Source organism: Nylanderia fulva, unplaced genomic scaffold (assembly GCF_048542155.1).
Source record: "Nylanderia fulva isolate GAGA-0341 unplaced genomic scaffold, ASM4854215v1 Scaffold8, whole genome shotgun sequence".
Lineage (NCBI taxonomy): Eukaryota > Metazoa > Arthropoda > Insecta > Hymenoptera > Formicidae > Nylanderia > Nylanderia fulva.
In genome coordinates, this window is record NW_028190916.1 from 3,576,439 (window position 1) to 3,717,546 (window position 141,108).

General features: G+C 35.3%; 2 protein-coding genes and 2 long non-coding RNA genes across 6 annotated transcripts; 3 read left to right on the forward strand and 1 right to left on the reverse strand.

Annotated features, from left to right (window-relative positions):
* Positions 1-5,714: 5,714 nt before the first annotated feature.
* brat (tripartite motif-containing protein brain tumor) lies at positions 5,715-74,247 on the reverse strand. The gene is given in 4 exon segments (XM_029309829.2): positions 5,715-6,492; positions 6,494-8,405; positions 73,200-73,285; positions 73,955-74,247. Coding segments are annotated over 2 exon segments (2,544 nt in total). The 5' UTR covers positions 8,387-8,405; positions 73,200-73,285; positions 73,955-74,247; the 3' UTR covers positions 5,715-5,841.
* On the forward strand, positions 36,705-37,607 carry LOC114936599 (uncharacterized). Its single transcript, XR_003820748.2, has 3 exons — positions 36,705-36,965; positions 37,130-37,324; positions 37,412-37,607. It is a non-coding gene; the product is annotated as an uncharacterized LOC114936599 (long non-coding RNA).
* Positions 62,229-63,623, forward strand: LOC146720006 (uncharacterized). 3 transcript variants are annotated; one of them, XR_014926259.1, is made up of 4 exons: positions 62,229-62,650; positions 62,740-62,799; positions 63,419-63,467; positions 63,550-63,623. It is a non-coding gene; the product is annotated as an uncharacterized LOC146720006 (long non-coding RNA). The 3 variants fall into 3 exon arrangements; XR_014926258.1 differs by having other exon boundaries at positions 62,740-63,467; XR_014926260.1 differs by having other exon boundaries at positions 62,740-63,461.
* A 51,644-nt stretch (positions 74,248-125,891) lies between the features above and the next one.
* On the forward strand, positions 125,892-131,195 carry LOC114941938 (uncharacterized). Its single transcript, XM_085489288.1, has one exon. It carries the CDS (start codon positions 125,892-125,894, stop codon positions 131,193-131,195), a length of 5,304 nt encoding a protein of 1,767 aa, XP_085345414.1.
* Positions 131,196-141,108: the final 9,913 nt, after the last annotated feature.

Sequence of the window (141,108 nt, forward strand, 5' to 3'; positions counted from 1 at the left end):
ATTTACAATTAAATTAAGAACAATGGAGTTGTATCATCTAAAAATAATAATAATAATAATACAATATTATAATAATATTAATAATAATAACATAACAAACCAGTACAAAAAAATAAGGAAGAAGAGAGGCTGACAGTGTGTTGTGTGTGAGAAATAATTGATAATATGTCGAAACGGCTATACGCGTTCTCATCTTTTGCGCGCGTCTCTCATTCTTTTTTTAATAACGCGAGCGCGCACGAAATATATATAAAAAATACACACACGTAGGCACGTAATAATAACATATATACATTATACATACATACATACACACATACACGCTCACTCATTCATTCGTTCACGTATACACACGTACGTATGTACGTAACGTACAGCTCTCGGTCCTTACTTTAGAAGTAATGCTTTTAGGAATGGAATTTTTTTTAATCTCTCTTGTCTTGTGCGCGCGCCTCACGCAGTCGGATGATTATTATTATTATTATTATTATTGAGTGCGAAAAAATTTATACTGGTAGTGATGGCTAGCTGGCAAAGTGGCGCATTGTCTCTCTCCTCGGCTTTTCGCGTTATAATAAAATAAACGTAATAACGATACACAATAACTGAATAAGAATAATATAATAATATGCGTAATAATAATAATAATATTATTTTAATAATAATAGTAACTAAATATATATATATATATCCAGATAATTAATATAATACAGCAACTAATTAATAATAAAAGTATAAATCATAATAATGAGAGAGTAATGCTAACTATGGATCAACGCATGCTTATGCGATATAAATACTAATGGACAGATATCTTTGTGATGCCATCTCGCGTTTTATCTCTTTATCCCCTCCGCATCGCGAAATATTGTATTTTCTTCTCTATTTCTCGAAAGGAAAATATATATATCCCGCTTTTCGCGCCGTTCTCTCTTGGCGTGCCGCCTTTGTCATGTTATTTAAAAAGAAAAAAAAATAAAGATAAATGGAAAAGACGCGCAATCGAGATTCACACGTTGAAACAGCTTTGATGAATCAAGAAATTGAAAAAAGGAGCCTGACGGTTTAGCCGGAGACGGTGCGAAAGTGGAATCGATCGAAGGATTAAAAACAAAGAATATCGAAATAAATCGCTGTGAAAGAAAAACGAGAATAATCAAAATAGAATTGTTTTTTCCGGTGACTCCTGAGTGTTTTCTTTTCTCTTTCCCCGGGCATCCCTGTTAATATCTATCGTTCTTGTTCGTCCTTAGAGTTTGATCCTCGCGCGAGGATCAAGGAAATGTTCAGTTTTGCGGTCAAGAATAATATAACATCGATTTTTTCCAATAAAAACAATTGATCGTTCGCAATTCAAAGATCGAAATTATTCACGGAATGTCTGCGGAATTTATCTAAAGGGCGAACAAGAACGAGAACCTGCGACGATCACCTGGTTCGGTAGTCTTTCATTTAACCATTCATTCATTCATTCATTTATTTAATTTAATCGTAATTCGCGTCGAAATTGAATCCACGATTATTTCAGCAACTTCCAGTATAATTTGTATCTGTCAAACATCACAAAATTCGTTGCAAAATTATTTTTATCATAACTCTGAATTTATCCATCAATTTTATGAGACAACGTTTACGCGAACGTCGTCGAAACTTGCACTTATTCTCGATCACACATTATTTGTTTCCTTCCTCTCTAAAAAAAAGTCGTATATTTATAAACAGTGACTATAGCAGGTACAAAATACTTGGATCACAATTTATTTCTCTTTCTTTGATCGAGCATAATAAATACATAATAAAAAGTTGACCGAAAATTGTCGAATCTTCAGATCAAAGTCTCTAATTAGGCAACAAAAAATATTCAGTCAATCTCACAAATATCATACTGCTCCAACTGTTTATTCTCGACTACCAAATCAAGTAATCACGAGACAGCGATGGACCGCGGATTATTTTAGGATCTTCGATCACGATCAATCGTCTTCGAAATCGCGAGCTCAAAGACGCATTTTAATTATTTATTCGTCTAATTAAATCACAACTTGTTAATAAATCGTTACACTTACTTTGTTACTTTTATCTTTCTTAATCTGTTAAAAAAAATCTGTTATATCAGGGTGAAGCGATATTCAAGTTGATCGAAAACAATAAAAAAATCAATTTTTAAAAGGATTCGATTAAATTAATCGCTCATTAACTCATTACACGTGTAAAAAAATCCAACTTCCGATCAATTTAATAATTTTTTTCATGAATAAAGATTAGGCGCGTAAGTCTGAAAGTTTTGGATCGACTTTAGACTCTCCGAAACTTCCAGAATCGCGCCGAATTGTTTTAGCGACGATAATAATTTGGTAATCGAAGATCAGCAAGTTCGCGAGTTCTCGTAGTCGAGTAATAAGATTAAAATTAGGATTACGTGCCAGCTAGCCCTTTCTTTTTCCTCTTCAGAGTAGATGTATCACCAGGGGATGGGAGCAACGTCGAGGAGTGTCACATGTCGAAAGCTGCGACACGCAAGTGTTATAATATAATAAAGAGTAATAATATACAATAATAAAAAATACAATAATATTAATAAAAATATAATAATAATAATAATAAGAGCAAACATGTGTGCGTGCGTGTAGGATTGGCGCGATTTTTTCTCTCATTTTATCTTTCTATCCAACAAAATATATTAATACTATAAGTTTGAGGGTAAACGAGATGATGCCGACGTGAATCTAAAACGGCTACGCGGCAGTCGGATGGAGACGGAAACAGAGGGAAGGAATAATAGGGGAATATCGGAGGAGGTTTTAATCTCGTTGGCAGATTCCATCGAAATCCAAAAATGTAAAGCAGCAACGACACAAGCGAAAAATCAGAGAAGAACAGACAGCGTTCCACAGACAGTAGTTGAATAATAAATCAACTTATCGCAAGAACGAGATACAGTGCGGAAAAAAAGGAAAGTATTACACGCTTACTAAAAAACGACTAATAACTACTATATACGCTACAAATACTACTAGGCTAATAATGATAATAAAAAAAATAAAATAAAATAAAATAAAATAAAATAAAAAAAAGAAAAGAAGAGAAAGGAGAGAGTTTCGCCCAGGGATGGGGGATGATAATGTTGGAGAAGGCAACTGATTCGCCTTCTGCTTTCGTTGACGAGGACGAGATGACGTATAAAACGATAAACATGCGTCATTTGTTGCTATCAGGGGCCGAGAATAAATTTCGACAAGCTTCTACATCGTCAACACTGTACGCAGCAGATACGCTCGAAAAAAATGTCATGCACACTTCCGTTTCTTCTCTTAAACAAAAAACTTTACATCCCTCGTAATGATAATACTAAAATTCTACGAACGCCCGACGATTCCTGCGTGTCTCTCGGTGTGAATCTAGACGATTTTTTTATTTATTCTCCGTCAATTTATATCCGCGCCGTCAATCTATGAGCGAGTTATATAATATTTAGCATCAGACTCTCAGTGATACCTTGCCAAGGTGGTATTTCCTCTCCAAGATGAATTATTTACGTATCGTTTCTAAAGAAATAACAAATTTATTGAGTAACGTCGTTTGTGCCTGACACAAGAGTGAGCAGTTGCTAGATTGATCAACTAAAGCAATAAAGCTAGAAAAATTGTGCGTGTCAAGTATCTTTAATCTAGATATCGGGTTTGTTTCTCTCTTAAACTTGACGTCGCAATAGAACAACAGAAACAAATGCACAGGAGAGATATAGGTGTAGAAATTAACTAGGTAAAAAATAATAAAGAAAAACTACTAATCGATAACAGTAAATTAAATCGAGAAGAAATAAACGTAATATACGCGATGACTGTTCGACGACATCGTCGTTGTTGTCGTTGTCATGAATACGAAAATGCACCTCAGGATGAGTTTCCGTAGGAATTGTCCGATAATACACACAAAAAAAGATGCAAAATTATGATCGCGAAGGAGTAAATTCAACAGTGGGGAGGACATTACCGTTCGATCTACCGATGATGTTTGTCCCACGATTTTTCACGACGATTCAATCATCTTGTTGATCTCATCATCTTGGATGATCGGCAAGATTGTATCTTTAAATACGCACACGATTCAACGATCTCCTGGTGTTCACCCAAATCTGTCGATCGCTCTACTGAAGCTGTTACATTGAAATTTCTCGTCAAATTTCTCAAACTATTTAGCGCGAGCATACCAATGTCGCATGGATCAATTAAATGTTTTACCTCTAATATAAAATCAATCAATTATCCATTACCCGATAGCGCGCAAACAATTTGGGAAACTGAGTGATTAACTGCAGACCGCTGCTCGAGACATGTCGACGATGTGTATAGATTTAATAACTTGCATAACTGTCTACGAGTCTCCAAAAAAAAAACCATATACAAAGCCGTTCAACAGAGGGGTCTAAGTTTCAGTCCTAAGACCGGAGTATCAAGAACCTGATGATGTCGCGTGAACTTTCACGAGAATAAAATGATAAAACGATAATGTTTCGTGCGAACAATTTGCGAAGTTCCTCGCGAGCTCTTTCAGGGAGACGCTTCGAACCGCGATGATCGAAAGTAACAGACTGATCGACCACGTCGGAGAGAGCAACGAAAACGTGTCGTTGGGATAGAAACACGCTTTCTCGGTATTGATGATCATCGAACGAGGTCTCAGAGAGAAGATCGTGGTTTTGGTGCGGGATAGCGGAAGGGATACAGGGTAGAGGGTTGGTAACAGGGTCGGCGAAGGGAAGGAGGAAAGTGGAAGGCGAGGGGGGGGAAGTGACTAGCGGCGGCGAGCTCTACAACTAAACAACAACAACAGTATTTTCAGTATTATAACAACATTAACAAGTAAGTTATCGCGCACGCGCACGCGTATATACGGCGCGTACGCGCGAAGAAAGGAGCGCGCGCGAATTTGTCGGGGCAGCAGCAGGTTGATTACGTTCTTTTTCTCTCTCACATTCTCTCTCTCTCTCTTTCTTGTTGCGGATCCTCGACTATTCGACGTCGCGAGGGTTGCGCATAGAGCGACGCGGGTCTCTCCTCCCTCCTCGTCCAGACGGACCACCGGAGAAGAGTATCATCGAGAGGATAAATGCGCGCGCTATGCTTTCTCGCATACCGTCGATCGGTGATGTCCGATGATGATGATGTCACACGGCGGAGTCTTCGGGGAACTCCATTCTTGCCGCGTGAACGACACTCGCTCGAGGGAGTCGATCCCTCGTGGTATAAGGAGCGTATGATGCGCTCCTTCTCTAATAGTCGGCGGTTCGTAAAACGTCTCGTAGATGGGGGCGGGCGAAGAAGGTGATGATAACAGTGGTGAATTGAGCGCGCGAGCGTTGATGGTAGAACGATGGTTGTAGAAGAAGACAGGCGAGCGTAGATGAAAGGTAAGAAGATCGACGAGATCGCGGTGATCCCGCACGGTTGTCCAACGATGTGGAACGGCAATGATGATGATAACGATGATGATGATGGTGGTGGTGGTCGTGATAGTAGTAGTAGTGGTGGTGGTGGTGGTGGTGGTGGTGGTGGTGGTGGTGGTGGTGGTGGTGGTGGTGGTGGTGGTAGTGATGGTGGTGGTGGTGGTGGTGGTGGTGATAGTGGTGGTGGTGGTGGTGGTGGTGGTGGTGGTGGTGGTGGTGGTGGTGGTGGTGGTGGTGGTGGTGGTGGTGGTGGTGGTGGTGGTGGTGGTAGTAGTAGTGGTGGTGGTGGTGGTGGTAGTGGTAGTGGTAGTGGTGGTGATGGTGATGATGATACGATGACAAATGTTGACACTGGCGCACGACGATCATCGTCGTCGTCGTGACGCGTCGCTGCTCTACATGCCGATCGGCGGCACCTGCACGTAACGGTATATGTACAGCCGATAGTCCTTGCTGGCGAGCACCACCGAGCCGTCGTCCATTAACGCCACATCGAAACACTGCGCGTGCTTGACCTTGCTCTCGAGAGCCGAGACCAGTTGGCCGTCTTGCGTGAAGATGGTCAGATTGAAGTTGTTATGATTGTCCGCTATCAGTATCTCGCCGTGAGTATTGATGCCCACGCCAATGGGATAATTGGTAATGCCCTCGCCGCCGATCTGTCGCAGGTAGGCGCCCTCGTAATTGAAAACCTTGACGCAGTGAGCGCGATTGTCGCTGATGAATATCTCTTGTTTGTCGTTCACCACCACGCCGTTCGGGAACTCGAGATGCTTCGAACATCCAAACTTTTGCAGAACGTTGCCAGTTTGATCAAAGATGATGACGCGCATAACCTTGCACTCCACTACGACGATGCGTCCCTTCGAGTCGACGGTGACGCCGCGCGGATGTTGGAGGATGTTTGCGCCAAATTTACGCACAAACTGACCGTACTGATTGTAGATCTGTATCTGATGAGTCGGCGAACGTTCCGTGACAATAATGTCGCCGGAAGTCTTCACTACGGCGACGCGATTTGGATAAAGCAGTTGACCGTCGCGCTTTACCGCACTCGCCGAATTGAAATTTGAACCTGCCCTCCTTGTCGAAGATCTGAATGCGATGGTTGTTCGTGTCGGCAACGATGATGTCGTTCTGCGCGTTCACCGCGACGCCCGACGGTTCCGTAAATTGACCCTCCATTACGCCGAACTCGCCAAACTTGCAGTGATAAATCATTTTCTGCCGTTTGATCTGGGATTTGGGCGGGAATATCGCAGTAGCGGACATCAGCTTTGATGTTAGGTCGAGGACGGAATCACCAGGCGCGTTGTTCGCCGCCACGGCTACTGCCGGCATTGCAAAGTGATCGTTCGTCGTTACAACTGGATAAGTGTCGCTACCGCCGTTACTCCACTTCTCGTACGGATTGGCGTTCATGCCGTTCAGATTAACGTCGCTGATCGTGGTGGAGAATGGGCCTAAGCTGTTGGCCGAACTAAAGCGTTTCGAAATCACGGTGCTGATGGTGTCGATCGACGAAGGTGACGAGGACGAGCCGCAATTCATACTGGAAGAGATCAGGCCGTTACTGTAAGTACGATCCAACAGGAGACCACCTAAGGAGCCCGCGCCGCTTCCCGGTCCGTTGCTGATGTTGCTGCCGCCGCTGCCGATACCGTTGCTCGACAAGGCGGTTGGTCGTGCGATCGGCGGTTGCTTGCCGATCGAGCCGGCGCTGTTTTCGCTATTACTACTACTCCGTACGTAACCGAAGGTATTTCTCACGCCTACTTGTATCGCCTGGAAATTGCTGACGAACTCGAGGTCCGCGGTCTGATTGGCTATGTCCGTGTTCGGCGTGTAATTGAGTAGCGTCTGGAGTTTGGACTCGAAGATCTTCTTCACCATGAGGAAATCGGTTATGGTGGTAACCTTGGTCACGCGCTCAACGAAGTCGCAGGTCTGTATAATCTTGTCCGCCATCTCGTTGGCGCGTTGCCCGATCACGTTAAGGGAGATCTGCTTGGTCGAGAATACCGAGTCAAGCTCCTTCAAGAGTTCCTGCTTCCGCTCGTCCAGCATCGACCGATAGAATTGAAACGTATCGTTGATCTCGTTCTGCGCCTTGTGATACTGCACCTGCAGCACCGCGGCGCTGTGATCCGCCGCTTTCACGGCCGCGCGAGCGTCCACCGCCTTCGCACGGCACTCCTGAACCATCCGCGCCAGTCCTTCGATCTGTTGGGCACCCACGTCTGAGATGTGGGCGCAGTCGTGCAACGGCGCTGTGTGCTCCGTCAGCGTGCACTCCTTGCATATTGGTACGGTGCAGCTTCGGCAAAAGTACTTGATTATTTCCTGCTTATGTCGCGCGCAAAAGTGCACCTTCTCGCTGTTGTTGCCGTTGTTGGCGCTACCGCCGTTGATCACCAGGCTGTTACCGCCACCTCCTCCGCCACCGCCGTTGCAAGTGGTGCTCTTAGGTGGTAGTTCCGTCGTCCCGGTGATTGTGCTACCACCGCCGCCACCACCACCGCCTCCTCCTCCTCCGCCGCCGTTGCTACCGCCGCCGCCGCTGCCGACGGTCTCCAGCTTGGAGTCCGCCAGATTCAGCACCCGATGGCCCTCGAAGCAGAGCATATACTGATGCGCCATCACGCAATTCGGACAGAGAAACTGGTCGCAGTTGTAGCAACGCGCAACGGCGTCCGCCTCGCTGGACTTGCAGCCGGTGCAACGAGTGCGACCGGTGCCGCCGGTGCTACCCAGTCGGCAGCGTGGGCACGGATCCTCGCCCGACTTCGGCGCGTCCAGGCACAAATCGCAGCTGTCGACGTCGCAGATCGCCGAATCGCTAGCAGGCGGCGAGCTGCCGCTCACTGTTACAGGGGACAGCGAGACTGGGGACCCGAGGGAATTTGCGCGCGATTCCAGCGAGGGTGTCGGCGAGGCCATCTTCAGTCAACCGGCATCCCTGCGAGCAGAAAGGTATGCATTAATTAAGAGCGCTCTCATCGTTGCATTTCGTAGAACGCGCGACATGCTTTGTTACGATATTTTTGACAGTTATCAGCTGATTTCTGTCAAAAAATATTATTAACGTATAAGACACTATTACATATATCAATTTACAATATATTACTATTTTAATTTTTTGAACATATTATATTGAAATGTAATTAGTAAATTAACGCATTATTTATATTTTTTCACTGAAATCAGCCGGTTAAATCGTTACTTTGATAATTAAATTTGTTGTAAAATAAAAATGTTTTTATGTTACAAAAATGAAACTAATGTTTTAAACATAATACTTCTAAACTCGATTAATATTTTTGACAGCTATCAGCTAATTTCTGTCAAAAAATATTAAGTTTAAACAATTTTTATATTTTTTAAAAATATCAATCTTTTTAATATAAAATCGAAGAATGGCGCGCGCTTGTGTTGCGCATAGTAATTAAATAAGAAAATTTATATTAAATTTAGTTTTCTATTCATATTATAAAAAAACGAATGTGTAAGCTTATTAACTTGAGTAATCAGCTGATTATCGATTGATTGCAATATAAGAGTAAATATGTCAGAGACAGTTTTTTTTAAATATCCCTCTTTTGTAATTACATTTAGAACGAGTGTCATTATATACTTTATCAAGATGTCTACTCAAGTTTTGTAAAAAAATTTTCGGATCTTCCAAATATTTTCATTTAAAGTTCCAAGTAAAATAAAATTTTTGCAGATGCTTTTCAAAATAAATTTATTTATTATGCGCTTTCTCATATCTTCTATTTATACGATTATAAAGAAAGCGCGATTATATGATTGCTTGCACAATCAGCTGCAAATCTATTACTTACAATATAAGAATAAAAGAGACATTTTTGAAAACTTCTTGAGTCAATAAAATTTCAGAATTGAAAATTCCCAGATTTTTCAAAGTAAAGAAATCGCTGACAGTGCTTTCGCGATTAAATTTCCGTAGAACACGCGCCGTTATATATTATATTATAAAAGTGTCTATTCAAGTTTTGTAAAAAAATTCCTCAATCTTTCAGGTATTTTTGTTTAAGATTTCAAATAAAATAAGAAAATTTATAAATGCATAAATTTTTAAAATTTCTTTATTGTATATGTTTTCTAATATTTTCTATTCATACGTTTACAAAGAAAGCGATTATATGATTGCTAATTTGATCAATCAGCTGATCAATCGCTTGCAATATAAGAGTAAAATTGTCAAAGATACAATTTTTGAAAAAATTCCCCGAGTCTCGATAAAATTTCATGAGAATTCCCGGATGTTTCAATATAAAAAAAAAAAAAGAAAAAAAAATCCTGACGATCCTCGGTTTTCCCGGTTTTCCAGGGAGTAGGACCCTGTATCGATTGGAAAAATTAGTCTACCGCTCAATGTTTTAACAAGTGTTACAGATTTTTGGCAATTATTATACTCCCGCAATTTTTATCCATCAACTGACGATTAATTCTTCATTGAAACGTCGTTAATTATTAATACACCGACTTTGATATATAATTAAGCTTCTCAGAAAACCAAGCTAATCATCAACTCCACTTTATGTAAATTTAATTTTAACGTCAGAACAAATGTAATTAATTGCTCTGCTGTTAAAATAAAAAAATGTTTAAAGTGAGGTTTATTAGGTTTCAAGAGGTTCGTATTTCATTCCTTTTTTCTCCATTGTTTGCTACTATTTTTGCATTTGTATAGAACAAAGTTTTAATAGAGCGCATTGTTAAAAATTGCAACCTATATACTATACAAGCTCGCATATCATTCAGATCAGATAGTGACGAAAGAGTATCATATTGTTTCACATCACGACAGCGGGATATATCGCTTCTACCGTCCACTCTAATGTTACAATAACACCATAATAACGTCGTAATAATCTTAACTATCGCTCGCACCCGGCTGTTCCTCAAGAGTCGTTGACGCGTAATCGTTATTACGACGTTTCCTATCTCAAAGGTCCCCTTTATTGCGATTCCCACGTGTACATACACGTACACGTCTGCTCTCTCCTTTTTTTCTTTACAACCCCGACAACGCGGTAGCGGTTATTCGCGCGGTTCGCGATGAGAGCAGGAGACTCGTCCCTCTAATTAAATCGCTCGGGACGGCCATGTTTCACCTGGCAGCGCGAGAAGAGGAGTGAGATCAGTTTAAGGGGAGACCGGGAGTGAGAGGAAAGGAGGAATGACGCGCGCCGGTTGCGAAGGAAAAGGAAGAACGACGACGAGAGAGGAACTGGTATAGACCGCGAGAGAGTCCAAGGTCACGAATGCGAAGGTTATCGTACTTCTCTCCCACCAAACGCAAGAGCGAATTTATCGGGTACCGTGCGACGAGACGCTCGCTTTTCCACGCTCGGTAGGAGGAATAAAATACCGAGGAAGAAGAAAAGATAGTGCCGGGGAGAGAGAGAGAGAAATTCGTTTAAGTGAAAATATTCCCGCTTCTCGGAAGCTTCGGATAGCGAGGCAGCTGCGCGCTCGTCATTGACCAAAATAAAGCCCGAACGGGGAGGACCGTGACATTAAAATCATCTTTATTCATATTTTTCTCTCAAGCGAAGCAAGCGGTCAAGAAAGCAACAGATTTATTGTTAGACGAGACGGGAAAGAAGTCGATAGAACAAAGAGCATCTGGCTCCAGGAAACGCTTTTCAAAGCGTTACAACACTAGTGCTAGAGAAGACCGGCGCGCGCTGTCTTCGTGCAAGAATTTCGATTAACTCCTCGAGATAAAAGGTGAACGCTCCTGAGGGAAGCGAGTCCGTGGAGTCGAGGTCGCCGGAAAGCCGCGTTTAACATACCGAGGCCGACAAAGTCGCGAGGAGTAAATTCATTGAAAGCGAATGCGCGTTCTTCACCAAGTGCAAAAACGCGGGCGCGTCAAAATAGCGTAAAATATCTTCGAGCCGGATAGAATATATATTTAGGACACGTTCCAGCCGCACGAGCATCGTATTTAATGACGCAGAGTCGTTTCGTTAACCCGGAGGGTTATTTCATTCGAGAAATTAATATTTTATAAAATTCCTATGGGAATCCAAACAAATATTTCATGTATTTATTGTACAGAAACGTCAATAATTTTTTCCCCTTTTTTAATTGTCAGATGGTATTTTTTTTTCAAGTATTATATGTATAATATTTTTTATGAGATAAATATTTAATTCATTATAAAATTCTGCTATATATACATATAAAATAAACTTCGCTACGGATCAAAAAATTAATCCAGAGTCATCGTGTGTGCGACTATTGTCCCAGGATTTTTATACATCACTTTCCAGGAGTTTTTTTTTACGGAATAAATAACTTCCAAAATCTGAAGAGAAATATTAAAGCATAATTTTATTAACAAAAATTGTCACATAAATTGCATTAAAAAAAAAAAAAGATGAAAAATGACACAACTATGTACGTCATTTAAATATCTATTATTGAAGTTAAATTCATTCACGCAGAAATATCCTACGCGTGTAAAAACAAATCGAACAAGTTATATATAAAAAAAATCTATGCGACCGTGCGTTCCCGTTTATTAATTCACACGTCTATTTTTTCAAACGAAATTTGCAATGCGTTAAAAAGTCGGTAGCTTTATCCGTCGTACATTTTTCATTGCGTTTTTTTTTTTTTCAATTTTATCTCAACATCTGCCTCTCCGCACGTCTCGATTGTCGAAAAGATAGTCGAGTAAAAAATGAAGGCGCACGTACGACAAATCAAGCGCCACACGACGGGATATAACGGGTTAATTCGTCCTCGCGAGATGGGGATGAAGAGGGGCTGAATAAAAAATGCGGCTGGGAGAAAAACGTGTCCTTGGCTAGAGGATAATTCCCGTTACCGAGGTACCGTTGCATTTTCGAACGCAAGCCCCGCGGTTGAATGCACCGTGGGAAGGGGTGGCGGACGGCGCGTCTGGTTACCATGACGACGCTGCATCGACCGCCCCAACCCTTCGAACCGGGGTTGTTCCGACGAGGGTCGAGTCCGTTGCCACTCGCGCCAGCGATGGTGGCGAAGCGAAGGGAACCAGAGGGGTGCAAGGAGGGATGGCAACCGCCGCCCTTCGGGAACGGTAATCATTGGTGCATCGCCCTTCCACGCAGCCCGACAGGCAATGCGTGCTTTTCTATACGGGGTGAGCGAAAAGAATCTTCTTTCGATGGACGGAGTTCGGCGAAATTTTCCTCGACGAATCCAACAAGAAACGTCACTTTCCGAACAATTCCTACATTTCTGTATCTTCTCCTGCGTTTATTTGTTTTTGTGTAATTTGCGGGAACTCTATACCAAATTGGTGAAAAGAATCGCATGAATATCTTCGAATATGAAGAATGGCGCCGACATTGATAACGCTTATCAAATATATCGTATAAGTCGAAAGGGGTGGAAACGCTCTCGCGTGTATTCCGGTCGGTAATTTCAATGTCACTGCCGGATCATTCTTCAACCCCAAACGAGGGGAGCGGTCGCACACCACCTGCCCTCCCTCCTTCACCCCTTTGATTAACGTTATTTCACTCGTCCGGCGAGCATCGACCGCGATCGATACGCGACGCGGCGGCGATATATAGTCGCGCGTTGCCGGGCCGAGGAACAAGGAACGAGATGAGGAGACGAAGCGGGCGAAAAGGCCATCGGCCTGCGCCGCAGACGGATTGGTAACGGCGCTGTGGTTATGGGAAAGGTGGGCGAGACCGGGATGCATAGGGAGAAATTTGCCGCCTCGAGATGCCTTGCGTATTAAACAATAACGCGCGAGAAGGAGATATGTACTCTTCTTCGGATGCGAATTTTTTCGTGTTAATTTCGTGTTAACATAATACACTGAAAAAAATTGAATTCGTTTAAGTATATATTTATTTCGATATTCTGCTAAATAAATTATTTATTTGAAACTAATAAAAATATTTGCCGCCTCGAGATGCCTTGTGTATTAAACAATAACGCGCGAGAAGGAGATATGTACTCTTCTTCGGAGCGAATTTTTTCGTGTTAATTTCGTGTTAACATAATACACTGAAAAAAATTGAATTCGTTTAAGTATTATATTTATTTCGATATTATTCTGCTAAATAAATGATTTATTTGAAACTAATAAAAATATTTATTTGTTTCAAATAAAGGATTTATTATTAGACATTATTGTCGATTTTTTCTTAGCAAAAATGTTGGGATACCCTGTATGTTAAATGGAGACACAAATACTGTGTTGATATTTTAACAGACAATAAATGCAAAACTTCAAGTAATTTAAAATAAATTTTGTGCATAATTAACTTGGAGTTTTAATGTAAAAATAATAGATAAATCTTAAGAGTTTAACTAGGCTCTGTAATATATAAATATAAATTTAACATATATAAGATAGGCAATAAGAGCCAAATCGCGGATGACAGTGCGTTATTCTAAACGAAACTAAATTTTTTCGTTAGAAATAAATACCTGTGCACAAGGCACCAAATTTTTACTTGGACACGGCCAAGATATAAAATTGGAATAATCTCTACAAGAGATTTTTAATTCCATGTATCCCCTATTCCCCCTAAAGAAATAAAGTGCGAGAGAAAAATATAGATCCGAAAGTCGCAGAATCGGGAATCGAACCCGAGACCTTTCGCTTGCCGGGCGACTGCTCTTCCAACTGAGCTATTCAGATCCTTTCGATTCTATACTTTTCTCTGTTATATATATTAATGTTGGTAAATAAACGCCTTTAAGCCAGCGTGTATAAATTAAGAGTTTAACTAGGCTCTGTAATATATAAATATAAATTTAACATATATAAGATAGGCAATAAGAGCCAAATCGCGGATGACAGTGCGTTATTCTAAACGAAACTAAATTTTTTCGTTAGAAATAAATACCTGTGCACAAGGCACCAAATTTTTACTTGGACACGGCCAAGATATAAAATTGGAATAATCTCTACAAGAGATTTTTAATTCCATGTATCCCCTATTCCCCTAAAGAAATAAAGTGCGAGAGAAAAATATAGATCCGAAAGTCGCAGAATCGGGAATCGAACCCGAGACCTTTCGCTTGCCGGGCGACTGCTCTTCCAACTGAGCTATTCAGATCCTTTCGATTCTATACTTTTCTCTGTTATATATATTAATGTTGGTAAATAAACGCCTTTAAGCCAGCGTGTATAAATTAAGAGTTTAACTAGGCTCTGTAATATATAAATATAAATTTAACATATATAAGATAGGCAATAAGAGCCAAATCGCGGATGACAGTGCGTTATTCTAAACGAAACTAAATTTTTTCGTTAGAAATAAATACCTGTGCACAAGGCACCAAATTTTTACTTGGACACGGCCAAGATATAAAATTGGAATAATCTCTACAAGAGATTTTTAATTCCATGTATCCCCTATTCCCCCTAAAGAAATAAAGTGCGAGAGAAAAATATAGATCCGAAAGTCGCAGAATCGGGAATCGAACCCGAGACCTTTCGCTTGCCGGGCGACTGCTCTTCCAAGCATCTCCCGATTCTGCGACTTTCGGATCTATATTTTTCTCTCGCACTTTATTTCTTTAGGGGGAATAGGGGATACATGGAATTAAAAATCTCTTGTAGAGATTATTCCAATTTTATATCTTGGCCGTGTCCAAGTAAAAATTTGGTGCCTTGTGCACAGGTATTTATTTCTAACGAAAAAATTTAGTTTCGTTTAGAATAACGCACTGTCATCCGCGATTTGGCTCTTATTGCCTATCTTATATATGTTAAATTTATATTTATATATTACAGAGCCTAGTTAAACTCTTAATTTATACACGCTGGCTTAAAGGCGTTTATTTACCAACATTAATATATATAACAGAGAAAAGTATAGAATCGAAAGGTTCTGAATAGCTCAGTTGGAAGAGCAGTCGCCCGGCAAGCGAAAGGTCTCGGGTTCGATTCCCGATTCTGCGACTTTCGGATCTATATTTTTCTCTCGCACTTTATTTCTTTAGGGGGAATAGGGGATACATGGAATTAAAAATCTCTTGTAGAGATTATTCCAATTCTATATCTTGGCCGTGTCCAAGTAAAAATTTGGTGCCTTGTGCACAGGTATTTATTTCTAACGAAAAAATTTAGTTTCGTTTAGAATAACGCACTGTCATCCGCGATTTGGCTCTTATTGCCTATCTTATATATGTTAAATTTATATTTATATATTACAGAGCCTAGTTAAACTCTTAATTTATACACGCTGGCTTAAAGGCGTTTATTTACCAACATTAATATATATAACAGAGAAAAGTATAGAATCGAAAGGATCTGAACAGCTCAGTTGGAAGAGCAGTCGCCCGGCAAGCGAAAGGTCTCGGGTTCGATTCCCGATTCTGCGACTTTCGGATCTATATTTTTCTCTCGCACTTTAGATAAATCTTGTTATTAATAAAACAGAATATATTTATTGTAAAATTAAAAATAGATACACATTGTGTTTTTTCAATTGTTTTAATAATTCAACATTCAAGTTTGATTAACACAACTGCAACATGTTAAATTAACACATAAATGTATTAAATATTTAACATAAAAATTAACTTCTTTTTAACGAGAGAACACAAATTTTACTACTGTGTAAAAATGATGCTGATTAAAGTATAACACATTTTGCTCTTCTCTTTGTCCGATCGATTACAAAGACCGAATAAGATTTCGCAAAAAAAAAATTAGTCACTTTTAATACTAACTATTCTTGATCAGATTTTATTGTTTGCGGAGATATATTTATAACTCGATTATTGCTATCAGTAATAATACACTGATTCCATTTAAGAGAATAGACACATATAATTGTTCTATGTCCGAGTGTTGATATATCATCGCTCTCTCATCACGATTCAGAATATTTAGACTTGAAGAAAGTAAGAGAATTCTCTAACGCGAGAGGAAAAATTAATTATTGATTATTCTAGACTGACGTGCGTCAAAATAAAAATGACAAGCTAACAATATATCAGGTATTTATAAAAGTGATAAATATATATAAAGTAAATAAACGAAGAAGAATAGACTGTACAGAAAAAACAAGAATAACAACACAACAGACAAAAAAAAATAAAGAAAACAAAGTTTTGCTGTTTTTATTAAAAAGGAAGCGAAGGATTTATTCCTATAAAAGGAGAAAATATTCTAAGCTAGAGGGGAAGGATAAAGCGAGACGGAAGCTTACCAGACGCCAGATCGATCGTGTCTGCGTGCCAGTGTCGACAACGGAAACGGAAGTGGTTGTAACGAGATCGTTAGGTCCCAACGCGCGGGTGGAAAATTTTCGTTCCAAGATTGCGGAAAACTGAGAGAACGAATTCTTTCAAAACGACGTTTAGTTTGACCTTCGTCGTATGCACAGATATCTCTGATCATATATTCTGCTAATAATTTATTAGACGTACAATATAGATACAAATAAAATTCTTTAATTATAAAAAGTTTTTATCTTTATCAATTATGTAATCGCAAAATCGAGTGAAATGTAAAAAAAACTCGATTCACTACGATTCATATTTAAAATATTAAAGATTCTGATTTATATAAAATTGAACTCTTAATTAATTAAAGTCGCGAAAGTTTTTATATGTGGATTTCTACCGAAAAATTAGCCACTAATCACTAACTAATTCTTCTCACTGAGCTTTCACTGTTTGCAGTCTATATTTATAACTGAAATCATTGCTATTAGTGATATAATAGATCCCATTTTAAAAGAGTAAACACAATTGTTCCACATTCAAGTGTTGATGTATCATTGCACATCATGATTCAAAATATTTAGACTTGGCTATTACACAACGAATTCTTCTCTACGATAATCCTAATTAATATCAATTCTGCATGACAAAGAAAAAGGAAAAAAAATCGATAATTCATATGTAATGTGAAAAAAAATGAAAAGAGTTACATTATTTTATTGTTAACAGTTTGCAGTGGCACAAAGTGCATTCGAGCACTTTAAAGCAGCATTTCTCTTAACGCTAAATCGAGCGAGTGCTTTTCGCGCAAAAGTGTGGAATCCTTTTTACTTGAAACAGTCCGCTGATGTATTTTGACCTTTAAAGTGCATCCAGGACCGTTCGGACTTTCCGGAAGTGTCTGGTCGTTTAGCCACCGGAGGTTTAGGAACGCGAAGTTATGACGCTATAAGCGAACGTTTCGTTCCGCATGCGGAATATAATGCAGGAGGTCAGTGCACTTGCGAACTTGTCGCGTCATTGACAGAAGGTCACAGCAAAATTGCAAAATCAATTGCGCATATTATAAACGCACTGATTATCTTCCGACGAAGTTAAATAGGGCAGAGCACTCAAATCTTGAAATAATAACGTGAAAAGAGAGTGCATATGCGTGAACGATGCAATTATATTACCAGAGAGATAGAATGTCGATTTAAATCAACGAAATGTAGAAAGACGTCGTTCATATTTCGAGTTTAACTGTAATCAAAGGAAAATATCAAGTTTAATCATTCCATTAAGTTTGTTACTCCGTACCATTTTTATTAAAACAGTTCTGCGAAGGAATCTTCCACGTATCTTTCCCTAGTTATATTTCTTTGTTTTATAATAAACAACTATCATTGCAGAAAATTGCTGTTAAATAATTTTACATTACAAAGTATCATTTATCTTAATGAAATCATATTTTCATTACTTTGCTTGCATCTGAAGAATTGTTTGAAAACACGTACTATTTCAATTAAAAAAAAAAATGATAATTATTATGTAAAGGAATAAATAATCAAGAAAATTATTATTTTTCAATTTTTTATCAACGATAAACGATATACGTTTGGCGATTTAATCCACTGCGAACGCGAGAAGAAAACGAAGAAGGCACGAAAGAAGATTATGATTACCAAACGTGGAGTAAGGAAGTTACTACGATCGTTTTCCGCCGGCAGCATCGTTCTCGGAGTTCTTAAGTTGGCGAGACCAACACTCATAGAAGAGACCAGAGAATAGAGTGACGTGTATATCAAAGGCGACGAGAGAAAGAAGGAGGAAAGAGAGAGAGAGAGAGAGAGCAAGAGCGGAAGAGAGGATGAGCGGAGGAGAGGTTCAAGCACCATTTGACCGGTCTCTGAATCATCGTTAAGCGACCGTTACACGACGGCTCGTTAAATCGCATGGCTAAATGTGGGTGGGTCGGATAAATCGCACGTCTACAGGGCGCTACATTGGCAGAATTGTTTTCGCGCGCTCGGCGAAATAGCATCGCGATCGGAATCGCGGCCGCGATTTCGCTCGCCACGATCCCACAGTGGGAAAACTTGTTTTCTGAAAATTTTTCTGTTAAATAGTTAACACATTCATGAGTTAATTTTACACGTTATTGCTGTTGTGTTAATTAAACTTAAATGTTAAATTATTAAAACTAAAAAGAACACAATGTGCATCTATTTTTTATTTTACACAAATATGTTCTGTTTGATTAGTGATTTATCTGTTAAAATTTGCAGAAAAAAATGTTGATTTTAATTATATTAATAAGTGTTTATTATATTAATAAGTGTGACGGTAATTTTTACATTAAAACTGTTAATTTTACACGAAATTTATTTTAAATTACTTCAAGTTTTGCATTTATATCGTGTTAAAATATTAACACAATATTTGTGTCTCCATTATATATCCCCATATAATGTTAAATTAAATTACAACAAAAATTTCTATGGACTATTTGGAACATGTGATATCTGTTAAATTTAACACAAATTTTTCAATTGTCTACCCTCGCCTTTGAAAAACTTTCCACGATGTGCAATAATCGGTCGCAAAAATTTTCGAACCGATAAATGTAATTAGAAAAATAATAAATAATTCGTAAATCGCATAGTACAGCATTAGTCATTCCAAGTTATTTATGTTAAGTATAATAGAGAGGTTTTTGTCGGAAAGATATGTAAAAAAACTTATCATTCATTGTCACATACATTTTTCATTTAAATATGCAACATTAAAAAAAAAATGCTATTTGACGTTTGAAAAACTAGGATACGCTAGGATGATAGATTGTTACTTTATCTATTAATGCAACTTGTAATGAATAACGATCATTTCGAAATCAGCAATCGCGTGCTGTATCGATCATCGTGCACGACAACGTTAGGGTGACGTGTGAACCGGGTATGACGTGGGAGAACCGGAAGCCACCAATTTCAGAAACAAGTCCGAAGCGTTCTCCTTAAGTAAGATTTCAATTAAGACTATCAAATAATTAACATTACTTCAAAAGTCTCGAATCAGTCTCGATCGGTTAATTAAAAAAGTTAGGGTATCGTCGTTGTTTAATAAAAAAAAAACCTTTTCCTTAAAAATATATTTCTACATTTTAAATTTATCTCGTATAAAAAGCACTCTCGAAAAATACATTTTACAAAGATACACAGAATTTCATATAAAGCATTTAAACATCTCGAGTTTACTTTGTTCAGATGTTTTCACACCATAAATAATCAAGAATGATTTCATGTTGCAGTTGAAAAACGAAATATTGATTAAATACAAAAATACAAATTAAAATTGAGTAAATGTAAGAGGATACCGCTCGAGTTTCTATGTGTCTCTATATATGTGTGTGTGTGTGTGCAGATGGATGATTTTGCAATTATAAAACAAAATTATCTACAAAGTTTGTATCTGACTCTTCGTTATGAAAAGAGATTCTTGTTTTACTTCTGCCCTGTTTATGTACATTAATCGAGGAAGGATTAGTTCCAACGTCAGTGCACGTAATGAACGGGATTACTATACTTCCTATACAGACAACCGGTTCCGTTTGTTAGAAACGCGGCGGCGTCTGGTTAACCCTTGCAGCGATCGCAATTACAAGCTCGGATAGCTTCGTTTCTAAAATAAAAAGAAAAAAAAAATACACGTCGCAACCATTACGGAGCGTGGAAATTAATTTGACGCGCAGTCATTAATTTACGGTTAATGATTCTTACAGTTAATGCGGAACCGTATACATATCACAATATTGTCCCGTAATTAGGGAGAGATAAAATAAAGATGAGTATATCTGCTTTATGCGACACTTTCTCAAGGAGCGTGTATAATTCGACGATATTTATGCAACGATCAATACAAATGCACATTCAAGATAGATTCGAAGAAATTGTCACCCAATTATTATCACTAAAGATACGTATTCAGAAAGCGTGTTATTATAGAGAAACTAACAACTTTTTATATACATTAAACCTCTCTATACAAGAGTGTTGAAAATATAGTACTGTTGCAATTAGAGGCGTATCTCATTCTCGTTATACTAATTATAATGCTACAGGGTTTGTCCGGAAAGTAATGCGTCGCATTTTTTTAAAAAAGAATTTATTGATCGCATAGGTAAAACAACTTAAAATTGTTCGAAGTATGACCCTTCTGCGTCAATACATTTTTGCCAACGCGATTTCCATGCGTCATAAGATTTCTGGAACTCCTTGACTGGGATGCTGTTCAGGGAGGCCGTCGAAGTAGCTTGTACGTTGTCAACCGACTCGAGCTGTTGTTCTTTGAGCTCCCTTTTCAGCCGAGGAAATAAAAAAAAGAAATTGGGATTATCTGCACAGAGTTGCTTGAGTTCTTCACAAACTTCCACTCGGTGTTGCTTTTGCGCATCGGTCAACACTCTGGGCACAAGTTTTGCGCAAATCTTCCGCATGGCCAAGTCTTCCGATACAATCTCGTGAACAATCGTTTTCGGCAAGTTCAATAATTCCGACATTAAGCGAACATTCATTCGACGGTCTGAATTCAATAATTGGCGCACACGAGTCACATTGTCGTCCGTTCGCGATGTTGACGGGCGTCCTGCGCGGGCCTCGTCGGCGACCTCCTTCCGACCTTCTCTAAACATCTTGTGCCATCTGTTTGACTGCGATTTGGAAAGGCAATCGTCCCCGAAAACTTTCTTGAGCATTTCAAAAGTTTCCAGCGGCGTCTTGTCCAGCTTCACGCAAAACTTTATCGCATAGCGTTGCTCTATCGTTCTCTCCATCACAAGTTCGACGCGACCACTAAGCAGAGGTTCACAGAATAAGCCGTCCTAACCCTCCAAGCGCATGGAAACAATTGAGCGACCTACCGTTGGAAAGCTAAGGGTACCCCCCTTCCTCCCCAACCGGTCCCATCGCTCTGCGATGTATAGTCGCGTCACAAAAAAATGCGACGCATTACTTTCCGGACAAACCCTGTATATATATCTAACTCAGAAAAAATAGTAGGAAATTAATGGAAGGTTAAAGCGATTATGGTTAGTGAATGAATTCCTTGCATTTTGAAAGCTATATAATAAATAGAAGTTTTGTGAAGAATATAGAATAAATATATCAATAGGAAAAAAGATAAAAAAATATTTACCAAAATATAACTTAATGAATTATTTTATGTATTATGTATTTTCGACTCCACAGAGAAAAAAATTGTAGCAATATATAATTTTTGCAATCGTGAAACATTAATATATAAAAGAAATCACGATATTTTAATTAAATAATGTTATACGTATTTTATTTTATAAATGAGTATTATAAATATTTAAATATTATGACAATTTTTGCTACAAACAAATGTATATCGTTAACAAATAATAAAACACCAATCTATATCCAATTTACAATTTTTATAATAATAAAATTTAATATTGTTACATTTTAAGCTTTACAATAAATGTTGTGTAAAAAGAAAAAAACAGTATAATAAATATAAAAATATAAATATAATACATTATTTTTATAGCTACTCTTTATGGCAAAAAATATACAATAATTATTTATAAAATATCGTGACGATATTGATTAGTTTGATGTTAAAATTTTGTAATAAATAAGTTTATACGACAAAAGTAAAAAGGCCAGCGAAAAGACGCGCATAAAAGTGCAACAGAGTGTAATGCGACTTGTTCACATACGAATTTATGACGGAGTAGCGCTTTAGGATGTTGTGTTTTAAACGAAAGGGTATGAAAAGCTTTACAGAAGGATAGGCATTTTAAACCTCGTCCGAGGGAAGAAGAAACAGAGAAAGACGAGGAGCTTTACAAGAGGCATCGACAAAAAAGCGCACACCTGTGGAACGCAAATGATTATGAGAGGCGACAAAAGAAGATAGCTCGGCAAATCTTGAACGAAGACAATTTCTCCTTTATCTAGAGCAAGTTCAATCGCAAGAAGAGAGGAGAGATTTACGTTAACAAATTTACAAACTTCAAGTTCTCTAAATTTACAATTCCCAAGAGAAGTGAAATAAAAGTTAAGACATATAAACTGCAGCAGACATACGCACTTATAGTTAACTTAGTTAAGTCAAATAATAGATGTAAATTGACATTTTTCTCAGAAAATAAAATTATACATTTTAAATATAAATATATATATCGTCAGCGTTAGATTTTCATATTTGCGCAAAGTAAAATTTGTTATGTCAATAATAATATGTTTCTTGCTTCAAATGCAATTTTCTAAACACAATATTAGTTGCGCTTTAAAAGATTCTGTAAAGATTTAATAAAATCTTCATTATTCTCAAATCTGATGTATTTTCCCGATGTTATAAAAATTTCCGTGCTTAAGACCAAGCTTAAGCTTCATTCTTATGCTTTATGAAATATGAGAAGGAAAGAGGATACCAGGGACTTCTTAATGGCGGCAGAAACAATTACACGCCTAACGGAAGCATCGGGGGCAATATTATAACATTGCCCGCATGCGTCATCTTGTATTTGTGTGATCAAGAGAGCCTTAAGAACCTTACACAATGCGACCCGCAGGATGTAAATCACGGATGCGAGTGTAACATGGAGAAAAAAAAAGCGATACGCTTTTACATTGAATATGAATGAGCTAATCATAAAATATATCTACATTGTGCGTTCATAAAGGTAGCTTTAAGATATTATCAGATCAGTTTTTAATCCCAACTGAGAATATATTCTTATAAAAAATATATAGTATGTAAGAAACATACTCTCTTTTTCATCGCTTTGTAATTTCTTATTTCTAATATTTATTCTTCATAATTTTTACCTATTCTTTAGATTGCATATTTTTTAGATATAAATAAAATAATCAAAAATATAAACAATAAATAATTATAAGATGTGCGTTGATTTTATTATATATTTTTTATAAACTTTAGTAAGACACAATTAGGAATTGTTTACTTTTATAAGTTTTACGCGTTCAGGATTAAAAATATATAAAAAGGAAAATAAATAATAATAATAATCATAATGCAAAACGCGATTTTGCAATTGATAGTAATTGTAGAGTATTTCGGACGCCCATTCAAAACCTGTAATTTATCTGGTCAAAGTTAACAATAACAAGTTTTTATAATTTTTCCGGGGCGCGAAACACGATTAAGGTTTGGAGCGGCCGTATCACGGTTATTACTCTAATTAACATACGGCCGCCGCAATGTTAATTGCTAATTGTAATGCGGTTCGTTGCGCGAACAATTTCTCACGGTGAAGTAATAAAGAGCGACCGTACACTTCGTGCTAACTTAGACTTTAGGATTACCTGTAGCATTATACTGTAGCTAGTTTCACTCGCTCCTCGTTCCAAAGAGAGCCTAAGGGTGGATTTATGCAAATGATATCGCAAATTACCGTAGAGCGGAATAAATTGACCAAACTTTGATAACGAAGTCATTGACACGAATTTGTTAATTTCTCAATATAAAAATATAAAGCGTTGCGAGCAAATATTGGGGATATTTAATAAAACTATTTCTATCTCTGTTTAAACTTACAAATCTTGTTTATACGTATTTCATATCAAGTTTATTTTCATGGAATTTCAATTTAAATTTTTATCAAGATATTTGATATTATGTAATTAAAAACGCAGATAAATAACGATTACAACTTTTAACGATTAAGATAAATGAGAAAAACAAAAAAAAACAAAAAACAATTTTGTGTATCTGTGCAAAGAGAAATAAAAAAATTGAATATACCACAATAATTTTAAAATAAAAGATATTTATTCTTTCATCATTAATCACGTTCTATATTTCTTAAAGCTCTTTTAGCTTATTTCGATTTCTCGAGCCTTTAAAAATTCTTTCCTACATGTTTCTCGCTTACTTTAATCGCCGTTAAAACTTGCAGATACATTTATTAGCATTTTTTTCATTACATTTATCAATCGCCATTATTCTATGGGATAAACATTTCGCGGTTTTCTTTTTCGGCTGTTCAAAACGTACACAGAGAGAGTAGGAAAATTTGTTTTCTTGTTAAAAACGGTTCCCGTTAAAATATTTGTGTCAAGTATTTAACACATTCGTGTGTTAATTTAATATTGCTGTTGTGTTAATTGAACTTAAATGTCAAATTATTAAAACCATTGAAAAAAGATATAAAAATAACACAATGTGCATTTATTTTTAATTTTACACAAATTTGTTCTGTTTTATTAGCGACAAGATTTATTGTTAAAATTTACAGGAAAAATGTTGATATTTTATTTTATATAAGTGGGTATGGTAAAATCTAAAATTAATATATTTTTAGTTAATTTTTACATTAAAACTGTGCTAATTTTCACAAAATTTATTTTAAATTACTTGAAGTTTTGCATTTATTTTGTGTTCAAATATTAACACAGAGTTTGTATTTCCATTTAACATATCCATATTATGTTAAATTAATACAATTTTTGTAGACGTTTGGGACATGTCAAATATCTGTCAAATTTAACACTCTCAACTGTGTATTTCTCAAAAGCGAGGAAGGATTTATGGATTTACGGGCAGATTCTGAGGAGGAAAATGCTAACGTCGAAGCTACCTACATCTCTTCTCGGCCTTGCGATCAATCTTTCAACGATGGCCAGCGGCCCCTGAAATTTACTTTCATGTTACGTTACACACCATCGACTACAATGTGGAACGGAACGCAACGGAACGTGGTTGCGACCGGCCGCGATATAACATAAACACAGGATGCAATTTTAATGGGAAAGAGAGATGCGCGTGCTAAAGGTTTATTAATTTACGGAGGCTCATTTCCCCCTCATTTATTGGAGACGCGACATCGCCCCCGGGGAGAACGACGCGACGTTTCAAAGAGAAAATCTCCTGCCAGTTAGAAGAAAACTTTCTTAATTACCATGTCCACGTGACAGGAATTCTCCGAGGATGCTTATTTATGTATTATAGCGATGCAATTTTTATGCGCGTAATGACGTTCGAGTCAAGGATATCTGTTACGAGATTTTATTTTGGTTCTTGTTAAATAACATGTATAATACATTTTCCACGTGGCATTATTTGATGTGCGTGCGTTTTATATTCAAGATATAATAATATCAGCTATAAAATTCTGTTCGTTTTATTTTTTTTTGCACACGCAGAGTCGAATCGAGATGAAAAAATTTCTGACACTTGGTCGGCGATTCAGGCAATACTACTAGTTGCACATTAGCGAGCAATGCTTCGATGATGCCTATTTATGTGATATCCAGCTTTCTAAAGCGTCGTGAAAAGAGCGGAAATTATTTCTGACTCGTTTCACCGTGTGGTGAGGTTGTTTACAACGACGCACACACGTTGTGTGTCAGAGACATCGATCGATATATATACATATCGGGTACGTATGGCCGATATTTATAATGTTAAACCGGGAGTCCGGCTCTCTCGCTTATTTGCGGCATAACGCAACGTCCCATATCGCACGCGCGACGAGAGACGGTTTTCACCGACGTGAAAATGACGTTACTGCAACGGACACGTCTTTTACACAGGCGCCTATTAAATGCTATATCAATCTGTTGCAGAAATACACGTAGCAATATTGTTCAAATTCCAGCGTTTAAATATTTACGCATATCGTTTTGCATTTCGAATGGGCTACCTTAAATCGTTCACGGAAATATTACTGCAACTTCGATTAATTCTTTTTACTCGAAAGGAACACAGTAGGAAAATTTGTTTTCTTGTTAAAAATATGATCCCCGTTAAAATCTTTGTGTTAAATATTTAACACATTCATGTGTTAATCGAACTTAAATGTTAAATTGTTAAAACAACTGAAAAAACACAATGTGCATCTATTTTTAATTTTATACAATGAATATGTTCTGTTTTATTAGTGACAAGATTTATCTGTTACAGAAAAAAAGATTTTTCATTTTATAAGTGGAGATGATAAAATTAACATATGCTTAGTTAATTTTTATATTAGAGCTATGTTAATTTTACACAGAATTTATTTTAAGTTACTTGAAATTTTGCATTTATTTTGTGTGAAAATATTAATACAAAAATTTCTGTGAACCGTTTGGGACATGTGATACCTATTAAATTTAACAACTAAATATTCGTTCTCGTCATAACACACGAAATTTTCAAAATCGTTATAAAGTTTCGAAAGCTGCAAGTGTCGTAACCTTTGAATCTATTGAAGCTCCAAGCTTTCGGAAGATTTGGAAGTTTCGCGATACCAAGTTGCTGTCGTCGATTTATGTCAAAGTTTCAAGGTTTCGGGACTTTGAGATGTTTATCATACAATCTTCGAGATTTCTAATGTTGTTCTAAAATTCCAAATTCGCGCAAGTTGTTCGAAATAAATGACTATCGAAAGTAAGTTTCAAGCATGACGCGATCAATGTTTCTCGATCTTCCGTGATGCATACGATTTATTCGCCGAAATTATTAAAAGCGGTATCATCCATCGCGTTCACGGACGAAAGGCCATCCCGAATTCTACCAGGTAGGAATCGATAGAGGCTAAAATTAGCTTGGCGCACTGATTGGCGAGAAAGCCGAACAGCCGGAAACAAGATCAGCGTTAACGGCGCGATTCCGACGATCGAAAATTGGATAAGAGCAGTTGCAATAACTTATATAAGTTCTTTGCGCGGTTGAATGGTTCGTACATAAAAGAAAACGGAGTGTCTATCGAAAATTGTGGAAAACAAGTGTTCGTCTCCTTTCTAATTGTAAGAGTCTCCAGCAAAAAAAAATTTCATACACGTATACATATATTTTGCACTTAAAATATATTTATAATATTTTTATTTTACCTATATATATTTTTTATATAACTATTTTAAATATTTTTTATTTTTATTTTATATAGTTTTTTTTGTTATACATATAATATATGAAAAAATTTATTATATACATATAATATATATATATATATAATAAAAAAAATTATAGAAGATTTAAATAAAGCAGTGTAAAAGTAAGTGAACCTGTCAAAAAGATGATCAATTTAAAAATGATTAATGCCTACTTTTTTTTTTTTTTTTTTTTATTAAAGCTACATGCGTCTCCTTCTCTTATCGGAAATGTAATTACGTCGAAGAGAAAATTTCCTTTCGGTCTATCGACCTTTATTACAGAAAGAACAGTCGTGCGGCTTTGTGTCGGGGAAATTTTTATTTTTTGCTCGCACACATGCGTCCGAGCCGTGGTAGAAATAATTAAACACCGCGACGCGAGACGACGCGCCCTCTCCTTTCCCCATTTTTTTCTTCAACGTCGGAAAAGAGAAGGTCGTCGCGGCGCCACTGACATGTCTCCCCAGGCAGGGACAGGAGAATTGTGCACGCACGCGACCTTCCGCACGATCGATATCATTGTCAGACTCGAAAGATGTTCACGACTTTTTCGATGGTTCTTTGATCTTTCTCAGAGAGAAAGAGAGAAGGGAGGAGTTTCCCTCCCTCTATAAATTATTTACGCGGTGAAAAAAATGCGGGTAAGTTTTTGTTATTAAAATCGCGGTAATTGGTGAAATAAATTTAATTATATACGTTTGTTAAACACACGGAGAATTAATGTACTGTATAAGCGCGCGCAGAGGTTCGTTGCGTGCGATACGAACTCGCGACGCAGAGGCGAGTCCTGTAACATACACACGCGATCCTATCGTGCATTTTTCCTTTCTTTTAAATTCGCATGCGAAATGCGTTTTTCTCAGCATATACATTTCGTTCGCGCTCTTCTGCCTCGTATTGTGACCTTCCTCTCTAAACCTGCCCGTATAGTCGTGTAACACGTCCTCCTCTCTCACACGGGTACACACATCCCTCTCCTCGCTAAAATAAGCCCGTATTTTTAGAATGTCGGCACGTATCGCGTAGGTGCTCATGCTTTTTCCCCGTGTATACAAGCCAACCGCGTCCGGGAATATATTCGTCTCTCCCTCTCTACGCGACCTTCGATTTACTTTATTCCCGAACGCCTACGAAAGCTTCGATCGCAAAAATCCTAATGACAGAATTTATTGTACATCAAGACCCACGCACGAATTTTCTATTCCACGTACATAATTGCCCTCTTGATTCGATCATAATCAATTAAAAATTATGTCGTATCTTTTTTGCTAAATTTAAATATAAGAAACGTCAAAAAAGGGATCATGCAATAAATCATGTATCGTATATAATTTTCATATGATGTAATATACAAATAAGTAAATAAATTTTGAAGCAAATTTTGAACTTAAATGTTAAATTATTAAAACAACAAAAAAGATGTAAAAATAATACAATGTGAATTTATTTTTAATTTTATAATATGTGCTGTTTCATTAGTGACAAGATTTATCAGTTAAAATTTAACAGGGAAAAATGTTAATATTTCATTTTATAAGTGTAGATGATAAAATCTAAAATTAATATATTTTTAGTTAATTATGTTGGCTTTGCATAAAATTTATTTTAAATTACTTGAAATTTTGCATTTATTTTATGTTAAAATATTTCACAGTATTTATGTCTCCATTTAATCTAAATTATGTTAAATTAATACAATGTGAACTGTTTGGGACATCTGTTAAATTTAACAAAAATGTTTCAACTTTGTGTATACAATTAATATCATATACAAATAAATAAATAAATTTTGAAGCAACGTAAATTGAAAAGATGATCCAATGAGATGTAGATAAAACTATCAATTTTAATTGAAAAAATCAGTAAGCTCGTCATTTGGGAAGAAAGAAAGTTTTGCTTCGAACTTCGGGGCGTATCGACTCATTCGATTCGCTTTTCTGTGCTATCGTATAATTTGCATGAGCAGCCGCGGGCCGCGGTATCCTAAGCACGTATTAACCGACAAGCGCGAGATTAATCCGGAAATACTGCAGGCAGCGCGCGGGCGATTTACGTATTTATGCGCCTCCGAGAGAATGAGTATCCGGCGAGAGAGGAGGATGCATCATATGCACCTTGCACAACTCGCGCATCAGCGCAATGAATTATCACCGGCCGGCAGATCGCGCTTAGGGATCGCGTGAGTCACTCTCGAGCCTCGAGTATATATATCTCTCGAATAATAAATTATGATACAACGGTACACTTGACGAAAAAAAGAGAAATACACCGTGGAATTTATAACAATCGAAGAGTATGTCGAATATTTCGGAAGTTTCTCCGAGAAAACGCAGCTGGATTCCAATCGCAGTCTATTTATGTATATAGCAGAGTATCGCGACCTGTCTCGTCTATGACTTCTTTGATAAATGCAACGTCGATTTGACTCGAGCATGATTCAGTCTTTTATAGCGCGGAAATACTTGACTACGTGTATGTACCGAGTCGCCGTAAAATTTTCAATTCGATACGGCGTTCAATTGTCATGTGTTCGTCACAAGTTTCTCGATAAATTACCCGAGGTATACATCGAGCGCGGGATTACAATATTTTATCAAACCGGGATTCATTAACATATATTCATTCCCGCGGATGCCACATCATGGCGAAGACATCTTATACGGTGTAATTTTCCTGAAGAATAACCCTCCTTAAATAACCCCTGCGGTAACATCCGATATATTAATTGCGAGATTAATTGCTCCTTATGACGCGTAGATATGGCCGTAGGGGAAAAGACAGGAAATTGGAATTTACATAGATGGTCGCGATTATAAAATCTCTCGCGAGGTACAGCGACCTGAAGATACCTTCATCATATTTGTAATATATAACAATGTTAATATACGCATATTTCATTAAATTCCTGTTTCTTTAATGATCATTATATTTTTTTGTATCAGAAATTATTTCATTCTTTTTCCTACAATTTTATCCTAAAATATATATTTAAAAAAATTAAATTTAATATTTTTAAAAATTTTACTAAAACGTTTATTTTTATATAATCCATTTTTTATATTTATATCTTTCTCTTCTATTTTTCCTTCATTTCAAAATTCTTTCATAATTCTTTAATAATTCTTTTTTATGTAATTTATTTCCTTTGAACTGATGTATAAATCTCTTAATTTAATATATTACTGATTTTTAATTTTATTTTTACTTCTTCAACTTTTCAAATAAACAAAAAAAAATTAAATCTCTATTTGTTTTCCAACACATATATGTATTTTCATATTTGAATTAATCTTTTTAATCCAACTAATTATTTTTATTTTTTTTATATTTAAAATACATCTAAACAAAGAATTCTTTTGATATAAAATAAATCATATAAATTTAATTACACTAATGTTTTCATCAATCTTTGAAGATTAACTGTTATTGTTATATTTTGCTAAAAATACATCTCTCTAAAAATATACAATATATCTCTCTGTTCCTTTACCTTTTATCGTCGGAAACGTTTTTACGTATCAGAAGTTAAACTTTATCGATTATATCGAAAATTCTGAAAATAGGATGCTAACTTTGTGGAGAGAGAGAGACGAGTGATCTATCTTGGTACCGCGGAATTCTTCGACATTCACCGATCGGGCAGTCCTTTTATGAAGAAAATATGCAAAAACTTTCGTCTCGTGTCCGATATCCGGAACAATGCGTCATTGTGCACCGACGCAAATTGCGAGTTTACGCATATTAGAAGCGGAATGTGTGCGCTCGCGCGCGTCAGCGCGACGACAAAAGTTGACAGCAGTAATTAGTTTTTATTTACGGACTCGTTGTAATCTCGTGACGGCAATAGAACGTGTGATCTCTCCCTCCCCCGATTTTCTTCCTCTCTCTCTTTCTCTGTGTGGAGTAATTTTCCTCCATCCCTTATTGAAATATTTCTCGCGATCGCTATTTTCAGCGTAAAGCAAACGAGATATCGAGTTGCCAAGAAATGAGACATTATTGAAATAACTTTCTTCAAAATATAAGAGATGTTTCGCGATATAAACATTATTATATCGTACACAAAACGGGGAGTTGGTGTTTATAGAGCTTTCTCAGGGTTGCTCCGCGAAATTGTAGCGCATTCTTCGAGATTATGATGCAAAGTCGTAAAGAGCGAGAGCTCGCACTGACAAGTAGCGTAAAAGCCTATACGTTATCTTGAAGATATATAATGCTCGTAATCTCGTGTGGTGTGGGTACTTACAAAATTTACGACCTTTTCACGGTACTCTCTGTCGGGGCATTACAATACTCACCTGAAAGCAGAAAGAAAATTTTCGTTTAGTATAAGTGCACGCGCATGCCGAGACACGAACGCATCCGTGTGAATTTTAATCTTTTATATCTTTATTACAAAACAACTATACTCGTAGCACTAGTTTATTACAGGATTTATCATGGAGAGCATTTAGCGTTTTTACTACAATGTCATTATCTCTAGAAAATATAAAAATGTTATGTGGCGTAATTATATTTATGACGTAGTCATTCTTTTTCTCTTCTCTTTATTATATAACATGTAATTTATACCTTTATTCAAAATTAAAATAATTCTACCTTCATCAAAATTAAAATTTAATATCAAGTAATGTATAAACTGAGAGAATAGTTATAAAATATTGATGTAATAGAGAGAGTGCAAAAATTCTCTTTTATATTTATCATATTTATGAATAATTATATAATTCGAAAAGTCGTTCAATTAAGAGGAAATACCAAGTCATTTACAGTAGTATTTTTATAGAAAATTGATTATATTTTTTGGTTAATGTTATCAATTTTTCCGACATATCCCAAATTTACACAATATTTATTTCACAGTACCGCAAAAACGAAATATCAAAGGTGGTTAGTAATCGATATTCGTGACACGATCGATATTACAATAGCGGCTGGTATCGAACGTTCGAAAAAGAATGCGCAAAATGAATTCTCTGGTACATGTCCGGAATTTTTCCGTTTAAAATACGCTATCCTTTCAGTATCGAAAACATGAGAAAATCGAATCGAAGCATTGGAGATTTTTCCTCGAAAAATTAGTTCTCGCTTGAGAGAAGTCATGACAAAAAAGATCTCATGTGCAAAACTGTGAATTAATTCGCAGAAAGGCATCACATACATAATAAAAAAATTTAAAAAAAGATTAAATTTGAAAAAATTCCTAATTACAGAAGGAAATAGTATTCTGAATTAAATATAAATCAAGAACGATAATGAAACGATAATGAAATCAAGTGCGTACTTTGATACCCGTGTTAAATATTAAGAAACAAATTTGAAGAAAAAGAAATATAATTACCTCTATGCATTTGTATAAAATGCAAAAATTGATAATTATCTCGAAGTTTTAATGAGGTCAAAATAAGGATTGAAATAAACCGCAGTTTAGTGATAAAATTGTACAACTGATAAAAATGCAACATATAAAAATATCACACTATAAATAAAATAGTAGATATATTCAGATAAAAAAAGAAAAATAATGAAGCATATAATGTATAAAATTACTTAAATTATGCATATTAATGTAAATAATAAATACAGTTATTTATATATATAAATATATATATATATATTATATTATATAATTATATTATGTAATAATGTAATAATAAAATATTATGTATAATATAATTATGTATAATATACGTAATGTATGATATTATATAATATATAATAAAATATATTATGCGTATAATATAATTATACACTATAATATAATGATGTTTATCAAATGCTATTTCACGCAATGACATATATGTCAAAGCGAATATATGTGTGCGATTAAATAATGTCATTTTAAATATCTTAAAACGATCGCGCGGATAATCACGTTCTTCGCATCGCGGCTAGTTTCATCGTCGACCTTTCTCTCTCGGCGACGATAATGACACATCTATATATGATCTAAACGCATGCACGTGGAGCAAAAGAAAGAAGAAGGAGGAAGGGACGGCGGGAGGGAAAAACCAAATGTTTTGCATCGCGCAATATACTATTGTCCGATCTCAACAGATAGCCGGAAACACGCAACGGAGCGAAACTTCCGGCGAAACCGACACCCGTGCGGCAACAAAACCGCACGAGAACTCACCGCGGTCGATACGTGTTCGCGACGCGCGGATATATTAAACGGCAAAGTCACACGGCGCAGAAATACGACGCAGTCGTGCAAAAATTGTCTCCCCTTTTTTTTCCATTCTTCTCTCTCTCTCGCGTTGATGTTAACGCGTTTATGCAAACGATCGGAGAGCGTGGAACAATTTATCGGGAAGCTTTAATGCGCTAGAGAATCTCTCTCTCTCTTTACTTCCGTTTTTTGTCTCGTAACTTTTAATAATCATTCAGTATTTTCACAGCCCGATATTTTTCATCTCCATATATATGTATCGCCAACGTCCACAAAGGTATTAAAAATAGCGCAAGCCTTTTGTATATATATTTTTATTTATAAATATATATATTTATATATTTGTATATTTTATAAATTATTTATATTTTTTGTATATTTAAATATTATTTAAAATATAAATATAAAATTATATATTTAATATATATATATATATATATGCATATTTCAGAAGAAAAAGTGTAACAGAATAAATATTCCAAATACGTTTCCATTTGTTAAATTTGTTTTTCTTATTCATTCCTCTTTGCGCGCCTTAAGAGCGCTTCATTCTTTTTTCAGGACATAAAATGGGACGGCGGATCCTGTGTCGGTCGTAACGACGATGGAAAATGTAACGACGGAAGGGCGCGGAAACGAGGGAACGTTGCGTAAGTTAATCGCCATCAATTTACCTGACGCACCTGGCATAAGAGAGGGACGTTACAGCCGCAGTCGTAAAACAACAACGAATCACAATCGTTCGATGGGGAATTCAGTAACGACGGTCTGGAAGTGAGCCAAGGACGCGCCACCGTGAAATCCGCAGATGTGCAAACGACGACAAACGATAGAAGCGAAATTGTCGAAATTTTGCGGGAGAAAAAATTAAAAAAGATTTTTGAAGAAAATAAACGCGCGATACAAAATATGTATAAATTTGGCTTAATTCGAGAATCCGAGAGAAAAATAATTCAATTAATATTCGTTTAATTTTTTTTAATCTTAACTTTCCCTTTAAATTCAAAATTAAAATTATGACAAACAGATTAGAATGGTAATGCGAATCTTGCCAAATTAATCGCCGATATAAATCGGACAAGTCTCTTAAGTTGCAGCGTGATGATTCAGCAAGCGGTTGTTTCTTTCTGAAGAAATATACGCGCTCATCTGAATTCGGCGCATATGTCGTAAACACGAAATTTATGGGTACATACTTCCTCGTTGAAATGATGTTGACTTCAACAAAAGCCCGGGGAACGCTGATTACGCAAATCACCGCTACATATTTCGCTGACAGTTTGTACATTTCAAAATTTACACATCATCCACGCGTAATCAACCACCTCCGAAAAGCATTTCTCTCCTGTCTCTTCCAAAAATTAATATCTCAATGCTACGGCAGTTTATAATTAACGCGACTGTATCGAACATATATATATATATGTATATATATATATGTATAATATATATAATATATATTATGCTCTCTCTTTTTCTCTCTCTCCATTCAATTAAAGCTTCACGTCAACGTATAATACGCGGATTATACCTTCGGACGAAAAATAGAGCGCGCATACAATGCTGCAAACATTCGCGACAACAACAGCCGTGCATTAAGCACGAACAAGCGATATTAACGGACGATCAGTCGTTGTTATTACGACCTAATTAAAAGTTGTATCTATCAGGCGGGAATCTGATTTTCTCGTTCCGCATCGCCGACCCGACGCCGCATGAATATTCCACGCGCCGCTGCAAATTGTTTGGGCAAACCTGTGTGGTGGCGAAGTGCACATGTGTGAATATAGGTATACGGTACAAATGTATGTATATGCACTGTCGATTTTGTGCCATTCGAAAATCGAGCGGCAAAAAGCCGCGATCGATCGCGTTAGCGAGTGTTAATACGCGCGAGTTAATACGTAGAAAATCGTATTTGTCGAATAATACACGATGAAAAAGGGTGGGGATTTTGTTTTTAGCCGTCAACCTTTCGCACAATCATTTTCATCATTTCGTTAGATATTAACGCTACGAAGGTGTATCACCATCATTGCGATTTTAATGGATCCTCCCTTCTCCCGGATTCATTCGAGAGCTCCTGTTTGCGCGATTCGATAACTGGATGTGTCAATATTTTCTCGTGTCGGAAGATTGACATTCGCGTTCCAATATTTTGATCGCGAATTACGCGGCAAAAAATATACCCGTCCGCACGGAAAATATAATTTTCCACGCGATCGTTTAGAATCTCGAGAACGATCTGATACAAGCGGAAGATAATTTTAATATACACCTGTTTAATTCGATAAAACCGGCTTTGCTCTGTCAATTTTGTACAATCGAAAAAGAATGCGTATACACAGAGAGAATTTTCTCTTATTTAAAATTCCCTGAAAATCACAGAAAAATTTTATAAGAGTTTCATTAATATTATCATACAATAAAAAATCTACCACAATAAGATATAGAATATGTTCGATTAATTTTACTATGTGTATAGTAAGATTATTATATTTTTTATTACAGCAAGTATTAATAAAGAGACTCTTATAAAATTTTTCCAATAATTTCCATATTGTCTCTCATGATTACCATAATTTCCAGGATTTTTAAATTTCATGCAAGAGACAATTTTCTCGGTATTATATATTCGATTTTTTTTTCAATCGACAACTCTTGACTGCGATAAATATCCCAGCTAAATTGCGATTTAGGTCAAGTGAGTAAAGGCCACACCTATATAATAGAATTATAAAAATTTCAGCGAACTAGAGATATACACATGTCAAATGTGCACGGCTCGATGAAATGTGCTCTTCGAGGCGACAGAGCGACTCGCGCGAAAATTCTCACGAAGCCAGTGACCTCTTGACCTACCTCGACGACGGTGAGCGCCCTTTCACCCTCTTTCTCCATTCTTCTCTCCCCCACCCCAAATCGTTCCGCCATCGGTTTCGTGGTATGTTCTTATCGCGCCGGGGACTTTTCTCTCTCCGATAGGACAGCCGCCGAGTGATAACCACGACCGAGAAATATCGGATCCCTTGATTCATGCACGAGAAACGCGTAGTATTTCGCTGGTGTGCAAGTCGACAATGTCTGCGATTTTCCCTGCGTCGCGATACCGCGCGATATTCAGATGGCCCGGCACGGACTCGATTTGAAATCGTGTCATCGCTTGAATAAGTCGAGATAAAAGGACGAGAGAGAGAGGGAACACAATAGTCGGGAGTCTTTATGGACAGGACATTAAGTAAGTCGAAATGATATAAAAGTGCGATGAGAAAAAGAATCGTATAACTTTCAATATAAAAACGGAATCGTGCATTTTCTTTTTCTTATATATACTTGCCAACCGCGATGGCGCAGAAGCATGTTTTATGCAGAGCAGAGGTATCAACATAATTTTCGTTATAGGTTGCGGGGAAAAGAAATTTGCAGCTGACGTCGTCGGAGCGGAAGTGACTTCGAGAGTATACCGTTACTTTGCCTTTTTCTCAGGTTCCGAAAAAAAGAGAAAAAAAAATATGACACACAGAGGGGAAGAATGACTGACAGGTGCGTTGCTGTCACTTTTCAACAATGCGAATTTTATTCCGCGCGAGTGAATGTGTGAGTATATATGGTTAAATTAAAAATCATTGGAAAGAAGCGACATATGTCATGGTCCTTTATTTTTTCGGTTCTCACGATCCACAGGTATATAGTGAATCACGTTCGATCGATCGAGCTCGGCAGAACGTTTCTTGGCGCGGAAAATATGTGTACGAGAAATTTAGCAACTCAATTTAAAAATTTAAAACTCTCCACAATGGACCAACTCATTTCAACGCTTAACTTTTATTTCTCGTTGCAAATATTTATATAGTATGATGTGTTTTAAATATATTTAACATCGACGAGTGAAAATTAAAACTTAATGTTATCAATAAAGATTTTAATCGCGAAATAAAATCTCAAAATCGCATCAAGATAACTCGATAACTTTTACATTTATTTTTAACCTCACATTTATAGCCCGCATTAATCAATTTAATGTCGTGTTTCGTAATGAGATTAAAAAATGGCGAAAAGTTCGTACGGAGAAAAAGAAATCTGGACGAAGAAAGTTACGGAAGACGTATTACATAAATTGAAATGAGAAAATATACATATATAACGTAGAGAGAGTTTTAACCAAAACTCTATGTATATATATAAGCAAAATTGTTGTCACACAAAATAGGTTGACAAGATCGGTCGTCAAGTTGCGCGACGAAAGAGATTCGAGTATACGACGTGCTTTTACGACGTCACTCTTTTATTTGGTCGAAATTTCTTTCACGATATCCTGTTTTTACCGAGGATTTTGATCAAATTTTCTCTGAACGAAAATTCTCTATCCAATATAACGAAGAGGAAGCTGCCGGTGATTATCGAGCCGAAATAAGTTAGGCACGTATCCCAAACAGGCGTTTACGAGCCACCGAATATATGCATATAACGCGCGTATATACATATACATATAACGATGTGAAGTGGCCTAAACTTCGACTATATTCGAACGCGAATATATATCTGGAGTTCGACGGATGCTCGAGCGAGCGTTTACGCGTTGCCGCGCAAATCCTATCAGAGAGATTACGGGCTGCGAGCATCATCGTCGGTCGGGATCCGATTAAGGACGGCAGCTCGAGCAGCGCAAACCAGGGGCAAGCTGTATAGATTGGATCGTCGAGTGGTTACCGAAGATTCGGTCGAGCCGGGTCCATCCGAAATCCGCGCCGAGCTGCGCGCTGCGAGTTGATTAAGTCTTATTACTTCGCAAGGTCGAAAGGGTGGTGCAATCATCAAGTTCTATATCGAGGATATTTTATCCGCAGGTCCTCGGATGAGTCATCGGACTTGCTTGCTTTCTATGAAAATCGTAGCTTTTTCGCTCTAATGACAATTGAGTGATAATAGGTATATGATCATTCCACACAGTAGGAAAATTTGTTTTTTTTTCGTTAAAGTTTTTATGTTAAGTATTTAACACATTCAGTTTACATACATTTAACATATTGCTGCTGTGTTAATCAAACTTATAAATGTTAAATTATTAAAACAACTGAAAAGAACACAATGCATGTATTTTTAATTTTACACAATAAATGTTTTGTTTTATTAATGACAAGATTTTTCTGTTAAATTTTGCAAGAAAAAATGTTAATTTTATAATATAAGTAAGGATAATTTTTACATTTAAACTATGTTAATTTTACACAAAATTTATTTTAAATTACGTGAAGTTTTAATTTATTTTGTGTTTAAGTATTAACACAGAGTTAGTTTGTTTCCATTTAACATATCTATATTATTTAAATTAACACAAAAATTTGTGTGAACCGTTTGGGACATGTGATATCTGTCAAACTTAACACAAATTTTTCAACTGTGTATAAGTTTAAATTTTTAATATTAAAGTCCTCGATAATCAAGAGTCAAATTATTAGATTTATGTTAAGATGTGATTTTCATTACGCTATTGTTTTTGGTCGACTGACAGTAAAATAATTATATAATTGGTATGAGAAGAGACAAAAATATAGAGATTTATTTTTTTATCTAAAGTAAAAATCTGTCTGAGTGTTTCATAATGTTCTTTTCACACTAATATAAGATAAATTTGAAGGTTAAATGTACAATAACACATTGTTGAAAAGAACACGTAAGTGTAAGACGAAACTCTAACGTAATCGCGTTCGCGGAAGCTGAAATTGCAATTGTACAAACTTGGATGAGTCCACGTGTAGTTTCGATCAATCGCGCGAAGGTTTGAATAACGAGATAGACAAAGACACAGAATGACAGAGAGACTGACATGAGTAAGAGAGAGCTGCCCATTTGAGAGAAGACGTTTGATGACGTCACTTTTGGTTAACCGGAAACGTGAGAACATCCTCCGAATGTTAAAACGAGATATCTATTCGTCTACGACCTTCCGCATTAATGAGCCGGCATACATTCGCGGCTCCGCGACACGAAATCTCTCGTCGAGGCGCTCATTCGGCGATTTAAATTCCGATCTCATGACGACCCCTGTCATAAGGATATATCCCGACGTCTCGCGCGAGACTCGTAAAAATTTCTTATACGATTATAATTTTTTTCGCAAGATCGACATGACTCTGTATTTTGTCTTTGAGAAAATAATCTTTTACTAACTAGAATTATAATTTTCTGGAATTCATCGTAACTCATTGGCCTCATTGACAATATTCAATTGCAATAAATCTTTTATATTTTTGTTACATTTTATAATAAACAAAATCGTGTATGCTTTCTCTTAGAATTTACCCTGAAAATCATGACAATAAAAAATATTAATACATAGAAAAATTAATCGAACATATTTTTTATATCTTAATGTAATAGATATTAATATTTTTTATTGTGTCACAAATAAATATTAATCAGAGAAATTCTTATAAAATTCTTCCAAGACAATATTGTGTCACGATATCATGATTTTCAGGGTAAATTTTAAGAGAAAATTCTCTTTGTGTATCATCATTATCGCGATTATTATCCTTGGCATGATCCTCCTCGCATTTAGAGCAAAAATAAAAAAAAAACATAGTATTAGTCGCACTACTTTAATTATATACTGATCTATATATACATATATATATATATATTCTTATACTTTTACAAAAATCATATCGTTGTAAAGTTAATATATACATATAATAAAAACATCTCTATATTGTACATTAATGTATTTATTACAAAATAAAATAATTTTATCAAAATTATGTCGTTCCTTTTTAACTTTCGAACGACATATTTGTTGAAAAATAAGAATATAATGCTCTATATAGTAACATTGCGTGTCAAATGATAGGCGTGTTTTCTCTCTCCGGCGTGCGTGGCCCAAATGATAAAAGCTTAACCAAGGACTTGGGAAACGTGGAGGCCATTTCCGGCGATAAATTCGCATCCGACTACGCACGCAGAATCGCCCGCGTGTCGGTTTATTATTTTTATAACGATCGTCGTTTGTTACAAGGAAAAAAGAAACTCACTAAGGGGTAAATCTCGGGGACGTATCGGAGCTTATCTGCCGGGGTGATACCAGATAAAGAATAACGATGGGAATTAAATCGACACTTCTGTCGATATATCGGCCATCTGGCGTCGTGTCGCGTCGTGCCGTGTCGGATAAACGCGATTTCGCAGTTTTCTATTTGGAATTGAGGGAAAAAGAAAGAGATGGGACGTGTTATTATATTTCTATTTCCACATCATGTCACTTAAATATGTTTTAACCCCTAATGGCGTGTCAGCGCAATTTCTTTTTTTTGCCAGCTTTTTTTTTTTTGCAAGAACAATCAAAGAGAACAATGCAAAGGAAAACAATATAAATAAATGGGAGGAAAAACTTTTAAATGGATTTTATCTCAACAGAATTTTATAATATTTCACATGTAGTTCAGAAATATTTGAGATAGAAATGAAAAATTTTAATTAATTTATACGGAATTAAAGAATCGCGTGTGGGAAACTCTGTAGTAAATAGAAAGAAGGGAAGAGAGAAAGAAAGAGTGAAAGGTGCCTGGAGCACCCTGTACATTGCATGCTATATAGTAAGAGGTTGACCCGTTCACTGTTGGTATGACGCGATGACGTGTTCCGCCGACTTTCCGCGTATGTGTGTGTGTGTAGTGTTGGTGAAACTGAGAATTCCACATGTAATTGTCTGTAACCTCCAGTTACAGCTGCGAGATAGCTCAAATTTTCATTCGCAGAGCGAAACGAGTGTTTCTGACACTCCGTGGCCATTTTTCAAATCGCGTTTTCTTTCCTACGTATTTTTTTTCACGCAGCGATTTTTTACGCGGGAAACATGTTATTCAACGTTAATTCTTATTTCTCGCGCGCCAAAATCGAACTCGGGTTATCGAAATGGAAGAAAATTGCGTTCTGCTACGCAGTAGTAATCGATACAGAAGATGGTAGTGATAAAATATGTACCGTGTATTTGGTAAATACTTGCAGCGAGAGAGTAATCGTTTGCACAGCAAACATCGAGCGATTGCAGTCCGAGAGCGGGCTTTACATCTCTCTGTCGCGTGTTTAATTCCATGAATAAATTCTACTGATTACGAGACACTGTTTTATCTTAAACGACTGCGTTAAAATTACTGCACTCGTGGAAGAAAACAAATATTCGCGAGGGCGGAATAAAAAATACTATACGTCATCCTCTTTCGAACAACTGTTCTCTCGTCGAAAAAAAATTCGTTCATCTCCTGCATTTATATATATATATATATATATATATATATATATATATATGAAAGTATGTAACGCACATCTCCATCAGTAATTTCAATAAAGAAAAAAATATTAATGTACTTTAATGATGTCAGAGAAGCTAATGAGCATCGAAATAGGCTAATCAACGTTTGGCTAATCGAAATAGGCTAATCATATTTTGTTCCGAGAATTCATTCTTATTCTAATAAAATTTATTTCAATGTTACAATATATATTAAACATTAGTCGTTCAATAACAATTGTATTACGCGTAGTTAATCTGTAAATCAAGTAAAAGTTAACCAAATGTGTATGTAACAATTATAATATTCCAATGCTGAATAATATTTGCTGCAGAAATTAATTAACGGGTCTTTGATATTTAATGCAATAACTGCTTGAAATAAATTAAACTAAAAAATATATCTATAATATATGTATAATACAATCTAATAAATATTATGTATCATAAAATATATTTCTATAATACATATAAATTTAAAGCATAATACAAATAAATCTATAATACAAATAAATTTAAAGAAAAATTAAGATTTTTTGATATTTTTATTCTCACGCAATATTTATATAAAATAAATAAAAATATAAAGCCGAAAAAGCACAGTATATATGTCAAATATATCGCGAGGGGACTCTGTAACTGCGTCAAAATTCTAAAATAATACTCGCATCACGAATTGCAATAACTCCAAATTACTCGACACTGCTGTTTCTATCTCGAAAGCCGGCTCATAGCGATTTATCGTCGATGGCGACGGCGCCGATGCAAACATCAACGAGAGAAAAAAATTGCACGAATAAACTCTTCGACCGACCATAATTCATATGTAACGTTACAGCAACAAAAAGAGAGAAGAGAAAAATGAAGAACCAATTCGAACAGGATACGACAAAAGCGCGCGAGATCAAGATCCATCTTTCATATCTATAACTAATTTGTTTTTTAAAATTTTTTCGTTGATTCTTGATGGTTTGAAATCAGTCGAAATTTGCAAAAATAATAAACCATAAAATTCAAGTGCACATAGATGAAATTATTTTATGCGTATACGCCAAATAATTTGACGCATTGCGTAATCCTAATTTTCAATAAAATACGCAAAGGAATGTCAGAGTTGAAATTTCATGAAAAAAAGTGCGAAAGGGTAGATAATACTGTAAGAAAAAGAGAAAGCGTGTCAAGGCCGCATATTGAAGCGTGAAGGTCTAGCAAAAGTATTGTGACGGACGATCTATCGATCCGAGACAGCCACCGACGAACGATCAGCTGTCATAAATCTGCGTTTACGAGAATCTAAAGCGGAGCGTTTTGCTTGAAAAATTTTCTCACAAGACAATCACTTTCTGTGTATACGCATACTCTTGACGAAGGAAAGAAAAATATATACGTTGAGAAATAAAGAAGCAGCAAAGTTTTAATGTACAAAGCAAAATGGAGCGAGGATACAGCAGCGCTGCGAGCACTTTAATCTCAGTTTCCTTGGCTCGAGTCCTTTCAGAAACGTTCTACATTAAGATGTTAACATAAAGCGCATTCTACTCTTTCTCAACGGCAAGAATCGGATACGCATTCTCTTGGCATGCGTTTACCTGAACAAAGAAAATGGCTGCGAGAAGAAACAAGATATTTTATTCTTTTAATAATATACTTGGAATTTTTTCGAATGCTGACACACACGTAGTAAAAGAAAGAGAAATGTTTTTCTTAGACAACTTCAACGGACGGTAAAATGTTATGAGTCAAACCGCTCGTATTTTTCTAAATATCCATTAAAAATATCAATTAAAAAAATTAATCCAACTTCTGCATAAAATATATCATTTGTATTATTATAAATATTATATATCTAAATGTTTCTTTGCAAAAGCAATTTTAATTAAAATTTGACTTAAAATGTTAATTATAATTTAGTAGTAATGTTACTCTGACATTTAAGCTTTTGATTTCCTGACTTAATTGTGAAATATGTATATAAGTTAAAAAAAAAATACGATTTATTAATAATAAAAAAATGATTTAAATGTAGAATAATTGAGAAGAGAGGAACAATTATAAATATATCGTGTAATTTATTATTAAAATTTTTAATATAAAAAAAGTTTATTCTATAGATCTTAATCGACTAAGCCTTGAAGAAACGCTCACTATATTCAGCCGGTATTGAAATTATATTATTGCAGAAAAATCACGCCTTTATAGCGGGAAAACTAACTAAGTGCAGTATCGATCTCCCTCGGAGTTTCTTATTTTTAGAGGCCGAGATACCATTTTTCTTCCACACCCGTAAAGTCCGACGACTGGCGGGGAATTTAAATTGCTCTAGACGCTAACTGTTAAAAATGATGAGCCGCGCGCTTTGGCTGCGGGTCTGATAGTCCTTCGCTCGGAATAGTCGATTCTATCCGGTTCTCCCGTAGTCCGTGGGATGCGTAAATCCTACACGCGCGAGCGCCTTTTATTCCGCGACGGCCTCGCCGACCGATTAAAAAGGACCGGTTCGCGATTAACTTGTTCGACTTAGCCGCGACCCGATGATGCGACTGTTTTTAACCCAGTTCTGTAGCGCGATGCGTATTAATATACTGTGGATTTATCGTCTTCCTCGAAACTCCTTTTCTCGCTTACAATTTCCGAAAGCAATATATTTTGATCCGCATTTAAAACCGATAACATGTTATCGAGAAATATTGGAGATTGTAGATATAGTAGTATCAATTCTTCACACATATTCCTTTATATATTGACAAGCGGCGAGACATAAGAAAATTTTATTATTTATATATTCGTATTCTATCTTTAGGTATACATATTCAAAAGCCGAATCATCTGAGTCTGTGAATATTGATATATTATACACTATACCAGTCATAAATTTGCAGCATCCTACAATCTTTTAAAAAACATTTTTTCTCTCGCAATTATAATTATTTTATTGAAAATACCGATGTTTTTATAAACGTGCATTATTTTGATAAAATTTAAAATTAGAACAATAAAATTACGTATATTTAAAAAAATATGACAGATTATGGAAGAACACTGTATGACGAATTTCCTATTTTTAAAGAAATTTCTGGAAAACTTTACAAGAGTTTGATACAATATCAAAGTGGAAACTATCTAAAAATAATTAGAATGTCAAGATTGTGTTGTACGGTCAAATCGAAGAAAGGAGAATTCTCTTTTGAAAAAAGTTAAGCAATGGTATTTACTAACATTATAAATACCATTTTTTGCTGTTTTATTTTTGAATTTTATCCAAACGTTCGCAAATAAAAATCAATATTTTAAATAAAATACTTTTATCTGTGAGAAAGAAAAATAGAAATTTAAATGAAATTTTGGAAGATGCTTTAAAGTTTTTCAGTGTACGTATATCAATATGTACACATGTATATATATTTCGATATAAATATGATGCGGAGGTTTGAAAAATGTCATGCACACGCAACAATACACTTAAAATTTCAAGTGCAGTAAAAATATATACAGTTCAATGCATCTAAATCGGTTTGCGCCGAAGATGAATCTACTGGAACAAACTCGGTCACGAAAATTCGAGAGAAGGGAAGATATATGGAGACTGCGGCGTTTTTTATACTTTCACTTTTGATGTCTACCGCTGGCACGAGGATTGTCTAACTAACCTCGAAGTTACGCGAGGAGGAAATGAAAGTTAACATGCGCAGGCGTCATGTAATTGTACGAAACTTCGAAATGAAGTATACTTTAGAATATGTAATATGTGTTTATATGGTACAGTACATTTAAAAACGACTTGTTGCTCTCGTAAAAAAGCAAACTTTTTAAAAATAGACATCTGTTGAAAAGTATTCATTTTATCTTTTTATTTTAAAAAAATCTCATAAAAAAAATCAGTTTACGGTACAAAATAAAATTCTTAAAGACGCACAATAGACCCTAAAGCTAAATATCTGCTCGAGACTGTTGTATACTGCTTTATCAATCATTCTCAAAAATGTTGAAGTATTATAGATGTTGTTCTTATGCACACGAAAACTTCTGCTATCATCAGAAAAATCATAAACGGTAAAATCCTCAAGTGTACAGCCATTCAGAGTCGTTCTTATTTCTACAGAATTTTCGACTTTTATCCTTTCATTCTCAAGTCTATATTCATTGAAGAGTCTTCCCCGTCGTCGAGGATTACTCTCAGTACGCGAAAATGTCAAACGCATGACAATTCAAACGCATAACATTAGCCATATTTACATATTACGCGATACCGGCGTATCGACATGTACTTTTATCGACCACAATTTTACTTCTTACAAGAACCACGTCAGTACATCTACATGAAGCAAAAAAAAAGAATATATCTGTTTGCGGTAAATTATCGCATATATAAAAAAATTTGAAAAAATACAATTACTTAATACGCTCGATATAAGACTGACACATGCAATTTCGATAAAAGCTTCGCGATCATTATTCTGCAAATCAACCCCGTTGATTATTCGACTATTGTTGTTATTCCGGCTATTTACACTGCATTGCGATGTCGCGCGTTAATAACATTCCTTCCGATTTTATCATAAATTGACATTCTTGATCAATTATTCATTTGTCATATTATGTGTGTAAAGTCTGTAAAATGTCAACTGCATCATATTGAATGCTAAATGTCCACAATTATATTTCGAAAAAACAATAGAACATAAAATATAATTTATATATTTATATATATTTATATTTATACCTATATATTGTTTCAGTTTTGATATCAAAGTTTAAAACATAAAATCCTCTGCAAAGTTTCTTTAATATATATTCCTATAAATGTTATACTAATTCATACATATCGCGAGTTATTAATCTGTCTTTAAAAAATAAAATTAAGAGCGAGGGTTCCTTATTATTATCGTGAATGCAAATTTCGAGAAAAGAACATTCCTCGCGCGCACAATCTTTACTCTAGTGCGGTCTCCGGTTTGTTTCTCGATTTTATTAACTCTTCGCAACGGCCCAAGCGATTCGTGCCGCTAAGGGTTAAAGACCGTCATGCAAACGCGAGCCGTGCGTGATATCGATCTCGCGTTGGACGAAATCGACTGCGTACACGTCACGTGGCCGATGTGGAACACGCGTGGAACACACAGCGTGCCCTCGGCGGTGGCGGATAAACGCGAGAGAGACCCCTTTTCACGCCAACGCGCACGCGATATTATACGAGCGTCGTTCTCTCGGACGAGTCGAGGGACGGATCAGCCAGGCCGATCAACGAACTGTTAGTTCCTCCGCGCGCAATCGACATTCAACATTTATGGCGCAATTGAGCTGCGTAATGCATCATGGAATTTATACAAGATGACGTCAGCCTCGCAATTTTTCCGAACTCTTCATAGGAAAATTTATTGCTAAAAACGGTCCCCTATTAAAATTTTTCTGTTAAATATTTAACATATTCATGTGTTAATTTAACATATTGCTATTGTGTCAATTTAACTTAAATGTTAAATTATTAAAACAAAAAAAACACAAGGTGCATTTATTTTTAATTTTTTATTTTATATAAGTAATGATAATTTTTAAATTACTTTTAGTTTTGCATTTATCTTGTGATAAAATATTAATACAGCATAAAATTTAACACAAATTTTTCAGCTGTGTTTAAGGTCGCTCGAAAAAATTGAACACACTATATTTCCCTCATCACGGAATTAAATTTATTTATTGAAAAATTTAAAGTAACTTACGAAACTCTACGAGAACCTCTTTAATGAGACGTAACGACTCTTTTGCCACCGACTTGAAATGAGACAAAGTTATTTATCTTCTTGTTGCATAATACGATGCAACCTCCGTGCGGGAGAAAGTGAAAGAAAGAAGCGCATGTGTATACCGAATAGAATGTGTGTTTTATTACGTTTATTATATTTCCTCCGCAAAATGCGCATCGTCTTCTCGTTATTAACACGAGTTGTTTAAATTTAACGTTCTTTGCAACCTATCCGCGTGTTCTACACAGAGTCGAGATATTTATAAGATACATTTTATAGCGCGTTCCAGTCTTTTTTCACTCAAGGGTTTATAATTAATCGCGAGTGATAAATAAAAAAAAAAGAGAGCACACAAGAACAGAGATGCCGCGCGCATTAACATTTCGATGGGCGGATACACGATGTATAACGCGGTTTAACGACTTCCTCTCGAATCCCAGTTACAACCGGCGCGACAAGTTGTGAGGTAACAGCACGCACGGGAAGACTTGTCCCTTTCACTTTGGCATTTCACTCTCGCGAGATCGAGAGGCTGTTGAGATGGCACGAGGCGACGATAACGGGCGAAAGTGCAAAAAAAAGGAAGAAAAAAAGTAAAAAGAAATGACCGTGGAAAAGCAACCGAACGCGAGCAACGATTACATTAGAAATGGAGCAAGTTTATTATGGAACTTTCTCTGTTTTGCCAATCTTTTCCTGTTACTTTTTTTCTCTTTATATAAAGAGAATTATATAATTATAATTTATTATTATTTCATAACGCGTCATGCAAACACATCATAATTTAATCAAGATATGAAAATCAATTTCCATTCGCCGACGCGGTTTCGCTTAATTATTCCGTAGAAAATTGTTTCTCTTTGTGTGAACCAAACGCGAGCTTATATATATGTATATATACATATATGAAAGCGAATGAATAAAATTAATTAAATTAAATTAATCAAAGGTATTATATTTATAATTATGTGCGTGCATGTGTGAACTGCGTATTTCTCGCGAATTTAATGTTATAGCGATATTTCTTATCGATTTGCGAGAGGTTTGAAAAAGATATTGATTAAAAAAATTATCCATTTTTTTGTTACAACAAATGTATGCAAATCTAATATTCGCGCTTGTACGGAGAGAAGCAAGGCTATCTTACGAAACAACGACTATTAGAAAGGCGATCTAAAGTATCGAAATGTACAGAACACGAGACGCGGGTAATTCGCGCGATTTTCATAACGATCATGACACGTCATTTGCCTAAATCCGGGATTCCGCTCTCCAAGCAAGTATCATATTATATCGTATCGTTAAAGAAGTTATATATCCAGAACAATTTTGTATATTTATTTTGTCACGAAATAAGCAAGAACAAACAATTTTTCTTCTGTTATTTTTTATGTAGAATAGTGCAAGAGAGATTAATATAATATTTTGATTGAGTTGTGTTATTATTAATATTGATAGTTCAAAATAGACAATTAATGACAATAATATTCACGGGAAGTAGTATCGCTTGAAATGGAAAGGATTAATCATCATTAGAGAGACAGTGATACAGTTATACTTGACAAACTTGTTGAAGCAAATGTAATCATTGTACAAATCCCTATTCATACAGATAACATCTCTCGAGCTATAACGTACACGGAAAAAAGCAATTTAGTTAAGAACCAACATTGCTTGTCATTCAGTCCGAAATTATTAGTATATAAAATAAATCAGCTCCCAATTCGACACTTAAAATCGACAGTGACATCGCAATAAAATGAATACCAGGAAGTTTCTCTAATCATAAAAAAAAAAAAAAAAAAATCAAACTTAACAATAATCAAAATATCTATAAACTAGCTTTTTGAGAGTCATCGTTATTATAAAATGAAATTTCATAATTAATACTAGACTATTAAACTGTACTATTTAGATATATACATGAATAATTATCTTACGATAGAATATTGGTGAAACATAGAAGAGAGAGTTAGGTCTAAAAGTAATCTATAGTAATCTAGTATTTTTTATGTTCATATTTTATATAACAAGTTTTTCATATTTCTTTACAACCGAATTAATACTACATCGAAATATTGAGATAAATTAATTGAGATAAGTGATAAGTAATTTCTCGTTTTCGTTGGGAGCCATGCGAATTCAATAAATTATAAATTTTGCGAATATTCGAATCCGGTGCTTTCAGAGAGATAATATTGCTACGTATTATCGAATATCCTGTGCAATTCCCACGGTTATTTACTTTTATTTTCGCGATTTTTCAAGCAGCCACGACATGGCTCGATAAGCACATAATACAATTGCGCATCTCATTTTTGATGCTATTTGCCGCTGGAAATAACAAATAATAACAACGGATTTATAATCGCTCTCATCTATATCAGTAGAATTTGTCCAATATCACGACTGAAAATTCGCTGCGAATTGTTTTGCATATTTATCTTCTCGAACCGGAATTAAATTTAGCGCACAGTTGCTTTGAGCTTTCGTTTGCGTCAAACATATAAATAAAACATATAATAGTGTTATCTATTTATCTTATATAGTCTGGTTAGTGCTAAATGCGTGAATAAGAATACAAGTACTGATGCTAATCATCGATTAATTTAATTACTTAATAACCGGAAACTTGTGAGATACTCGCAATTGTCATCATGTAACATAAACTGCAATTATATTGTCTCGCTTTAAGAAAAATAAACTTTTTAAAGTACATCATTTTTCCAGATACACAATTTTTTCAAATAAAAGTAAAAGTTGATATAACAAAATGTGTTTTAATATTTATGGAATAATGTTATCGCGCATTAATGGTTCTATAATAAAAATATAATAGAATAAAAAATAAAATTAAGAAATATAATAAATATTATGCAATATATATAATAAAAAAATGTATAATAAAAAATCCTTTTGAGAAAAAAAACGAAGGCTGGGTACAAATTAGATAAATTTCTATTTCAAAAACTTTTCGTACAATAGCGACGTAAAGTAGACTTATGCCATTATTGCGCTCGGCTTCCCAGGTCAGTTTCCCTACTGTATAATTACGAACGATAAATAGCTACACGTAGTAGTCTATTCCTATATACGCGAGATATACTTTCGTCTCCACATCGATAGAACTCGGGAGAGCGCGGGCCGTTTACTTTCGCTGCTTAAGGCACGTTCACACAACACGCTTCTAAATAAGGCATGCCGCTGAAATGCGGCATTGCGCAGGGTATAATCTCCTTAATTAGGTGTACTATGGTTCTATTTCGTGAAGCACGTCGTGAACTTTTCAATTGTATATATGAATTGTGTAAAACATCGTTGGAATGCAGTAAATCAACACGGGAACTCTACTGAGAAATTTATACACTTCTGTAAAAACGCTACATTTTTCACATTTTTGTGCATTATTGAAGCGAGATTTAAAACACGCGACGAGAGATGATTTTATGGGAAGGACTAAATTATAAAATCATTTGAAATTTTTTTGGGGGATCAAATATTACGATATAAAATTAACATATATTTGGCGATATATTTCGATTAATAAAAAGACAATTTTTTAACAATTAGTATTTAATTTTATTTCAGCGTATCAAAAAGTGTTAATAAATACCTATGAAGAAAAAAAAGAGGTATCGCGCCAAACTGACAGCAGAAGGCAGATATGCACTGTGGCTGATTTAAACAGCTGTCAACCGCGAGACAAAGCCAATCGATGAGCAATTAGGTGGTTCGCGTTCGCGTCAAATGAAAAACTAATTATCACAACTATTCGCTCTCATTGAACCGATCATTACAAACTGATGATTATTATCGATATCACGGAATACCCGAGGATCCACGACGAACAAAATACCAGATTTGATCTGTCTGCGGCAGATTTTCCTCTCGAAATTTAACAGATTAATTTGTAATATTTCCTGTCTCGCTCGCGGACGCGATGTATTATTTACGCTAATAATTCGCGACACGCGATACTTGGAATATATAATCTATATTTAAGCAATTTCGATTTCAATGCCGCAAATGATATAATCATTTCTAACGGCGTCCCGGATCGTTAAAGCATTGACCACATAATTTGCATGTAAGAAGCGTTATGTCCGTAGTGTAACGCAAACAGAACTTTAAGTAATTCCTCTCTAAGCTCGTTTTCATTGCTTTCGTAACGTCTTGTTTATTTAATCGCTTCGGAGTTTCGGAACGCAATCTCGAATACTCGCGTGCAATTTGCGTGTATTTTCGTTGCGAGATCCTCCTTCCTCGATACCGTTCTTTCTTTTTCGAATACCCAATACGGATTTTATGGAAACAAAAAAAAACTGCAATGCTTCGATTCTAACATTTTCCGCTACTGGCGACGTTTCCATGTCGAGGGTGGAATTTCCTCGTTCGATGCCTCGCTGAAACTTTAATGTAACGGAAAGCGATTACGCGCGGTTTCGCTCGTACACCCAAGCGATGACGCATTAATCGCAATGACACTTTAATACCGGGGAGGACGTGGGTATTTATGCGTCGGCTTTATCGCGGTGCAAATATTAACGCCTGCGTAAACCCGCTGCGACCTAAACACGATCGCGTTCGAGAATCAGGTTCAGCACACAAAAAAAGACTTCCCCAACAAGGATAAACAAATACGGAATTTTAAATTCGAGAACTTTTGTTTTGTTGTAGGAATTTGTAATATAATATTAGAATAATGATATCGGACATTAAATGACGGTTGCGTTAACACTTAGCGCTTCTCATTTTTTGAATCGTCGTAAATACAATTTTATAAAGAAAACACACGTGAAAATATATTGTATGTAAATGTGCAAATATATAAACAAATTATTTGTACAATTTGAAATTCGCTTAAAATTTAATTTTGTTACTGATGTTATTTAAATGCAGTTTACATCTGTTACATGATACGAGTATTATGCCATGCATTTAACCAATAACAGTGAAAGTGTAATATACTCAGAATATACAAAAATGCGTGTAATGCACAAAATAATAAATTTATCTCACTTGAATCTAATAGAAAATGACTTTCATATTTTCTACGCAAAAATATTTAAATATAAAAATATTTATCATCGTCATGTCTCATGTCACTTGTAACAAATAATTTTGCCCTTAAAAGTGTTTCTCTGCATCTTAAAAACAACAAAGATATTTTAAATATAAAGAAAAATAAGCTATTTTGTCCAAATAATAATTTAATCAAAATATTGATATTAAGATAGTGTCGAATACAACTGATACGATGACATTTATTGGATCAGAATTTAAAGTCATACAAAGAAAAGAAAAATTACATATTTCAAATATTTAAAAGATGATGTCATAATTGGTTAGAAATAGTGTCCTATATTTATATAATGATCACGAAATGACTTCAGATAAGAGCTAAGCATGAATTGTTTGAATCATCTTGTTGGCACGCAGAGAATTCTGATGTCAATGAGTTTAACAAATCGTGATTGCAAGAATTTCGTTAGCTATCTTTTGTTTTCATTTATAAGGCCGTTAGTTTCCATTTTTTTGTATATATGGAAAATCGTTAATCCACGCGTCCAGAGAAAATAAAATTTTACGATAAAAACTTTCTATTTGACGCGTCACCAACTCTACACAATGGCACAAAATTACTTTTATTTTATAGCATGTTAATCGACGTAGAGTATAATAGCGTAGATAAATTGCTGTATGTTTTCGAAATTTCATTTCTGGATTTTTTATATTCGACTAAATTGACAATTTTTTTCGTTCACGCAAGCGCTCGAGGATTTCATATGAAATTCTTTGTTTTTGTTGAAAGTATCAATGATAATAAAACTCGATTCCTAACTGAAAAATGGATTTTTGACTATTTTACTTAAAAAAGGATATTGATTATTGTGTAACAAATAATAAATTTAGTATGTTATTATTACTAACAAAATAAACCTAATACTCTATAAAGAAAAAGTTAATAATTTTATATATAATATAATCATTAAATTTTTGTACATTATTTTGTAGATTATATTATCGATAAAGCGATAATCGCGTATAATATGCTAAGAATTAAATAACTTTCGCACTTGAAAACTTCGAAATTTCCAAACTTTCAATATTGCCAATAATGAATTTTCATCTGAGAAACTTGATTATACAAGCCAGACTTCAAAAACAGAAAACATATTTACTAGAAAAAATGCAATTTAAAAAAAAAAGGGATTTTAATAATTAAAGCTAAACTGAGAAACTTGCAATATATATTAAAATAATTTAATTTTAATTGTCATATCTACTAAATCATTATGCGCGGAATGCATTCGTCTGTCGATTTTAGATGTCGAAGTTTCGTCGCGCTGTCGAACCGGAAACCAGTAGGGACTAAAAAATGAAAACGCAGAATATCACACAACTTTTAAACGGTGGACCGATTTGATTTCCGATGCCGACGCGTGAGACAGAATTTTAATTACTCGCTTATCCTATAGAAAATTGATGTTCCTCCATACGTCTCGCTCTCTTTCTCTTTCCGGCATACCGTGCATTGTCCTCTTGCTTTTTCCACCGATGAAAAACGTCCATCGATGGAAACGAGAAATCAATGGTTCCCTCCCCTTCCCCTTTCCGTCTGGGTACACGACGTACGTTTTTATTATTTTGTCTTGTCGGCAGCAGAGCACGAAAATTTGGAAAAAAATTTGTAACAACGCACACGTATATCTAGTTTCTTCTATTTTTATAGAAAGCGCAAATAACTCTGTTAAAAAAAATAAATAAAATAAATGCATATAACTGTATTTATTTTTTCCCCATATATGTTCTCAAAAATATATTTTAATCATTAAATTTCAAATATAAAATTTCTTTATTATTTTATCTCTCCTCTATACGCACACAGACAGGCACACACATTTGACGGATTATTACGTGAAGGAAAATGACTTTACTGCTTTCTTCACCGGCATCTTGCGTAATATTACGTTCTCTCCGTCATCAGTAGATAACAGAACAAACTGCCGGAAGTAACGATTTTGAAATGTACACACGCATAGTTTATGCTCTTGAATGATTAACAATTGCTAACGAAGAAACGAAGCGCGAAAGATACGTAGCTTTCGAACGGGTGTCTAATTAACCTATCTACAGTATTCTCTTGCAGTTCGTTTACAAACGCGATTAACTTTATTGAATCGCGATGCGGCAATTCGCAAAGGACCCCGAACCCTCATCGCACATTTAGGGTATATAGTCGTCCGATTCAGAAATTAATGTTCTGTCAGTCCACGAAGAGTGCGATAGAAACCGGCAATATTTATATATTTTTAATATATATTGTTTTTTATTTCTATTTATTATATTATTTTTTATTTTATTTTATACAATATATCCATATCAATTTTTTATTTTATATTAATTTTTCAAATTTGTGTGCTTTAAAAAGAGAAATGTTTTCTGCCAACAAGATATCGCTGTTTTTCGCTAATAAACTACAAAATATGTCAATAGTAAAGTAATAATTATGATGTAAAATAATTATGTGAGATTTATCATTACCGATATTCACTATTTAATCCATTTGTATGCCTGGCGTGAGGCAGAAATTATTCATCGAAATGGCTTTCGGAACAGCTGGTGTCGAAAGTCGCTCGCGAGGGATACAATTTCCCGAATCGCCGGTTTACGATCATGTTATACCACGACGTTAGGTTTCCTCGAGGAAACCTCACGACGATCTCACGCCACCCGATCGCGTAAACGTAAACGTTCCTGTTTACTGTCGAAAGAACAATAAACTGGAGCGTGATATACAAGCGTCGTCGCGAACAAACTCGCACGTCGAACACAAAACACGAGCAACGTTATTCTGGAAAGCTTTCGTTGAATTCCTTTCAGAGATACGGGTACGAGAAGACCGGAGCACGATCTCCACGTAGAAAAATGTGATTATAGTCGTAAGGAGGAACGAGAAGGAGAAGGGACTCGAGCGTGTCATTGTTCCCCGGGAATTCTTTAACGATCAAAAGCGACCGCCGTGGAATTTCAGTCATTGAGAAGTCGCCCCGGACGAATGAGAAAGCGAGATTCAATCAAACGCGCTGAGATGTTAATGCGTGGGAGGAAATAGAACTTGACGCGATGCGAGATTGATTTAAGCGAATGCTAGATGACGAAACGCACAGTGACGCATATAACTGCAATTCTACTATTTCAACACAGAGATTGTTGTTTATAAAATTATACAGAACGTATTTTCCTACGCAGATTGTTTCAATTTTCAAATATCAATTATCGGCGATTGTGTCTCGCTCGAATGAAATTTTTTTGGATAAAAAAATTGTTCAAAATTCAGATTAAAAAAAGAGTGTAGAAATTTCTCTCATATATAATCGAGAAAAAAGATCGAACTAATGAGAGCCAAGCACATTAATTGTAGAGAGAGTGCATGATTAACATCGAAATATCAATGTTTCGATCAGATATTCAGAAAAAAACACACAAAGAATAATAAAGATGTGAATGAAATATATTAATTATACATTTTATTAATATTTAAAAAATCTACCTCATCAATTCATAATTTTTTTCTCGATAAAAAAATTAATCATATACAATTTAATTTTCACACTATACATTTTGTTAATAATGTAAAAAGATCCGCCTCATCTTACCAATCCACAATTTTTTCCTCGATACAAAAATAAAAAAAATTAATCATACAGTTACTGTATAATTAAATTTTTAAAACTTTTGAAACTTAACTTCTCACGTTGCAATCTCTAGAAATTCTTCGCGATCATTTTTCTTTGTTACAAAGGCGGAAATTTGCTTTTGAGAAAAGTAGGATCCAAGGATTTCTAAAGAAAACCATCGGGTAGTTTCCGATAACAATGGAACGCCCCGTGGAGCGTAGATTCTGAAATACACTTTGATAATTCGAAAAGGTTTTAAAGGTTTTTCGAAAAACCGGAAGTCGGTCTCTCGCAATCATTCCTTCGAGCCTGGGGTCTACGCGGGAGAGAATTTTCTAGGAATGTTATGACCGAAGAGAAAAAAAGACTCACCGTAAATACGAGGATAATCCGTGTGCTGCCGAATAACGTATTGCGCTTCCGGAGGTTCCTCTCTTTTCAGTCGTAGTACACTCTGCGGCACATGTCACAACGAAAAACCAACGACGTCGTTAAACGGACGGCGGAGAGAATCCGAAGGAAGGTCGCTTACCCTTTTTCACTTTCGGTCCTTTCTCTCTCTTTCTCTCCTCCCTTTTATGCACAAGAGAACTCCCTCCGATTCTTCTCGCGCGCACTTCTCCGAATGTGTCGTTGCCGTTAGGTTAGGTCGCCGGTTCGTCACGCAGACAGGTAAAAGCAGGTACGGACACATATACCGCCAGGAGATTCGGGTCTCGATCCTTCTTTATCTCACTCACTCACAAATCGCGTTCTTTTGATACGGAGAATGTCCGACAGACAGATACGTCACTGCTTTTCCTTTCTTTCTCTTTCCGTTTCTTTTTCCTCCCTTACACTGGGAGAGAAAAATCGTCAGGATAGAAAAATATAAAAAAAAAGCGAAACACAATGCACACAATTCGACGAACTTCCTCTCTCTCTCTTCCTGTCGCAAAATTCTGGGCGCGTTCTTTCTTTCGGAATATATATATATATATCGGTATTACAAGTATATGTGCGAGCGAAGGTGATTGTTTACACCATGCTCGCAAAATATATGAACAATATTGTATCGCGCTGTTCTTCCACCTCTCGTTCTCGCACGGATCCTGCGGATCGCCGTCCTTTGTTCCTCACGCCTCGGCCGCTGCTACGTGACTGACCGCTTCGTGTGCGCTCGAGGCGCACGAACCGGGCCGAAGACGGCCGAGGAAGGATCCCGACGGTTCGTCGATCGGAAACGACCCTCGACGCGGCGAGCCGAGGGAGAAGAATCTTCCTTTGTTCAGGCGAGACCGAGCGGCACGACGACGACGACTTGTAACATAGTTCACTCTTCTTCTCTCTCTCTCTTCCCTCGATATACGTATATTCTTTCCCTCGTATTATTTTGATCCTTCTTTTTCGCTCCTCGCCTCGAGTACTCCTTTCTCTCTCTCTTTCACTCTCATTCGTTCTTTCTCTCGTTCGCTCTCTCCCCTCTCGCTCGTCGACGATACGAGCGATCGCGCGGTCTGTTGGTAACTGAGACGGCGGAGACCGAAACGCGGCGTCGAGACGCTCCGGCGAGTGGAAGGGGAAGCTCTCTCGAGCGTCTCTCACCCCACTCTCTCGTTACTCGACGCCGACGCCGACGCCACCACCACCGCCATCGCCGGTGTTCTCCCTTCCTCTCTCGCCCCTTTCGGTTCCGGTCGCCCTCCCGGACGGCGCGCAACACCCTCGTCCTCGTCGCGCGGCATCAACCCGGCGCCCGTCATAACGGGTGGCCTGATCGAAAGAAGTTTGTCTCGACGATGATCGATCGGCAGATGACTCGGGACGATAACCTTGATCTTGATCGAACAATTTCGGGAATAAAGTCACGTGTGCTCGAGAGAAAATTCACGAGTCAGATAAAAATGGCTTTTTCTCATTGAAAGATTCAAGTCGGATGCGGTGGTGAGATTCTTAGTAAAAATCATGTAGAGGGTGATACGAAATTATTAAATTTTTAATTAATTTCTTCATTGAAAAGTAATCTTGAGAAATAAAGAAAAATGATAAGTAGGCCTTTAATTATAATTCAAAATATGATTGAATATAAATAATTTGATTTTCATGTATTTTTTAACAAATTATACATGAATAAATAAGGATAGTAACAATAATAATAGGATGTATAAATATATTTAATAAAAAAATTTGTTTTCTTATTGAAAGATTCTTCAAAGATTTAAGTCAGATGCTGTAATGAGATTCTTAGTAAAAAAATGACGTAGAGGGTAATATAAATAATAAAAACTTATTAAATTTAAAATTAATTTTTTCATTGGAAACTAATCTTGAAAACATGATGAGTAAATCTCTAATTATAAGTAAAGATATGATTGAATATAATTTGATTTTCGTATAGATATTTTTAAACAAATTATATACAAGAATAAATAAGAATAGTAATGATAATAATAGAACGTATAAATATAATATTTATTGATAAAAAAAAATGTTTTTTTATACGAAAGATTCTTAAAAGACTTAAGTTAGATTTTTTTATCAAATGTATATGTATATATATAGGTAAATGCTGTAGTGAGATTCTTAGTAAAAAAAAAATGTCAACGTAGAGAGGGTAGGTATATAATTATGTGTGTGGAACAGAGAATCAACATTATTGTTTTATCGATATACAAGTGCATTTTGCGCGACGTCTCGTAATAAATAATGCAAAACTGACGCGGCAGTTGGACAATCGAACATAAAACCGTAACCAATTACAAACGAACACAGGTTTCACATCCGTTGCGTACCTTATGATACACTGTAGTTTGTGCGACGAATCAATAAAACCCCTATCTATTACGACTAAAACGCGACACAATCATACTGTTTCACAAAGTTATTTCTTTTCTTTCAGTAGGGTCGGTTATTCCACGTAATCAAATTCATATCGATATCTTATTTCTTGAGACAGAAATCTTCAGTCTCTAGCTATGCGATTATTTATATATATATATATATAAAATAAAAATATATTTATATATTTATATGTATATAAATATATAATATATTATATAAATACACTGAGAAAAAAAGATGTTAATTAAATCGTTCAACTAATTATTATTTTGCTAATTAAACATATAGAAATATTTAAATTAATTACAATATATTAAATCTAATATTATGACGTGTTTTGACTGAAATATTTATATATATGTTCAATTAACAAAATAACAATTAGTCGAACGATTAGTCAAGTCAACAACTTTATTTCTCAGAGTATACAATATATATATATATATATATATATATATATAATTAATATATATTCATATATGTTAATTTATATTTATATTACAGTAAATATATACCTATATATATATTTATAAAATGAATAAGTTTTTTTTGGAAAATGCTATTTCAGTAGAGAAAAAATATCCAAGCACGAGAATATAATTAAATACAATAAATAACTTGTTAAATAACTTTGACTGAAATATCTTATATGATGCAATAACTTCTTTATCATGTAATTATTGAATATAAAATTTTTTACTTGCATTTTATGCATTTTCGTATAATACGAAGATTTTTATTTATTACTTTATATAGTATTATATTCATTAATTGTAATGTTCATTCATAGCAAACATGTATATGTTGAAAAAAAGGCACGAGAAGTCTGGGGGTATGGACGCCAGGTGAGGATGAGAGTTAATGAGGAAAAGTATGCCGGTCATTGCGAGAGAGGGAATGTTTTACATCCGTGAGAAAATTTCCTGCAATCCGCGGTTTTTCCATCTCTGTGTGGAGATCGCGGTTTTGCTTGCCTTTCATTGGACATAATATCCGTAACGACGTTTATGTGCTCCTACACAAGACCACGTCTATACACACCATGCATATAATTCAACCTTAACGCATATCTGGAGACTATATATGTTTTGCGCCAATTTTTTTATCGCGCTAATCGTAAAAATGTCGTTATTGTGCGCGTAAACGAGAGAAAAGAATGCGACATAATAAAGGAATATTTTGCATAATTAAAAGGCAAGAAAGTGCAAGTCAAAATATACGAAATCGGGAAGTGCGTAAAATAATGCAGAATCATCATGTGTCGTGTCAAGAATGATTCGAGAAAAATATTTTGCAACAATTATATAAAGATGCTTATTATTATATAAAGATTACTAGGTGTAGAAAGTTTGTGCTATAAATTGAAGATATTGTGATGATCTTGTTCGAATTTGTCTTGCGCAAATGTATCCACTTATTCATAAAAAAACCACCCTACCTTAATATATCACGATACGTGAAATCCATTATGTCACATGTAGCAAATTTTTATTAGAAATGGAAAGTTTTTCGCGTGATCTTTCTTACGCGTTTATATACGAGTTTTAGCATTATTTCACCGAGTAAGAAAATATTAAGGTAGATAGATTACCAAGTAGAAGGGAGAATATTTCATGAGGTTGACATCCATGAAAAAAAACATCCCTATGAAAGCCGAAGAAATCCGCGAGAAGGGAAAAGGTGAAAGGAGAGACAAATAGCCAAGTTTTTTTTCCACTGATTTGACAGATGGATTATCACTCGGTTGTATCGTGTGAAATAAGGCGAATCAATTATACGCGATGATGAAAATCCGCAGTCCCAAATAAATCGGCGGCAAAATTATACGGTAAAAAGACAGAATACAGTCAAATGACAGAAAGGCGATAATGAATGAATCTTATTTGAGGAGCATGGATTTAAAGTATTAGAGCTATATTTGTATATTGTATAGGAAGTAAAAATCTCTCTTCTTCGTGTTTCATGTCATTAAGCTAATCTGATAAGTTGTATTAATTAAGTTTAGGATATTTTAATAACAAAAAAATTTTAAGAATTTTTTTTTGAAAAATTAAATATCATGTTCATTCATTATTTCGGATGTTTTTCGACAGACATTTCGCTTTCGAAAGTTCTGTGCCTTAAAAATTCCAAATTCGCGTGACAGGTAGACGAGCTGTCATTAACTTTCGTCACGCGCTCGACTTTCCAATCATTCCCCCAACTAATGCCAGGAATCTTGAAGACAGATGAAAACATTCTAACCGTTAAACACGTTCGCGGGCACAAACGCAGACCTTTTCATTTCGTTACGAACATTGCACGCATGTAATTACGAATCTCTTTCATTGGCATGCATGGAAGACGTATTAACTATAGAGATGCGACCGTAGTCATTACTCAAGACTCAATGTTCTCGACAGTCGTATCACGATGACACATACCTTTTGGCGTCACACGTGGTCGAAACAAGTATGCGTCGTTACGACATTTGTAACAATTTATTTTTACAATTATTTAGAAACACGCGTATTAACATATTTTACAATTGCATATTAAACACGCATTACTGTTCTAAATGTTATAAATCACAAAAAAATATGAATAAAAAAACTAATTTAATAAAAATAAATGTGATATTGGGTATGTCAAACTGTAGTCTTCGAAGGACAATTGAAATAAATAATGGAAAAGGAACGGACAAAGATCGAGCGCTTAAGCATTATTGAGTAAAAATATAAGTCTTTTTGTGTTTTCTCGTTGCCTGTCCCTTTATTCTTTTCAGAAAAAATAAAAAAGTAATAGTTTCACGAAGAAAGGTTTTGAGAGAAAAAGGATCTCTAAAGGAGATGACTTTTGAGTCTACCGATCTGTGAAAGTAAAATAAAGTGTCTGCTATTTTTTTCATATTTTATTAATTTAGAAAGAATGTTTTTCAACTTGGAGTTCTTTGTACGCAAGATTTTTCTCCCGACTGCTGCCAACCGAAGGTTGGCGAAAAGAGAGGAAGTATGCGTTTCATCGAGCCCGGATCGGTCGTGACCTTAATTCTCGATAACTACTGCATAGTTTTATATCAACTTTGGAACATAAGTTTCTTATTAATCAAGGAAGGTTTAAAGCGTATTATTATCGTTATTTATTCTATTAATAAAAAGTGAAAAATGAGTATTATTTCGTCAATACGGTCTCTCATTGGCTGCTGTGTGAACCTAAGAGGAAAAATGATTCACCAATGAGATTCGTTGTAGTATCCGGATAGGGAATGTTGGTGACATTGGTATATACATCTCGAAGTAATAATGACGGGACTGATAGGAAAGGTTAGCTGTCACCTGTTGCGTGTTATTGTCAACAACAATATTAAGTGAAGTGTATTATTATGGATATATCTCAAGAAGATATAAATAAAGGAGTAAGTTTCTTCTTTTATATTTATTGTTTTTTTCTTTATTTAGAATATTGTTATTATTATTTATTTATTGTTTCTTTATTTATATGTAGGAAGAAGATACTCGCTTGAAGATATCTGAAGAAGAAAACATTATTAATAATAGAAAACAAGTAAATCTTGTTATTAATAATTAATAAAAATATATAATATAATTAATAATATAATTAATCTGTTGTAGTCATAACATGGCTATATGAATTTATATTTGTCTGCGTAGCCACTTATTTGCTATTAAATTTGCTACGTAGCCACATTGCTATAAATATCCACATATATAATTGTATAAATGTATATAGTTATTTTTTCTCTTATTTGTATATTATATAATAATTATATAATTAATTAAAAATATGTATACAAATATATTTATAGTTATACAAAGATATTAGCGCACCAATAATTATGGCAATGCAGACAAATATATTAACTTACATAGCCAATTATCTACTACAAAAGATTATTCACATATGTAATAATAATTAAGGCTATACAAATATATAAACTTACTTGTGATTACATAATGTATAAACTTATATAGCCATAAGAAAGTTAATATATTTGTCAAAGCCATAATTATAACTGCGTACAAGTTTACGTATTTGATATAAGATATTGTTGTCATCTGTCTTTGTCATCTGTCTCTCTCTATCTATCAATCTATCTATCTAGCTATTTTTTTTTATTTATCTCTCTATTTATATTATATTATATTAATTAAAAAAATTGTAGCAGAAAAATATTTGGAAAGAATATAGAACATTGCAGTCACATGGTGAGTGTACGTGTGTCTTTATTATTATTATTATTATATTATATACATTGTAATATATATTACATAATAAAAACTTTTACATGTGTAGGATGAAGAAGCAGAGAGACAAAAGAATGAAGAAACAGCATAAGAACAGCAATAAATTAGAAAATAAATAAAAAAAAAAAATAATAAAAAAATTAGAAAATAAAAAATAAAAAATAAAAAACAATTAAAAAAAAAATAAAAAATAAAAAACAATTAGAAAATAAATAATAAAAATAAATTAGAAAAAAAAAATTAGAAAATAAAAAATAAATTAGAAAATAAAAAAATTAGAAAATAATAATACAATTTTTTACAAAAAAAAAACTCCCGACTGCTGCCAACTAAGTTTTAATGTTTAAATTAAAAAATAATGTTTAAATTAGAAAATAAATAAAAAAAAATAATAAAAAAATTAGAAAATAAAAAATAAAAAATAAAAAACAATTAGAAATAAATAAAAAATAAAAAACAAAACAAAAATTAAAAATAATAAAAGAACAAAAAAATTATAAGTATAAAAAATAAGCTTGTAAAAGTTGGAAATAATCACACATAAATAAAGTCTGTTGTTTATTATATAATGTTTTATATTTAAATTTATTGTTATCATACATATTTAGCGCTATATAATTTACAAAAATTTCAGATTTTTGAATTCAAAAAATTTTTTTAATTATAATTATTATTATTAATTCTACAATTTACAAGAGCAGTCGGGAGACGCCGCGCTAAATTTGAGACATATACGCACGCGCACGTTTTATGTAATAAATAGACACAAACACAAATATCGATACTCAACGGACGTTACAGTTTTTAGACGCGCGGCGTCTCCCGACTGCTCTTGTAAATTGTAGAATTAATAATAATAATTATAATTAAAAAAATTTTTTGAATCCAAAAATCTGAAATTTTTGTAAATTATATAGCGCTAAATATGTATGATAACAATAAATTTAAATAAGAAAAATTATATAATAAACAACAGACTTTATTTATGTGTGATTATTTCCAACTTTTACAAGCTTATTTTTTATACTTATAATTTTTTTGTTCTTTTATTATTTTTAATTTTTGTTTTGTTTTTTATTTTTTATTTATTTCTAATTGTTTTTTATTTTTTATTTTTTATTTTCTAATTTTTTTATTATTTCTAAGAACCGATCACTCTCGAAAGGATGATTTCACGCACATGAAATTGCTTCCCAGATTCTACTTTGCGCGAATCCGAACTCTTACTTCATAAATTGGCAGATATTTTGAAAGTCGCCCCATAAATTTCATCGATATTGCGATTGCATTCAGCGACGAATCTCGATATTCGCCAGTATCCATATTAAGAATGTTGGTAAATTTAGTGGAGTTCCCAAATATTACTTCGCTGCTTTCTCCGGAGGAAGAGATTTCTACCAACTTTATGAATTTTTCTCTCGTAAAGCTGTTTAAACGAAAATTTGATAATTTTAAATTTCCTCATAATTTAAAAATTATTAATATATAAATTTAATGGTTTTTTAAAATCACGTATGAACTTTGACAAATAGGTACTAAGGTCAGATTAAAATTAGAAATATATAATAATAGTGTGCAATATTTTAAATGTATAATAATAAAACTGTGCAATATTTTAAATATTGCATTTAATTTTAAATATTGCCATTTAATATTTTTTCTCTTCTATATTAAAAATTAGCTAAATTTTAAATATCCATCAATAGACACACGGCAATTAAAATCTTTCGTTCTTTGTTAAATATTACCTTCAATTAATTTATTTCCAATAAAATATGATCATGCAAAGTTTCACAAGAATTTTGTTATAAAAAAAGAAGAAAAATGTCACAAACTATTCGCGATTGCCCGAGCGTTAAATTATGACACGCCTAATGACTTTTTGCCACCATCGGAAGAATGGCTTACGGCTCTGAGTCCCAGTCGTGCAGCGAGGGCACCTGCTCTGGATCCGAGAGACGTTACACGCAACGGACATACCCTACGTATTTTCTCTGGCCGGTTACATTCCGTTTCGTTCCGGGCAAACGGGTATAAAGGACAGCGGTTCTCAACTGTCAAATTGTCGAACAGGATAACTTCCACGAAAAAAATAACAGAAGATATAAAATCACGGATAAATATTATTTTTCAACACACGAAAATTGTCAATTGCGTCACGTGTATTCATTATCTTCTTCGCGTTGATTGGTCTTTATGATTATGAATGCAATATGATTTATGAGGTGCTTTTTCTATCGTCTCTCAAAGTTTTTATTACTAGTCTTTTATAATTTTAATTTTGTACAGAATGGTGCATAAGATGCGGGATTACTAGATTTAAAAGATTAATAGTTTTAAAATTTTTTAAATTTTTTCTTGTCAGTAATATATTTTTACTTCTTAAGAGTGAAAAGTATAACATCTCATGAATTTGTTTGTTAATTTGTTACATGCAAAATAAATGACTTGGCGACACATTTCTGATATCGACGACGAACTTTATCCTGGCTCACTCAATATTTTCGCTATCATACTGTAATCAGCATATGCCACGAACCGACACGAACGTCAGGAAACAGCTGACTTTTCGGGAAAGCAGCTGCTTCTTAGATAGATATATTTACTCGTCCGCGCGAGTCCCTTCAAACCTTTCCTTTTAGAAGCTTTCTTTCCTATATTTTACGACCGTGCTACAACCAATTATTACCATCAGAAACTATATACTTTGACGCGTGCGACATTAGAGAAAGTCACGTGTTCGCTTGGAAATTTTCATTTCGAGCGATGGAATGAAACAGAGGCTCGAACGAGTCAAAAGTCCACTGTCGCGTTCGTTTGGAGGAAAAAAAATCAATATCGCTTTTGAAGAATCGGCCTTGTAAAATGAAAGGCGGACTCGGCGCATCGCATCTTTCTCCTTTTCGCTCGCGAATTCATCGGGACGACTGGAACCGGCGTGGCTCGCGCCACGCCGGAAAACAGCTGACTTGTACTTTTTCGTTCGAGGAGCAGCTGGTCGGCCAGTCTCTTTCTCTCTGCATGGGCCAAGAGCCGTCTGCGTTCCTTATACTGGGTGTGCCCTTTATCAATCCATAAGCAACCGCGCCGGTTAATTTCAATGTAATTATGTGCGTGAAATAATAGAGAAATTTATCCGCATTGTTCTTTCGTTAAAAGACAAAACAAAAAGATATATAATAACCTCAGGAAGTTATACAATGACATATTCGTAAAGTAACATTATATTGCAATTATTGCAATTGGGTTCGATGTTATTTCACTTCTTATTACTGCATCGAAAGATATATAAAAAAATTTTGCAGATATAATTTAATACCACACAATTATATTTTATTAAAAGAATTAATTATTTTCAATAAATAGCCTTAATAATTTGTGCATTAAAAATATGCTGTAAAATATATTAATGATAGATTAGATATATTGCAATCAAATTATTTTAGAGTTAATTTATTGCGCGAGGTATACTGATTTTAAATATGTTAATCTTTAATAAAATATGTAAAAATTATACGCGGCGGAAAAGAAAACTTTTAATGCATATGCGTTTAGAGATGCGCGCAACAAGTATTGAGAATTATAAGAATTTTCCACTTTCGATCATTATTTCCATGTGACGCCTCTAACCATGGGTCATTTTCCCGTTTAACTGCAAAAGGAGGCGGAATTTACTGTCGGTTCATTACCTCCTATGATATTATGAAAAGTAGACGGCTGCTAAAGGTCGTAAAAAACTTGAACGCGTTTGTTGCCACCGTACATGTATGTAAATGTATATGAATACCTCCCTGATAAGGACCACAGAAGCAGAGAACCCTGCTTATCGCTTTTATCAATAACGAGTAACGTGAGGTGCATTGCGGACACTGACACGATAACCGAGTCATCGCAAAACATTCATGCTACTAAATAATGCGCTCGCGCATTAATCCTCTCGCTGCTCATCGTTGATCAATGAAAGCAAAAGTGCGAGTTTCAATTTTCCAAACAGCGGACGAGGATAGAAAAATCATTCAGTTAATCTCTCAAAATATATGCGCAAATTTTCCCGGAACAGTGGATTATTGCCTTCGTTAATATTATTTTATTCACCTATAATAAACACGGACATATCACAGAGATACAGCGATACATTTCCATTTTTATGTAAAATTTGCCGCGTGTTAGGGCTCGTTATAGACAGCTCGATGATCAAAGAGATCAGAGAGGGAGCGTTGTTGAGTACCGAGTTCACGTCGTTTGATCCAATCGCGCAATTAAAATGAGACTCCGGGAATTCCAAGAACATGCTCAGACAAGAAAATGAGAGCGATTAATTTGATCCGCGCTTCGTTCCCTGGAATATCTCTCATTGTGTCTACGCGTCCCGCCATCGTCAGAAAGAATCGTGAGATTTATTCACGCATAATTTCGTGAATGAATGGAGCAGAATAAACATATCGAAGAAGTAGGACGCTGACGAATAGGCATAAAATTACGCGGCTGAATGGTTGGAAAATTGTGCATACTTTACGGTAATATTCACCGGAAAATATCACTTAATATCGGTAATGTCATCATTTTGTAATTAACTAGAACGAAAGCGCGCGCTACTCACCCGCCATTTCTCAATTTTATATTATCTCAATTTTAACTTTTAACACCTTAGAACTTACCAAAAATACATTTTTCCTAATATTAGTATTATTTTTCTTAATATCAGTATTATTTTTCCTCAGTTTAGTTTTATTTTTCCTAATATTAGTTTTTTAATATTAGTTAATTGAAAAAAAGAGAAGTCACTGCAGTAATTCCCTCCCAGAAAATAAAAAAAATTTTTAGTGCTCTGCATTTAAACATTTAAATAATTATAATATATATTCAGCTTAATTATCTTTATTCAAAAGTTTTATTATACAACATTGTATTCGAATTAGATATTTCACAATGAAGATTCAGTTTGCGATTGCAAGACAATCGCGATTTCAAAAAATTGAGATAGGATCAAATTCAAAACTTTTGTAATTTGCCTTTTTTCAATTTCTCTCGAATTTGTGATATATAATTTATTCTGTAAATATAGATTAAATTTTAATTTTTAATAACGCAGCATTCGAGCAACGACTCTAACGAGTGTCGAAAAATTTAAACAATGTCAATTTTCTTCATCTGCTATTCTGAGAACGAACATTTTCTTTCTCGACGCCTACACGGTATCTCGAACAAATAAAAATGAAATATTGCGAATGAGAGTGGCAGAAATGTTACGTTATATAGATATTAGTCGAAAAAAACTGTATAAATGCCTCTCTTTCTCTCTCTCTCTATTTTTTCAGAATATTACGATATATTTTAAATATAAAATTTTCTCTAAAATTTTGTTTTTTTCATTTCACATTTTTTAAATAAATAGAATAAATAGTTTTTCTATTTTATAATGTATAAATAAGTTTGAAAATTTAATTCGGATTATAAAATAATAAATAGTATTTTCTAATTTTAATATTCTTATAGCAACAATGCTGTACATCTTATATTTCAAATATTTTGATTACGTGTAATCTGCATTATAAATTATTTTAGGAAGCTCAATAAAGAGGTATAATATATATAATTATAGAGAGAGAGACAGAACATTTTAATAGCCACATCAAGTGTACCGGTAGCATAAATATTGTTAAGGACCACGAGTCAAATTTAAAACACTTATTTCCATTCACTCTTTTAATAAATAATTGCATATAAATGTATCGTATAAATTCGACAGAGACGTGAAAAGAGACAACTTAATCAAATTTTAGACATAGGCAAAACTTGATTGTTCGGAAAATAATGAACAAAGTGAATTTATCAGCTAAAATTAATCTAACTTTTCACTGAATTAACATACTTTTTTATAGGAAAGATTATTTTAATAAAATGTAGACAAATTTATTAAGCCAAATTCCAAGAGTAGCACTTGCACTTTCCTTCTATTACTATGTAATTGTATTCTAATTATATCTTTTAATATGAATAAATATACCAACGCAGAGAGAGAATTTTGTCTTTGTTAGAATTTACTCTGGAAGAATTTTGTGAGTTTCTATGATTAATATTTTTAACACAAGTAAAAAATATTAATATCTATACCACAATAAGATATAAAATATGTTCGATTAATTTTATTAAGTACATAGTAAAATTTACATATATTATCATGTATTTACATATATTATTTATATATCATGATTTTCAGAGTACATTTAAAAAAAAAATTCTCTCCGTGAAGTATAAACTTTTGTATTAATTGATTTTATTTCGAGTACGTCAATATCAAGAAAATTAAAAATTGTCATCCATTACAGATATATTTATGAAAGTGTGATCTGAAAATTTTTTTCGAAGGATTTTTTATCGTAAATATATGGAGCAATAGTTTAAAATAAATTGCACCGTATAAATCGGTGCGGTATAAACGAACGAATAAAATACTATTTTGAAAAGTTATTAATTTATGCCCGATTTTTGCAGTCTAATTCCATTCCGGTCACAAGCAATAAGCTTTGCCGAGTTTTTAATTTAAACTCCGATAAAAACATGGGAATGTTCTCGATACGCATTTCATATCACGCTTCCTTCTTCGATCGACGAGCTTTCCTCAAATTTAAATGCAAACGACAAATTTTAATCGTCCTGGCAACTCGACTAAAAGCTTTGCAATTTGCAACAGCACGGAAAATACGAGACGCAATCCACAAAAATAAATTATCGATTATCGTTTCTTCCACTTAATTAAACATTTAGAGTATTTTCGAATTACCTAAATATATACATATATAACTTCAACGAATTTCGTCATAGTTAATTAAAACTGCCATAATTAGTTCCTACAATTTATATATAAATAATATAAAACTATCGCGATATAATAATAAAAATATGCAAATATTGATTTCTATAATAGATATTGATCTCAAATATTTAATATGCAAAATGAAATCATGAGTTATGCAAATTAAAGATTTTAACCTTCGTATAAAATATTTACGTTTAATCCGTTTTCTGAAAATTTACCCTCCAAGTGTGATATAATTAACAAATTTTCGAAATGTTAATAAAGTATGTATTGAGGTGCATGAAGGCTTTAATGAATCAAACAAATTGATTTAATAATTTGTACGACCAACCGGTTAACGGAAATTTATTTCAATAAATTGAACGGCAAACCGGTTAACGAAAATTTGATTTTAGACTCATTTATACGTTTGATTCTAAAAGTTATAACGCGAAGATAAATAGAGATTTTAAATTAAAACCATCGCTAAAGAAGTTCATAACGAGTTCATATTTATTCGGAAATGTCGACAACCGAATCACGTTAACTATTTACGATTGATTATGCGACAAAAATTTTTGAGACGTATAATCTCAATACATGTCTTATACGACCACGAAATTGAATCGTAAAATTTTCATGACGATTAAATGCGCCTTCTTGATAATAATTGTCAATAAAAACTATGAGATATATACTTTACACGATCAAAATCCCTCACAATTTATTTAATTTGATTATATAAATAAAAATGCACATAAAAAACTTAATCTTTTTTAAGATAATAATACACATCTCGATTTAATTAATCTATTTAGGAAATTCAGACAATATTTTTTTATATAATTACTATGTAACTAAAAAACATCATTTTTTAAAAATGTGATAAAGAGGCACTAAAAACCTCCAGTATATTAATATAAGTCCGACAATCAATGTTTGATTATATAGTAGTATACAGTAATAAAGACATGTTCAAATAATAATTATGTAAACGTGGAGAAAGCAAGATTAATATTTATTGGTAAAAGTGAAACATTATATGGCGATACTGTTTTATTTCGTCCAACTAATGATTTCGAATGATTCATTAGCGTGATTATTGTGATTGTTAAATATTTGTGCATCGCGTAAAAAAAGGGGAACGAAAAGAAAACGACCGCGCTTGATTCGAGTAATTTTCTCTCAAGGTTGTACCAACGAAGAGAGTCTCACGAGAGAAAAAAAGAAGTAAAAAAAAGGAAATCAAGACGTATCGTGCGACGTGGTAAGAGCGAAAGCGGCTGTGTTGCTTTGACGATTTTTCTCGCTGCGGAAACGTACCAAGGTTACGTTGTTGGACGCTTTGTTGCGTCTTGCGCCTCAGGGCCGATTTCTCGCGCAACCCGTTACATCGAATTGCACCGCGAAACGACCGCCTTTACATAATAATATAATACGACCGACGAAAATTTGATGGGCGTAAATCCGCAATCATTTATCATTGTCGTTCGCAAGTTCTCATGTTTTTCTTTTTCGAAAAACTTATTTAAATGATAATATTTGTGACTGCGACTTTCCGCTCTTTTGATTTCGTCAAGATAAACTTTGAAAAAAGAGGAGAGCCTATATACTTTATTTTAAGTTAGATCAAACTTGTCTAAGGGATCCATTTGTCACACATATAAATTGTAAATAAAGATAAAAATGAAATAAATTCAGAGTAAACTGTCACGAGAAGGTAATTCCTCGTGAAAAAGAAAAAGAAAAATATATAGAATATTTCTTGATGTAATGTATAGTTTTTTCGCGACGAAAACAGTTTGAAGTCGAAAATAAAGTATACTCGATCACATGTATTGACACTTGTGTGCGTCTATCGACTATCAAAATAGTTCTTACACATCCAACTTTATAGAATTTGTTTACATGACAATACCTATCACACTGCGTCACTGATATCTATGATGTCAGTTCACTAACCTTTCAAAATAGTTAGATACAGTAATCACGAATATATATTGAAACTTTTTTAAGAATTTGTAACAATAATTCTTCAAACATTATTATTTAAAAAAATGGGTGCAAAAGCATTAATGCATTATTGTCAGTACACAAAAAAATTTGTTAACTTGACTAAACCTTTCAACTAAATTACATTTTATTAATTAAACATATATTAGTATTTAAATCAAATATTTGTTAGATTTAATATATTTAATTTAAATATTTTTATACGTTCAATTAACAAAATAATATTTAGTTGAAAAGTTTAGTCAAGTCAATATATTTATATTACAGTATGTATTTTATTACTATTTTTCTCGACGCAAAATTCTCTGCTTATTGTATCATAAATTATTGGATACTATTGCATATATGTATATACCATGGTATATATATTTATAAGAAGCTTATCATTAGGCAAGAGGAAACCTCCTCTCTATCTACTTCAGTTATAATTTCCTCGCATACATCTCGACTCTCGTAATCTCTCCAGAATTATACCGCGAACAGTAGCAGCCGATTTTACGTTGAACCTCCCGCTAAGATCGTAAAAGCGCACGCCGGAGACGGAGTCCGAGCAGAACCGAGGCAGTTTTTTTTTTCCTATACACGCGTGTACGTGCTCTGCAGTGTATTACACACACGCACGTGAAAACGACGGGAGAAAGGAACATTTATCGCCCGCGATCCGTCACCTCCGGCGCACATGCTGAAGGAATTAAGATTTTTTGTCCGCTCGTCTCGGAACGAGTCGGGCGTTTATCGTCGTTTCGGAGACACAAGGCAGAAAAGAGGATGACAAAAAAAGCCGTGAGACGGCCATTATATCGCGCCGGTCCATCCTTGAGATGTTTCATAGCTGACGGAAAGGCTCTCGCTTTTGTATAAATTTGTATAGATTTATATGTACTCACCAGCGCGACTGTCGCTGGAAATTTTTAGCACTGCTGCCTCCGAATCCTGGGCTGCTTCACCGGATGGGAACTGCGACACTATGCACCTATGAATAAAGAAAAAAATAAGTACTCTGATGCGTCAAGTACACATGCATATTGCATCCTAAAATCTTTGTGTAAACAGTATTTTTTTTTTCACAATACATTAACACGTGCATGAGCATCCGCAGGATTTTTTCCAGGGAAGAACATGATTAAAATTTTGTTTCTTATTATTCTTTCTTAATTTTTGTATTATTTTGTTATTTTAATATTAAATAAGATTGCAAATAAATTCCAGTGTTTAATCACGAGGTGAGCAAATGCTTAATATTTTTACTGATTCCAAGGGGAGGCAAATGACGTTCATGAACACGTGTTAAAATGTTTGCATAAAAATTCAATTTTAATGATTCACATGAAAATTTCACGACTCTAAGAATCGGATGAAAAAAATGTTGCGAGAAAATCTAAATATTTTCACTCTTTTGTATATTCGATGTCATCTCGGGGAAAATAAACTGCGGATGTAAAAGAAAGAGGATCCCGAAAAAACCGCGCGCAACATGTAAATAACGTGTACAGACGCGACATTGAATGCGCGACATAGGACACACAAAAAAGAACACTGTAAACCCGGTTAGTCGTCACGCTAGGCTTACAAACAAAATCTGTCGAGAGGTCGTGTCTCTCAAAACCGAAAGCTGCATCGTGTGCATCAAAATAATCCTCACCTCGTGCTCGTCGAAGAGGCGTCCCTTTCCGTCGTTGTAACCTTTGAAGGTTAGGTTTTCGCCGGTTCGCGTCCGCGACAGCCGGCACGTGTCGGACGATTCCGAATAATTCCGTGCGTCCGTGACAGCGCGACGTCGTTGATGACGCACGCGTGCGAATTCCACACAAATACGAGCACACCCGCGTTTCCCCGGGCACGACAATTCGCGACGTACGCGAGAGAAATTTGACTTTTCGAACAACGATCGTTCTCTCTCCTGCCGGCGCGCGCTCCGTACACACCCGACGCCGCTCGCGCGCGTCTTCTCGTCGACTTCGGCCGCGCTCGGCCAACCTCGGCCGCGCTCGGCTCGCCGACCCGAGCGCCGGCGGCGGGGACGGCAGAGCGGTATTGCGTAGGTGATCGCGCCTGAATATGGTCGATTAATTTCGGAGAGAGGAAACGATTTTTTCCGCGAGGTAAACCTAAAGTTATGACAATATCCTTATCTTGATGAAGTGTTCATTTGGCATGTCTTTATTTCGTAATGTCTCGAAAGAAAGGGGAATGATAAATTGTGGAATCTTACGACTGTAGAGAGTTGGATTGCTCGCACGTTAAAGCGGACGAGTCCATTTAAAGAATCAAGCGGAGCGTACCATTTCTCTTGCGCAATAATATTCTCTTTGATCCGAGAAGGATAATACTTCTCGAACTTGTAATGTTTTGCGAAACTTGTAGCTCGCAGGCACTCGATTTCCGAGCACACGTCCGCGAGAATTCGCGCGCTTCTTTAAGCTGCGCGCTAGAATAGATTCCCACCCCCACCTCCCCCATTTTACATCTCTTCTCTCCTACATTCCTAAAATTGGGCTGCATGAACAACAGTATTTTATAGATTTCCTATAGATTCTTTCTATTTAATCCTTATTACCATTTGAATATGTATCTATTAAATAATTGTAAGCAAAATTAATTATTTGATATACTTAAAATATTATTTTTGTGTTAGGTTAATGAGATTTTGAAAAAGTTATATTGTATATTGATGGAAATTCAGGATTGAATTTTGTTTTATTTTGCCTAGAATATTATTTTTATATTATTTTTATATAATTTATTCAAAAAACATTTAAAATGTTATATGTTTATATAATTTATTGAGACTGAAAAATTGAGATTTATTGTGTATTAAAGTAAAATTTATTAAAATAATTATATATAGAAAAGAATGTTTTTTGTAGTTAAATATATTTGTTTTTAGTAAGTTTTTAATGTTTTTAATAAGTCTTGTAAATATTTTTATCTTTTTTTAATTATTTAAGCAAAAAGAAAATTTCCGAGTAAATAAAGTTACATAATAACAAAACATTTTAAATATTTTCCATATAATAAAAATTTATTGTGTATAACTGCGTATAAATAATATATACACATTACACATCAATATATGTACATATATTGTGTAAAACGTAGCAGTATATAAATATAAAACTTTCTTTTTATTTATATATGATCTCGTTGGAGAAAATAAAGAATTTTGCGAACAAATTCCAGAAATACTTTTAAATCAATACGCTATTTCAGTTGACAATGTAATTTATTGTTATGTATTTTTTTCAAGAGTTTATACAACGAAGTCACGTTGCCAGCGTCATTGATTCAACGCATCTCTGGATTTCTTCTTCCACGATTTGAATATTACGCATTTACAGATATACGAAGTAAGTGCATTGGCGACAAATTGTAATCGATAACAGGCAGAAAGATATTTTGCTGTCTTTTTCCGCTCACGTGCGTGTGCGCGTGGATTTGGAATGTTTCGACAATCTTTTTTACGCCTCAGATCGGCATAGATCAATAAAATTGCGTACCAGAATCGTACAATGTACATAGTAATCTAATGCATTATGCACTCCGGAATTTCGTAAGTGCTGCGAAACGCGCGCTTAGCAATTACAAACCATCAAATATTAATGCACACTGCAATATGCTCTCTGTCTTTGATTTGCGTGTTGCTGCTTGAATGCCCCAAATCCATATTAAATTGTTAAACGTTTGTTATTACAATTAAGATCGGAAAATTCTGAATGTCCATTTTATTATATAATTTACAGTAAAAATATAATAAAATCTTTATCTCGCACTACAAAAATCTAATCTAAAAAATAAATAGAGGAACAAAATGAAAATTTCAGCAATTTCAAGATGTGCAAGCAGATTGAAAATATATTCTTCTCTCTGACAAGTTTTCAAAAAATTAAAAAGAATTCTGCACATATGAACGTGTTCTGTACGATTTTATTTTAAAAGCTTGGCGGCCGAGTCGGGCATTTAATTTGACCTGACCTGACCTGTTTTCAGTATAAGCAAAAGCTTGGCTTTACGTTAATTTTTTACAGCGTACTCTCACTGATGCGTACTCTTTTTTTGCAAAACTTATCTAAAGCGTTTTGTCTCTTTTTCCTTTCATTTCGCGTTTAATCCCGACAAACACGAAGAGTCAATATTACTAACAACCCCTCGCTTAATTAACTCTGCTTAGCGATTCCCCTTTCCTCTAACCAACCGTAATCTAAGTAACGAGATCAAATTCATTCAAGCATAGCCGAATCGAGAATATGTAATCGTGTGCGCGTATGGGGACACACTGCAATATATACCTATATATATATCAATTAAGTTATTATTTAATTATTTCAAAAATGTACTTTTTAATTAAATACCACATTAAAAAAATTAAAAGTTACGTTTTGGAAGGATTTACACAGTAGATTTACATGAAATAAAGATAAATAAAATTATATTGCACAAAAAATTAACGTGCATGAAAAATGTAAATAATTATAAGCAGATACACTTCAACGGAAAAAATATATAATCGATACAATTATGTAATGAAATATTTTTGTAATATTGTTCTTTGTGCAATTGTTAGGTTTAATCAATGAAAGGATATTGTGTGCACTGAAAACAATTTTTTAACTTAACTAAACCTTTCAATTAAATATTATTTTGTTAATTAAACATAAAAAATTAAATTAAATATATTTAATTTAACAAAATGTATATTTGACTCAAATACTAATATATATTCAATTAACAAAATAGTAAATTTAGTTTAGAAAGGTTTAGTTAAATTAACAAATCTTTGTTTTCAGTGTGCAATCATAAACAGAAGTTTTTTGTCTCATAATATAATAAGTTGCATTTGGTACAAAATAGCAAGATAGTGGAAAATATATGAGATTGCGCGATCGAACGCTGCAATAAAATAACAATACCCGATAAAAATAATCATTTTTAAGAAATATTGCACATACAGATATTTCGCATTTACGGAAGGAGAACGCGGAGTTGCAATAATAAAATGAAAGAAAGTTTAAGATGCATTTTCTCCCGCGCTCTCTCGATGTTGTTGTTGTTACACATATAAGGAACGAGTCCCCATTTGGGTGACGAGAGTGAGAGTAATCCTGCAACTTTCGTTTATTCCCGCCTCGGCCTCGTGATGTCATAAATATGACCGCGTATCGTAATCCGAATTGGCATTCTCGCGGTGAAAGGTACGGCGTGGATGGAGTAAAGAGATTGGTGCTGGAAACGGAAAGACGCACGGAAATGGTTTTTCGGTGTTTCTTAAATGTGAAATTTTGCTTTTTATATATAAAAGGATTTTTACTAAAAAAATGTTACATTTAAATTTTTAAAAATTTTATTTATAACGTAATAGGAATTATAAAAGAGAGAGAGAGAGAGAGAGAGAGAGAGAGAGAAAGGAAACAAAATAATCAATTCTGTACTAAGAGTTATATAATGTCCGACAGATTGCAAAAGTTCGGCCTGCAACAGAAATAAGGGGATTTCTCGTCCTAGTTCAATAAGTTGATATTTCATTTAATTACAGTGGACTTAACTTTCTTTACGTAATTCGCGCTTTAACATTGATCGATCGTGCAAGTAATGCGAGTGCTCTATCGGTTTCCGAGAAGAGATAAAATTTAATTTACGCTACGCTGTCGTAAAAATAACGTGAACAAACTGATCTACGAAGATAGACGTGAGGTTCATGTCGTTTCGATCTAATCTCGTTTTAAACGCTTCCCATTTAAAAACAATTTTTGTCAATTTTACTGAAAAATGTATATGTCATAACCACTTGATATATAGCTATGTAATAATAAGTTAAATAAATGTAGATGATATCGTCTTCAAAATTAAATTTAAATTTAATTAGAGAAAGGTAAGAATAATTATAGCGGAATAATTTAATTAAACACTCTAGTATTTAATAGCGTATAGGATATAAAATAAAAGGTAAAAGAAGCAAGTTTGAAATAGGAGCGAGCATTAATTATGACATTATCGAAGTTCGATCGGAAGGAGAAAAAGATTTGCCTCTGTGAATCATTATATGGTGCTGTTACGCTAATGAATAACGGGGTTGCGCATATACGCGCGTAATTAATGACGGCGCGCGTGTGTCGTCGTGCGATTTGCACAGCTAATAGTTTCCCGTAAAACCGGTATCCGATCGCGAAGTATCTTCCCCTTTCAAGGCCCTTTATCCCGCGTATCGGATATTTTAGCACGCCGTGCATCAGGTTGCATCCTGTCGACGCGCAATTTCCTTCCGTCCCGCGTTCCGGTTTAACGATCCTCCTCAAGCCGGAAGCGGCGCGCGCCACGTAAGACACCGGATGTCGTTTCGTATACGTAAAATTCTTAGCTGCCGGAAATCTCTCGCGCCGGCGAGAAACGACCGAAACGTAGCTCCGATCGGTCGACCCGATCGTGAAAGTGATCGCGAGCGTGCCGGCGAATATTTTATATTATCGCGCAGCGAATCGCTCGGATATTCTAGTTAGACGCTGTGAGAATTCTTCCTGTGTAAGACGTGAGAGAAAATGATCTCCTCTATCTCGCGCGCAAGTGACTTCCGACAAGCAACCGGTGGTTGCGCGAACGAGGTCACGCCACGACACCTCGTTTTCAACCCTTTGAGACACTGATGAAAGACACAGAGGCGCGAGAAGGGAATCGCAATGAAGTCCGCGCAATTTTTCATCCGGGGACAATTTATACAGAATTGACAGGCGGGATATATTAATAAATTGTCCGCGCTATTTTACTTTGATCCGTGGAAAATTAACGGGACATTTGTTTCCCAGTGACAGATTGACGAATTGCGAGGGCGAAAGTGAAGGTAGATATATAAATGACAAAATCAAACGTAACGTATTCTATATAAATGTAACATATCTCCGTTTGACGTAAATGATGATGAAAAATGAGAGATATAATTTTATCGGTATATACAAAGCGCATATTTGTAATTATATTATTCATTTCAATATATATCGAAACGCGAAATTTTCGAGCAATTAACTAATTGCATAGTTCGAATTTCGTTGTTTGAATCTTAAATTTTTGGAATCTGAAGAATAAAAATTGAATCGTGTGTTTCAAAATAAAGTAAAGTAAAATTAAATAATACCTATATTATGCAATGCCCGAGATTTTTCGGCGATCATAATTCGAAATTTATACACGCGTGAAATTTAAGTTCAAATATGAAATTTTTTGCATATTTCAATTCTGAAAATATACTTTAAACCTGATTACGTAAAATAACAAAAATCAATGATATGAGAAGGAAGAAAGCAAAATTTGCAATATTTTATTTGCAATAAAGTTTACTTTTACTTGAAATTTCCTTGCTAGTTGAACATTAACAACAATCAAATATAATATTGCCATTAAATAGTTGGACTATTTCATGTATTATAAATTGTTTGTTGAAACTCGGAAAAATATTAAAAAGTTTGATCATCGCAATCTGTCTGTCTGCGCTCGATTCTCAGCTACTAACGTTATCGTTGAGATATTTGCATCGATGTCTAAGTGGAAAATGCATGCAATAAACTAATTTGTATGCGTGAAGATAAATTCTCCTTAAAAGGCTCGCGCGTTTAGATCGGGAACGACATATATTGGCATGGATATCTAGGCCAAGTGAAACTGGTTATGGAAAAGCCTTGCCCTGACACGCTGTTGCTTTTCTTTCGGAAGATGACCAAACTGGTTTTGACCTCGGCCAAGACGGCCTTCTGTGTAGCTACGCGATTGAACGTTAAGATCGCGTCGCATTCTTCGTTAGTTACTTTTACTATTATTTCAATAAGAAAATAATGCACGAAAAAAATAAACAAACAATGAAGGTTTATGAATAAGCAAAACGCATTCATGAACTGATTTGATATCAGGATTATCAAAATATTAATCGTCGTTTCCCATCATGAAAATTTATAACAAGTGATTGTGCTTTTTGCTAAAATAATAACTTTGTAGTCATATTCTATATGAATTTTGCTGTAAATTATCTTTTATTGCAATTTTATCCCATATAACGGCAATATAAATTAAATTCGTTACAATTAAAGAGTAATGCTGGCAGATTTGGAACAGTGAATAATAATAAACATTAATAAATATTAATCTGTATAATGAATATTACAGTGAATATGAAATATTTAAAATTGAGTTTTAATACACGTTTTTAAAGAGAAGTGATTTTATATCAAATCGATACAATTTTATATCTTCTCATTTTTTTTTTTTGCAAAACAGTAAAGATAATGCAAATATTAACAAATTTATAACACACTAATTGTAAGCCATCTATGTACTTCTAATTAACTATTTATTTTAATTATATAAAAAATACATTTATGTAATTTATGATAAAATTTCAAAAATACTGCAGTAGTGATTGCACATACGAAAAAGCACTTGCATTTTTACTCATATTTTTTTTACATATAAAACACATACAAATGAAGCGATATGTTATATATTTAATATTACATTTGTCGTTTAAAATTATAATTGAATTCAATAATTAAGCACTTGCATTTTTACTCATATTTTTTTTACATATAAAACACATACAAATGAAGCGATATGTTATATATTTAATATTACATTTGTCGTTTAAAATTATAATTGAATTCAATAATTCTCGGAGAGTTTTAGTAAAGCAAGCGGGTTAATACCGGGTGACACAGAAATACCTCCACTCTTGCGAGATGCGAACGTCCTCAAGATGCATTCCTTTTCATACGCATTGCTGCAGCAGCGAATCGAGTCACATAATCAAAATTTATTAGAGCACATTTCTTTCTTCTCTTATTATTTCAAAGTTGAAAGTACAATTTTTGTTTTTACATTTTTATACTATTCTATTTCATTCTGAAAAAAAAAAATCAATTATTTAGAATCAACTAGTTGCGTTCTTCTGCTTCGCTGCCTTTGCTGTTCGTTCAATTGAACTTCACCAATAGCAACAAACTGCTGCGGCAGCATGCTGCGCATGAAATGGTACCTTCAGATCCATCTTCAATTAATGCATTCATCGAAAGACACGCGTACTGGAAACGAACGTCGACGAATCCTGGCTGGAACCCTAGTCCGGCAAGATTGAGCGACTCGCGTCGTGATATATGGCGTATTGCCATATAAGGTGTATAATAATACCAAGTTAGATCGTAATGCCGTGGCAGACCTCTCTCTCTCTTTTGCTCCCTCGTCAGGGTCGTGTCGAGCGGAACGGAGGATCTTGCGAGGACGAGAAGGTCCCTCTTCATGGAAGTCACGCAGAGACACGGGAGAACCAACGAGCCGTCCTCTTCCCTTTTTCTTCCTCTTTCTTCCCCGCCGTGCCTCTTTCTCTCCTTCACCTTCTCACCGCCATACGTCGACCTTTTCTTATCCCGCGTTTGCGCTCCCACTTATCCCTTTCGTCCTTTCCGCTGGAACGGAGAAGGCGGTCCCGGTCTGTGTCCCTTTCGGATCATGCAATCGCCTTTCCTTTTCTCTTGCCTCTTTTTGCCTTTCTTCTCTCCTTCCTGTAGCCGCGACTCTTTCTACGAGATTGCGCTTCTTCCGCTTTTAATTACCGTCCGCTACGTCTTGTCCATGTTGTCGTTCTGCGTCGAGTTTCTGCTCTTTTTCTTCGTATATACTTCATTTTATCCTATCTCTCGATAAGTTTTAAATTGGATAAGCATCTTCTGTTTCTGCTGCGCGAAAACTGTCCGATGTATTTTTTCACTTTTTTTCTTTGGACTTTTAATTTATTGTTTGTTTTTTTTCCAAGCTCTAGCTTCTCTCACGTATATTCTCTTCCTCTTTCTCTCGGATTTCTCCTATCACTTTACAATTCCTCTTTCATAAGTTTTCCTCTTCATTTTCACCCGTTACGATCTCATGTAGAATTCTCGTTGAATTCCTTGTATCAGCGTATCTGCATTTTATACCCTTCATTTCCCTTTCATCTCACGCTGCACCTCTCGTTCTCTACACCTTCCCGGCTTCTCGCGTTTCGCCTTCTCTCGTCGTTTCCATCCGCCTTCTTTCCTGGTCGGGGCACAACCATTATATCCCTCGTGATACGTCTCGCTGCCCGTAGCGGCCGTGCAACGTTGCATTCCGTCGACTGCATTCCGTTCCAGCCTCGGAACGGACGAATGCATCTTTTGATAGCCGCGATTCGAAGGAGAAACTTTCCCGAAAATCTACCCTCTACGCCGGGAATATTTTGTAATCGCACTTTCTAACCGACGTGTATCGGCATTCGTTAAATAAATAAATTGAGATCCTTTCATTCGCACTGTCACACTCGACTTGCGCAACTTGCTCGTAAATTTGCCCGGAGGGGACCGGTACATTTGTAGACAGTCTCTTTTTATGACCGCAGGGATCCATCCCCTCAGGAAAAGTAAAATCACGAATCTGCCGCAGAGATCGAGCTTGACAAAGAAATCCATTACTTCGATTTTCCGCGATCACGCGACCTTTTACGATCGTGAGATCATGTGCAACAGTGATCTTACGAATTTTGTCTACGATGATAAAGAATAACTTGTAGCGAGATATGTATCATATTGAAAATGCCAAGAAAAGAAATCTGATCGTACTTTTATTTTACTATTTTATCAATATATTTTGCAAAAATTTAATCGCTCGATATATTAATTTCGATGCGATCAGTCTTGTATAATTTTCTTCAATTTATATACTTTGTCAACAATTCCAAAAAATGAAGATTTAAAAATTAACGCAACTATATTACAAAATATATCAATTTCATCTGGTAACGGCACCTCTCCGAAGCGACTTTAATATTTGTGTCGTGAATGGTGCGAGTGAGCTACCATAGAAAAAAGAGGGAGGAAAGAGGGTGCGCGCGGTCTTGGGGCGCCCAGATCGCGATTCGGGGCCTTCGGGCCTCAAACCCCCGGAGCGGACAATAGACAGACCGTTAGACGCGGTGTAGGGCAAGGTACACCGGACTGAATCTTGGCCTGGGAATTCTCGAACGAAGGGCATCTCGAGGGACCTCGACCCGAGCCGAGGGTCCCGCCGGGGCTCGGAGAAACTGGTTTACCTGCGCCACCTCCTTCGTCGTCCTCTCTTTTCTCCGAACGTGGCGGTTCCGTAGCGAAGAATGCAAAGACGCAGCGTGTCTCTCTTTCCAGAAGAAAGAGAGACAACAATCAGGCGGATATCTCTTTAGCGCTTTTCCATCGATTGTCGAAATTCCATTTGCGCGATAACAATAATCGAGAAGAATCTTAAGGATAAAAAAACTTTAAAAAAAAAGATAGCTGTCATTTTTTTGATTGGTGTATTTGACAGGTCTTTAGCTGGGTTATATATAGTGTATAAATATTTTATTACTGCGACAATTTTAAAGTTTTCCTCCAAAATGTTAGTTGTCTCTATATTAAGTTTAAATTAAAAAAAAAAGATAGCTGTCATTTTTTTGATTGGCGTATCTGACAGGTCTTTAGCTGGGTTATATAGTGTATAAATATTTTACCACTGCGACAATCGTAAAGTTTTCCTGAAAAATGTTAGTTATCTTTATAAGTATAGTTTTTCAAATATTTTTATAGGTCAAACATGGCTCGATATGGACGGTACGTTCACATAATATATTCCGTTTCGCTTTTGCACTCTTTGCTGTAGAATCTAGAATTTTTGTGTGGAATTTTCACGGGAGCTGCATGGTAAACTGAGAATGCGCATTTAAATTGCAGTTTAGGACGGGAAGATTGTAACGTGGATTTCTTCCGATGCAATGGCTCGGCTGTAATTTTAAATGGGAATACATATAGACAAGAGTACGTAAATATGATGTTATCTAGGGACGTTTGTACGCCGGAATTCCTGATATCAGATGCAACATCGAATCGAATTTTATCGTTTAATTTCTAAGTAATTTCAGATAATCTCAAATACCTGCAAGCGATTTTCAAATAATTTCTCAAACCATGGATACGTTTAAATAAAAGATGTTCTATTGGAAATTAGACTTATAATATGAAGCATATTTCTTTTTAAAATATTTCGATAAATTTGATGAAAGGGAAATAAGAAATATATAAACAGAATTAATTATTTAAGGAAATTTCGACGATATTTATTAATAATATTTAAATAATACACAAGAGAGAATTTTAAATATATTATAGTATATTTTCATAAATGATAGAAAAATGTTTACATATCGAAAGATTTATCTGGGACATTATTGATAACAGATAGCCTCATTTAGCATATGTGAGAGCATATGTGCTTTCTATATCGTATTCATAACGTCATAGGTTACAAGTGAACATTCTTTTACAAACCTGATAAGATTTATCGATGACAGATTGTCAGTCCTATTCAAACGATACATACACAAATTCGTTTTACTTTTTCTTTCCGTTGCATCTTTTTTAACAAAATCGGCAGCAGATTGTAAAGATTTTGGATATATGGTTTCCTCGTATTATAAAATATGAGTGTAACATTGTATCGCGATACGTCATCGTTCTCTTCTTTTCTCAATACGGTTGTGTGTACTATGAAATATGATTTCCTCACATTTTTTTATTAACTATCTTTACTACCTTTTCTATTTACTGTTTAATCAACGTCAAATTATAATTATCATGGCAAAAGAAAAACAAGGTTTAGATAGTAATTAATATGTAGGTATTATAATAGTTAATTATAAATAAAATGTAAATTACATTTCGATAATAATATAATAATAATAAGATGAAGATATATGTATATTATATGTATATGTATACACATATAATATACCTATTATTATTATTATAATTATGTCAATGTTTATTAAAGTTTTAAAATTTACATTAAATTAAATTTAGGTGATACACAAATATACACGTAATTATAATTATAAATCGGTCCAATTAATCCGAATCGATTCGTGCCATTTATAGAGAGAGAATCCTGTGCATTACTAATAAACCAATCTAGTAACTATTAAAACAAGCAATTGCATCTTTTATTCATTAATATTGTAAGTAATAGTAACGAGTTTATCTCTGGCAGATTCTTTACGAATTTCTAACGAGGCTGAAGGCGGCGCTAATTTAATTGCCACTTATACATTCAGATTATTAAATCTCGCCAAAGAGTTTATAGATTTAATTATTTGCTGGAAGGAGGAATTGGAAGGAGAAAGTAGGAATTTTGTTTTTCGGGGAACAAACAGATTTTACGAACGGAATTTTCCTTTCTTTATCAAGGACTTATCGTGCTAGATTATTCTATCGAAGAAAAGATATCTGTAGCTCGCGCATAAAAATTCTCCGACGGATCTCGAAATTGAACCCTATTATATCTGCGATTATAAAACGGTCCATCCACGTGACTTGCACGCGGCTAATTATATCGGTGCGGTTCATTGCTCGCGAACAAAATCTTTACGTGTCGTCCAATTACGCGATCGTAATCTACAGGAGATGGGATTAATTGCATCGTGATGAAAGTGCGAAAAACATAATGTTTGAAGAATATCGTTCATCGTTGATGTAACAATACTCGATTTATTTTTCTGTGTAGCGAGATTGACATACGCTTTTCTATTCGTATACGGAAAGAAGTTAATTTTTTATCGATCATACATTTTAAAGAACAAAGTTTGAGGATATTTAAAATGTTTTAAATATTTTCAATATTAAAAAAATATTTAAATGTTTAAATAAAAATATTTAAATATCTGTTTTAATATAATATTATCTTATATTATATTTTTCAATTTTTTAATTTATATTTTTTCGTTGACATTTGAAGAAATATTTCACGCAAAATTTCGTGTTAATAATATAGAAAGAATACAATTAATTTTTTATTGATTGTACGTTTTAAAGAAAAATAAAATTTGAAGATATTTAAAAGATATAAAAAATTATATATTTAAAAAATTTTTAAATATTTGTTTAAATGTTTAAATAAAATACTTAGATATTTTTTATCTATAATATTATCTCATGTAAATATTTTTCAGTTTTTTTAACTCACATTTTTTCTGACATTTGAAGAAACATTTTTTGCGGAAAGTTTTATGTTAATAACACGATTTTAATTGCAACAAAGAATCCACGGTTATAAAAGACCGCGCGGTAAAGTTCACGGGAGACCTTGCAAGCGTGTAAATGCATGCATGGTCGAATACGTATAAAGGGAATGAATTAACGTTAGTACTATATGCCGTCCTGGAATTTCCGCAATGCGGCGCTCGCGTTGTTTAGGCTTGCGTGCACATACGTCATCGCGCGAGATGCATACACGCATTATGTATTATTGTCGCCACACGCCACGCACGTACATTACGCACGACGAAACGTACGTGCTCCGAAAGACTAGTCCGAGACATGTCTATTCTGCGATTAGTAGAGTATCCTAGGAAAATATCGCGTGATTCAATGACAATTTCCGCTAGTTGTCACAATCCGGTATAAATTATTTGAATTCCGCGAATTTTCTGTCATGCTATAAGGCTCGCGAAATTTTTTGACAGGCATTTAGCGCTTTAATTAAATAAAAGGACAATGGCGGAAATAACAATGAATGACAAGTGGAGCAAATTAATTTTTTTTTAGAATTCATCTATGCACAGTAAGAAAATGTGTGTTTTTTTGTTAAAAACAGTCCCCGTTAAAATTTTTCTGTTAAATATTTAACACATTCATGTGTTAATTTGGCATATTGTGTTAATTAAATTTCAATATTCAATTATTAAAACAACTGAAGAAAGGTGTAAAAATAACACAATGTTTATTTATTTTTAATTTTATACAATAAATATGTTCTGTTTCATTAGTGATAAGATTTATCTATCAAATTTACAGAAAAAAATGTTGATTTTTTATTGTAATAAATGGAAATGATACAATCTAAAATTATCATATTTTTACTCGATTTTTACATTAATGTTACTATGTTAATTTCACACAAAATTTATTTAAATCACTTGAAGTTTTCATTTCTTTTGTGTTGAAATATTAACACAGCATTCGTGTCTTCATTTAATCTATCCACATTATGTTAAATTAACACACAAATTTTTGTAGAGGACACGTGAAAGATATCTGTTAAATTGATCACAAATTTTTCAGCCGTGTGTATACCTATAGAGTTCCTAATGTGATACGAGATAAGCTCGATACGTACTTGTGCAACAAGCGAGTAAACGTGGGTTTAATGACAGATTTGCGGCGGTTGTCGGATAAGATCGCCGATGTAATGCCAGGCATAACGAGAGCGCGGGCTTTAAGGGGTCATTGACGGTGGGACAAAGGCCGTAATCGCGTGAAATTTTTGGCACGGTATCCGGTCGAGTGTTACGAGCCGCATAGACGCTTGCCAGGATTCTACAAGTGGTTGACCCTGGCCGCGAGGCGAGGCAAAGCGACGCGACACGCCGGCGTCGATACGTGCGCGCGCGCGCACCAGAAGTATGTTGACCATTCCGGCGTCGAACGTTCATATCGAACATGTTCTCCACGTGATATTTCATATTTTATATATGTATTTCGACGCGCATAAAAATGCTTATCGCGAAAATTTGACGATCGATGCTCGACGGTCCGGCCCGGCTGGATCGATCTCGAAGAACGTCCCTCTTTCCGGAAACGCGTGGTCGATCGGTCCAGCTCGGAATCCCAATAGGCTTCGGATGGACCACTACGGCAGATTCCACGGACTCGTCATTCGGACGTGCGTCCGGAGCGACGCGACGATGAATCTCGTGTCATGGACGTGAAATGGGTGTAGCCGCAGAATGGATCAATCGGCTGCAAACGCGCTTTTGTGCTTAGGGAGGCGAACAAAAAAAGAGAAAAAAATTATGCGCACGTCCATACGCGTCTGTACGTGCGTGTCCGGTCTGGCGGATCCGTCATGTCCGTAAAATCGCGATGGATTTTTGATAGCGTCGATGATATACGATCCCGAAGAATACACGAGATTTGTCGAGCCTATTTCTGCAGCGAAGTAGTATAAATCGTAATTCCGTTCGCGTATTCGATATGGTTCGTATATTGTTCGCGCAGTACATTTTTCAGCGTTTTTTCCCTTTTTTTACGGATTTGCAACCTTTGCTTTCTAACGTGCGATATGCAAAACTTACACGAGCAACGCGTCGATCCATCATGTGGATTATGATGCAAAATACATAACACACACATATATAATGTTCTAAATATGTCTATTTTGAAAGTTCTCTAGAGAGTTTTATTTTCGAAACAAATTCTGTATCGTACGTGTTGACTTTTACGATTAAGATGAGATTCGCTTTTCCTCTGACATTTATTACCGTACATTATAAAGTCAAGAAATAACATTCACTGCACAATTAAATTTCATTGCAATATAATAACTTCATATTACGTGAAACTTAACATTTCTCCAGTTTTTGTGTAGAGAATGTCGAATGCGAATCAGAATAAATTACGTAAATCTCTTTTAGCTCGTAACTAAATCATAATCCTCGGGACTCGTGATGAACTTATGCAAGATTGAGAGAAGACGGGATATTATCGTAAATAATTTCCTTTAATTAGCTTCGAGCGTGAATTGAAAATACAAGATGCACCTTAGGCGAGATGAGTAATAAACGTAATGTTCGAATCGACGATAAATGATCCACCGTTATATTCGCGGATTCATGTTGACGCGAGACTATCTGTTCGACGTGCACATTATTAAACAAAAAAATCCAAACATGGAAAGATCATTGGATAGAGTAAGCACTAGTAATGACATCATCCCCGGAGACACACGTGCACTGATGTCCACCTGCGCCATACTTGGATGATGTGTTTACGATGCGAACGGGACTCGCACTTCGCGTCTCAGTCTTGCGTTCAGGCGAATTTACATATCATTCCGGATAAGATAGCGTCTGCGTGTAACCGCGAGAAGAGTGAGAAAAAGAAACGAAACGCTATGACACATTTCCCGATTGATAACGCGCATTCTACGACGCAACATTCATAAAACGTCACAAATTAAAAATGAAAATTATCAAACGTCAATAATCGTCATAAAAGAAAAAATAATAAAGTGTAATAATAATATTAAAATTGAAAACATAGAACATGTCAAATATCCTACAGTTAAAATAAATAAATATTTTTTAAAAATAAATAAATATATATATAACTGATCAAAGAATTAAAGTTTATTTTGGAAATGAATACTTTCATTCAGGGCAATCATTAAGCGCGCAAATTGTGTAAACTTGTATATAATCCGAACAATTACGTATTTATTATCACCTACTTATTCAAGAAGGTGTTTGCTGGTGGGATGCTTAACGTATGCATAGCGTGTATAGTGTTTGCAGTATGCACCTCGTTTGTATAATACTTGCACGTTGCGGTTAAACATAGCTGCTGCATCGTTAATAAAGTAAGAAAATAGCATCCGCGTTATTCTCGAATTGTTTGTCGACACAACAGGGATGATAGAAATAAACAATTTTTCACAAATTTATTTTTTTTATCCGATTATATTATATATATCGTGTATATTCGTATATATATCAGGATACGTGATTATTTTATTTACTTTCATGCGATAACAATATCACATATTTTGTTTCTCAGATATTTTATTTGTCTTAAATTATATATTCAATGATAACAAATTATAGTGCATAATGTGTAACATATATGTATAAAAGGTTTATGTTATAATTAACGTTTTCAAGGGTGATGAACTCTTCGAAGCACGGGAAACAAAAGATATATGTCGCATATAACACAAATATGTTGAATTAACTGTTATTGGTATTTTAATAGTTTTAATTTGCATTTGTTCCTTTGTTTCTATATATATTATATTTCTGTTTTTGAATGAACAGCCAGAGATTTTATCCGATATAATAACAGGAAACATCAACATGCAGAATTTATTAATTTACTTTCTTTTTATCACGTAATGTTTTATATTTTGCTTAATTTTCATTTCAACGCTGTTCGACGGAAATAATTGGTTGATAATGCGGCGTAGAGGCGGCGCATGTAATTGGATATTAAATTGATAACGTCACTGTCTTTCTCCGGAGCGATTCTCTTACGCCCTCGAGGGACCGAAAGTTGAATACGGTCTCCCGGACGACATAATGCAATTTCGTGTGCAGCTTTCTCGCAGATACATATCGTAGATACATCCGGGAATTCTGCGCATCGCGACGCGACGCGACAGCAGCGATTTTGTACTCGCGCGATGAGTTTGACGGGAGCACAGACTGATGAGTAAATTCAATTATTGCATTTAGACAAAAGATTGGCCTCGGATGCAAATTAGCAGTTTAGCGTATAATATTGTTACACGGATCACAATTACATTTTTTAAATGAAATAATCATTTTCAATCAAAATCATCTGCTTTCTCTCGATATCTCAAAGATGTTTCAACATAAAAGATATATCTTTTATATATAAATATATAAATATATAATATATATATATAGAATAAGATATAAATAGAAAAAAATTTTATATAAATAATTTGGTTGAGTTATATCGTCTCATCTGCATCATAAATCGTAACGTTTCCGCGCAAACGGATTCGATAAACATCATTAGCGTCTATATAGTGAAACAACGGTTTCCGATAAAAGAAGTTCTATATTTCACGTGGCTAGAGAGAAGCTTTTCTCGCACGAAGGCTCTTTGAAAAATCGTCTTGCCATCTTCTCCCTTTGACCCTGGCGCAGGCTTCTACGTCGTCTTTCATTCTTACGGCTTCTCTCTTCGCGGTTACTTTTCTTTAATTGCATTTCTCATTTCACGACACGATAACCCGTAGGTTTATTTCTGAAGGAGCTCCATATTGGCATCCAGCTGTGCAAACTACTGTTTTCTTATATTGTTAAAGCTACAACGTCAAATACTCTCTCTTATATACTTTCTATCATAAAATTATTTTTTGAATATCTGCCTATTTTCTGTTTTTAAAAAAAATTTTTTAAAATTTTCAAGACATTAATAAATTAATATATATATTTAAATTTTTTTGCTTAACTGTAGAGAGGGAAAAAATTAAGAGGAGAAAATAAAAGGAGAAATTGAATCATAGATTAAAAATTGTTGCATGTTGAGGATTCATTAGATCTTACTTGTGTACATTTATTAATTTGATAATGTTAAAAAATACAGAGTTTCCAAGGATAAAAAAAACTTTTTCGAGGGGGTCAATGTCTATTCGCAATTTTCTTTCTCTTCGCGGCTCGTTTACGTGCAGCCATCAATCGTCAAGCAATGTATCCAACAAGTAAGGCCTCGAATGCGATTTGCTTTTACAAGCTTCTTCGATTACCCGCGAAGATTAAATGCCACAGTTTGCGAGAGTAATCACGACGGAGTGCAAGAATACTGCGCCTTCACCGAGTTCCATTCTCAGAAACTTGCCATTTTTAGAAACTTTAGCTATAAATGACGCGATTTTTTCTCGCGTGAAAAAAAAAACGTTTCGATTCTTTATTATCTCTATATTTTATATTAGTTCATATATATAATAAATATCTATAATATACAATGATATAAATGTTACAATTAAAATCCTTCTTGTTGTTACATGAGAGAACTAATTGCGTCATTGCGACGGGAACATCGGAATTACAATTCGCGAAATCTTAGATAGTTAATAAGTAAGAATTAAGGACATTGCGAAACATTTCTCGTGGCGAGATGAAGGGAATCTCGAGTGCGACTTTTACGAAATTAATTAATCAACGCTTCGCGCTAAAATGTCGCTGCCCTTTACAGGACGACGACAGTTCGCTTAAGTCCGGTCGGTGCTCCGCAAAGTTAATTGGCTTCTATCGTGACGTAAATAGCCATTTGTCGTTATCATTAAATCGCGAATTTATCACGGTTACTATATCATGTTACCCGCCTTGCATGACTCGCAAGTGGGCCGCTAGTTCTATTGTCGCGTCGGAAACCTCTATGTCAGCCCGTTTTGATGAAACTCCGCGGGAGGGTAATTTAATTTTAGACAGTCATGAATATTAGAAGAATTTTGAAACACCTCTTTATATACATAGAAATGTCTGTGGTGCCGCATTTTTAAACACACCCTTAAATAAAAAAACGTGTGGTGTACACAGTGGTAATTGCATCATTATACATTTAATTTTTAATTTGTAAAAGAATGTTAATTTAATAAATTAATCGTAATTTATATATGTATATCTCCTAAATACAGAAAAAATAAATCTAAAGAAAAAGATTTAAATACATATAAATATTTAAATACATATTAAAAAAATTAAATCTTTTAATGTTATAAAATGTCTCTATAATAAAAAATATTTTTTAGGACGGAATAAACCTTAATATTTTGACTTTTTCTTCTATTTATAATTATTTATAATAACTATAATAATTATTGTTATTACAAGTTGCATTTATTAAATTACTTAAAAGAATTGGTGTGCTTGAAAATAATTAAAATATTTTTTTGTTTTAAAAAAGACGTAGATAATTTTAAGTTATTTTCATTTTTAGATATGTTTAAATGCCTAAAACATATTGAACATATAAAAATGGCATGAAAATCTTTCTAACGCTATCCTATAAAATCTTTTTTTTTCATTTTTGTTTTTCTTGGAAATCCACTGGTCCATGTGTTATCATTGTTTTAATGTGTTTAAATATAAATTATGGCTTGTTGATCCAGTTTAAAGAAATTGTAATTTAATCAAAACTTACGAACAATTAAAATTATTAAAAAAAATTGATTTTTTATTTAAAAACTACAATTAAAATTAAAAAAATAGCTTAGATTTAGAAAAGCTGATCAGTATCTTTATGAATTTTTATAATTTAATTTTTTGAATATACGGAGCAAATACGTTCAAAAAAAGTTCTTATTAATTTTTTTCATATCTATTCCGTAAAATACAGCGAACCGTTTCGTCTCAACGGTGCCGTTATTAACAGCGCAATGAATGGCAAGTTTCTAGTGTTACATTGATGCTGCGTAATGTATACACATCAGCGATGATGAAGCGGTTAGTTAAGTTTACCAGACATTAATCATGCACTCGGTTAGAAAGCTCTTTCGTAGATTTAGCCTTCGAGCTTTCTCTCGTGATTCTCTTTAAGCTTTCGCCGATCTTTCGCGAGAAACGAGCAACGGAAAGAAAATGACGAATGGGACAAAGTGAGTTGCTCTCCGTTTATATTGTCGGATACCTTCTAACGCGTTAACAGATTCTTTCTGCAAGTTGAAACTCAACGGAGCTAAAGGAATCTACATGGAAACGAACTTTGAATTACAACAAGCTCATGGCATATATAAAACAAAGTTTTTCCTTTCTGCGTTTCTGGCCGCTTTCAAGTACACACTCACTCCAGGCACTTGGCTGAACACTCGGTTGGATACTTGAGATTCTAAAGAGCGGATAGTTTAAACTTCGGCTACACTCGGTGTACGAGTAGTCTACCGTTCGTAGAACGGTAGTCTATTTCACCAAGCCGGGTGCATTAAATGCGTTGCATTTCGACTATAGATTAGGTCGAAAAAAATTGTAGACAATTTGATTAAACGAAAATCTTTTGTGGCAAGATTGCTGAATTAATTATCATTATTGATTGATGGCAGCATTCGAGTTTTATTCGTCGGTCAATAAGCTATGTTAATGAAATAACATAAAGTGCATTTATAAAATCGATAATACTTTAATTCCATATCTCTCTTATAAGTCCTGTTTTAATAAAAAAATTAATCTGATTTATACCGTAAAAGTGTATATACAATACATGTTTAAGATTAAAGAATCTTGTCGTTCATTTTCACTCTCACAAATATACTTTATTTTATAGAAAATTAAATTTCATAGGAAAAAATGAATTTGTTTGTTCGCGTATTCGCGCGATGTCTTATATCTTTTTTCTTCAGGTCGATAACCGCGCTAGCGATTTAAATTGAGCCGTCGAACGATCGAGTTAATGGAGAACGGAGATTGGGCCAAAATGGGCATATCGGTACACGGAAGAAACGTAATTGAACGCAACCAAAGTGGCTTACTTGCAAGACGATCTATAAATACATAAACGGTCGCTGCCTCTATGCTTCTCTCTTTCTCTTTCTCTTTCTCTCTCTCTCTCTCTCTCTCTCATGTAAGCTCTTTGCTTTATTAATTCAAGTTTCCTCATGCCTTAGCGCCGCGCGTTTCGCCGCTTCATGCTGTGACCAATCATTCCAGAGATTCATCAATTGTAAGTGAATCTTATGTCGGACGGGTTAAATAATTTCACTCAAAAAATGAATGTGCAAAAATATTAATTTAATATAATCTTCAGGGATTCGAATCGTGTTTGAAAAAAATTTATTAAGTTAGGAGAGCGATATTACTTTCTATTATAATTTAGTCCTGCTTCAATTCTCTAAAAAATATTGAATAAAACTGCAACGAATACATATCTAAAGTTAGAAAATTACTTGCAATAAAGAATAGTGTCTTGAAAATATCTGATCTTAATTCGCAAAATTAATAAGACTCTTTTTACAATACTTAACACGATTAAAACATAGAATTGTCAGTTTATTTGGTTACAATTAACGTGTATAGTTTTTAAATGACAATATCTCTTCGAATATATTATTGAATAATAAGAAAACACTCGTTATTGACGTTTCTCTACGAGTTAGTGTAATTTTAACTTGCTCTCCACGTGTTTTATCATCGAGATAGAATGTTGAAAGTTCATAAGTGAAGTAACGAACTGTCAGAGTGCGCCAAATTTCCTCGAATGTACCCACGTCAGCCGAATGACAGAGATGAATAAGCGTCTGGCAAGATTGTGTGAAGTACAAAAAACGCCTACAGCGATTCTAGCAAAAACTGTCTAAAAACGTAAAGAGCGAAAAGACATTCCCGCTGTGAGCGAAATCCTTCGTTGAATTTTTCTCTTTCCGTCCTCACGTGTCGTGAGAGATTTCCGAACTTTTTTCTATACACATATCTTTCTCGTTCTTACTCGGGGTGAACTTGATTAAGAAAATCGTCAAAAACTATTATCAATAATATATATCTTTCTGCGTTCGATTGTTCGATTTAAAAATTAACCGTGTCAATAATAATGAGCATAACGGTGTTTCCCCAAAAATTGAAATTTTATGGAAGATTGGTATATCATTATCGCGGCATTTCAAAGTGTCTCTTAGGTGCAGAAACTGATATAGGTGTGCGCGGGGTGATATATGGTCGCCTAAGCGATAACCTAGATTCGTCGACGCATAAAATAGAATGCGATCGAAAGTTGAAAGAGGAGAAGATACATATGCAGGAGAAAGAGAGAGACGAAGGAGAGAATGGAGATCTCACCTTCCGTGGAACGCATCGCGACACCTATTACGCGTACGTAGATATCGACGAGGTGTCGCGTTTCGTAGCGATAGCACTTTTACGTCGTCGTCGGCGCCTTATCGCGTATCTTCCTCAACGAGACGCTACTTCCCGAATGAAAGATACCGTAGAATAGTCTGGTCCCCTTCCCCGGTTCTGGTCCCCTTTCATAAAACAAAAGTCGCTAAAGCTGTTCGGATCCGTTAAATCGCAAAAGTCAATGATCTCGAAAATTGCCGTTAAAATTACGGGTGTATCTGGCGTTTCCGTCTCGAGAACTCGAAGAGGAAGTCCCTGTCGGATTCTCATAAGACTCGCGGATTTACAAAAAGCACTACCTATATACCTATCGCGAGAGAGATTCTGATTCGCGTAAAGAATGAAAGTATATGTATGTATGTAAATCTCGAATAAGAGGATCTCCTTGTAGAAACCGTACAATATTCTTGCAATTATTCTAACTATAAGTGTATTCCTTTTCATCAGGATGATGAAGATATCTTCTTATTATAACGTCACAAACAATTTCTGCAGAGAGAGCATGTTTGTTACCATGAGCGTTTACAGAATTTTTTCAGAGAAGAGGGAATAATTTTTTTGTTTTTTTTATTTTTTTTAATTTTAATTTTTTAAATTTAATTTTTTATTTTAATTTTTTATATTAAATATGCAAAAATAATTTTTTTTAATAATTTCAAGGGGGACCAAATGTTGCCCCTTTCTGCAGACGTCCGATGTTAGTTACGCTGAATAATTTTGAAATACCCAGAAAGGAATAAGGGAAAAGTGGATGTTACGACGAATTATATTTATACCTAGCGGAATGAAAACAAAACTTCGCCCTTTTCTGCGGAATCAATATTCGCGACTTAACGCGCTTTCGAAATCGTCGATTCGATTCCAATGAAATATCCCGTCTTTCTCCGACCCCGCAATAAGCTCGCCTGTTGAAACAATTTCAGCCGCGAGGTCGACAGCGGATTAGCGACTCATCGAGAGCGCAATTACGGAGCGGGCGGTCTCTCCTTTCTCGGGGGACTCTCTCGAGTTTGCGGTACGAGCGGGCGAGAAACACACGGCAAAATCTTATTACGCCGCTCTGTAATCGGGAGGGGGCTAGAAGCGTAACCTCGAGGAAGACTCGAGGAATTGCGCCGCGGTCATATGATTCATCCGACTTTCATGAGAAAATGTAATTTTTATTCTGTCTCTCTTATATACATATACACGTTAGAATACCGTCATTACAGCTCTCGTCCCGATAGACATTGCCAGGAGACAAAGGCATCCGGATCGCTCCCGGGTGTATTAGCAAATTAAATTGAAATTACTTTCGCGGGAATCTCATATATATTCTCGGAAACTAAATATATAATACGATTCGATCGTGATTATTAAAAGTTTCAGCCGGGCAATTTTTGCTTTAATTTCACGTGGATCTTATACAGGAGACAGTTTGGATCCTCGTTTCCTCCCTTGTTGAAGGAGGAATGAGATGTTCTCTTTAAAGAGAATCCGGCAGTCATTTATGATTTTTCTTGAAAACAAAATCGATTGCGAATTTATTAAGAAATTTGCATTCGACGAAAAACCCGCGATATCCTGCACAAAAACGTCCTCTTGAATTCACCCTCGAAAACTTACGATCGTAAATCAAGATTCTTTCGAACAATTCCGGAATGCTTTTATTACAAAGACATCAAATGACGATAAATACAGTGGAGATATTACAACCGTAAATTCTGACGAAGCGCGATAAGCTCGATATTAACGAAAATCGAAAAGTTGTCCATTTAATAACGTGAAAAAAATGCGTCTTAAAAATTGCATTATCTCGTAGAATTTTTTTTCCTCGAAATAATGATATAATACTTTTATAATTTTAATATACGTCTGTTAAAACTCGTATTATATAAGATAATACCTCGTTCTTTTAGCTCGCGGAACACAATATGCTGGAAAATTTACTTCTTGCGGCCTTCCAGTTTCTTCTTTTGCGCGATTATATATTAACGAGCTATCCGGCTCTCGAGCTAAAGACTTCTTTTGCGAGAGGATCGTTACAGCCGCGAAAGTATCTGACAGTAAGAAGGCAAGCCTGGCTGTGTACTTTCGTGGGAAAAGCGCAACCGTCTCCTTGCAACTCCACGTCATCCATATCGGGATCGGTGCGGCAGCACGCGATTACGCCAAGACAAAGCGAGCTTTGTCTTTTGAATCAAAAGCAAGCCCTGTCGATGTTCTCGCTTTAACAAATAAGCATGTTCTTCTCCTTTCTATTAACATTTCTCGGAAAACGCCCCAAGAATGTGGCCGCTCTGAGAAAGTTTTGATTAATCGCTCGCGGGCATGAATAATACAATCAATATAATCGCGCCATTAATTAATGGTCTTGGTGTACATTTCGACGTTTGATGCTACGATTGAATTTTTAAAATAATTTCTAGTTTGAAAGAAACATTTCAATTTTACATGATTTTATTATATTGTATATACATATATACGTGGTTTGGGGAAAAAATCTGCATTTAATTCTCTTCTCTTTCATTTAGCTGTCAATTTGCATACGTATTGCAATATACGAATCAACTCTTGAAAACGGGAATAACGAAATTTGTCTCATCTGTCGCTGGTGTGTTTTTCGCGTAAAAAAAATTAGCATAACAAGGTATAGGTTTTTCGGCGCAAAGTATCTCTCATTCGAAACTCTATAGAGGAGTGCAGAAATGAACCTGCTATTTTAACAATCGAAACTTGCAGTTCTCCACGGAGGAAAATCAACAGCAAAGCGTTCGTCAAAGTACCGGATCGCGTATTTTCCGAGCACTCGACGGTAGAGATAAGCGAGCGAGATAATGCGGTCGCGCCCGCGCGAGCGAGCGAGCGTTTTATCCGTCGAAAGTGTTGTACGATGGAAATCTGCGCTTTGTGTAACGCTGGGCGATCGTGGTTACAGAACCAGCGCGCGCTCGCACGAACAGAACTCCTATAGTCTTCGTAAGGCCGACTTTCTCCTCCGTTGTACATTGCGCAAGCACTTACTTACTCGGCATCTCTGGGTCGCGAGCGTGGATATAGAGGATATAGAGGAAACGCGAGGAGAAAAGGAATCGATGGTCAGCCTCATCGACCTCGCGAGAAAACCTCATGAAACGATTTGCTCCGACTTTGCATCTCTCTATCTTATCATATTTTTTGTGTTGGGGTTACTTTTGTCGAGCGTAAAAAATTGGCTATTTTTCGAGAATTTTTTCACGCAGTAATGAATTTTTTTTTTTAATTCTATTCGTTGTATATTTGAGTTTGTGTATAACAAAAATTATTAAGTTTCTAAAAAAATTGTAACTTTCATGACAAGTTGTATGCACCACGATCTATTTCAATCTTGTTTTTTTTTTATAACAAAAAAGTAGACAAAATTGTAATCTTTTTCTTTCAGTTTGTCTAATTTCGTTAATTTTTATAAATTAAAAAATTCCTTTCGATAGATCGTTGATTGTTCGAACTAATAAAAGTTGCAATTTCTTATGAAACTTAATAATTTTTATACATATACTCAAATATATAACGAATAAAATAAAAAAAAACCTTGTATTGATCACTGCATTATTTTCTGCGAAAAAAATTCCGAAAATAAATCATTTTGCGCGATAAAGGATTTTATTTCATCGCTGCAGAATAACGCGAAATATTTCTCTGTTAACGATGTTACGATATATTTTAGGAATTAAATTGTTTTATTGCGAAACGAGAATAAATTAAGTATACGATCAGATACATTGTCGAATTTATTTTTAATTTTCTTCGAATCTCTCTCTATCTCTTTCTCGTTAGAAATAATTTTCGCGAAATTATATATACCTTTGATTTTATTAAACCTGCATTTTTCTTCGCGCCTTTTTTAAGCAACTCTCTTTCAGCAACACGTTGATTGGTGTGCATTCTATGCGCGACTTCGTAGTTTCGCGGCTCGTCGACAGCGCGAATGCAATCTAATTAATTCAGGGAAATTACGACGGATAGTCGTTCACTCGGTTAAACGTGACTTTCTAACGTGTCGTATGCAGAAGCGAATCCGCCGTACTTCCGCTTCTCTCGCACGGGGCAAGCTCGAGCTTGTAAACACACCGCAGACCGAAATAGGGTTCTCATATTAATAGCTCGACCGAAGTGCATCTGGTTACACGACGACGCGATACCCACCAAGATGAGGGGTCAGGCAGAGAGAAGTATATTGGGGATAGATAGATATGGGGCTAAAAAACAATGTAATATTTACTAACCGTTTCAAATGAGAGCCAGTTTCCAAAAAGCTATAAATAATTCTTCAAAGTTTTTCAGAGGGTCCGGAACTTGCCATAGTGAATTATTTAGTTCGGACGACCAATCCTTCATAGTATATATTATTATGGTATTTTAGTGGTTTTACGGATGTTTCCTTAAATTGGAGTTTGAATCGCATTCAGATCATCATAAAGGCATTTAAATTTTACAAATTGTTTACGCAAGATATAATTCATGACAACATGCATAATTTATGACGTATTGCAAATATATATTAATATATGTGATTGCAGCGATTTATGTAATTATAAATTGAATATATAAATTAGAAATGAATTTATAAATATTTAAATTTATGCAAATTAAAATTTTGTTCAAACTTTTTTTTAGAAATTTTCGTTAAAAAAATTAATTAAGAAAGCTGACGTTCAAAGATATTTTAAAAACTCTAATATGTGTGTGTATACAATACGACTATATTTTAAAATATCGATTCTAAATCTCCCTTCGTGAAGATACATTGATAAAAATTGTACGATAACAAAAATGTCAGATGTAAAATAAAATTTAAAATAAATGTAAATTAAATTTAAAATTATGCAAACAATACGAGAGAAAAATGCGTTATGTAAATCTTGTGCAAATATAAAAAAATGTCTCTTACCTCGGATCAGCCATGCGACGATGTGCTTTTTTCGTCACATTCACCACGTGACACAAGGATGTAAATCACCGTGATTGAATCGGAAATCTCTCTAGCCCGTCAAGTATCGCTATTATAGATCTTCGATAACGCTTATCGCTAGAAAGTAAAAAAACACTCGTTAACAGTAAGAGAACAATAACACAAAACTGCCCGAGCTCTGGCTTTCGCACTTCCGGTTTACCGAGCGGGGCGCGCGATTTCGCTCTTCGGAGTCTCAGTCGCCGGAACACTTGGGTCGACGAGGACACCACGACGACGACGACGACGACGACGACGACGACGACGACGACGACGACGACGACGACGATGCCGACGACGTTGACGGCGCTGACGCCAGTCGACGAAGCGGTCGACGAGGCGACGGATGCGAGGCGGGGATGCGGAACCCCGTAGGGAGGGGGGTTAGCAATGGCGGAGGTGAGGGTGAGATGAGGTGAAACGAACCTGGGCGCAGGTTCGTATACATCCTCGCGATATTTATCCCTCGTGCGAACGAGGATTTCGCTTCGGGGATCTTCTTCGTTCCATTCTGCGTGAAATTACCGTTAAACAAGCGCGACGCTGGCCAAATTCATTCTCGAGTGTCCCGCAGCTTCCGTCATCCTTATCTCGTCTCGTTCCTCAAATCACATCGTCGCGATTGTTAACAGTGACGGTAATTTTTATAACTTTTAATATTTTATTTAATTAAACTGTTTTTTTTTTTTTACAATTAAAAATCTTAATTTCAGCTATAATAGAGAATATATCTTCAATTTTAATATAATGAATCGAATGATTTTCATCAATTTATACGAAGACGATCTTGAAGAAAAAGAATGTGTCGGATATAGAAAAAAAATATATATATATATTAAACACTATATATAATATATTAAAAACAATTTGTTTCACCGTACATTCATTATATTGAGAAACTAAAACTGAAGATATATTTATCCTCTCTTGTAACTGTTGAGATTTTTTTTTTTTTACAAAAAAACTAATTCTCAAAAGATTCTACACGCTTATTGTTAGATAGACGGAGTGTGACACTTTTTATGAAACAACTAATAATTACTGATTTATAATTGTTTCGGAGAATTTTTGTCTAGTATGAAGAATGAACCGTTTCTTTGACTACGCGCTAGGGAGTCTCGAAGCTTAGAAAATACCGGTTCTACCATTTATTTTGGTCGCTTGTTTCGAAAGCGTTGCAACAATACGGCTTAGTTGAAGTCAGCTGGAGTCGCATTTTCAAGAAAGAATTTCTGCCGACACTAGTCGACTCATTTTCCCGACGCTAATTCTGTTTGAACATAAATAATTGCCCGACCTCGACGGCTCGGTAAATAGAGCGCACGGCCTTCCTTAATTGGCGAGTTTCTTAATTTATTGTTCGTGGTACACAATATTTATGGGCTGCGAAAATAATTTTAATTAATAACTAGTACGCGACTGGTATCCTTGGCGTTTTGCCAAAAAAATTGCAGAATTTTCTTACATAGTGAAATGGGAAATAGATGATGCGCTGAATCACCAAATAAACTTTTCGTGAAACGAAAATCTCGCGAATTTGTTTCGCCGTAATGTTATCCGGGTAAATTGCTGCAATTTCCATTATTTATTCGGACACATTTAGGTTTTCCCAATTTACGCGTAAACAATTTGCAAAAATGACATACATATTACGTGATTTTACTGATAAAAACAGGGGTTGTTTAGTATAACTATTTAAATAAAATTCTTCTTCAAGAGCTTCTTTGAAAATGTTGAATAAATTTTGTATCGCATTCTATTATTTCTTATGTAAAAGATATCGCATTTCAAGTGCAATGATCGGTTTGCCGCGAAAAATTACGATATCACGTGATGCGCATGTAATGTGTATAACACGCGCCATCATACGTGAGACGCAAGTAAGACGAGTTCTTTGATAGAAGAAAGACGAGACAGCCTAGTCTGGATGAATGTTATCATCCACTCCCGATAATAATCTAATCGCTTTGAATGTATTAAATTATTCCTGAAAATCGCTCTAATAATTGTCCCTGAAAATTATATTGACACGTGACATTATTCCGAAAAGTTTAGAATAATCATAGAGATATGACGACGCGATATTAAATCGATGAAATCGATTGGACCTTACCACTTTGAAAATAATTTCTCGCTCGATACCAACCTTGACGTGTAATATTATGAGAGATTATGCGTAATATTACATACCGTTATTTTCTCTCTCTCTCTCTCTCTCTCTCTCTCTCTCTCTATATATATATATATATATATATATATATATTCCGCATTTATTATAATGTTTATTTAAAGCGCGCGTAGAGTACCCTTAAGTTCCATCCGCATCGTGAATTATGAACTGAGTTTTAATCGAACTCGCAGCCTCGGTAGCCAAACTCGCCAAAGTTCGATACTAATGCATACAAATGCTGCATTTGGTCTTGTATAATTTGATTACAGACAGCGCTTCCTCCGCATTCGATTATATGCCCCGCTTATTGACTTTTGTATTATCGTGCTTGACACGTGGACGCGTCTACGTGTTAATACAAATCATTATGGATTTAGAGCGAAAATTAATGCACTAGTATTCTCCCTAGTTTATTCCAGCGCGATTGTTTTTCTCTCCGCACTAGTTTACATTTCCGTATCCGATTTACGTTTTCGTAATAATTCGCTGAGAAGTTACGGAGGATTGTAAATTAAATTATCCTCGAGCATTAAAAGTGGAAGTCAAAGTTATCTAGTAAACATTATGACGAGAATTATTGTTTACGTATATATATATATATATTTTAACAAGTATAATTTTATGTAAGACTACCTTCTCTTCTCAACCCTCGTCTTAATAGCGTACTAAACTTCATTGAATTTCACTTCGCCAGTTTGTGCAAACAAGTTATAAACTATCGGTAGTGTTTTCCATTAACATATCAATTTTTACCCTCGATCTAATGCAACTATTCTATTTGCCTAATATATATTGTATAACGCAACCCCGTAGACGTGAAACGAGGCAGGATACAAATGCAGATTATCTGGTAACAAGGCTCGCGTTTCGTTATCCGTCTCGTAAATGATGATCCTCGTAAATGAGACTACCGGTCTTTATCGAGTGCATGACATTCGTACTAGTGTATCCGAGAGCGCTTTGTTCTCCGGCGTGGCGGTAGTTTCAGCTCCATGCAGTCTGGTCCTTTCTAGAGCGCCTGCGCCTCTCTGCTCTCGCGGATAGCGGCGACGGTGGTGGGGTTGGTTTTCGGAGGGTGGATGGCGAATATTGACGTGTCGCAGGCGAGCCAGGGGTTAGCAGGTGGCAGGAGCTTTAGCGAGGCCAAGGGCTCCTGGGGGCAAACGAGGGGTGGAAACAAACTCGAGAGGATGCGGCGTTTACTATCGCGTTGTAGGGGTGGGCCCCTCTTTCTAGGGGTGAGATGCCAGTTGTCGAGAAATATCTTGGATCGATCTTGTTTTGCGCAGTACACTAATTTCCACTTCGCGATTTCTTCGGAAAAATAAAGAGTTTACCAACTGATTTTATCAAACTTCCATCGACTGCCTGTCGTTTTCATTTTTTCATTGTATTGTTAATGTTTTATGCGGTTAGAGTTATAGGAAATGTGTACAAATTTATTAATGCATGCTGATTCGCAAAACTATAAATTTGAATAACATTGATGTTGTATCGATTGACATTAATTAATTATTCATTTCTTTATGATAAATTGAAATTTGAAATGCTTTTCATATAATTGAATATATTGCTGTTCCAATATATCTTTTTCCTTTTAGAGGAATTATTTGGTGAATATGATCATTGCGTGGCGGGTTTCTATTTTTACTTGTAATTGATACATTCATCGTCTGCGATAATCATGTTTTGCTTACAAAAATTCATACGTATACATCAGTATTTGATAGAAACTGTTCATCAGAATATGCCTGTAAAATTATAGTGAAGGAAGACAAAAGGCGCTAATAAATTATTTAGGATTTGAAATAAAATTTGTGTTACGTTTGAGAGAAAATTTATGACATTACTGACGCGAATCGAGTTTCTAGAACGCCTTTAATTAAATGAAAAAAACCTCTTTATTTGTGAACGAAATTATATTACAAGATGGAATATCAGATTACGAATAGCGGAAATTATTTGAAAATACCTCGTTTGCAATGTTTGTCGGTATGTGTATATTGAATTTCCAATTACGATAGTTTGTTTTGCGTGAACGATATGTGTTTGTTTATATCATTGGACTTAATTATGTTATTATTTCATCGTGTTCAAAACGCATCAGAAAATATTAGCCGTGGAATAAAATAAAATATTCTGTTCGAATAATATTTTAGAAGATTCTAGAATAATCGATATTTACAGCAAATAGTTTTTTGTATGTTTTTCGCGGAGAAACAGCGACATAAATCAATCTGTCTCAAAAAAAAACATTCCTCCAAATATCAACAATTAACGGTATCACAACCGTTCCGCCGAATAATTAGTTTCAGTGAGCATGCGCGGCTTACCACGGGCGCCTCTTTTCACCAATAATTATCGCGATCACCCGCGCGCGCATGCTTTCTGCCAGCCGTCTTCCGTTAATTTTGACAGCGGCCAATAATGAGCTGTGCCCTCGAGTCACCTCGAGCACACTTAAAATTGCTCGCAATAATTGGCGCTTCCCGAAAAGGTGGGTTTTTTGCGGAAACCCATAAAAGAGAGCTCGCACCCGAAATCCGGGCCTTATCGCTTTTTCCGCCGTGAACCGCATAACGCAACCGCAGATTTGTAAAACCGCAGAAATTCGTTGACGACCGCCGCTTATTCCGCACTTTCTCTGTAAATAAATTAAGATTGTAAAAGTTTGTTAAAGTGTTCGTTTTTTAATTGTTTTATAATATTAAAGTCAGTTTAATACAAAGGGTGACTCATCCTTTCGTGCAGCGCGATCCTTTCTCTCGCAGCGCGTTCGTGAACACATCGATTCTTATAAAAATGTACAAGAAGAATTATATTTACGAAAAATGGCAAATGCTATTATAACATAGATAGATTATTAACTTAGGAGATAACATATAGCCATCAATTTCACAAATAATATTATTTTTAAATTTTCTTTTTTAATAATATATATTTTTATAATATATCACGTGACGCGCGTGAATTTGATTGCGATACTCAAGAATAATATAGTTTTTTAAATTTCTTTATAATAGGGTATACATATGAAAACTTGTAGGGTAGAAAGCTTTCTCTCCCTCTCTCTCATACAATTATTTGATTATTTTATTTGAGATATCGTCATGGAAACCGAGTAAAATCGAATTATGTTTTTATGCCGTTTTTGTTCGATATATCTCTCTCGGATCATTAGTAAGCACTTTGTACATACATCAGAGGTCTGTTTTTCCAAAAGAAAAAAGGAATGTTTTTACGGTAAAAAAGGATGTGTTTTCTTAGGGACTGACGAAGACGAGGAACCTTGCATATGAAAGAAATTCTTTAGGCGGCAAGCATACAAACCCAACGCGCTCATGTTTCCCCGAAAATTCTCGTAACAAGCTGTCATTCGCAGGCCTGTGTGAAGAGACCATAGAAGGAAGCGCGCAACACGAGCACAATTCATCAGAGCCGAACAACCGTGACAAATGCAACCCCCTTCTGTTCGAGTCCTTGAAACACCCTAATCGTCGTTCCTGCTTCTGTGTGTCAATTCCCTGTTTGATCGCCATATTCCCGCTATTCGTTGTCACGAGGTTTTTCGCGCATATCGATCATCTTTTCATCCGGTAATTGATTCTTTCGTTGCAAAATTTGCAAAATATATTAGCAATATTTTATGAAATATAGCTATTATATAATTTTATCCTATACTTGTGTCAGAATACTTAAATACTACAATATTTAATAATGATGCAATTTTTACAATATATATATATATATATATATATATATATATATATATATAGACAAAAAAAAGGTAATTTGGTGATTTTACTATTATTTAAGGAATTGGGATATTTTATTTTTATTTTATTATACATATATAAATATATAGTATATAAGTACATATATATGAGGGTATCTGGTAATCGCTGCATTTACGTATAGAGTTAATTAAATCAAGTAGAAAAGTTAATTTTGCGATTTTCGTAATAATTAAGAAGAATGAATTAAAAAAGATGAGCCAATCCCGCGCAAACATAAGCGCGGGGCGAGAAGAGACAGCTCATTGTCACATGGTTGCTAGGCGTAATATGCAGTATAATTAAACTTGATTATTAATCCCAACGCTTCGTCGTACGTCTAGTAACCGCATAACATTAAGCTGTCTCTTCTCACCACTTGTGCTTGCGCGAATTGGCTGATCTTTTTTAATTAATTTCTCATTAACTATTGCAAAGATCATAAAATTGTATAGGACTTTCCTACTCGGTTTAACTCGCTATATCTATACACTGTAAAAAAATATGTAATATATTACACAAAAATATGTAAAATTACATAAATAATAAGTGTAAAATTATACGATAAATAATAGAAATATTTACTTTTTCATTATTTATTATGTAATTTTATATTTATTATTTATGTAATTTTACATATTTTTAATGTAATTTTACATATTTTTTTACAGTGTATACGAAGGGTGGAGCGATTATTTATCGGATACTTTGTATATAATTTTATACTTATATAAATGTATTATTTTAGTTTACAGAAAATCAGATTTTGTTTGTATCATTTTTAGTTTATTGTAAAAAGTTAGATTTTTTTGATAATAAAGAAGAGTATATTTTGATGAATGAAAAACAAACTTTATAAGTAGGTAAGTATATTGTTACATTTTTTTTAAATAGCACAAATCTAAAAAAAAATTAATTAAATTTAATTATTAAATTAAGACGAAGAAATACATAACAGATAATATCGAAAAGCATGTGGAAAATGTATTTTCTAAAGAGCACGAGAGAAGCGCACAAGTTGTTGCTGAGTTAGTTCTGGAATCTTACTAACAGGCTAACCATTGTAGTGAGTAGCAACTGTTGTACATTGTACGCTCTCTTGTAGCAATTTCACGAAACTTAGTATACGAGATTTGGAGTGGCTAGGAGATTGATTGAGAGAAATTATTATTAAATTTATTATAACACTAAAAGAATACGTTATTTTATATTCTATTCGATTAAATATTTGATGAGAAATAGAAGATCTCATTTTTCTGAGAATGGTATTGCATAAAAAAAAAACTCACTATAAACTCCGTGATCTCTTGTATTTATATTAGTAAAGTTCGTTACCCTCTCACCTTATCGCTTCGCCCTTCAACGTACGATATATTACAATCCCTAATGATATCTTACGATCTGTAATTAACTTGCGCGGAGACAATTCCACCTGTCATTTAGTAGAGTGAGCAATTTATTGAAAGAAGAGAGTAAGGATTTTTTTATCCGATGATTTTACATTCTTGAACTATTAATGTATCAGATATCGCGAGTTTACGGGGAAAATATGTCTTTTAATAAATTTTTTAAAATTGCGATAGAAAACGAACGCGGCTTTCGATACTTTAATTTGCCGAGCTCTTTCATCCTGTTATTCGCGATGAATCTTGCCTTCCCTTTCTGCATCGGCTTTTTCATCGTACCTATATATCTCATCTATCTCAGAAAAAAGAGAAGACGAATGTCTAATGGATTAGCTCCCTACGGAGACCGATGGAGTGGAGTTTTGAAAGGAAAGGTAAGATTCTCTCTTCGGTGCTCGCATCGCTCTCGTACCCGGTAAGATTCGATGTGCTCTATGAAAGGGCTCTATGTAAGGAAAATCGTGGGAAATGCATTGCGTTTGGAAGCTATTCGACGACGCGATGATAGAATGTCTCGCAGAATTTGGTGAGAGCTATTCCTCGCGACTTGTTGCTCGTACGATACGTGCTTGAAATCAAGAGTTCCGCGATGATATGCACAAACCAAACGAATCTGGAAGAACAATAATTTCTAATAAATTAGCGATCTAATATATCTTGCGTAAAATTAAAATCTTTTATGTGTGCGCGCAAGATTTTTTGAGATACATTTAATTATAGGTATCACATATTCTATAACTTTTTACAAATAAACTTAACAGTTGATTAAAAAATGTTTGCAATCTTGTTTAAGAAAAAAAATTAATCTATTTCTACGTAATTGTGAAAAGAACGCGCACAAAATTTTTATAAAGAGAGTTTTAGAAGAAAAATGGAAAAAAATCATCTTTTATTGTGATAATTAAAATTATATAAATGTGGTTTTCAATATATTTGTTAATCAAATATATTCCAAACTAATATCATGCAACTTTAATTAAATATATTCAAAACTAATATTATATAATTTCAATTTTGATCGTTGATTATGTTTCGATTAGGTTAAATTTGTCAAATTTTTATATTCTCTCTCTCTCTCTCTCTCTCTTTCTTTCTTCAAAAATCTAGTTATCTCTTAAATCCATTTTGACATATTTATATTATCATATATTTTTATAACTATGTTTACATACTTATTTAGAAGATTTAATACAAAGAGAAGAAGTGGTTTGAAAATGAGAATATAACGAAAATATAGAATATACCACGCAATATATTATTTTCGATATTACACGACGGCAGACGTGGAAATATTAAATATTTAAATTAATATATATATATATATATATACATATATATATATTACACGCATATTCATATACTAATGATATACTAAAAGCTCAAAGGAGCTTCGTCGACATATTCATTAGCGTTACATATATTACAAAATATATGAAATTATTTAATTTATATAAGCGTAAAAATCGCATATATTTCGAAGGATTTTAATAAAAATTTGTCAAAAGTATTAAAAAATTGATAAACGATCCTTTCAAATAAGTTTGTAAAATGAAATTTTGTTCCGGGATTACTTTTGAAACGCGGATCACGTTTAATCCTTCGGATATGATACAACGTTATTAAAAGATACAACACATTAAAAAAGTTGTCTCTGGAAGAGTCTTAATCTGGACGTAATAAGAATGTTGTCAGAGTTAGTCGGAGTGAAACATCGAATTTGCCGTCTCTTTTTGGCTCTTTGGCGAAACCGACGATGCATCTCGACGATTTATCACAGACAGAAATGCAATTTTCCGCAATGAGTTCACCATGCAGTAAGTGATCCGAGCTGTCGAGAGAATTCGTAATGCTCATGGCAGTAATGGAATCCTTTAGCTCTTTATTACGAATTATGCATGCGTTTTCTTCCATAAACGCTTGAGCTGCTTTCTATACAGAAAATTAATTTTATATTGATGTGGGATCCGCGAAAAAGAATCGGGCCTTCGGGTGACTAGACCGGGACTCGAACCCGGAACCTTCCGCTTGCCGGGCGACTGCTCTAACCATTAAGCTACCTAGGCCCTCTGCCTAACCTTCTCGCATCACCCACTTACGCGTTATGGAGGAGTCCCGATACTACATTGAAATTCGAATACATTATGTAACAGATTATGAATTTATACTGTGTTCATAAAATGGGTTATAGAACTTTTGTGTGTATATATAATATATATAAAAGTAATAGAGAGAAATAGCCTCTGAAAAGGTTTTAAAGAAAAAAAATCCCTCTTTGAAACCTTTTTAATAAATCATTTTATAAGAATGATTGATTAAAAAGTTATAAGAGAATTACGATAGGGGAAACAGATTTGTAAAAAAAATCTGTTAAAACATTATCTGGTAGAGAAAAAAAAATTAAAAATGATGTCTTATTGCTTTTAATTCTGGAAATAGTATTAATATATTATAAAATAATAAAAAGAGAAATCTTTTTACTGTATTTTTAAATGTACACGAATTGTTAATATCGTAAAATTAATAAATCACAAAAGTAGAATTACATAGAAATGAAATTAAAATATATTGCTGATAATAGTGTAGAGAGAGGGAATGATATAAATATTTTCTTTGAGTAAAGAATTATACGAAAATGTAAAAGAATTGAATAAGTAAAGATTAAACAGAGTCTATATAAAGAAGAATACGAGCGGAATTATGTGCAAAAGCTTTGTATTAAAATGTATGATCTTTTGCGCGGATATTTCAAAAGCCAGATTTTGCTTATCAGTTAAAGTTAGAAACACATGAATGCATTCTCCAAAAATATCAAAGACCAGAATTTTTAGAACGTACTGAAACGTTTCTCGATGCATTTTAATTAAAGTATAAATTTATGAAAATTTATTAAAATGTTTTCGCAAATATTAAATAGTTTAAAAGTATTATCGGAAAAAGAACTCGCGTATTAAGCGGTATTTCGAGGTGCGATTATTTATAGTTATTTGTTTTATTTTATATTTATAAAGATGTGACGATATAAATGGTTGCAGATAAATTACCGATAATAGTCGTGAAAAGATAAAATCACATTCACGGCTTGTTGCCAATTTGAGAATACTGTTATTAGCAGAGTCAGGTTTAAAGTGTTAAGTTGCTCGTGAAGAGAAAATGTTAGTTGAATCGTTCTGATTCTCGGGGCTAAATCGATACGGTTTGATTTCGAAATAGCCGCTTAAATAGCAGTGGTTAGCATACAAAGGAACATGCAATAATTGTACGTGCATACGCGTGCAATTGCATATTATTGTCGCGCGACTGAAATTGAAGAAGCTTTTGCAAGAGAAAGAGAGATAAGAGAAAAACTATACGAGCTTGATTTTTCCGACGGTGGAAGCTAGAATTCGGACCTTTTCTGTTTCCCGATGTAACACTTCGATCGTATTCCATTCGCGTATTCTGTCGCACGCGCGGAATAAAATCGCAACTCAATGGACACGATATACGTCGACGCGTGATTCTCAATTAATTCCACGAAATTTCGTTTTACTCTCATCGGCGCGACTATCCACGTAAAAACGCGTGGCATCGTTCTTTCTTATTTGCGACGAGGACGACAGAGTTCGGCGATACAATGTACGGGGATGATGGAATAAAATGCATTTTGTAGGTGACGATATTCAGAATCCAGGGCGACTAATCGCGAATTCACGAGAGGGAGATGTCTTTGTTCGCGAATTAACCAGGCTTTCAAATTGTTCCGAGAATTTTTTATTCTTTTTTTTCGAGTTGCAGGATATTTGATTTATTCTATATAGATATGCGCATATATGCAATTTATATTTTTAGCTGGCTTTACATTATTATATAATCTGTAGAGATATTTTTCCGGCTACGCGATTCTCTTTATTATCCACAGTGTAAAATAATGAGGATCCATGTTAATTCACGAAAAATCTATTGTATTTAATTTTCGTTTTATCTCTCTCAAAGGATGTATAATTTGATTAGATATTGGATATAATATTTTATCGTTAATTAGCTTCAATTTATCGAATTCACTGTTTCATTCAGAAACAGAATACTTGTTAGCCGTATAGTAATACAACACGATCATTTATTCTCTTAATGTTCTAAAAACATCGTCTGGCGCTTAAATGAGGAAACACGGTATTTTGAATTAGCGTGGAAACGGCGGAAAAGGAGGAAACAATATAGAAGGAAGAGAAAATAAGCGGCGCTCGAGGCAGTCTAAGTCGATAAATAATTACATAAAATATTGCTCTAGTTTTGTGCCAGGTCGTGTATTCTTGGCATGAAAACGCGTCTGTTATAAAGTTGAATTAGCTGTCCCGGATAAAATTATGGCCTTCAACAGATTGTCAATGAATAATATAATATAAATATTATTTACAAAATTTTGTTTCTTTCTTAATGCTACCCTAAAACAAAATTTATTGAATTCGAATCAATATTTATTCAATACTGCCTAATAAGTCATTTATTTGAAACTAATATTGATTTGATGATGAAAAAGATTTATTTGATGTAAAAAAATCCTTTTCAAAAATAGATAAATATTTATTTGTTTCAAATAAATAATTTATTAGACAGTATTTAAATAAATATATATTAATTAATAATTTTTTCAGTGTAACAATTTTATAACGATTTTGTTGGTAGAATTAATTGGTAAATGTTATTTGTTAAAAATTTTTTTTACATATATATATATACTTTCTCTACGATGATTGTTGTGTAATAATATAAGATTTCTAATTATTCGATTAATTTTTTAGGAGGGAAACCTTTCCAATATATACGTTCTAACCGATCCTAATGCATTCATTTTCGCGCACTTTGAGCTGCCTCGATCGATCCTCGAGGAACCGACGGGAAGTTTATCGTCGGCGGAAATACGGTATCTTGCTTCTTCTCTTCCTTTGCTCTCTTCTCTGTATCTTCCTACGCGGTTCGCTATTTTCGCTTAAACTCGTCAAATATTTCGCGAGGGTGTCTTTTCATTCGCCACGAGAAATTCTCGCCCTTGCCGCTACAAGCCATTCGATTCAATTTGGTTCGAGTCGACTCGATTCGAAGGGTAGTCTGATTAAATTCCTTCCGGGATAAGAGCGCGGAAAGAGGGGAGGATAAGAGGAACGACAAATCCTCGAAAAATCACTGGAGCGAGGCAACAGCCGGGCTTTTTCTTTTGCCGATCGTTTCGACATCGGCTTTTCGCTCGCTGTCGATGTAGCAGCGATATCGTTTCGAGATGTCTAATCGAGATTTTTCTGCGTCGACCCTCATAAGCGAGTGCATCAATGAGCGAAGATTGACTTTAACGCTACGAATTCACTTTTGAATTCGCTGCGTTGAATAAATCTCTCTTCTTGATTTTTTCCACGAAGTTTATACAAACAAATCTTTGTACCTAACAGTGAAAAAAATTTATGAATAATTTTAATATATTACAAGCAGTATTTCGCATAAAAATTCTTTTAAAATTAGGAGCAAGATTTTTTCGAAATTATATCTTGATCATGAGTATAATATCGGAGACTTGATGACTGCGATATATCGAGTCAAATTCACTTTTGAGTTCATTGCGTTGAATAAGCTTCTCGATTTTCACAAAGTTTATAAAAAAATATTCATACTTGAATAACAGTAAAAAAATGTATGAATAATTTTAATATATTACAGGCAGTATTTCGCATAGAAATTCTTTTAAAATTAGGAGCAAGATTTTTTCGGAATTATATCTTGACCATGAGTATAATATCGGAGACTTGATGACTGCGATATATCGAGTCAAATTCACTTTTGAGTTCATTGCGTTGAATAAGCTTCTCGATTTTCACGAAGTTTATAAAAAAATATTCATACTCGAATAACAGTAAAAAAATGTATGAATAATTTTAATATATTACAGGCAGTATTTCGCATAAAAATTCTTTTAAAATTAGGAGCAAGATTTTTTCGAAATTATATCTTGATCATGAGTATAATATCGGAGACTTGATGACTGCGATATATCGAGTCAAATTCACTTTTGAGTTCATTGCGTTGAATAAGCTTCTCGATTTTCACGAAGTTTATAAAAAAATATTCATACTTGAATAACAGTAAAAAAATGTATGAATAATTTTAATATATTACAGGCAGTATTTCGCATAGAAATTCTTTTAAAATTAGGAGCAAGATTTTTTCGAAATTATATCTTGATCATGAGTATAATATCGGAGACTTGATGACTGCGATATATCGAGTCAAATTCACTTTTGAGTTCATTGCGTTGAATAAGCTTCTCGATTTTCACGAAGTTTATAAAAAAATATTCATACTTGAATAACAGTAAAAAAATGTATGAATAATTTTAATATATTACAGGCAGTATTTCGCATAGAAATTCTTTTAAAATTAGGAGCAAGATTTTTTCGAAATTATATCTTGATCATGAGTATAATATCGGAGACTTGATGACTGCGATATATCGAGTCAAATTCACTTTTGAGTTCATTGCGTTGAATAAGCTTCTCGATTTTCACGAAGTTTATAAAAAAATATTCATACTTGAATAACAGTAAAAAAAAATGTATGAATAATTATAAAAATTAAAAAAAAATTAGAATCAAGCTTTTTCGGAATATCGGAATTATATCTTGACAATGAGTAATATCGGAGACTCGATGACCGCGACATATCGAGTCAATGGAAAGGAACTATTCCCATTATTACTGCCCCTTCTCTTTTTCCCTACAATTAGTCGATTGTAAGTTTACGAATGTATACGTAGCTAGGGGATCGATCGGGAGTATTTTGCTCCGCACAGAGGCGATTACTGGACATCGGATGTTGGGCCACAGTGTGTCGCGTTCGCAAGATTCGCTCCGTTTTCGAGCGTGCGGCAATACAGGGCGCTACTGTATGTGTTCCGGGGTGAGACAATGGCTCACGGTTACGCCGTTAATTGAGGCGATTCCCTGACATTGTGTATATCGGCACCGATCCGAGACGATCGCGTATATAGGGATGAGGCTGTAACCTGGGGAACGCGCGGACCTCGAATCGACAATACGCTCTCGATCCTCCTCTCCCTTGCAATTCCCGGTGGAACGAGCGAGATTACCCACGGGAAAACAAAGGACTATTACTGCGGACTATTATTCGTGGTTAAGAAATCATGTAACCTAGCTTTACGTATAAAGGGAACCGATTTCTCATTGCAAATGCCAACGTGTTTTAGACCACCCTGAAGTAGGTCGTTTTTCTCATAAAAAAAAGGTTAAAGTTGAGGCAAAAGTGTGCTCGTGTTAAAGAGCATTTCTTAAGAGAGAAATAAACGAACAGTGCATAATTTATGATAAATGTTCTATAAATTTCACCTCAGTTTTAAAATTCTTTTTCTCTTTTGCTCGATATCGAAATAATTAAATTCAATAAAACAATGATCTGACAAAAGTATCTATTTGGACTTTTTTCTACTAATCTTTATTCGCATCTTTACTTATATATAATTTTAATTTGCGATATAATTTAGTAGTTTGTAATTGAACAATGGAATACGAGGAAGGTGACATTTACAAGAAGCGAGGTCGAAGTTTTTTGTTCCACGAGCGCTCTTTATCCGGTAAGGTTAAAGAGCGATTGTGAGAGGCGTAAGCTTTCTCTGTACATCTGCATTTCCTCGGCAGCTTACTAGTGCCGTTTAAACCCTCGGGATCCGGCGCGCGAGCGCGGCTTAAAGCTGCGGCCGGAACTTCAAGGCTTGGCACACCGGCGCGGTAATGTCCGGTTTCTTTCATTGGCTCGCACGTGCATACCGCACTGCGACATCCTGACGTAACCGGTAGGATCGCAGTGGCGGGACACGAAGATGCAAAAGACCGTCCGAACGAAAGTACCTGCGTATGAATATTTCAGCGGTCTTTTTGATATATACGCTTTTTTAAGCGTTGATTTCCGCGAAAAAATACGAAAGAACAGCGCAATTTAGAAGAAAAAGCAGATAAAAGAGCATTGTTTATGTCAAAATTTTCTATATATATAAAAAAATGATAAATTTTATAAATTAACATAAAGACCTTTTATAGGTTGTTAGATAAGAGACTCTTCTATAGTATATGTATATGAAATTAATATGAAATTTTTAATTAAAAATATCCTGCTCTTGAAATTTCATCTAATATCAAATGCTTTGTACACGCGACAGCTGTACAATTTAAATTTGAAACGGAAACGACACTTGTAATTATCTTGCTGTTTAATTTTATCCTTTTCAAGAAAGAGAAAAGAGAGACAGTTACAATAGGCATCTCAAAATTAAAATTTAAGTGAAGATTGCTATATATGTAATGACATCATATAATTATATGAAAGTTTTATATAATCCATTTATGCACGATATACATAATCTGTACATTGAACTATATTTTTCTGATTTAAAAAAATTAAAATGTTGACTAAAATTAAAACAGTATGCATATGTTTTGTATTTCTTGAAAAAAAAATTTTAAAGTAGATTTGAAGTCCACTTTGGATCATTTATATAATTTGCGACAAAATTCGGGACACAATTCTACTTATAATTTTATGTACTGCGTGTAAGGAAAAACATCATATATATATATATACATTTGTTAGAAAATGTTGCAAATAAAATTATAAATAAAATTCTGTCTTGAATTTTGATTGCAAATTATAGATCGTTTAAAGTGAACTTTTATCTTCGAATATATGTATATAGGTACTCAGTTCAATAAAGAAATATTGTAACTGAATATTTTTCTAAGAGTATTATTGTTTGAAAATCACACACGAAGATAATTTTACAACACAACTCTCTTATATAAAAAATACATTCCTTTTTACAATATTTATTATAAAGCTAGCATATAATGGTATTAAGATATTACTTTACTATAAAAGTTGTAAAATAATATTTGTTCGTGTATTATAATACTTGAATAATTATAATATTCCTTTGTAAAATATAATGCATATTATAAGAATGTTGCGTGTGATTTTTCTTACATTAACATATAAGAAAACTCACGATAAAATTCCACGATTACAAAAAATTATTATATTACATATATATTATAATTTTACTATAATATTTTTTAATAACATTTTCTCCGGATGAAAAGTTTAATTTTTAATAATTAAACTTTTTTTAAATGCATTTTCTTTTAACAAATTTTATAAAATAATTCCTGATGCTCCATAATTCTTTGCATCAGTCTTTCCTATATCTCTATATCTAGTTTATATATTATTAATATATAATAAGTTATTGATAGGAAAAATATGAAGTATATTAAATGAAAATAATGGAAAAGAGTGAATTCACTGATTGTTTGCGTCAGGTGCGCGTTGGGACGCATTCTGCATGCATTAACTGAGACATGAATTAATGACAAGTAACCATATGCAATGCAGATCGGAGCTGTTCGATTGTCAATCCAGCAAACGATTTGATTTCCATGTGTCAAACGAATTCGGATCGCGATGAGAAAGTTATAAATCATCTAATCGCTATTAGAATGTTATTCGTTATTTTGCGCGCATTGTTTCTAATCCTAACTATATTGATAATTATATGTGTACATTTTGAACTTGTTTTCTTTTAAGTGATAGAGATACGTGTTCCACATGTTAGTTTTTGAAGATTTTTTATTAGAACTTTTGCGCATATTTTCCAGCTAATGTTTCGTAAAATCTTTCTTGTCGCCTGAGAGAAGAAAACATTATATCACAAACATTGATTTACACGTTCGTGCTTTAGTTTCAATTCATTAAGCAAAGTTTGCAAAATTTATCATGTTATTATTGCTTTAATTTATGAAAATCGAATAAGGCAAAGTAAATTCATAAGTTTTTCAAATTATATATTTAATACCAAACAGTCTGAGTCGTATTTCAACTTATATTATTAATTTTCTGAGATAAATATATTCGGATTCGAATATATTTCTTATTGAAACATGAATTATGTTGAAAGCACATGTTGAGAGACGCGGTCCAATCGATACGCAACGCGAGGCATTTCGGCCGCGAAATGAGTTTTTCAAGAGGAAAAGAAAAGCGACCGACCGACAGCGACGGGATCGTGAGTGGAATACGCGATTTCGCAAACCGCAAAAGTATTCGCCCCTTTCTCATCGAGGTCATGATATTTTTCATCGACGAGACGCGAAAGGTCCTCTTTGGAGTATCCTTAGGGAGTATCTCAAAAAATTCAATCATATTTTTACTTTCGTAGAAAATTCCTGGCTATCAAACCAAAATTGTAAATTTTTCTGACACTTGATGTGCGATTGAAATGCGCAACTTTACGTGTCATATGATTTAGAAGTAATTTATTCCCACCATACGCTCCTTCCAATTCCGAGTGGCGTATTTTTAGCAAGTACTTTTGATTATCGAAAAGGATATTTTTCTTAAGAAAAAAACTTTATTTTTGAAATATACAAAGTTAAAATCAAAACATTCAAAAAATTATACTCTTATTAAAATTTGAACGAAATACATGATTTCTCGTCTAGAAAATCAATAAAACATTAATAATAAAATTTTTATTCGAATTATTCTCGCGGAATTGAGAAGAAACAGAAATGCGAGTAATTTGAAAGTTTTTGTCCGAAAGACGTCTTTCTTAAATGATTCGAGTATCGATTATTCGTTGTCGAGAAAAGCACCAACCATGATACGAGCCGTTCGTCCCCCTTTCTTTCGCCCTTAGGGAGCGGGATCTCATCCATGGGGCAAATAAAGGTGAGAGTCCACCCTCTCTATTCGGTATCCAGCCGGAAATTGCTCGCTCACGTCCGACTTTCCTACGAACGGAAAAGGGAAAGTCTGCCGGGAGCTAACTCGCTATCTCTCGTTCCTCTTGGGAGCCCTTTCTCTGAACGTACGAAGAGAAAGGGAGGACAGAGGAGAAATGACCTTCGCCGCGCGTCGACCCGACACTCAAGCTCATCTATCTAACGAGGTTGGAACACCGTCCGTGCTTTTTTATCGTCAACGAAGACGAAACTAGAATCTAGAATCCTCTCTGATATATATTCTGATTCCATTCATAAATTCATCAAGAAAAAAATGTTGTTTTAATCTTTTTGCGATAGATTTGGTATAATGAGATTTATGAGGAAGATGAAATTCTTCTTACGTATTTTGGTAATAATTATATACAATTGAAATAATTAAAATATAAATAAAAATTTCATATCTTTACATAAAGTTTTATGAACAAAGGAAATCAACTTATTAATAATAGCAAATAATGCTTATTTAAAAGATTATTAGGATATTTCATAACTTGTGTATGTAAAATTTTACCTTCTATCAAAATTGGAAAATTTTAATAATTTTTAAATAATGTTTAGAATCACTTATGACTCAAAACTTATTAATTCTTAATTGGTGTTATTTTATACACATATTGCAGACATTCATGTCGCAATAATTTTGGGAAATCAATTATGAAATAACAAATAAATTAAACTGTAGATTTTTCCGAAAAAATTGATCTAAATTTTTTCAGGAAGGAGCAAGACAGAATTGCATTAAAATTCTTTAAATATATAAAGATGTGTATATATATTGTTGCGTCCTCGGGACGCCTCTCGCTCAGTCACTCACACACAGTCACTCTCACTCGCGCGCGAAATAAAGACACTCGCATGATAGGGAAATGAACTTTAATATGAGGAACCAATACACGAAACCAATGAAATATAACAAATAGTGCATTCGTAATGCAAAGAAGCTCCGGTCTCGGAAAACGTCCGCACGATGCGACCGCTAGACCAAAACTGTCATGTCTCCTGAAAACAGAAGAAGACCCTTAGTTGTTTAACAACAACTCCCTTGACGACGATCTCCCGGAAGCGTAAAGAGTTGATCCCGCAAAAAGTATCACCCGATACAAAGATGTAGATCCAGGGGCGTAACACGGGGGCGCAACAATATGTTTATATCTTTATTTATTTGAAAAAATTTAATACAATACTGTCTTGTGTTTTTAAAGAAATTAAATTTTAAATATTTATACATATTACATATTTATATATAATAAATAATTTTATAAAAAATGGATCCTGTTACGTCGAATCTATTATTTCATTTAACATATATAAGATAGGCAATAAGAGCCAAATCGCGGATGACAGTGCGTTATTCTAAACGAAACTAAAATTTTTTCGTTAGAATTAAATACCTGTGCACAAGGCACCAAATTTTTACTTGGACACGGCCAAGATATAAAATTGGAATAATCTCTACAAGAGATTTTTAATTCCATGTATCCCCTATTCCCCCTAAAGAAATAAAGTGCGAGAGAAAAATAGCTCAGTTGGAAGAGCAGTCGCCCGGCAAGCGAAAGGTCTCGGGTTCGATTCCCGATTCTGCGACTTTCGGATCTATATTTTTCTCTCGCACTTTATTTCTTTAGGGGGAATAGGGGATACATGGAATTAAAAATCTCTTGTAGAGATTATTCCAATTTTATATCTTGGCCGTGTCCAAGTAAAAATTTGGTGCCTTGTGCACAGGTATTTAATTCTAACGAAAAAATTTTAGTTTCGTTTAGAATAACGCACTGTCATCCGCGATTTGGCTCTTATTGCCTATCTTATATATGTTAAATTTATATTTATATATTACAGAGCCTAGTTAAACTCTTAATCTATTATTTCATTATTTGTTTTCTGATATTATCGTACCTGCTAATCACATATATGATTAGATACACAACGCAAAGTGCAGAATATGTAAATTCTGACACAAGTAATCATTCTGAAAATTGTTTGCGACGAAATCTACACGATTTTCGGCCGTGAACTACATACTGCTACGTGTGTGACAGTCCTGGATCTTTAGTTGTCGCGGGATATATTTAAATAGTGTCATTATGTCACTGTAGACATCCCTGTGTCCCCCTGGTACATAAAATATAAATCGTTCTTTCTGTCATGCATTTAACATTGTTTCGTGTACATTATCGGTCGCGGCCAGCAGCGACGCGAACGCAATTACATCGGCTTGGCGGTTCGTCCAATTGCGCGAATAATTTATCACGGGCCAGGTAACGCGCGCCCATCAATCGGTCCGTCGAATTCGGTAACTATTTCGACTGCATTACATTTCGGCGTAATCTCGACACAGTCCTTTTATTAATTGGCCGTCGGTTTCACGTGGGCGGAGAGCGGGAAGAGAAGCAAAGGGGAAGTGGTTATCATCCCCTAGATAGTCATCGATTTTCTCGTCGTGTCGCTGCCCTTTGAGCTACATTTTCGAATCTGCTGTTTCTGATAAGCACGAGGACAGAGGTTATCAATAATGAATATTTAATTTCATCTCCTTAATTTCTCCTCTCTTTGTGATGGAAATTGCTACTGGCGGAAAAAGGTTTATTTACACGAATCGCGTCTGTAAATGTCAAGCTTCGGTAGAGAAATTTCTGCCTTTTAGATATTTGCTTTTCATTAATTGCACTCTTGTGCAAAATTATTTATATATGATAATTGATTCTGCCTCAGGAAATTTTTACCGATGAATATAGCGTAATCATCTTTGCGATTTTTTATCAGCTGTCACGTTGACAGCATAAAACTTTTGGAAATTAAAAATTTTTACGTTAACAAGCGTTAAATTCATGAAATGTCAATTTTTTAACGACATGCTAAAAATAACAGGAATTTCGGCGTTAAAATAACGATACATTTTAACGAATATTTTGCAGCTTGTTTCCCAGTGCACGCGCAACGATAATAATCTATCCAATTTATTACAGCTTTATTACACAAAATTTGCAAACGCAAAAAATTCTGTATGAAGAGATATCAACGTATATAATACCGGATAATCGATATGCATCGTATATAGTTTCGTTGTCTTTTCCGTTCAGATATAGTATCGACACTCGACTGTTGCTAAACTTCGCATATGCAACGTGTGGAAAACACGCGCTACCGAAAGGACGAGTGCTCTTGAATTATGCCGAAACTTTCGCAAGCTACAGACAGTCTCCCCTTTCTCAATATGCATATTATAAAATATATACGTTCTCATTTCGCTCATCTCTGCTCGACACGACGAGGACATCGATCATTCATTATATATATATATATATACACACACACACAAAGAATATATGAATAAAGATATATATATAAAGAATGTATGTGCATTAAGTAGGATAATGAAATTAAATATGTATATATATATTTAATTTATATAATTATCCTGCTTCATGCAGATAAATTCTTCGACATGTGAAACAATAGATTTCATTGAATTATATCGATTGAAAAAGAGCGTTCACGCGGAGATATAAAATAATGCGAATATTTTAAGAGTCGCTTATAAAAGTAATATTTATGAATATCGCGTAATGAAGAATATTAATTGCTCGATAAATGTGAAATAACTTGCAAAATTCATAATTTATTATGATAATATCTCGTCGCGATAAATATCACTGCATAATACCGCGATAAAAGTGACATCGTAACTCTCGGGAATTGTTCGCCGTATAAGGATTGACTATTAAAATAAATCGCGGGGGAAAAAAACGCGAATAAACTTTCGGTGAAGCAAAAGACAGTCGTCGAATCGTGATCTATCTTGACTTTCGTCGAGAAAATTTCTCGGTACATTTCCGCGGTCCAGAACGAGGAGAGGCGTCTGCTTTGTCTTCGGCAAAAACGAATTCAGGTTGTGCATAGCGTAACAGCATCAATCCGTTCCCGTCGGAGGCGTATGCTCTGCGGTGAAGGCAACGAGCAGGAGGAAGGAAGAACTTAATAACATCCACGGGGATACCGCCGCCCCATTATCTTTAAGAGCATATTCCTTCTAAAGTGGCGCGCAAGCTCGCGCACAATGGCGCAATACCGAAAGGAAGCTTTGCGGAGGGTAGCTTCCAGAAAGGATAAAAGTGACCGCGCGCACACCGGAAGCGGGTCTTTTTATTTTAAAGATACCCGCGAGACGTCTTCAATTTCGTCTACGCGAGATCCACCATAATGGTTTTCTTCTCCCGATATGCAGGGTGTCCTAGATCCCCATCGGACGTTTCCTTAATCAGAGTTTCTTCGCTCAATTCAGGGATAAATTTTTCTTAACGAAAGAACGTCAAGGGATATTAAAATTTATGGTTTGATGAAAAATAAAAAAATTACATCCTATTTGCTTTTTGAAATGATCTCGTTGTCAGAAGTTGTATGTATTAGTTAAGGAGCATCTGCTTTTTATTGAATGTCAGGAATTGATGTTTTACGTATTTTTTTACTCTTATGAGCGATACTTGAGACTTCTTATCGCAACTACCCACGAAGGGTTTTAAACTCTTTCCTCGATGGCGTAAACATCGCCATGTGTTACATGTGAGGATTTCCGCGTAAAAAGATATTCTAATTTTGTTATATCATGGCCTCTACCATTGAGAGAGAAGAATGGTTAATTTCAACCCTGATAAATACCAAAGTCTTCTAGCTAAACTCCAAATTTACTGATAATGTATTGTAATATAAATTTATTGATATATATATAAACTTCAAATTTTATTCAATTATATACTCTCAAATTTTTAATAAAAAATATTGAGTTCTCAATACAAACATCGTATTTTAAAAATTAAAATAAATTAAAATAAAATCTACTCAACAGCTCAAATAAAGACTGTGGTATGTTAAAGTAACAAGGTACCCCGATATCTTTTACTCTTCGTTGATTCGCGAAATAGATAGCCCAGTTGTCCAGTTGTTAATGTATCGTTCAATCTGCAGGCGATAAACTGCTTCGAGGTAGATATTATGCATACAAAGCTTAAAGAGTAGCATCGTCGGTTTATACGCTCAATATAGCCGATTCTATCTATTGACATAATTGAAATACGATGTAACTTACGTATAGCGTTTGTATTTTATATGTATTATTCATCCCTCTCTATCGCTTTTTCTCTCCATATCTGTTTCTATCAGTTGATATACATATATACACGAACATATATACATGCACATAGATGGCTGCCAGCAGCGTCTGCGACAGCTGCGGCGCAATGCACCGCCTGCGTTGGACGCTGCAATTTATTGTTGAAATGTCAGAGAACTGGCTTGTGTCGTCCTTTCGCGGGTCTCGATAGAAATGATAATAATTAGCGCGGCAGTTTGCGAAAACCGAAACGTTCCTAAACGGCTGGAAGATAATAATCATAAAATTAGAGCGCGGACAAACATTCGAAGCTCTCTTTAGCAATTCGAATAATACATGAAAAATTCCAGAGAGAAAAATACCAATTATTTCCAACAGAAATAATTACTGGTCGATTGAATTATTACCATTTTTTAGAAATAATTACATTATTTAATATTCTCGTGAAAATGATATATCGGTTAAATTAACTGTTCAGAAGTAAGTTGACCCCAGGTCAAGAACTTTATTATTTGTTCAAAGAGAATGAAGAAGTAGGTCGATAATTTGAAATTCTATAATTTTTGAGTTAATCCGGCACGGGGCAGCACGCACTGAACCTACACGCCGCGCTTCAAGCGTTCGATTATCGAATCGATCGGGGATGAACTGCCTCGTCATCGAACCTGGGCATTCGCTCCTGGCACGGCTTTGCGATTAGTCACATGTGGGTTTTCCGTCGCAATTCTAATTGTTCGTAGTTCGTTTGATTAATAAAAAAAATAATCAGATTGATATTCTGCTGTGATTCAGTGATAAGTGAGATGTGAAATACGTTCACTTTGACATTCGCTAATTAACGGTAGCAACAAGGTGCGCCGTTATATACGCGACATAAAATTTGCGCTCAAAACATTGTTAACGAAGCGGAATTCAGTGATTTGGGACCAGAATTCACGCAATGGTGAAATATCAAGGTGCCGAAGTCCGATTGTTTCCACGAACGTAATAATTGTATACATGAGGCTCGCGCGTGTTCGCTTGGCACGCGTAGATCACGTGAGTTGGAGCGCGCAGATCACGTGATCAGTCATCTGGGACTGATACCTGATGTCGTGATTGCGTTTGCGTTCCTTTTTTTCATCCCTTCGAGCCCGTGGTGCTCAACGCACTGTAACATTTATGTGATCAGTGATTCTCCATGTTAATTGAAACATTTCGGTTCGCGATTTAATATCGCATTCGCCGCAATCGGCAACGTGTACGAAATCTTAATGTGAGATTTCGAACGATTCGATACACGAGTTTCGAGCGTGTTCATCGTAACTAGCAATTGTTATGCAACAAATAGTTTTTCGGTGGTGTCCATGCAACACATGCTAGATACCATATAGTGAGACATTTCGGACTGCTTAACAACCACGTCATACGTGTTTTCGCGGTGACTATTTTATTCGTTAATAGATAAAGATTTTATGTAAAGGTTTCAAATTAATTTGCGTTTATGTACATTGTGACTCTCGGACAAATTTAGTTAATAAATGGATTGTTTTTGTGTAATTTGTGCATATAATTCCGTATTCTGGTTCTCGATTCGGCACGTGGCTTAAATCGTTACCCATCCTGCGCACCAATCGGAGCGCGTCCACCCTCCTTAAGATACAGTCCACTTTGAATCTTCCTGTGCAATCTATACGCGAGACTGATATCGACGATCGGATTTACAACCCGATTGTCAGGATCCGTAGCTTCGTGCGTGAGCGTTCAACGTCAGCAATCGAGCGTACGCGCAAACATTTTTTGGTCCTTCGAGCCGGATGGGAGAGTAATGACGAATCGAGAACACTGAATTAAGGACACCAGTGATATTTAAGTGCATCGTGATTCGAGATACAGTCAGTCAAGTAATCGCGTTTAAGTAGACAATCGTGTTAGTGACATATTCATAAACAACTATAGTGTCAAAATGGAAGACGCTCTTGCAAATCAGCAAACTATCTTCCACTCAATTGCTCGAGCTCTCGACAATTTCAAAAAGATTGGTCGTTCTAATTTGACGGCCGCAAGGGTTCGCTCACGGATTGCGACTTTACAAGCTCAATGGACTCAAGGTGTGCACAATCACACCATTCTGCTTCAACTTGTTCCAGAGGATGATCAAGGGTCAATTAATTATTTCAAGAAGAATCAATTCGACCTTCACGAAGATCTCTATCAATCAGCCCTGGATCATATGAACGAATGTCTAGAAGACCTGGTTCCTGTCGTAAGTCGAGATACATCCCTCGAAACTTCTTTTGCGCAAATGGACGCATCGTCATTCTCGTTAAAGCATCTCCCTCCTATTAAATTACCGCCTTTTTCTGGAAAAAACGAGGATTGGGAGACCTTTCGCGACCGTTTTCAGTCGTTGATTATAGATAACAAAGAATTGTCAAATTTCACTCGTATGCATTTTTTGATCTCTAGTTTGACAGGTCCGGCCCGCGATGCGATATTAGGAATCAAAGTAACCGCCGAAAATTTTAAGGTCGCGTGGAAAGCGTTAACCACGCGTTTCGAGAACAAACGACGGTTGATCGAAGTACATGTGTCGACCTTATATCATCTTCCAAAGATGACTCGCGAATCAGCGTCAGAACTTCACGAGTTGCGAGATAAAACGGAACAAGCGTTAGCGACATTGAAACGTCTTGATCGTACAGCAGAGGATATTGTAAGCGATATATTAGTATACTTCATTTCACAAAAGTTTGATTCTGCTACGCGTCGAGCGTGGAAATTGAAGAGTAGCGATAACGAAAATCCTCCAACGTACAAAGACTTGATACGTTTCATATCTTCGCGCGCTATAGCACTTGAGGAACTCCATCCTCACGAACACGATAAAACGAAGTCACATTCGAGAGTGACAAGCGCCACCGCAACTGCGTCAGTTAATTTGTCATGTCCAATTTGTAAACAATCTCACTTTCTCTCTAAGTGTCAACAATTTCTTTCAATGAGCACGGATCAACGACGCGAATTGATAAAGAAACTTAAGCGATGTTTCAATTGCTTAAGCGATAAGCACGTAGCACTTAATTGTCAGAGTAAATTCACGTGTCGCAAATGTAGCAAGCGGCATCACACAATGATCCACGTTGACTCGGGCTCATTGCAACAAACAACGAGCATTCCTGCGTCATCGAGTTCGCAGAATGTTACTAATATATCAAATGTCACAGCGCTTTCAGCGGTCACGTTAACTACATCACCGACTCCTGTGGTGTTGTCTACGGCAACGGTGAAAATACATTCGCTTTCTGGACGTTCCTTAACTGTCAGAGCCTTACTTGACGGTGGTTCAGAACTCACATTTCTTACGGAACGCGTAGCGCAAATTTTACGCTTACCTCGTATGCAAACATTTACTTCAACTTCGGGGATTAGCTGTGCAGATACCGGTACATGCCGATCTGCCGCGTTAATTAATATTTCGCCTCGCGATAAACCTGAGCCAACCTTCACCACGGTAGCTTACATCATGAGAGCATTGACGAAGTATGCTCCCAGACACGCTTCGTCATTACGTGACTGGAAACACATCTCCAACTTGACCTTAGCGGATGACGATCCGACTGGATCAACTCCTATTGACCTCATTATTGGAGCTGATTTGTATAGCAAGGTTCTTGTCAATATACGCAATGGACCCATAGGTCAACCAGACGCTATACAATCGCATTTCGGGTGGATTCTATCTGGACCTACGTCAATCCCTAATCATGTCATACAAAACACCCATGTAGTCGGCTCTACTTTGGTTTCATCGCATGTCGGAGCCCAACCTCAAGGCTCACCATTACCCAGTTCACAACAAAGGTATCATGCAGTTGCTCACTGCTGCTCCTTGGAACGGCAATTATGTAAGTTTTGGGAGGTTGAAGAAACTCCTCAACATGTTCATGCGTCCATAGAAGATAAACAATGCGAGGATCACTTTCAACGCACGCATACTAGAACAGCAGATGGCAGATATGTCGTGCGACTCCCTTTTAAAGAGGGCCCGCCTATTAAAATAGGCGACTCTCGCAGCATAGCTGAACGCCGACTTTCGTCGCTAATTCGTAAATTTGCTCGTCAACCCACACTTGCACAAGAATATTTGGACTTCATGCGCGAATATGAGCAATTAAATCATATGAAGCAAGTCGCTCCTTTGCATTCAAATAATGTTCAAGCGACCTATATACCTCATCATCCAGTCATCAAGGAGACAAGTTCGACAACCCGTTTAAGAGTCGTGTTCGACGCCTCCTGCCTCACATCCAATGGAACGTCTCTCAACTTTCACATGTACACCGGCCCAAAATTGCAGTCCGATCTACAAGCAGTTATATTGCGCTGGAGGCAATATAAATATGTATATTCTGCGGACATCGCTAAAATGTATCGCCAAATATTAATCGATCCTAGAGATAGAGACTACCAACGGATACTGTGGGTCGACCACAACTCAACTATACAGGAATATCAACTCCTTACCGTTACTTACGGCACTGCGTCAGCACCGTTTCTTGCTCTTCGAGTAATCCAACAATTGAACTGTGACGAGGGAGATTCATTTCCGTTAGCCTCTCCCATCCTAAGAGAAAACATCTACGTCGATGATGTATTATTTGGTGCAGACGATATCACACTGTTAAAGCAAGCTCGCACTCAACTTTGTAATTTGCTGAACCGTGGTGGTTTCGATCTCCGGAAATGGGCCAGTAACCACTCAGAATTGCTTTCAGATATTCAGCCTGACAATCATGGATTGGCTTACGCAAAAAATTTGGAGACTGATGACAGTCTAAAAATCCTCGGTATTGTCTGGAACCCGAAACATGACTGCTTTCAGTTTCAAATTACATTATCTGAAACTGTTCCTAACACCAAACGAGCAATTCTATCAACAATAGCAAGATTATTCGACCCGCTCGGGTGGGTCACACCTGCGATTTTAAAGGCGAAAACTCTCATGCAGCAATTATGGCGACACCGTATCGGATGGGACGACATTATTCCGGACGAAATCTTATCATCCTGGAAGTCTATCTACGAGTCATTACCCTATCTACGAAAGATTCAACTGAGTCGCTGGACAGGTTTTGAGTCCGGAACGGCAACTGTGGAATTACACGGGTTCGCGGACGCATCCACAATCGCTTACGCAGCAGTGGTGTTTTTACGCGTGACATCCTCCTCTGGGAAAATTACGGTCTCGCTCATTGCTGGGCGATCTAAAGTCGCGTCTCTTAAACCAATGACGGTTCCTCGCCTCGAACTTTCTGCTGCCGTTCTGCTAGTTCGCTTGATTGACTTTATCAAGCAGTCACTTCATTTAAGCGACATTGCGATTTATTGTTGGACAGACTCCACTGTAGTTCTCGCATGGCTCAAGAAGCACCCCTCAAATTGGAAAACTTTCGTAGCTCATAGAGTAGCCGAAATTCAGACACGATTACCAACCGGTAGTTGGCATCACGTAAACACCAGTGAAAACCCCGCAGACTGTGCTTCGCGCGGATTACTCGGCCGAGATTTGATATCCATCAACCTATGGTGGCATGGGCCGTCATGGTTGCATCTTCATTCTGATGAGTGGCCTCATCAAATTCTATCAGAGCACCACGAAACTCAGTTGGAACTGAAGGCATGTGAAGCTCATCAAAACAGTACTCGTGAAGACTGGAGTCTTGCTGCACGGTATTCATGGTGGCCAAAATTGATACGCGTCACTGCATATATATACCGATTCATAAACAAATGTCAACGGAAGCACGCGGCAGATCACAAAGATCACGTCCGGTCCCACGCCATTACAGCATTTGAGTACATGCAGTCTCGTAACTTTTGGTTGCATATGATTCAAGCAGAGGTGTTCAAGCAAGAACTTTACTTACTCAAGTCAAACAAGAGGTTATCAAGAAACAGCGCTCTGATATCATTAAATCCATTCCTAGACGCAAATGGTCTACTCCGCGTTGGCGGAAGATTGGAGCATTCTCATCTACCATTTCAATCCAAACATCCAGTTCTACTAGCTGATCATCCAATTACTACAATGCTCATTCGCTACACGCACATAGCCTCGCTGCACGCCGGTCTTCAGTCTACCCTGTCTAAAATTCGCCAAGAATTTTGGATTATAAAATCTAGGCCTTTAGTTAAATCAGTTATCTACAGGTGCGTTCGATGCACGCGAGAAAGAGCTCAGGTAGCCAATCAGTTAATGGGTCAACTCCCATCAACTCGAGTCTCAACGCCAACGAGGGCGTTTTTGCACAGCGGCATCGATTATGCCGGTCCAGTGCTCATTCGAGCCTCTGCTGGTCGAGGAATCACCTCACGAAAGGCTTACATAGCCGTTTTCATATGTTTGGCAACTCGAGCCATTCATCTCGAGTTGGTCAGCGATTATTCAACGCCAGCATTTTTGAACGCATTTCAACGATTTTGCGCCAGACGAGGCTTGCCAGCAGTTATGTATTCGGATAACGGTACAACATTCACAGGAGCCGATAAAGAGCTATCCCGCGCGTATCGGGATGCTCAACGCAATACGGATTTTCTCAATTTAATCGCAACAGATAGGATCACTTGGAGTTTCATCCCGCCTCATGCTCCTCATTTTGGAGGACTATGGGAGGCAGGAGTGAAGAGTGTCAAACACCACCTTCGTCGAATTGTAAGCTCACACGCATTGACATTTGAGGAGTTCACGACAGTGTTGTGCAAAATTGAGGCTATCCTCAACTCAAGGCCGCTTTCTCCACTCAATGATACTCCAGACGACTACGAGTTCCTGACCCCAGGTCACCTTTTGATTGGGACTGCCATTACTACGAATCCGGAACCTTCCGTTCTACAATTGAACGAAAACAGATTGTCGCGATGGCAATTACTCAGACAGATTACGGAGCGTTTTTGGAAGCAGTGGCAGTCAGATTATGTCAATACTCTTCAACAAAGATCAAAGTGGCGTCGAGAAACGCCTCCGATTCAGGTTGGCTCAATGGTTTTGATTCAAAACCCCCTTCTCCCACCGTGTAAATGGGAATTAGGGCGAGTTATTCATTGTCATCCGGGCTCTGACGGGTTAACTCGAGTCGTCTCAGTTAAAACAGCGACGTCCCAATACAAGCGACCAGTAACTAAATTGTGCCTACTACCTATCGATATTAACTTAATCGATCAACTGTCGGAACGTAAGACAGGTACTGCGGAAAACCCAACTCCATAATGCGCATGCAACGTCTCAATCGTTAGCATAATTAGGACAAGTCAAGTCCTTCGTAGTTAGTTAAGGCGGGCGGCGCTCAATATCCTTGACTACTCAAGACCACTCGCGTCGCGTTAATGTAAGTTTAGTAAGAATCTATGTCTTAATATTGTTATTCAATCATGTAAGCAACCAAATGCCTGTTATTGTTCAATATGTAATCACTGAATCTCACTCGAAAAATCATTAAGCGATTAACGTTTTATTTTTTCTTTTTTTTTTTCTCTTTATGTAACAAAAAAAAAACCCAAACCTGGGGTAAGTTCTTTAGTTACTGTAAGACATTTCGAAATCTTTATTTCGAGGCGGGCGGTATGTTCAGAAGTAAGTTGACCCCAGGTCAAGAACTTTATTATTTGTTCAAAGAGAATGAAGAAGTAGGTCGATAATTTGAAATTCTATAATTTTTGAGTTAATCCGGCACGGGGCAGCACGCACTGAACCTACACGCCGCGCTTCAAGCGTTCGATTATCGAATCGATCGGGGATGAACTGCCTCGTCATCGAACCTGGGCATTCGCTCCTGGCACGGCTTTGCGATTAGTCACATGTGGGTTTTCCGTCGCGATTCTAATTGTTCGTAGTTCGTTTGATTAATAAAAAAAATAATCAGATTGATATTCTGCTGTGATTCAGTGATAAGTGAGATGTGAAATACGTTCACTTTGACATTCGCTAATTAACGGTAGCAACAAGGTGCGCCGTTATATACGCGACATAAAATTTGCGCTCAAAACATTGTTAACGAAGCGGAATTCAGTGATTTGGGACCAGAATTCACGCAATGGTGAAATATCAAGGTGCCGAAGTCCGATTGTTTCCACGAACGTAATAATTGTATACATGAGGCTCGCGCGTGTTCGCTTGGCACGCGTAGATCACGTGAGTTGGAGCGCGCAGATCACGTGATCAGTCATCTGGGACTGATACCTGATGTCGTGATTGTGTTTGCGTTCCTTTTTTTCATCCCTTCGAGCCCGTGGTGCTCAACGCACTGTAACATTTATGTGATCAGTGATTCTCCATGTTAATTGAAACATTTCGGTTCGCGATTTAATATCGCATTCGCCGCAATCGGCAACGTGTACGAAATCTTAATGTGAGATTTCGAACGATTCGATACACGAGTTTCGAGCGTGTTCATCGTAACTAGCAATTGTTATGCAACAAATAGTTTTTCGGTGGTGTCCATGCAACACATGCTAGATACCATATAGTGAGACATTTCGGACTGCTTAACAACCACGTCATACGTGTTTTCGCGGTGACTATTTTATTCGTTAATAGATAAAGATTTTATGTAAAGGTTTCAAATTAATTTGCGTTTATGTACATTGTGACTCTCGGACAAATTTAGTTAATAAATGGATTGTTTTTGTGTAATTTGTGCATATAATTCCGTATTCTGGTTCTCGATTCGGCACGTGGCTTAAATCGTTACCCATCCTGCGCACCAATCGGAGCGCGTCCACCCTCCTTAAGATACAGTCCACTTTGAATCTTCCTGTGCAATCTATACGCGAGACCGATATCGACGATCGGATTTACAACCCGATTGTCAGGATCCGTAGCTTCGTGCGTGAGCGTTCAACGTCAGCAATCGAGCGTACGCGCAAACATTAACCTTTGCCAGCAATCTTTTTTTTTTACTAATGCAATTAACAAAATGGATGTTTTAAGTTTACCTCATTTAGATTTTCATAAAATCCAAAAAAATTCTGGAGTATTAGTTAATATCTTTATGATATATCCAATAGATTTTAACGCCAAATATTAAACCCAATTGTTTATAGAAAGGGAAATTGGAACAGTAATTAAAAAATAATAAAAATTTGCTTGTGTCTTAAAAGATTCAGATTGTTGACAGAGGGTTAATTTTGATTTCGACAATGATTTCCCGTTTATTAATTGTTCCTACTTGAATGAACCTTCGTCTGCTCGCGAGAACGATGCGCCGAATTCCGTTTCAAGCGGAATTTAAACCGGCTTTACCTGGACCTTGCGAGATAAGAAAGAGAGGTCTTTCTTCTACTTATCGATTCTATTATGATCGATTTATTCGTCTGTGATCGGGAGAATCGCGAAAAGCTGTGAAAGATGAATTCGACCAAGCGTCGCGATGCATTCATGAGAGATTCGTTCGAATATGCATAGGGACCCGCGTAAAATCCATACCGAAGCGACGACGACGACGAGAATAATAATTGCTTTATGTCAAGAGAGAACGGCGGCACGCCGTTTCATTGTGAAAGCGACGGCGCTTGTTTACCTCCATCGTCTGATAGCGAATGATGGTAATTGGCGACGACGTCACGTCGTTAGGGAAATAGTCGAACGGTATTTCGAGTAATACTGCAAAATATGCGAGGGTGAAGAAGGGGAATAGATAGACACATTAGCGAAAACATATTAAGAGAGAGAGAGAGAGACCTACCATCGATATGAGGTACAAATTTGTATGCGTTATTATAGACGGTAGACGGCGTCTCATGAAGCAATTAATAATTTTGCATAGCTGTATTTTCCTAATAATTAATTAGTCATATGGACTAGAAGGCAAGAAGCATTTGCCCCTTCTTGAAATCAGTAAAAAAATTAATAAGCATTTGCTCTCCTTGTGAATAAATATTGGAATTTATTTGCAATTTTATTTAATATAAAATATTAAAATAACAGAATGATAAAAAAAATTAAGAAAGAATAACAATAAGAAACAAAAAAATTTTAATCATCCCCCTCCCTGGAAAAAATCCTGAGGAATGCCTTTGTATAGCTTTTTTCCTCTGATTTGATGATAAAGTACGATCGATTTGTAGAATTTTCGGTAGTTTAAAATATTTCTCAGCTCACCTGCGATAATTATTCGTAATTAGGAGTTTTCATAAGTTTCTATTGACTTTATCATATATCTCTTTATTTATTAGTCTCGCATGTACGCAACTTTGTATACGCGTAATTTCAATTTAAGCAGGAATGGCTGGGGAATAGTAGGTTAAGCGATCGATGAAACTAGGGTAGTTCGTAGTATATGTATATCCGCCCTATAGGTTAAAGAAGGTATCTGATATACAAATGACTTTATTCAATTGGAATTCGTGATTATAAATTAAGCGCTTCTTCGCTTCCGTTTCTTGATAAAATTATCCATTATTTGTGCCTGTGATATTAATAGAAGCAGGCTATTGTCTAAGTATTTAAATAGGTATATGTCAGGAAGTAAAATTTACAAATGTTTCTGTAGAATCTTTATTCTATTTTCTTATGGAAAATGTGCTCAAAGATTATATAACATTTCAACGAAAATTATGAATAGAATTTAATGACATTAGGAAGCTTGAATTAAATGGAACTAAGATTAAGTAATATTCAAAATATACTCATTGATTTCTCGATAATCATGAATCACATGAATAAAAGAATCTTTTAGAAAACTATAGCGATTGATGAGATAGAAGAGACAATTTTCAATTAAAAATTAATAAATTTTTAAAATCAATAATTCTTCCTTGCTTTATTTTCATTAATTACCGGATTATCGATGATAGAGACGAGACAATTCGCAGCGAGGTAAGATTTCAAGATTCAAGAACAACCGGAATGTCGCTTCTTTTATCTATCAGCAATGCGGCTCTTTCCCTGAGCTATTGTCTCTACCAGCTCGTAGACCTATAGTTACGTCGGGTCTGGCGAAGCTCTTGGAGACGCAAAGCTCTACCCACTTGTTGCTAGCTACTTTTACGACCGATTAAAGTCTCTAGGCCTCCGCTTTGTGCGAGTGTGAGTGACGAGAAGCACGTCTGTACCACGTGTGCAACATTCGCGTTCCCACGAAGGCGGACGCGCGTTGCCGTGATACACTTTCCAGACGTTTAATTATAGCGTCACCGTCAAATCGATTCGATCGAGCGATTTCCATCCATTATTCTTGGTCATTGTGTATGCGTGTGTGTGTAGACCATGGCGGATTAAAGACGCTCCGAGATATTGTATCTTATAATTCCGTTCTAGCTCGCTTAATCCAGTCGTAGTTTACAGCTTGTTATTTCTCTCCTTGTAATTTTCATTTAAATAAGTAGTATATCGAAGGGAAACGGAATTTAAACTTGTCTCGGGTATCATTGAAGATGTTTATATATTTTATATTTTAATGTTATTTTATCATTTGATTTATTAACAATATCAAGCGCTGTAAATAAAGTTTTACACAAATGCATTTTAGAGAGAAGCAACATATTGCTCTCTTTCTTTTTTTCTTTCTTTCTCTCTCTTGCTGTTTTATATTTTACGAATGAAATGTATTTACGAGCATTTACGTCAGATTTATCAGTACGAAAGAAATCACGTCGATACTTTGCTCGATTCTCCAATTACGTGGAAATCTCGCCGCTGGAAAGTCCAAATAAATATCGTTTTAATGTTGGAAGAAGATGTAATAGCCATTAGCCTCCTCTTTTCTTCGTGCAGAATCTTGACGATCCTTTCTCGAATTATCAAGGATTCTTTTTCTCTGTGTAACCGGGACAAATAAGCTTCTCACGTTTCATGTTGGTATAATAATACCAATAAATTGGAATCGGCAAAGTGGTGTTTCGTATATCCTTTCACTTTCCTTCTTGTTAATTTCTTCACTTAGATCGTGATATAAAAGTATCTTGAGATGTTACATCATTTATCGAAATTTTATACATAATTAAATTCTGTAGGATAATTCGTCAAATTCTATAATTTAACTGAGCACGATATATTTAGATAATTAAGATCAAAAAATAAAGATTGTGCCAAAAGTGCAAATCGAAAATTGTCAATTAAAAAAATGTGCCACATTTATATAAATGCACTTCACAAATTTAAAGAAAAAATACCCTTTTACAAATAAAATAACTCCGTGCACATTTAAGGAAAAAATATTTTCAAAGTTATATAATAAATTATGTAAAATAATTAAAATAAAAAAAATAAAGTCTGTGTAAAAGTGTACAAATTGAAGATTGACAATTTAAAAAATTGTGTCGCATTTTTTATAAATTTATCTCCCATATAAATTAAAAAAAATATTTCAAAATATCACAATACTAGATGATACAGATGTTTAAAAAGATGACCTTTCCTAATTGTTATGTTCCCGGTATCATAACTTTGTGTGGGGAAGTTCACCTTCTAATTGTAAGAAATTTCTCGTAATATCCCTGTTGATCTAATAATGAACTTGTCGTTCTTGGAAGAAATTCTTGCACGAAGACGAGAAAAATTATCCAGTGATTAATTGAACGAAAAGGGGATTATTTCGAACGACTAGGGTCGTGAAAGGGGAGAGAAGCAGGTATACTATCGTAAAATTCTCCGGTAGCAACGCGCTACGGGCGTAACGACGTTTTTCCCTGTTTATGGGCCACCGTAAACGCGGAACGACGTTGCCTGGAAATTTTACGGGTCCGCGGTTCTTCTCTGCGGTTCCTCTTCTAACATTTCTCCTCGCGCACACTGACTTGGCTGACGTACGTTCAATGGATTTATTGGTTTCCGCAATGGCGTCGTCCGCAGGAAAAAAAAAAAGACAAAAAGAGGGAGAGAGGGTAACTTTCTGAAAACGCGAGAGAAGGGAAATATAATCGGGCGTAATATTGCGCGACGTGTCGCCTGGGAATTCTCTGTAGAAGAGAGAAGAGAAAATCGCTGAGCTCAACACACGGATATAACCGAGAAGTGAGAAATTTGGCTAATCAGATTGATTCTGTCGGGAGAATTTTCAACGGAGAGTGTCTCTGTGACACTTTTTTAAGGTCAATTGCAGGAAAAACGTGCGCGTTTAAAGCGATCACTGCGTGGTGAAGTTTTTATCTTTTGAATAACTTTGGGGAAATTTTCAGAGCTTATTTTTTTCGTGGAAAAACGCTGCACCGATTTATTATTATGTGATAGTGCAGCGAAGCAATGTAACTATTTTTCTTTTTCCACTTACTAGTTCGAAAACTTTATATAAACAGCGTTTCTCTGGAAAATATTACACCTAAAATTCGATGCTGCAACAATTTTCCTTTCCTTCAGGAAACTCCTCAATTATGCAACCGCCGGGAGTATAATCAATACTATGCTAATAAGATGTTCCATTTGCTACTCGTACCTATCCGTCGGTTTCATATATATGCGAAGTATGCATTATATATTATAATACATATAATGGCTCACCCCAAAATACTGGATTGATGTTTTATTTAATCTTTTATATTTTCGTTATAAATATAAAATAAATGTATTTTATATTTTATATTCGCACACACAATATCCATGAAATTTAACGGAGCGAGAGTGCCGCGTAACTATTCTGTGCGAAAGAGTATATTTGTAGATTCGCGAAGAAAGAGGGACAATGGTGTGTTCCTGGACAATTTTATGGCTGCTAAAATATAAAACTGCAACAGCTCATGTTTACGAGAGTGCGGAGCAGAAAAAAAAACATATTTTTCGAACGTAAGAACGTAATATTTTCTTTATCGCGACATGTAACTTCGCGCTTTCGAAAATACAAGAAACAAGATATCAGTGATGTTTTCCCGGAGATGAAATGCGAAAAGTTTACAGTCTTATCGAGGAATCGCCGTAAAACGCGCGATTCGCTGGATTCCGAGAAATATATTCATCTCTTTATGCCGATCATATTTTCTTCTCGAAATCAACCAGCATTACAGTCCTCGCCAAGAGATCGAATTATATATATATAATTGAAAATGCGTAGACGATTTGGACGGGTTCAGCAATTTGAACGCGCTTCTCCTAAAGTCGCGCGAAAATATTTACGCATCCAACGGGACTAATTAAACGCGATCAGCCGGCGGCGAGTTTAATTAGTTCGCAGACGCGTTTATTTACACGCGATACTGTTTACGATCTATGCGTGTCGCGTTCGCGAAGATAGTTTCGCGAAAGAGAAACATACATAGATTCGAGAGCAACAAGTAGAGCCTTCGTCGTCGCTGCAAAAGCAGTCGCTTCGTCAATAATATAAGGAGATGAGACGCGTCGGCCTGTCTTCTCCTTGGCGGAAATTCAATCGCGTCGCATCCTTCCACATTTCGATGCAAAGTCGACTTCGCGATGAATTCTCCGTGAATTCGCAGCTTTTTTCTCGATACACGTCACTCGCTACGGCTTATTACTGATGCGACTTTTTTTACGCAAATAGAGAAAGAGAGAGAGAGAAGAGGATGCAGAGTCGTCCCGAGGCGAGATTCTTTTGGACCTACTAATTTGCATCTCGCGCAGCGACAGATGTCCGCGCAACCATGAATTATCTTTCTATGCAAGTTGCTCTTCTCTCCCTCTTGCTCTTCGACTCTCGCAGACTGCTCTCCTTTTTTATTTAAATTCCATCTGGTGGAATAATAAAACGCAAGACCTTTATTGCGCGAAAGAGAATCACGACGGACCCTCGATGTTTTGAGCGCCGAGGGGTGATTCAAAATTGATGCAGCGGGAAGTCAGCGGTGATTTCGATAATTGACGATAGGGACGAATGCAGAGAGAGAGAGAGAGAGAGGGAGGGGGGAGCAAATTGCACCATCGACACTGTTGATTAAAGTTGACTGTTCATTGATTATATCGACTGTTCTGATTAGTAGATTAAATTGGTTTACTGGAGATAAAGTTCTCTCTCAAGTTATAAGAATAATTAATTTGTGTAATAATTTAATTAAAAGTTAATACGCGATATATTATATATCCCAATTTAAGTGTGACAAACAAACACGGATGTTAATAACCATACAGTATCCCGTCACGTTGGCGGATAGGATCGGTTAATCGGATTACAGGACATCCCGTGAGATATGATCCAATCGCTGCATCATGCATCATTGAGTGACATAATTAAGCCAATATGTAGCATCTGAGAAATTTATATGAATTTGTGTTAATTATTCTCATGTGTCTCATGAGAATAATTTATATATATATATATATATATATATATATATATATTTAAGAAAGTGTATATATATATATATATATATATATATATAATATAAAAAAATAATATGGCTAATATATAAAAAAATATATAGACATATATATTTCAACTTAATCTTGAAATGGAAAATTTTATACTAAAAAGTAATATTGACGGGAAAAAATGCATTATCCGTGATTTGATGACTTTATAATTGACCAGTTGTTCAATATGCACCCTCCACATTGATAATTAATTGCGATAATTAAATCGGAGAATATTCATAATTTCCGCGGACTGTATCGAAATATCGCCGTTGCAGCGTCTCTCTCTCTCTCTCTCTCTCTCTCTCTCTCTCTCTCTCTCGCCGCGCTACATCATATGGTGCAACCGCATGCACCTACTCGCGTTCTGTACGTTCTCGGGGCTTGGAAGGAATCTGGTCCCGAGTCGGACGAGTGCAACGAGAGGTCGCCGAGGTCAAGGCAGCGAGGGCGTTCACCAGAATTATATTCTTCCCTTTTCTTCCTCCTTCTCTTTTACTGCCTCCGCCTCTACTACACAGTCCTCGGGCGAAGTGCCTTAGCGCGAGTGTACAGCCTGTTTCAGAGTCAATAAAATCTGCTCTTGCGACTGACGGACGGTCCCTGAAAGAGGAGTGTCGTTGCAACTGCGCTTTCCCTACGATGTTCAGTTATGATGAAGAGGTCTTTCAGACTATGACTTCTCTACTTTACGTCCCTTATTTCTACAACTTTATATATCTAGTAGTTTGTATCCCCTCGTGTCTCTCTGCCTATTTCGATCTTTATCTCTAAATTATTAATCGCGTTAAATCAGAATGCTAATTTTAGTTGACAGGGTACTCAAATGTCGAGCGTAGTTGTGTCATTTTCTCGCGAGTTTCCTTCTCGAGACGATTCTATACTATCCTCGTAGGCAAAGTCTAAGTGAATATGTGGGTATACAGGGTGTCTGACATAAAGTGTCACATCGAAAATATACAAGTAAATCTTGTTATTCGGAGACGATTTTTCCTCAGTAAAAATGTCGAGGGAGGCTATCATTTTTTGCATGTTCCCAATTTTTGTCATTTTTGTAACTAAATCCTAAATTAAAATTTTATTAAAATGAACTTTACTTAAAATTAATTAATTGGAGAATGTGGTTTTGTTAATATTTTATTTCTACGAGGCTTAGTTTGTGAAAAACCCTTGATTTTCAATCGCTTACAACTCGAAAATGATTGATGCCTCGATATTTTTTGCAAAGGTAAAATTGTCTCCAAATAACAAAATCTTATAGTATATTTTCGATGCAATGTGATACCTTATATCAGACACCCTGTATATGTACCAAAGCAACTAAGTACATGTACAATTTACGGTCAACAGTATCAACCGAGTATCCGCGATGTTCCGGTCGACTATATTAGACTCTCGCAGAGTTAAAAAGTTATTTCCTTCGATCACGACTCTTCCCGCCGTTGAACGGCGCACTGTGTCGTGATTACGTCGCCGTAAAGTTAGCGAACTGGGTTTGTCTGGTGCAAACTACGGTGAAACTCGGTACCGTCGCGTGCGCGTTAAACTTATTGTTTATCGATTCATTACCAGCGCGCGCACAAGAGAGAGAGAGAGAGAGACTTCTACATTAATCGACTTATCCTTTATAACTTTTGATTAGCCTCGCGATTGTGCGACACTCGGTTGCGGGTTAGAGAGACTCGGGCGCGTAATTAAAACGCCATTGAAAGATTCGCTCTAAAAGTGACGCACCCGCAGCAAATGGCCTCGCACTATGTGTTTCACCAATGGCGAATTACGCGCGACATGGTATATAGAAATAATATATTTCAGCAGGAAATATGTATATGTAGAGCACTCTCTCTTCTCCTAATCGGCCGGATTGCGCGCATCGATTTAATTATCT

Coding starts and splice junctions, on each gene's coding strand:
- LOC114941938 (XM_085489288.1), top strand. CDS start 125,892: ATGGAAGACGCTCTTGCAAATCAGCAAACTATCTTCCACTCAATTGCT.